The sequence below is a fragment of the Callionymus lyra genome, chromosome 19 (assembly GCF_982586985.1).
Source record: "Callionymus lyra chromosome 19, fCalLyr1.hap1.1, whole genome shotgun sequence".
Taxonomy (NCBI): Eukaryota; Metazoa; Chordata; class Actinopteri; order Syngnathiformes; family Callionymidae; genus Callionymus; species Callionymus lyra.
Genome location: NC_141836.1, coordinates 13,643 through 157,821, shown reverse-complemented (window position 1 = coordinate 157,821; position 144,179 = coordinate 13,643). Strand labels below are relative to the sequence as shown.

At 41.9% G+C, this 144,179-nt stretch overlaps 10 long non-coding RNA genes across 11 annotated transcripts; 1 reads left to right on the top strand and 9 right to left on the bottom strand.

The window, feature by feature from the left end:
* Positions 1-19,075: 19,075 nt before the first annotated feature.
* On the bottom strand, positions 19,076-20,628 carry LOC148058792 (uncharacterized). The gene is made up of 3 exons (XR_015709464.1): positions 20,392-20,628; positions 19,507-19,602; positions 19,076-19,439 (listed from the first exon to the last, which is right to left on the bottom strand). It is a non-coding gene; the product is annotated as an uncharacterized LOC148058792 (long non-coding RNA).
* Positions 20,629-20,785: 157 nt separating this feature from the next.
* Positions 20,786-29,978, top strand: LOC148058791 (uncharacterized). Of its 2 annotated transcripts, XR_015709399.1 has the most exons (4): positions 20,786-21,021; positions 21,496-21,578; positions 29,632-29,757; positions 29,834-29,978. It is a non-coding gene; the product is annotated as an uncharacterized LOC148058791 (long non-coding RNA). The 2 variants fall into 2 exon arrangements; XR_015709400.1 differs by lacking the exons at positions 29,632-29,757; positions 29,834-29,978 and adding an exon at positions 23,030-23,071.
* Positions 27,176-37,117, bottom strand: LOC148058790 (uncharacterized). Its single transcript, XR_015709398.1, has 5 exons — positions 37,042-37,117; positions 29,320-29,426; positions 28,322-29,197; positions 27,429-27,524; positions 27,176-27,361 (listed from the first exon to the last, which is right to left on the bottom strand). It is a non-coding gene; the product is annotated as an uncharacterized LOC148058790 (long non-coding RNA).
* A 12,842-nt stretch (positions 37,118-49,959) lies between these two features.
* On the bottom strand, positions 49,960-60,016 carry LOC148058789 (uncharacterized). The gene is made up of 3 exons (XR_015709355.1): positions 59,955-60,016; positions 50,350-50,456; positions 49,960-50,227 (listed from the first exon to the last, which is right to left on the bottom strand). It is a non-coding gene; the product is annotated as an uncharacterized LOC148058789 (long non-coding RNA).
* Positions 60,017-63,278: 3,262 nt separating this feature from the next.
* On the bottom strand, positions 63,279-72,874 carry LOC148058788 (uncharacterized). Its single transcript, XR_015709490.1, has 3 exons — positions 72,813-72,874; positions 63,760-63,866; positions 63,279-63,637 (listed from the first exon to the last, which is right to left on the bottom strand). It is a non-coding gene; the product is annotated as an uncharacterized LOC148058788 (long non-coding RNA).
* A 3,142-nt stretch (positions 72,875-76,016) lies between these two features.
* On the bottom strand, positions 76,017-87,500 carry LOC148058787 (uncharacterized). Its single transcript, XR_015709491.1, has 3 exons — positions 87,439-87,500; positions 76,498-76,604; positions 76,017-76,375 (listed from the first exon to the last, which is right to left on the bottom strand). It is a non-coding gene; the product is annotated as an uncharacterized LOC148058787 (long non-coding RNA).
* A 3,015-nt stretch (positions 87,501-90,515) lies between these two features.
* On the bottom strand, positions 90,516-102,120 carry LOC148058786 (uncharacterized). The gene is made up of 3 exons (XR_015709487.1): positions 102,059-102,120; positions 91,120-91,226; positions 90,516-90,997 (listed from the first exon to the last, which is right to left on the bottom strand). It is a non-coding gene; the product is annotated as an uncharacterized LOC148058786 (long non-coding RNA).
* A 3,027-nt stretch (positions 102,121-105,147) lies between these two features.
* On the bottom strand, positions 105,148-116,161 carry LOC148058785 (uncharacterized). Its single transcript, XR_015709486.1, has 3 exons — positions 116,100-116,161; positions 105,752-105,858; positions 105,148-105,629 (listed from the first exon to the last, which is right to left on the bottom strand). It is a non-coding gene; the product is annotated as an uncharacterized LOC148058785 (long non-coding RNA).
* Positions 116,162-119,727: 3,566 nt separating this feature from the next.
* On the bottom strand, positions 119,728-129,531 carry LOC148058784 (uncharacterized). Its single transcript, XR_015709440.1, has 3 exons — positions 129,441-129,531; positions 120,332-120,456; positions 119,728-120,209 (listed from the first exon to the last, which is right to left on the bottom strand). It is a non-coding gene; the product is annotated as an uncharacterized LOC148058784 (long non-coding RNA).
* Positions 129,532-132,519: 2,988 nt separating this feature from the next.
* On the bottom strand, positions 132,520-141,969 carry LOC148058783 (uncharacterized). Its single transcript, XR_015709441.1, has 3 exons — positions 141,908-141,969; positions 133,124-133,230; positions 132,520-133,001 (listed from the first exon to the last, which is right to left on the bottom strand). It is a non-coding gene; the product is annotated as an uncharacterized LOC148058783 (long non-coding RNA).
* Between the last annotated feature and the right edge of the window lie 2,210 nt (positions 141,970-144,179).

Here is a 144,179-nt window from a genome sequence, read left to right as displayed (position 1 = left end):
CTTTATCTATAAAGTCTTTTTAAAATGTGTTTAAAAGTCATTTGATATGACCTTATTGTCAATAAGCATCCCTGTATCGTTCCTATTTGAATTGAGGTAACAGCCAACTGTGTGAACTCTTCCCACCTTTTCTACTCACCCTCATGTCGACTAATGGTTGGGATTCTTTTTCAGAGTAATCCTTGTCTTTACTCTTCATTAAGAGCAAAACTCTTGTCAAACTCATGTCCTCCTGTGGTCTAATGGTGGAGTCTCAGCTCAACACTTGCAGAGTCATTGGTTCAAATCCCAGCTCTTGCATTTAAATACTCATCACTGTTTATGTTAGTTGGATAAATATTAGAATGGAAAACTCTCATATGTGGCTGAATAGCTCATTGGGATCAATACCTGTATTGCAGAGTTGAGATGAAGAACAGCTGTAGGTTCAGCTCCCACATTTTACTGAAATTGTCATTGACAATTGAGACGTTAAGAAAGATAAATGGGCTTTAAGACATTTGTAAGTGTGGTGAATTAGCTCACTGGGATATAATCTGGTAGTCCATCTGGTAGGTTGTGGGTTCAAGTCCCACTGACTACATCTCTGATTTTGTCACTTCTGTCCAAATGTTACACATAAATATATCCTAATCAAATGATCATTTGTGGACAGTGGTGGTTGAGTGGTTAAACCAGAAATCACTTCACATGTGTCAACTCCCTCAGGTTGTGGGATCAAATCCCATCAATGTGTTATTTGATTTTATCACTTCTGTCCAAATGCTAAACATAAATATATCCCAATCAATTAATTGTTTGTGGACAGTGGTGGTTGAGTGGTTAAACCAAAAGTCCCTGCACATGTGTGAACTCCCTCAGGTTGTGGGATCAAATCCCATCAATGTGTTATTTGATTTTATCACTTCTGTCCAAATGCTAAACATAAATATATCCCAATCAATTAATCGTTTGTGGACAGTGGTGGTTGAGTGGTTAAACCAAAAGTCCCTGCACATGTGTGAACTCCCTCAGGTTGTGGGATCAAATCCCGTCAATGTGTTATTTGATTTTATCACTTCTGTCCAAATGCTAAACATAAATATATCCTAATCAATTAATTGTTTGTGGACAGTGGTGGTTGAGTGGTTAAACCAAAAGTCCCTGCACATGTGTGAACTCCCTCAGGTTGTGGGATCAAATCCCGTCAATGTGTTATTTGATTTTATCACTTCTGTCCAAATGCTAAACATAAATATATCCTAATCAAATGATTATTTGTGGACAGTGGTGGTTGAGTGGTTAAACCAAAAGTCCCTGCACATGTGTGAACTCCCTGAGGTTGTGGGATCAAATCCCATCAATGTGTTATTTGATTTTATCACTTCTGTCCAAATGCTAAACATAAATATATCCTAATCAAATGATTATTTGTGGACAGTGGTGGTTGAGTGGTTAAACCAAAAGTCCCTGCACATGTGTCAACTCCCTCAGGTTGTGGGATCAAATCCCGTCAATGTGTTATTTGATTTTATCACTTCTGTCCAAATGCTAAACATAAATATATCCTAATCAAATGATTATTTGTGGACAGTGGTGGTTGAGTGGTTAAACCAAAAGTCCCTGCACATGTGTGAACTCCCTCAGGTTGTGGGATCAAATCCCGTCAATGTGTTATTTGATTTTATCACTTCTGTCCAAATGCTAAACATAAATATATCCTAATCAAATGATTATTTGTGGACAGTGGTGGTTGAGTGGTTAAACCAAAAGTCCCTGCACATGTGTGAACTCCCTGAGGTTGTGGGATCAAATCCCACCAATCTCTCATTTGGTTGTATCACTTCTGTTGAAATTATCCACATAAATATATCCTAATCAAATGATCAATTGTGGACAGTGGTGGTTGAGTGGATAGAGCAAAAGTCCCTGCTCATGTGTGAAGTCCCCAAGGTTGTGAGTTCAAATCCCACTGTTCCACAAATCAGAGCGGAAACCCAAACATATGATGTGTTCAGACATTTGCATGAAGTCCTAGAGTGGACAAAAGATGGAGTGACTTGGTACAAGGGTGAGTGGGGCTGAGTAAGGTGGATGATGGACAAAAACTGGACAAGAAAAATATCAATTTTTCATCAAATAAAAATCTTTTACTTTGCTTCTTGCACATGACTGTCAATCACTTCTCAATTTTGATCCTTGTCCACCATTTGTTATCCTTTTCCACCATCTTTCTTTTGTCCTTGTCCACCATCTTTCTTTTGACCACCATCTTTCATTTATGTCTCTGTTTGGGTTTCCGCTCGGATTTGTGGAACAGTGGGCTTTGAACTCACAACCTTAGACTTCACACTTGAGCAGGGACTTTTGCTCTGACCACCGAACCACGGCTGTCCACAAATAATCATTTGATTAGGATATATTTATATTGAATGTTTGGACAGAAGTGATAAAAATGAGAAGGAAGGTTGGTGGGATTTGAACTCACAACCTTCAACTTCACACTTGAGCAGGGACTTTTGCTCTGACCACCGAACCACGGCTGTCCACAAATAATCATTTGATTAGGATATATTTATATTGAATGTTTGGACAGAAGTGATAAAAATTAGAAGGAAGGTTGGTGGGATTTGAACTCACAACCATGTGGTCTTCACAATGAAGCAATGACAACTGCTCTTACCACTCAACCAGAGCAGATACTATGACGACTGCTGAATTAACACTTTTACACTTTAAATGTAGACTTGAGTAGTTAAAATTGTCGGTGGGGTTTGAACCAACAACCTGCAGAACTGAAAATTGCAGCAAACTAACTCACTGAGCTAGAAGTTCTTGATAGATCCGTTGGTAATAATAATAGAAGACAGAGAAGTCAACGAAATGTCATCAAAATGAAGACCAATCATTGAAATATTAAATAATTAAACTTGTTCAGGTTGTGTCGCCCCCTGCAGGATCACAAGAGAACAGCCTGTCAGGTCTTCGATAACAGGTCGACCATGAAGGTGAAGGAAATAAGTGGACTTGAACCCAGGTCATAAGAGGTCACGGATCTTAAAAAAGATCAATCACTGTAACCACTGGACCACGAAGGCTGAGCTGTTGCCACAGAAACTAAGTTATAAGACTCATATGACACTGAAGTTGAAGTGAAGTCAAATTTTCAGCATTGAATTGACGCATCGAAAAGAAGACGCTCTCATGTCCTCTAGTGTTCATTGAAACAAAGGTGAATATAAAAGTGGTCAGTTATTAAATCCTGAAATATTTACTAAACTGTTTGTACTTTGTGGTCTCAGTGAGTCACATTTATCTTCTTAATTCCACAAATAAACGCAAACATGAATAATGTATAACGTGCTGCAGAAGTTACTGCAGACGCTGAACCAGCTGATGCAGTCGTCGGTGATGAAGGAACAAGAAACTTTCTTTTTTTTTCCCCCAAGTACGTTTATTGAAAATAGTTCAGTCATGGATACATTTGCACTGTGATATTCCTCCTTTTATTTCAAACAAACCTGTTCAATTAAATACAACAAAAACATTGAGATAAAAAATCATGACATGAATGATTCTACATGTTCATTATATCTCACACTGCTAACACACCACAGCATAGAACAGGACACTGGCCACCACAGACTGGTAGAACATGCAGAGGAGCTTCTTCCTCTCACTCCAGTCCACAAAGTCACATATCAGACTCCTATAGTCGTCTTCGCTGTTGTCCCTGATGCATCCAACAATGGCAGTGTCGTCAGCATACTTCTGGACGAGACTCAGCTCTGAGTTGTAGCAGAAGTCTGAAGTGTAGATGGTGAAGAGGAGAGGGGCCAGTACTGTCCCCTGAGGTGCTCCTGTACTGCACACCACAGTGTCAGACGTGATGTCCTTCAGCCTGACATACTGTGGTCAATCATTAAGATAATCCGTAATCCAGGAGACCAGACCAGGGTCCACAATTTCCTGGTTAATTGTTAGTTCACCCAAAATTCGAATTTCCCCCTTTTCTTTTTTTTTTTCAAATAACTTTATTAAATTTAATTTCAGATAACATCGAGTCAAAACAACATAGCAAAGTCATTAAACTACATATTTACTTGTATCAAATCACACCAAAGAGCCAAATATATTTACAAATCAATGAATACGTTTCTAAAACAGACCAATAACACCCAATTCTAAAAGGTTAAAATTCTCCACTGTCTACAGTTGTTTTAATTCATATATATTGTCCTTTATCTATAAAGTCTTTTTAAAATGTGTTTAAAAGTCATTTGATATGACCTTATTGTCAATAAGCATCCCTGTATCGTTCCTATTTGAATTGAGGTAACAGCCAACTGTGTGAACTCTTCCCACCTTTTCTACTCACCCTCATGTAAACTAATGGTTGGGATTCTTTTTCAGAGTAATCCTTGTCTTTACTCTTCATTAAGAGCAAAACTCTTGTCAAACTCATGTCCTCCTGTGGTCTAATGGTGGAGTCTCAGCTCAACACTTGCAGAGTCATTGGTTCAAATCCCAGCTCTTGCATTTTAATACTCATCACTGTTTATGTTAGTTGGATAAATATTAGAATGGAAAACTCTCATATGTGGCTGAATAGCTCATTGGGATCAATACCTGTATTGCAGAGTTGAGATGAAGAACAGCTGTAGGTTCAACTCCCACATTTTACTGAAATTGTCATTGACAATTGAGACGTTAAGAAAGATAAATGGGCTTTAAGACATTTGTAAGTGTGGTGAATTAGCTCACTGGGATAGAATCTGGTAGTCCATCTGGTAGGTTGTGGGTTCAAGTCCCACTGACTACATCTCTGATTTTGTCACTTCTGTCCAAATGTTACACATAAATATATCCTAATCAAATGATCATTTGTGGACAGTGGTGGTTGAGTGGTTAAACCAGAAGTCACTTCACATGTGTCAACTCCCTCAGGTTGTGGGATCAAATCCCATCAATGTGTTATTTGATTTTATCACTTCTGTCCAAATGCTAAACATAAATATATCCCAATCAATTAATTGTTTGTGGACAGTGGTGGTTGAGTGGTTAAACCAAAAGTCCCTGCACATGTGTGAACTCCCTCAGGTTGTGGGATCAAATCCCGTCAATGTGTTATTTGATTTTATCACTTCTGTCCAAATGCTAAACATAAATATATCCTAATCAATTAATTGTTTGTGGACAGTGGTGGTTGAGTGGTTAAACCAAAAGTCCCTGCACATGTGTGAACTCCCTCAGGTTGTGGGATCAAATCCCGTCAATGTGTTATTTGATTTTATCACTTCTGTCCAAATGCTAAACATAAATATATCCTAATCAAATGATTATTTGTGGACAGTGGTGGTTGAGTGGTTAAACCAAAAGTCCCTGCACATGTGTGAACTCCCTGAGGTTGTGGGATCAAATCCCATCAATGTGTTATTTGATTTTATCACTTCTGTCCAAATGCTAAACATAAATATATCCTAATCAAATGATAATTTGTGGACAGTGGTGGTTGAGTGGTTAAACCAAAAGTCCCTGCACATGTGTCAACTCCCTCAGGTTGTGGGATCAAATCCCGTCAATGTGTTATTTGATTTTATCACTTCTGTCCAAATGCTAAACATAAATATATCCTAATCAAATGATTATTTGTGGACAGTGGTGGTTGAGTGGTTAAACCAAAAGTCCCTGCACATGTGTGAACTCCCTCAGGTTGTGGGATCAAATCCCGTCAATGTGTTATTTGATTTTATCACTTCTGTCCAAATGCTAAACATAAATATATCCTAATCAAATGATTATTTGTGGACAGTGGTGGTTGAGTGGTTAAACCAAAAGTCCCTGCACATGTGTGAACTCCCTGAGGTTGTGGGATCAAATCCCACCAATCTCTCATTTGGTTTTATCACTTCTGTTGAAATTATCCACATAAATATATCCTAATCAAATGATCAATTGTGGACAGTGGTGGTTGAGTGGATAGAGCAAAAGTCCCTGCTCATGTGTGAAGTCCCCAAGGTTGTGAGTTCAAATCCCACTGTTCCACAAATCAGAGCGGAAACCCAAACATATGATGTGTTCAGACATTTGCATGAAGTCCTAGAGTGGACAAAAGATGGAGTGACTTGGTACAAGGGTGAGTGGGGCTGAGTAAGGTGGATGATGGACAAAAACTGGACAAGAAAAATATCAATTTTTCATCAAATAAAAATCTTTTACTTTGCTTCTTGCACATGACTGTCAATCACTTCTCAATTTTGATCCTTGTCCACCATTTGTTATCCTTTTCCACCATCTTTCTTTTGTCCTTGTCCACCATCTTTCTTTTGACCACCATCTTTCATTTATGTCTCTGTTTGGGTTTCCGCTCGGATTTGTGGAACAGTGGGCTTTGAACTCACAACCTTAGACTTCACACTTGAGCAGGGACTTTTGCTCTGACCACCGAACCACGGCTGTCCACAAATAATCATTTGATTAGGATATATTTATATTGAATGTTTGGACAGAAGTGATAAAAATGAGAAGGAAGGTTGGTGGGATTTGAACTCACAACCTTCAACTTCACACTTGAGCAGGGACTTTTGCTCTGACCACCGAACCACGGCTGTCCACAAATAATCATTTGATTAGGATATATTTATATTGAATGTTTGGACAGAAGTGATAAAAATTAGAAGGAAGGTTGGTGGGATTTGAACTCACAACCATGTGGTCTTCACAATGAAGCAATGACAACTGCTCTTACCACTCAACCAGAGCAGATACTATGATGACTGCTGAATTAACACTTTTACACTTTAAATGTAGACTTGAGTAGTTAAAATTGTCGGTGGGGTTTGAACCAACAACCTGCAGAACTGAAAATTGCAGCAAACTAACTCACTGAGCTAGAAGTTCTTGATAGATCCGTTGGTAATAATAATAGAAGACAGAGAAGTCAACGAAATGTCATCAAAATGAAGACCAATCATTGAAATATTAAATAATTAAACTTGTTCAGGTTGTGTCGCCCCCTGCAGGATCACAAGAGAACAGCCTGTCAGGTCTTCGATAACAGGTCGACCATGAAGGTGAAGGAAATAAGTGGACTTGAACCCAGGTCATAAGAGGTCACGGATCTTAAAAAAGATCAATCACTGTAACCACTGGACCACGAAGGCTGAGCTGTTGCCACAGAAACTAAGTTATAAGACTCATATGACACTGAAGTTGAAGTGAAGTCAAATTTTCAGCATTGAATTGACGCATCGAAAAGAAGACGCTCTCATGTCCTCTAGTGTTCATTGAAACAAAGGTGAATATAAAAGTGGTCAGTTATTAAATCCTGAAATATTTACTAAACTGTTTGTACTTTGTGGTCTCAGTGAGTCACATTTATCTTCTTAATTCCACAAATAAACGCAAACATGAATAATGTATAACGTGCTGCAGAAGTTACTGCAGACGCTGAACCAGCTGATGCAGTCGTCGGTGATGAAGGAACAAGAAACTTTCTTTTTTTTTCCCCCAAGTACGTTTATTGAAAATAGTTCAGTCATGGATACATTTGCACTGTGATATTCCTCCTTTTATTTCAAACAAACCTGTTCAATTAAATACAACAAAAACATTGAGATAAAAAATCATGACATGAATGATTCTACATGTTCATTATATCTCACACTGCTAACACACCACAGCATAGAACAGGACACTGGCCACCACAGACTGGTAGAACATGCAGAGGAGCTTCTTCCTCTCACTCCAGTCCACAAAGTCACATATCAGACTCCTATAGTCGTCTTCGCTGTTGTCCCTGATGCATCCAACAATGGCAGTGTCGTCAGCATACTTCTGGACGAGACTCAGCTCTGAGTTGTAGCAGAAGTCTGAAGTGTAGATGGTGAAGAGGAGAGGGGCCAGTACTGTCCCCTGAGGTGCTCCTGTACTGCACACCACAGTGTCAGACGTGATGTCCTTCAGCCTGACATACTGTGGTCAATCATTAAGATAATCCGTAATCCAGGAGACCAGACCAGGGTCCACAATTTCCTGGTTAATTGTTAGTTCACCCAAAATTCGAATTTCCCCCTTTTCTTTTTTTTTTTCAAATAACTTTATTAAATTTAATTTCAGATAACATCGAGTCAAAACAACATAGCAAAGTCATTAAACTACATATTTACTTGTATCAAATCACACCAAAGAGCCAAATATATTTACAAATCAATGAATACGTTTCTAAAACAGACCAATAACACCCAATTCTAAAAGGTTAAAATTCTCCACTGTCTACAGTTGTTTTAATTCATATATATTGTCCTTTATCTATAAAGTCTTTTTAAAATGTGTTTAAAAGTCATTTGATATGACCTTATTGTCAATAAGCATCCCTGTATCGTTCCTATTTGAATTGAGGTAACAGCCAACTGTGTGAACTCTTCCCACCTTTTCTACTCACCCTCATGTAAACTAATGGTTGGGATTCTTTTTCAGAGTAATCCTTGTCTTTACTCTTCATTAAGAGCAAAACTCTTGTCAAACTCATGTCCTCCTGTGGTCTAATGGTGGAGTCTCAGCTCAACACTTGCAGAGTCATTGGTTCAAATCCCAGCTCTTGCATTTTAATACTCATCACTGTTTATGTTAGTTGGATAAATATTAGAATGGAAAACTCTCATATGTGGCTGAATAGCTCATTGGGATCAATACCTGTATTGCAGAGTTGAGATGAAGAACAGCTGTAGGTTCAACTCCCACATTTTACTGAAATTGTCATTGACAATTGAGACGTTAAGAAAGATAAATGGGCTTTAAGACATTTGTAAGTGTGGTGAATTAGCTCACTGGGATAGAATCTGGTAGTCCATCTGGTAGGTTGTGGGTTCAAGTCCCACTGACTACATCTCTGATTTTGTCACTTCTGTCCAAATGTTACACATAAATATATCCTAATCAAATGATCATTTGTGGACAGTGGTGGTTGAGTGGTTAAACCAGAAGTCACTTCACATGTGTCAACTCCCTCAGGTTGTGGGATCAAATCCCATCAATGTGTTATTTGATTTTATCACTTCTGTCCAAATGCTAAACATAAATATATCCCAATCAATTAATCGTTTGTGGACAGTGGTGGTTGAGTGGTTAAACCAAAAGTCCCTGCACATGTGTGAACTCCCTGAGGTTGTGGGATCAAATCCCATCAATGTGTTATTTGATTTTATCACTTCTGTCCAAATGCTAAACATAAATATATCCTAATCAAATGATTATTTGTGGACAGTGGTGGTTGAGTGGTTAAACCAAAAGTCCCTGCACATGTGTGAACTCCCTCAGGTTGTGGGATCAAATCCCGTCAATGTGTTATTTGATTTTATCACTTCTGTCCAAATGCTAAACATAAATATATCCTAATCAAATGATTATTTGTGGACAGTGGTGGTTGAGTGGTTAAACCAAAAGTCCCTGCACATGTGTGAACTCCCTCAGGTTGTGGGATCAAATCCCGTCAATGTGTTATTTGATTTTATCACTTCTGTCCAAATGCTAAACATAAATATATCCTAATCAAATGATTATTTGTGGACAGTGGTGGTTGAGTGGTTAAACCAAAAGTCCCTGCACATGTGTGAACTCCCTGAGGTTGTGGGATCAAATCCCACCAATCTCTCATTTGGTTGTATCACTTCTGTTGAAATTATCCACATAAATATATCCTAATCAAATGATCAATTGTGGACAGTGGTGGTTGAGTGGATAGAGCAAAAGTCCCTGCTCATGTGTGAAGTCCCCAAGGTTGTGAGTTCAAATCCCACTGTTCCACAAATCAGAGCGGAAACCCAAACATATGATGTGTTCAGACATTTGCATGAAGTCCTAGAGTGGACAAAAGATGGAGTGACTTGGTACAAGGGTGAGTGGGGCTGAGTAAGGTGGATGATGGACAAAAACTGGACAAGAAAAATATCAATTTTTCATCAAATAAAAATCTTTTACTTTGCTTCTTGCACATGACTGTCAATCACTTCTCAATTTTGATCCTTGTCCACCATTTGTTATCCTTTTCCACCATCTTTCTTTTGTCCTTGTCCACCATCTTTCTTTTGACCACCATCTTTCATTTATGTCTCTGTTTGGGTTTCCGCTCGGATTTGTGGAACAGTGGGCTTTGAACTCACAACCTTAGACTTCACACTTGAGCAGGGACTTTTGCTCTGACCACCGAACCACGGCTGTCCACAAATAATCATTTGATTAGGATATATTTATATTGAATGTTTGGACAGAAGTGATAAAAATGAGAAGGAAGGTTGGTGGGATTTGAACTCACAACCTTCAACTTCACACTTGAGCAGGGACTTTTGCTCTGACCACCGAACCACGGCTGTCCACAAATAATCATTTGATTAGGATATATTTATATTGAATGTTTGGACAGAAGTGATAAAAATTAGAAGGAAGGTTGGTGGGATTTGAACTCACAACCATGTGGTCTTCACAATGAAGCAATGACAACTGCTCTTACCACTCAACCAGAGCAGATACTATGACGACTGCTGAATTAACACTTTTACACTTTAAATGTAGACTTGAGTAGTTAAAATTGTCGGTGGGGTTTGAACCAACAACCTGCAGAACTGAAAATTGCAGCAAACTAACTCACTGAGCTAGAAGTTCTTGATAGATCCGTTGGTAATAATAATAGAAGACAGAGAAGTCAACGAAATGTCATCAAAATGAAGACCAATCATTGAAATATTAAATAATTAAACTTGTTCAGGTTGTGTCGCCCCCTGCAGGATCACAAGAGAACAGCCTGTCAGGTCTTCGATAACAGGTCGACCATGAAGGTGAAGGAAATAAGTGGACTTGAACCCAGGTCATAAGAGGTCACGGATCTTAAAAAAGATCAATCACTGTAACCACTGGACCACGAAGGCTGAGCTGTTGCCACAGAAACTAAGTTATAAGACTCATATGACACTGAAGTTGAAGTGAAGTCAAATTTTCAGCATTGAATTGACGCATCGAAAAGAAGACGCTCTCATGTCCTCTAGTGTTCATTGAAACAAAGGTGAATATAAAAGTGGTCAGTTATTAAATCCTGAAATATTTACTAAACTGTTTGTACTTTGTGGTCTCAGTGAGTCACATTTATCTTCTTAATTCCACAAATAAACGCAAACATGAATAATGTATAACGTGCTGCAGAAGTTACTGCAGACGCTGAACCAGCTGATGCAGTCGTCGGTGATGAAGGAACAAGAAACTTTCTTTTTTTTTCCCCCAAGTACGTTTATTGAAAATAGTTCAGTCATGGATACATTTGCACTGTGATATTCCTCCTTTTATTTCAAACAAACCTGTTCAATTAAATACAACAAAAACATTGAGATAAAAAATCATGACATGAATGATTCTACATGTTCATTATATCTCACACTGCTAACACACCACAGCATAGAACAGGACACTGGCCACCACAGACTGGTAGAACATGCAGAGGAGCTTCTTCCTCTCACTCCAGTCCACAAAGTCACATATCAGACTCCTATAGTCGTCTTCGCTGTTGTCCCTGATGCATCCAACAATGGCAGTGTCGTCAGCATACTTCTGGACGAGACTCAGCTCTGAGTTGTAGCAGAAGTCTGAAGTGTAGATGGTGAAGAGGAGAGGGGCCAGTACTGTCCCCTGAGGTGCTCCTGTACTGCACACCACAGTGTCAGACGTGATGTCCTTCAGCCTGACATACTGTGGTCAATCATTAAGATAATCCGTAATCCAGGAGACCAGACCAGGGTCCACAATTTCCTGGTTAATTGTTAGTTCACCCAAAATTCGAATTTCCCCCTTTTCTTTTTTTTTTTCAAATAACTTTATTAAATTTAATTTCAGATAACATCGAGTCAAAACAACATAGCAAAGTCATTAAACTACATATTTACTTGTATCAAATCACACCAAAGAGCCAAATATATTCACAAATCAGTGAATACGTTTCTAAAACAGACCAATAACACCCAATTCTAAAAGGTTAAAATTCTCCACTGTCTACGGTTGTTTTAATTCATATATATTGTCCTTTATCTATAAAGTCTTTTTAAAATGTGTTTAAAAGTCATTTGATATGACCTTATTGTCAATAAGCATCCCTGTATCGTTCCTATTTGAATTGAGGTAACAGCCAACTGTGTGAACTCTTCCCACCTTTTCTACTCACCCTCATGTAAACTAATGGTTGGGATTCTTTTTCAGAGTAATCCTTGTCTTTACTCTTCATTAAGAGCAAAACTCTTGTCAAACTCATGTCCTCCTGTGGTCTAATGGTGGAGTCTCAGCTCAACACTTGCAGAGTCATTGGTTCAAATCCCAGCTCTTGCATTTTAATACTCATCACTGTTTATGTTAGTTGGATAAATATTAGAATGGAAAACTCTCATATGTGGCTGAATAGCTCATTGGGATCAATACCTGTATTGCAGAGTTGAGATGAAGAACAGCTGTAGGTTCAACTCCCACATTTTACTGAAATTGTCATTGACAATTGAGACGTTAAGAAAGATAAATGGGCTTTAAGACATTTGTAAGTGTGGTGAATTAGCTCACTGGGATAGAATCTGGTAGTCCATCTGGTAGGTTGTGGGTTCAAGTCCCACTGACTACATCTCTGATTTTGTCACTTCTGTCCAAATGTTACACATAAATATATCCTAATCAAATGATCATTTGTGGACAGTGGTGGTTGAGTGGTTAAACCAGAAGTCACTTCACATGTGTCAACTCCCTGAGGTTGTGGGACCATACCCCTCAATGTGTTATTTGATTTTATCACTTCTGTCCAAATGCTAAACATAAATATATCCTAATCAAATGATTATTTGTGGACAGTGGTGGTTGAGTGGTTAAACCAAAAGTCCCTGCACATGTGTCAACTCCCTCAGGTTGTGGGATCAAATCCCGTCAATGTGTTATTTGATTTTATCACTTCTGTCCAAATGCTAAACATAAATATATCCTAATCAAATGATTATTTGTGGACAGTGGTGGTTGAGTGGTTAAACCAAAAGTCCCTGCACATGTGTCAACTCCCTCAGGTTGTGGGATCAAATCCCGTCAATGTGTTATTTGATTTTATCACTTCTGTCCAAATGCTAAACATAAATATATCCTAATCAAATGATTATTTGTGGACAGTGGTGGTTGAGTGGTTAAACCAAAAGTCCCTGCACATGTGTCAACTCCCTGAGGTTGTGGGATCAAATCCCACCAATCTCTCATTTGGTTTTATCACTTCTGTTGAAATTATCCACATAAATATATCCTAATCAAATGATCAATTGTGGACAGTGGTGGTTGAGTGGATAGAGCAAAAGTCCCTGCTCATGTGTGAAGTCCCCAAGGTTGTGAGTTCAAATCCCACTGTTCCACAAATCAGAGCGGAAACCCAAACATATGATGTGTTCAGACATTTGCATGAAGTCCTAGAGTGGACAAAAGATGGAGTGACTTGGTACAAGGGTGAGTGGGGCTGAGTAAGGTGGATGATGGACAAAAATTGGACAAGAAAAATATCAATTTTTCATCAAATAAAAATCTTTTACTTTGCTTCTTGCACATGACTGTCAATCACTTCTCAATTTTGATCCTTGTCCACCATTTGTTATCCTTTTCCACCATCTTTCTTTTGTCCTTGTCCACCATCTTTCTTTTGACCACCATCTTTCATTTATGTCTCTGTTTGGGTTTCCGCTCGGATTTGTGGAACAGTGGGCTTTGAACTCACAACCTTAGACTTCACACTTGAGCAGGGACTTTTGCTCTGACCACCGAACCACGGCTGTCCACAAATAATCATTTGATTAGGATATATTTATATTGAATGTTTGGACAGAAGTGATAAAAATGAGAAGGAAGGTTGGTGGGATTTGAACTCACAACCTTCAACTTCACACTTGAGCAGGGACTTTTGCTCTGACCACCGAACCACGGCTGTCCACAAATAATCATTTGATTAGGATATATTTATATTGAATGTTTGGACAGAAGTGATAAAAATTAGAAGGAAGGTTGGTGGGATTTGAACTCACAACCATGTGGTCTTCACAATGAAGCAATGACAACTGCTCTTACCACTCAACCAGAGCAGATACTATGATGACTGCTGAATTAACACTTTTACACTTTAAATGTAGACTTGAGTAGTTAAAATTGTCGGTGGGGTTTGAACCAACAACCTGCAGAACTGAAAATTGCAGCAAACTAACTCACTGAGCTAGAAGTTCTTGATAGATCCGTTGGTAATAATAATAGAAGACAGAGAAGTCAACGAAATGTCATCAAAATGAAGACCAATCATTGAAATATTAAATAATTAAACTTGTTCAGGTTGTGTCGCCCCCTGCAGGATCACAAGAGAACAGCCTGTCAGGTCTTCGATAACAGGTCGACCATGAAGGTGAAGGAAATAAGTGGACTTGAACCCAGGTCATAAGAGGTCACGGATCTTAAAAAAGATCAATCACTGTAACCACTGGACCACGAAGGCTGAGCTGTTGCCACAGAAACTAAGTTATAAGACTCATATGACACTGAAGTTGAAGTGAAGTCAAATTTTCAGCATTGAATTGACGCATCGAAAAGAAGACGCTCTCATGTCCTCTAGTGTTCATTGAAACAAAGGTGAATATAAAAGTGGTCAGTTATTAAATCCTGAAATATTTACTAAACTGTTTGTACTTTGTGGTCTCAGTGAGTCACATTTATCTTCTTAATTCCACAAATAAACGCAAACATGAATAATGTATAACGTGCTGCAGAAGTTACTGCAGACGCTGAACCAGCTGATGCAGTCGTCGGTGATGAAGGAACAAGAAACTTTCTTTTTTTTTCCCCCAAGTACGTTTATTGAAAATAGTTCAGTCATGGATACATTTGCACTGTGATATTCCTCCTTTTATTTCAAACAAACCTGTTCAATTAAATACAACAAAAACATTGAGATAAAAAATCATGACATGAATGATTCTACATGTTCATTATATCTCACACTGCTAACACACCACAGCATAGAACAGGACACTGGCCACCACAGACTGGTAGAACATGCAGAGGAGCTTCTTCCTCTCACTCCAGTCCACAAAGTCACATATCAGACTCCTATAGTCGTCTTCGCTGTTGTCCCTGATGCATCCAACAATGGCAGTGTCGTCAGCATACTTCTGGACGAGACTCAGCTCTGAGTTGTAGCAGAAGTCTGAAGTGTAGATGGTGAAGAGGAGAGGGGCCAGTACTGTCCCCTGAGGTGCTCCTGTACTGCACACCACAGTGTCAGACGTGATGTCCTTCAGCCTGACATACTGTGGTCAATCATTAAGATAATCCGTAATCCAGGAGACCAGACCAGGGTCCACAATTTCCTGGTTAATTGTTAGTTCACCCAAAATTCGAATTTCCCCCTTTTCTTTTTTTTTTTCAAATAACTTTATTAAATTTAATTTCAGATAACATCGAGTCAAAACAACATAGCAAAGTCATTAAACTACATATTTACTTGTATCAAATCACACCAAAGAGCCAAATATATTTACAAATCAATGAATACGTTTCTAAAACAGACCAATAACACCCAATTCTAAAAGGTTAAAATTCTCCACTGTCTACAGTTGTTTTAATTCATATATATTGTCCTTTATCTATAAAGTCTTTTTAAAATGTGTTTAAAAGTCATTTGATATGACCTTATTGTCAATAAGCATCCCTGTATCGTTCCTATTTGAATTGAGGTAACAGCCAACTGTGTGAACTCTTCCCACCTTTTCTACTCACCCTCATGTAAACTAATGGTTGGGATTCTTTTTCAGAGTAATCCTTGTCTTTACTCTTCATTAAGAGCAAAACTCTTGTCAAACTCATGTCCTCCTGTGGTCTAATGGTGGAGTCTCAGCTCAACACTTGCAGAGTCATTGGTTCAAATCCCAGCTCTTGCATTTTAATACTCATCACTGTTTATGTTAGTTGGATAAATATTAGAATGGAAAACTCTCATATGTGGCTGAATAGCTCATTGGGATCAATACCTGTATTGCAGAGTTGAGATGAAGAACAGCTGTAGGTTCAACTCCCACATTTTACTGAAATTGTCATTGACAATTGAGACGTTAAGAAAGATAAATGGGCTTTAAGACATTTGTAAGTGTGGTGAATTAGCTCACTGGGATAGAATCTGGTAGTCCATCTGGTAGGTTGTGGGTTCAAGTCCCACTGACTACATCTCTGATTTTGTCACTTCTGTCCAAATGTTACACATAAATATATCCTAATCAAATGATCATTTGTGGACAGTGGTGGTTGAGTGGTTAAACCAGAAGTCACTTCACATGTGTCAACTCCCTCAGGTTGTGGGATCAAATCCCATCAATGTGTTATTTGATTTTATCACTTCTGTCCAAATGCTAAACATAAATATATCCCAATCAATTAATCGTTTGTGGACAGTGGTGGTTGAGTGGTTAAACCAAAAGTCCCTGCAGATGTGTGAACTCCCTGAGGTTGTGGGATCAAATCCCATCAATGTGTTATTTGATTTTATCACTTCTGTCCAAATGCTAAACATAAATATATCCTAATCAAATGATTATTTGTGGACAGTGGTGGTTGAGTGGTTAAACCAAAAGTCCCTGCACATGTGTGAACTCCCTCAGGTTGTGGGATCAAATCCCGTCAATGTGTTATTTGATTTTATCACTTCTGTCCAAATGCTAAACATAAATATATCCTAATCAAATGATTATTTGTGGACAGTGGTGGTTGAGTGGTTAAACCAAAAGTCCCTGCACATGTGTGAACTCCCTCAGGTTGTGGGATCAAATCCCGTCAATGTGTTATTTGATTTTATCACTTCTGTCCAAATGCTAAACATAAATATATCCTAATCAAATGATTATTTGTGGACAGTGGTGGTTGAGTGGTTAAACCAAAAGTCCCTGCACATGTGTCAACTCCCTGAGGTTGTGGGATCAAATCCCACCAATCTCTCATTTGGTTTTATCACTTCTGTTGAAATTATCCACATAAATATATCCTAATCAAATGATCAATTGTGGACAGTGGTGGTTGAGTGGATAGAGCAAAAGTCCCTGCTCATGTGTGAAGTCCCCAAGGTTGTGAGTTCAAATCCCACTGTTCCACAAATCAGAGCGGAAACCCAAACATATGATGTGTTCAGACATTTGCATGAAGTCCTAGAGTGGACAAAAGATGGAGTGACTTGGTACAAGGGTGAGTGGGGCTGAGTAAGGTGGATGATGGACAAAAATTGGACAAGAAAAATATCAATTTTTCATCAAATAAAAATCTTTTACTTTGCTTCTTGCACATGACTGTCAATCACTTCTCAATTTTGATCCTTGTCCACCATTTGTTATCCTTTTCCACCATCTTTCTTTTGTCCTTGTCCACCATCTTTCTTTTGACCACCATCTTTCATTTATGTCTCTGTTTGGGTTTCCGCTCGGATTTGTGGAACAGTGGGCTTTGAACTCACAACCTTAGACTTCACACTTGAGCAGGGACTTTTGCTCTGACCACCGAACCACGGCTGTCCACAAATAATCATTTGATTAGGATATATTTATATTGAATGTTTGGACAGAAGTGATAAAAATGAGAAGGAAGGTTGGTGGGATTTGAACTCACAACCTTCAACTTCACACTTGAGCAGGGACTTTTGCTCTGACCACCGAACCACGGCTGTCCACAAATAATCATTTGATTAGGATATATTTATATTGAATGTTTGGACAGAAGTGATAAAAATTAGAAGGAAGGTTGGTGGGATTTGAACTCACAACCATGTGGTCTTCACAATGAAGCAATGACAACTGCTCTTACCACTCAACCAGAGCAGATACTATGACGACTGCTGAATTAACACTTTTACACTTTAAATGTAGACTTGAGTAGTTAAAATTGTCGGTGGGGTTTGAACCAACAACCTGCAGAACTGAAAATTGCAGCAAACTAACTCACTGAGCTAGAAGTTCTTGATAGATCCGTTGGTAATAATAATAGAAGACAGAGAAGTCAACGAAATGTCATCAAAATGAAGACCAATCATTGAAATATTAAATAATTAAACTTGTTCAGGTTGTGTCGCCCCCTGCAGGATCACAAGAGAACAGCCTGTCAGGTCTTCGATAACAGGTCGACCATGAAGGTGAAGGAAATAAGTGGACTTGAACCCAGGTCATAAGAGGTCACGGATCTTAAAAAAGATCAATCACTGTAACCACTGGACCACGAAGGCTGAGCTGTTGCCACAGAAACTAAGTTATAAGACTCATATGACACTGAAGTTGAAGTGAAGTCAAATTTTCAGCATTGAATTGACGCATCGAAAAGAAGACGCTCTCATGTCCTCTAGTGTTCATTGAAACAAAGGTGAATATAAAAGTGGTCAGTTATTAAATCCTGAAATATTTACTAAACTGTTTGTACTTTGTGGTCTCAGTGAGTCACATTTATCTTCTTAATTCCACAAATAAACGCAAACATGAATAATGTATAACGTGCTGCAGAAGTTACTGCAGACGCTGAACCAGCTGATGCAGTCGTCGGTGATGAAGGAACAAGAAACTTTCTTTTTTTTTCCCCCAAGTACGTTTATTGAAAATAGTTCAGTCATGGATACATTTGCACTGTGATATTCCTCCTTTTATTTCAAACAAACCTGTTCAATTAAATACAACAAAAACATTGAGATAAAAAATCATGACATGAATGATTCTACATGTTCATTATATCTCACACTGCTAACAGTACTTTGAGTACGAAATGTATATAATATATTTTATTATATATAGAAATATGTCAAATTTATGTTGAACTATACCCAAATATATAAAAAAAGTTTTAATAAAATTATTTTACGTTCTTTTTTATTGCAGTTAGAAATGTTGTCTTTATTATATATATTTAGACAACTCGTAGGCTCCGCCCACTGAACTACCAACATTCATCCAATCAAATTCAATTTTGAATTAGACAAATTCATTCATTTATTTTTCTCTCATTGTAACTGACAAAATCACTGCATTCTTTTATTATAACCACTTTTATTTGCACATTTTCATGACTAAAAGTAAGGGAAAAATATGAAGTGATGATTGAAAACACATTCTTGATCAAACCAGTGTCACATCGACATCATTTCCACACAATCACGGATGTTTCGAGGGTTTAAAACTGATTTGACCCTTTTTTTTTTTAAATACACACACTTTCACATCTAGACGTTCATAAGGCACGACGGCGGCGTCGAAGGTCGTTCTCTGGAGGTTCTTGAGTTGATCTCAGAAGACGGTGGCTTTCATGTCTTGGCTGAAAAAGGCTCCGAACTGCAGGTCTTTGGACATCAGCTCGTCCTCCACGTTCTCCAGCGCCCACTTGTGTTCCACGATCTCCAGAGCCTCCCACTCGCTCTGACGCAACACGGGAGAGCAGAGGTCACGTGACACCATCCAATCATCAAACTGCCCACGATCTCACCTTGAAAGCTTTGTTGGGGTCGGGGGGCATCGCCATGGCAGCGCCGGTCATCTGGTCCTGCATGATCCTGTATTGTCATGTTGGTCATTTGGTGACCTTTAAAAAACATATTTTTCAGCAACTGGGCTTCATCAAGTATCAAACAGATCACACCTACCATGATTTTGTTCAATGAGATGAAAACTTATTTGATGTTCAATCCAGTGTTCAGGTTGACTTCAGTGCTTATGTTTTAGTAGAAGTGAAGCTGTGGTGCTTTAGTTTAATACATGGACACAGCACTAAACTTTCTTGTTAGTTGTTTTTTTAGATTTTGGGATCAACCGTCACTTTTTAGTAATGGGAGAATTATTTCTCTGCACTGTGCGAGTCGTCCCAGAGCCATTGTTCAGCCTGAAGCCAATACGTTTTTAGGTTGAAAAGTTTGCCCCCCTGAAAAAATGTAATGCCCCCCCTTAAATGTTTTTCTGCAGCCGGGTCTGTCAGTGTTATACTAGATCCACTCAGTATAAACTGTTGTCAACATTGAAGTCAAATCATCTCCAGAAATGATACTTTGTGATGAAGTCTTAATGTTAAAAGAGACAAATGTAATAATATCTTTAATGAATCAATTCATGTACATTTATATCAAACCTGCTATTCCCTGCATGATGGGATCAGAAACACTAGAATTCTACTTTCTCGGTACGTTTTAGATTTACAACACATGGACATACAGTAGATCTGACTTAATTATTAAGGTCATGTATGTCATTAATCATTTTTCTACTTAATGACGACATCATTAAAAGTGTGAACTGCAGTCACACTGCAAGTTTATGTCCATAATCCTTAGATATTCTCTCCAAATGAGAACAATTTAACAGAAGAGTTTAACATTACCTTGGCTGTAGTCATGCTCTGTAGACAGAAGCTTCACCTGCACAGGTGATCTCATTAGCTCGTCCTGTCTCTCCACCTGCACGCAAAGCAACTTGTACTCTCTGCTGCCCTCTAGTGTTGCTAAAACGATTTATTATGTCCAATAAACAAACCTACAGAAAGACTTAACAGTGTGGGTCTTTCTTTTTATTTCAAGGGTCCCCATTTTATCTCAAACATCAATATAGCTAATATTTAACACTAATTGGTAAATATCAAACATGTATGCTTCATTACAGTTGAAACAATTGTTCTCTGGTAACAAATATTTATCATTAAACATGTGTGTTCATGTATGATCCATGGCACTCATCATGATGGAAAAATATGATGGAAAAACATTCTATTAGTGTCAGTACAGTACACGAGGTTGGAAATCAACCACGCATTTGCGCATGCGTTGTCCACCTACAAGGAGGTTTATAACGGTCAGACGCGGAAGAATCTACGAAACTATCACTGATAGATTCTCAAAAATCATCTGATATTAAATGATCTTTTCTCTCAAGGATAAGGATGTTGAAGGAGTGACGTCACAGTGTCCACTGTTGAAGGATAAGGATGTTGAGTGTCCAGCTGGAAGGAGCACAGGTACATGTTGTGGTTTATTAAAGTCTCTTTTCATTTTATTGACATCGGTAAATGTAACGCTAAGTTTAAGTGAAGGTATCAAGACCTGTGGCCCTTCCCAGCTATCTTCTAAATAAATAAGATATAAACTAGATTTATGCTTCATTTATCTCCGTTGGTTTTACTGTAGTAATGATAGATTTGAACTCTACAGCAAAAACGGGCGTGTCACTACCGTAATACTGTGTATAGAAGCGCTTCAAACGTTAAGCGGGGAGAAGAACCCCATGTTTGCAAGTTAAATCTTCTAGGCCAAATCACAAATACAACACCATTTTATACCATACCAAGATTATTAACAGAACGTGAATCAATGCAAATATAGTTTATCAGTGTGAAGAATTCTAAAAACATACAGACTCCTCACATTATTTTTCAACTAAAAGCGAATACAGTCGTAGCTCTGCAATCAAACTGTCTCCTTTGTTTCCTCAGATTGTAGATGGTGGATCTCTCCTCCTGGGACCTGACTGGAATGTTTTAAGATGATGTGGAGAACAGTGGTGATGCTGATGCTGGTGAGATAACAACTATCTACTTGTTAACAATACGTGTTGCTGCTGCAGTTGTTTCAAAGTTTGATTCTTTGCATGTTTAGTAGAAGACATTTTTTTCTCAGTGTCAACATTGTATCATATTGTCCCATCACAAGTGGTCACTGCCCTAACAATGTTTCAACATATTTACATGGATTGTGTTTTTTTAACTGTTTTGTTGCATATTTTAAATGGGTTCTCTTTTAAGTTTATTCAGTGAACCCCTCTTTGGTAAGTCCTGATCACTGTAGACCAGCTCTCGAAGGAAGTCTGACGGCCTTGTCACAGAAGGTGGAATTCAAACCTATGGTTGATCTACGGGCAAAACCTACGGACAATATCATCAAGCATTAATAAAGTATAAAAAAAACTTCACAGTAACACAGATAAAAAGACGAATCTGCCAGATATGACGTCTTGAAATGAAATTGTGCTCATCTACTCTCACTTTCTAAATATGGTGAGACTGATGAAGATGGTTCATAATTGTTTGGTTTATACAGTTGCTCTCCACTATAATGGAGGTAAACACACTCACCTGTCACTGGTATGAATATGTGTTGAGGACAGATGAAGGAGAAGAATGTTGTCCAGAGTGTTTTCCAGGTAAGATCCAGTCTTGGTCCTTGACTTTGTTTGAGGTTCAGACATACAACAATGACACTATGACAACTATAACACTTTTGACAATGTTTTTGCTACTTTAGGTAACAGGCAGAAGTCTTAGTCAAACTAGTGATTTATTATTTTGTCTAACAGGTCACAAAGTAAGAGTTGATTGTACAGAATATCAAGCTACATCAAAGTGGCAGAACTCTTATTGTCACGAACCGATCAGGGCAGGAGACCCAGATGCGGAAGTCAAAACATCCACGGAGGAAAAATTCAGAAAAAAAAGTCTTAAATAAATCCAGAGCGGTCCGTAATAGGAACAAAAAAACACAACAGGCACTCGGGGCGAAGGCAGGGCACTTCTGGAGATCGGGGTCCCAACAGCAACTAAAACAAAAAGACAAAAGGACTCACTTGAGTAAATAAAAGTGCTGACAACGTCAGGAGTATCCAAAGGATTATCCAGTTGTGATTCAAAGGCGAGGAGCGAGATCGAAAGGACAGCCAACCTGGTCTGGAAACGCAATACTCTGGCGAGTTCTTCCGGGTAGAGACGCTCCTTATCAATGGGAAGAACCCGCCACTCCATCATCCCCAGCCGCGCACCTGCCAGCGTCTGTCACTCAAAACACAGGACACATGAAAACGGAAAACCACCTTCAAAATAAAACAAAAGAACATAAGCATGACACTTGTATGTTGATTCTACCACATTTATTCTGCCTATTTTAAATGTTGACCTTTTTTCTTATAAGAGTAACTGTCAGGAGTCTTGATGTAAAACGTCACTCAAATGTGTCATTTATTTATTTCTCTCACAGGATTCAGAGTCAATGTTCATTGCACAGAATTTCCATCTCCGTCCTTTTAAAAGGTTAAAATTCTCCACTGTCTACAGTTGTTTTAATTCATATGTATTGTCCTTTATCTATAAAGTCTTTTTAAAATGTGTTTAAAAGTCATTTGATATGACCTTATTGTCAATAAGCATCCCTGTATCGTTCCTATTTGAATTGAGGTAACAGCCAACTGTGTGAACTCTTCCCACCTTTTCTACTCACCCTCATGTCGACTAATGGTTGGGATTCTTTTTCAGAGTAATCCTTGTCTTTACTCTTCATTAAGAGCAAAACTCTTGTCAAACTCATGTCCTCCTGTGGTCTAATGGTGGAGTCTCAGCTCAACACTTGCAGAGTCATTGGTTCAAATCCCAGCTCTTGCATTTTAATACTCATCACTGTTTATGTTAGTTGGATAAATATTAGAATGGAAAACTCTCATATGTGGCTGAATAGCTCATTGGGATCAATACCTGTATTGCAGAGTTGAGATGAAGAACAGCTGTAGGTTCAACTCCCACATTTTACTGAAATTGTCATTGACAATTGAGACGTTAAGAAAGATAAATGGGCTTTAAGACATTTGTAAGTGTGGTGAATTAGCTCACTGGGATAGAATCTGGTAGTCCATCTGGTAGGTTGTGGGTTCAAGTCCCACTGACTACATCTCTGATTTTATCACTTCTGTCCAAATGTTGGACATAAATATATCCTAATCAAATGATCATTTGTGGACAGTGGTGGTTGTGTGGTTAAACCAAAAGTCACTTCACATGTGTCAACTCCCTCAGGTTGTGGGATCAAATCCCATCAATGTGTTATTTGATTTTATCACTTCTGTCCAAATGCTAAACATAAATATATCCTAATCAATTCATTGTTTGTGGACAGTGGTGGTTGAGTGGTTAAACCAAAAGTCACTTCACATGTGTCAACTCCCTCAGGTTGTGGGATCAAATCCCATCAATGTGTTATTTGATTTTATCACTTCTGTCCAAATGCTAAACATAAATATATCCTAATCAATTCATTGTTTGTGGACAGTGGTGGTTGAGTGGTTAAACCAAAAGTCACTTCACATGTGTCAACTCCCTGAGGTTGTGGGATCAAATCCCACCAATCTGTCATTTGGTTTTATCACTTCTGTTGAAATTATCCACATAAATATATCCTAATCAAATGATTATTTGTGGACAGTGGTGGTTGAGTGGTTAAACCAAAAGTCCCTGCACATGTGTCAACTCCCTCAGGTTGTGGGATCAAATCCCACCAATCTCTCATTTGGTTTTATCACTTCTGTTGAAATTATCCACATAAATATATCCTAATCAAATGATCAATTGTGGACAGTGGTGGTTGAGTGGATAGAGCAAAAGTCCCTGCTCATGTGTGAAGTCCCCAAGGTTGTGAGTTCAAATCCCACTGTTCCACAAATCAGAGTGGAAACCCAAACATATGATGTGTTCAGACATTTGCATGAAGTCCTAGAGTGGACAAAAGATGGAGTGACTTGGTACAAGGGTGAGTGGGGCTGATTAAGGTGGATGGAAATTGGAGAAAAAAAGAAAAATATCAATTTTTCATAAAATAAAAATCTTTTATTTTGCTTCTTGCACATGACTGTCAATCACTTCTCAATTTTGATCCTTGTCAACCATCTTTCTTTTATCCTTGTCCACCATCTTTCTTTTATCCTTGTCCACCATCTTTCTTTTGTCCTTGTCCACCATTTTTCATCCTTGTCCACCATCTTTCTTTTGACCACCATCTTCCGTTTATGTCTCAAATGTCACGCCGCAGCTTAGCTCACTTTAAACACATCAGTGTTCATATGTTTGGGTTTCCGCTCTGATTTGTGGAACAGTGGGCTTTGAACCCGCAACCTTCGACTTCACACTTGAGCAGGGACTTTTGCTCTGACCACCGAACCACGGCTGTCCACAAATGATCATTTGATTAGGATATATTTATATTGAATGTTTGGACAGAAGTGATAAAAATGAGAAGGAAGGTTGGTGGGATTTGAACTCACAACCTTCAACTTCACACTTGAGCAGGGACTTTTGCTCTGACCACCGAACCACGGCTGTCCACAAATAATCATTTGATTAGGACATATTTATATTGAATGTTTGGACAGAAGTGATAAAAATGAGAAGGAAGGTTGGTGGGATTTGAACTCACAACCACATGGTCTTCACAATGAAGCAATGACAACTGCTCTTACCACTCAACCAGAGCAGATACTATGATGACTGCTGAATTAACACTTTTACACTTTAAATGTAGACTTGTGTAGTTAAAATTGTCAGTGGGGTTTGAACCAACAACCTGCAGAACTGAAAATTGCAGCAAACTAACTCACTGAGCTAGAAGTTCTTGATAGAACCATTGGTAATAATAATAGAAGACAGAGAAGTCAACGAAATGTCATCAAAATGAAGACCAATCATTGAAATATTAAATAATTAAACTTGTTCAGGTTGTGTCGCCCCCTGCAGGATCACAAGAGAACAGCCTGTCAGGTCTTCGATAACAGGTCGACCATGAAGGTGAAGGAAATAAGTGGATTTGAACCCAAGTCATAAGAGGTCGTGGATCTTAAAAAAAGGACAAGAAGTGTTACCACTCGACCACGAAGGCTGAGTTGTTGCCACAGAAGCTAACTTATAAGACCAGGTGACACTGAAGTTGAAGTGAAAAAGTGAAATAAATGGGAAGTTAAAGTGAAGTGAACAGGAAGTCAAAGATGCCAAATTGGTAGTTGAACTCATTACAAAGAGTAGACTAAAGTGATTCAAAGTGTTGAGGACATATCTGGGAATTGAACCAGCAACCTGCAAAATCCAAAAATGCAGGCAACTTAGTCACTGAGCTATAAATTGTGGAAGAAGATGATGGTGATAATAATAGAAGACAGAGAAGTCAACAAAAGTTTCATTAACATGAAGATGAATTCTTGAAATAATACAACTTGATCAGCTTGTGCCGCCCCCTGCAGGATCACAAGAGAACACTCACTCAGGTCCTAGATAACAAGTCAACTATGAAGGTGAAGGAAATAAGTGGACTTGAACCCAGGTCATAAGAGGTCACGGATCTTAAAAAAGATCAATCACTGTAACCACTGGACCACGAAGGCTGAGCTGTTGCCACAGAAACTAAGTTATAAGACTCATATGACACTGAAGTTGAAGTGAAGTCAAATTTTCAGCATTGAATTGACGCATCGAAAAGAAGACGCTCTCATGTCCTCTAGTGTTCATTGAAACAAAGGTGAATATAAAAGTGGTCAGTTATTAAATCCTGAAATATTTACTAAACTGTTTGTACTTTGTGGTCTCAGTGAGTCACATTTATCTTCTTAATTCCACAAATAAACGCAAACATGAATAATGTATAACGTGCTGCAGAAGTTACTGCAGACGCTGAACCAGCTGATGCAGTCGTCGGTGATGAAGGAACAAGAAACTTTCTTTTTTTTTCCCCCAAGTACGTTTATTGAAAATAGTTCAGTCATGGATACATTTGCACTGTGATATTCCTCCTTTTATTTCAAACAAACCTGTTCAATTAAATACAACAAAAACATTGAGATAAAAAATCATGACATGAATGATTCTACATGTTCATTATATCTCACACTGCTAACAGTACTTTGAGTACGAAATGTATATAATATATTTTATTATATATAGAAATGTCAAATTTATGTTGAACTATACCCAAATATATAAAAAAAGTTTTAATAAAATTATTTTACGTTCTTTTTTATTGCAGTTAGAAATGTTGTCTTTATTATATATATTTAGACAACTCGTAGGCTCCGCCCACTGAACTACCAACATTCATCCAATCAAATTCAATTTTGAATTAGACAAATTCATTCATTTATTTTTCTCTCATTGTAACTGACAAAATCACTGCATTCTTTTATTATAACCACTTTTATTTGCACATTTTCATGACTAAAAGTAAGGGAAAAATATGAAGTGATGATTGAAAACACATTCTTGATCAAACCAGTGTCACATCGACATCATTTCCACACAATCACGGATGTTTCGAGGGTTTAAAACTGATTTGACCCTTTTTTTTTTAAAATACACACATTTTCACATCTAGACGTTCATAAGGCACGACGGCGGCGTCGAAGGTCGTTCTCTGGAGGTTCTTGAGTTGATCTCAGAAGACGGTGGCTTTCATGTCTTGGCTGAAAAAGGCTCCGAACTGCAGGTCTTTGGACATCAGCTCGTCCTCCACGTTCTCCAGCGCCCACTTGTGTTCCACGATCTCCAGAGCCTCCCACTCGCTCTGACGCAACACGGGAGAGCAGAGGTCACGTGACACCATCCAATCATCAAACTGCCCACGATCTCACCTTGAAAGCTTTGTTGGGGTCGGGGGGCATCGCCATGGCAGCGCCGGTCATCTGGTCCTGCATGATCCTGTATTGTCATGTTGGTCATTTGGTGACCTTTAAAAAACATATTTTTCAGCAACTGGGCTTCATCAAGTATCAAACAGATCACACATCACACCTACCATGATTTTGTTCAATGAGATGAAAACTTATTTGATGTTCAATCCAGTGTTCAGGTTGACTTCAGTGCTTATGTTTTAGTAGAAGTGAAGCTGTGGTGCTTTAGTTTAATACATGGACACAGCACTAAACTTTCTTGTTAGTTGTTTTTGTTTAGATTTTGGGATCAAGCATCACTTTTTAGTAATGGGAGAATTATTTCTCTGTACTGTGCGAGTCGTCCCAGAGCCATTGTTCAGCCTGAAGCCAATACGTTTTTAGGTTGAAAAGTTTGCCCCCCTGAAAAAATGTAATGCCCCCCCTTAAATGTTTTTCTGCAGCCGGGTCTGTCAGTGTTATACTAGATCCACTCAGTATAAACTGTTGTCAACATTGAAGTCAAATCATCTCCAGAAATGATACTTTGTGATGAAGTCTTAATGTTAAAAGAGACAAATGTAATAATATCTTTAATGAATCAATTCATGTACATTTATATCAAACCTGCTATTCCCTGCATGATGGATCAGAAACACTAGAATTCTACTTTCTCGGTACGTTTTAGATTTACAACACATGGACATACAGTAGATCTGACTTAATTATTAAGGTCATGTATGTCATTAATCATTTTTCTACTTAATGACGACATCATTAAAAGTGTGAACTGCAGTCACACTGCAAGTTTATGTCCATAATCCTTAGATATTCTCTCCAAATGAGAACAATTTAACAGAAGAGTTTAACATTACCTTGGCTGTAGTCATGCTCTGTAGACAGAAGCTTCACCTGCACAGGTGATCTCATTAGCTCGTCCTGTCTCTCCACCTGCACGCAAAGCAACTTGTACTCTCTGCTGCCCTCTAGTGTTGCTAAAACGATTTATTATGTCCAATAAACAAACCTACAGAAAGACTTAACAGTGTGGGTCTTTCTTTTTATTTCAAGGGTCCCCATTTTATCTCAAACATCAATATAGCTAATATTTAACACTAATTGGTAAATATCAAACATGTATGCTTCATTACAGTTGAAACAATTGTTCTCTGGTAACAAATATTTATCATTAAACATGTGTGTTCATGTATGATCCATGGCACTCATCATGATGGACAAATATGATGGAAAAACATTCTATTAGTGTCAGTACAGTACACGAGGTTGGAAATCAACGACGCATTTGCGCATGCGTTGTCCACCTACAAGGAGGTTTATAACGGTCAGACGCGGAAGAATCTACGAAACTATCACTGATAGATTCTCAAAAATCATCTGATATTAAATGATCTTTTCTCTCAAGGATAAGGATGTTGAAGGAGTGACGTCACAGTGTCCACTGTTGAAGGATAAGGATGTTGAGTGTCCAGCTGGAAGGAGCACAGGTACATGTTGTGGTTTATTAAAGTCTCTTTTCATTTTATTGACATCGGTAAATGTAACGCTAAGTTTAAGTGAAGGTATCAAGACCTGTCGCCCTTCCCAGCTATCTTCTAAATAATCCACGGAGGAAAAATTCAGAAAAAAAAGTCTTATATAGATCCAGAGCGGTCCGTAATAGGAACAAAAAAACAAAACAGGCACTCGGGGCGAAGGCAGGGCACTTCTGGAGATCGGGGTCCCAACAGCAACTAAAACAAAAAGACAAAAGGACTCACTTGAGTAAATAAAAGTGCTGACAACGTCAGGAGTATCCAAAGGATTATCCAGTTGTGATTCAAAGGCGAGGAGCGAGATCGAAAGGACAGCCAACCTGGTCTGGAAACGCAATACTCTGGCGAGTTCTTCCGGGTAGAGACGCTCCTTATCAATGGGAAGAACCCGCCACTCCATCATCCCCAGCCGCGCACCTGCCAGCGTCTGTCACTCAAAACACAGGACACATGAAAACGGAAAACCACCTTCAAAATAAAACAAAAGAACATAAGCATGACACTTGTATGTTGATTCTATCAAATGTATTCTGCCTATTTTAAATGTTGACCTTTTTTCTTATAAGAGTAACTGTCAGGAGTCTTGATGTAAAACGTCACTCAAATGTGTCATTTATTTATTTCTCTCACAGGATTCAGAGTCAATGTTCATTGCACAGAATTTCCATCTCCGTCCTGCACTGTCTGTGATGATGGAACTTACATGGACAAATTGAACCGAGAGAAACATGGTTTCAAGTGTCTCGTCTGTACTGAAGGTAAAGTTTGTTCTTCACTAGAATGATGAGTTGGTCAGTATGTAGATGTGATGTAGAATTTGTTATTGACCAACAGGACTGAGAGAGATCAGATCCTGTACCTTCACAGCAAACACCAAGTGTGAACCTCTGGAGGGTTTTTTCTGTGTGGACGGCTCAGTGGACACATGTGTGGCAGCACAGCAACACTCCACATGTGAACCAGGACAGTTCATCATCAGAGCAGGCGAGTTTCACATCCAACATGTGAAATGCAAGAGTGCAGAAACTATAAGACACACACAATGTTCTTCACAGGAACGTCCTCCACAGACACTGAGTGTGGAACCTGCAGTGAAGGAACATTTTCAAATGGAACGTTCACGTCATGTCAGGATCACAAACAGTGAGTGAAGCTTCACAAATGTTTGCTCCAGATGTTTTCTTCTAAACTGTCTCCACTTGTCTTTGTAGATGTTCAACATATCTACGAGAAGGAACTATTTCTTCTGACTCTGTATGTCGAGAAGGTTTGACACCAGGAGAAGTGGCTGGAATTATTGTTGCTGTGATCGTTCTACTGATCACATGTTCTGTAGTTTATTGGTATAAAAAAAGAAAAAGAGGTAAAAAACAAATGCATTCATAAAAATCACATTATTATATTGATTTGTGTTTATCTGGAGTCATTTCCTTGAATTATTTTTCTCCTTAACCAGATGGAAAAGAGTTCAAGAGAAGAAGGAAGGTATGTAAGAATGTTTTTTAGTCATTTATCAAAGTGATTTAATGTTTAAATGTAATGTTGATTAATTTTGCAAATGTCATCACTTGTACAATTAAAATGAATGTCAATTTTGGTTTAATATCTTCAGCACTGCAGTATTTGTGCATCAGAGAAACGATCATTATTTCTTATTAGGAGGTGGCAGTGGGAATGAATGAATGTATGGATTCAACGGAGCATCCGTGAGAATTTCAATTAGTTTGAGCTTTTTTTTTAATCTAAACTGACTTATTTTTTTCTTGTCTTAGATCAATTTATTCATCTGAGAATAAGTCCGATGAAGTGGAACATGTTCCACTGATGGTAGAACCCAGGGAAGACCCAGAACACACTGAAGAAGCATGTTCCTCCACTGGGCTGGAAACACAGGGGGGTCCTCCAGAAAGAGCTGGACGATGTAACTGGGGAGAAGAAAGTATGGACCTCTCTGCTGAAGCTGCTGCCCCCGTGACAAGAATCCAGATAAACAGACCAGAGATAGCAGACGTTGAATATGAACTAATTGGACACGAGGATATTAAAGTAGATTGTTCAGTCATTCAATAGAATGTTTGAGTTTTATACAACATGAAAAATGTGTTCATAAATGATGTGTTCAGTGAACATAACATATTTCTGGCTGTTTTCATTTGCCTGTGTGTGTAGCTTAGTCTGTGATATAGAAAACAGTTTCTGTCAAAGCTTTCATTAATCTCATAAATGGCTGATCAGTTAAACATCAGCCAGGTTTGAGGATGTACTTCACTCCACAGCCGTCAGTGTTGCTTGTTCTTTCACTGCCCTTTTTGTGAGGTCACCAAATTCAGACCAGCACAGATGGACAAAACCCAACAGCACATACAAAGCCACTTGAGAAAGGCAATCATCATGGAGGTGTGTACAGTATATGTTTAGTTAGTTCCTCGTATATTGCATCATAAAAGTCTAACCGTTTACATTTTTATGTTTGACAGACTATCCGATACACAGATGTGGGCTGCAGACCAGAACCTCACGTCCATTGTCATGTGCGTGTCAATGTGTGTCAATGCGCGCGTGTGTCAATGTGCGTCAATGCTTGCGCGCGTGTCAATGTGCGTCAATGCTTGCGTGCGTGTCAATGCGTGTGCGTGTGTCAATATGCTTGCGCGCGTGTCAATGTGCGTCAATGCTTGCGCGCGTGTCAATGTGCGTCAATGCGCGCGTGCGTGTCAATGTGCGTCAATGCGCCCGTGCGTGTCAATGCGTGTGCGTGCGTCAATATGCGCGCGAGTGTCAATGTGCGTCAATGCTTGCGCGCGTGTCAATGTGCGTCAATGCTTGCGCGTGTGTCAATGTGCGTCAATGCTTGCGCGTGTCAACACACAACACACGCACGCACACATTAAACAAATGCGCACACCCACATTAAACAAACGCGCACGCACACATAAAACACACGCATGCATACACAGACATGCACTGACAAACGCACACACACACGGTGACATGCAAACATAAAACACACGCACGCACGCACACATAAAACAAACGCGGATTTTATAGGTTTGTTTGTGATGTGTAGTTATGCGTTTGTGTGCATGTCATTGGTGTGTGTGCGCATGTGTCAGTGTGTGTCTGCGTGTGCGTGCGTGTGTGTGTTTTATGTGTGCATGTCACCGTGTGTGTGCGTGTGTCAGTGCATGTCTGTGTGTGCATGCGTGTGTTTTGTGTGCGTCCGCGTTTGTTTTATGTGTGCGTGCGTGCGTGTGTTTTATGTGTGCATGTCACATGAAACAAATGCGCGCACGCACACATAAAACAAATGCGCGCATGCACACATAAAACAAATGCGCGCATGCACACATAAAGCAAATGCGCGCATGCACACATAAAACAAATGCGCGCACGTCACATAAAACAAATGCGCGCACGCACACATAAAACAAATGCGCGCACGCATATATTAAAGAAATGCGCACGCGCACACAAAACAAATGCGGAAGAGCACACAAAACAAATGCGCGCGCACAGATAAAACAAATGCACACGCACACAACACACGCACGCACACATTAAACAAATGCGCACACCCACATAAAACAAACGCGCACGCACACATAAAACACACGCATGCATACACAGACATGCACTGACAAACGCACACACACACGGTGACATGCAAACATAAAACACACGCACGCACGCACACATAAAACAAACGCGGGTTTTATAGGTTTGTTTGTGATGTGTAGTTATGCGTTTGTGTGCATGTCATTGGTGTGTGTGCGCATGTGTCAGTGTGTGTCTGCGTGTGCGTGCGTGTGTGTGTTTTATGTGTGCATGTCACCGTGTGTGTGCGTGTGTCAGTGCATGTCTGTGTGTGCATGCGTGTGTTTTGTGTGCGTCCGCGTTTGTTTTATGTGTGCGTGCGTGCGTGTGTTTTATGTGTGCATGTCACATGAAACAAATGCGCGCACGCACATATAAAACAAATGCGCGCATGCACACATAAAACAAATGCGCGCATGCACACATAAAACAAATGCGCGCATGCACACATAAAGCAAATGCGCGCATGCACACATAAAACAAATGCGCGCATGCACACATAAAACAAATGCGCGCACGTCACATAAAACAAATGCGCGCACGCACACATAAAACAAATGCGCACGCGCACACAAAACAAATGCGCAAGAGCACACAAAACAAATGCGCGCGCACAGATAAAACAAATGCACACGCACACAACACACGCACGCACACATTAAACAAATGCGCACACCCACATTAAACAAACGCGCACGCACACATAAAACACACGCATGCATACACAGACATGCACTGACAAACGCACACACACACGGTGACATGCAAACATAAAACACACGCACGCACGCACACATAAAACAAACGCGGATTTTATAGGTTTGTTTGTGATCTGTAGTTATGCGTTTGTGTGCATGTCATTGGTGTGTGTGCGCATGTGTCAGTGTGTGTCTGCGTGTGCGTGCGTGTGTGTGTTTTATGTGTGCATGTCACCGTGTGTGTGCGTGTGTCAGTGCATGTCTGTGTGTGCATGCGTGTGTGTGTTTTATGTGTGCATGTCACCGTGTGTGTGCGTGTGTCAGTGCATGTCTGTGTGTGCATGCGTGTGTGTGTTTTATGTGTGCATGTCACCGTGTGCATGCGTGTGTTTTGTGTGCGTCCGCGTTTGTTTTATGTGTGCGTGCGTGCGTGTGTTTTATGTGTGCATGTCACATGAAACAAATGCGCGCACGCACACATAAAACAAATGCGCGCATGCACACATAAAACAAATGCGCGCATGCACACATAAAACAAATGCGCGCGCGCGCACACAAAACACACGGATGCACACACAGACATGCACTGACACACGCACACACACACGGTGACATGCACACATAAAACAAACGCGGACGCACACAAAACAAACGCGCACGCACACATAAAACACACGCATGCATACATAGACATGCACTGACAAACGCACACACACACGGTGACATGCAAACATAAAACACACGCACGCACGAACACATAAAACAAACGCGGATTTTTTTTAGAATAGAATAGAATAGAAAAGCTTTATTCATCCCCAGAGGGGAAACACACTTTCACAACAGCGCAGATTAAAAAAAATATATATAGGTTTGTTTGTGATGTGTAGTTATGCGTTTGTGTGCATGTCACTGGTGTGTGTGCGCATGTGTCAGTGTGTGTCTGCGTGTGCGTGCGTGTGTGTGTTTTATGTGTGCATGTCACCGTGTGTGTGTGCGTGTGTCAGTGCATGTCTGTGTGTGCATGCGTGTGTTTAATGTGTGCGTGCGCGTCTGTTTTGTGTGCGTCCGCGTTTGTTTTATGTGTGCGTGTGTTTATGTGTGCATGTCACCGTGTGTGTGGGCGTGTGTCAGTGCATGTCTGTGTGTGCATGCGTGTGTTTTAGGTGTGCGTGCGCGTTTCTTTGATGTGTGCGTCCGCGTTTGTTTTATGTGTGCGTGCGTGCGTGTGTTTTATGTGTGCATGTCACCGTGTGTGTGTGCGTTTGTCAGTGCATGTCCGTGTACGCATGCGTGTGTTTTATGTGTGCGTGCGCGTTTGTTTTATGTGGGTGTGCGCATTTGTTTAATGTGTGCGTTCGTGCACAGTAAATTTCCAAGTGTCAAAAAGGAAGTGTTAATGTATTTTAACTATTTCATAGACTGGTTTAACTCTTCCAGATGTAACACAACAACAACAGGTGTAAAACGTGGCTCCTCCCCCTGCAGTGCTGTTGTCAATATCCAGAGTTAAAACCCAGGTGTTATTTATTCAGTGTAAAAAGTGAATGAACACTGTCAAGGGTCAATTTAACAATATTCAGTGTTAATATCTTAATATGCTCCGCCCATTTCAAATGATCCAGAAGTTTCTAGAGTAATTGGACCTCATGGACCACCGCCATGTTTCCATTGGTAAAGACTGTGGTAAGTCTCTCCATCTGCTGACTTATATTTAAATGAATTAAACGATTTATACAATTGTATTCACCGTGACTGTACTACCATTCGCTTTTTAGACTTCTAATGTAGATGAATTGCTATGTGGTTCACCAACATTAAGTTACATTCTATTACTTGTAATGCGGTACAGTTAACCTGCGCAGTGAACACCACGTGTAGACACTTGTAACCAATACCACTATGGATTATTGTGTATATTCGGTTTATGGTGCTCGCTCAAAACAACAGATGTATATGCTGTCTGTACATGCGCGCGCCAGTAAGTACGGTAGTTCATTCCCGCGCCACTCCCCCTCTGTCAGGCTTTAGTTTTTAGTAATGTAACCCAGCCGTTTATTTGTCGTTTTATGTTTCAATTATTTTCACTGGAAGTATATAATTAAACCCAGTTGTTATTTTCGTGTTTTATGTTTTATTACTTTTCAATGCATGTATCGCATCAAGACACTGTCGCTTTAAGACGGCCATTGTTTTTTACCTGCGTTCCACGGATGAGACGCGTGGTGTTCAGATGCTTCAGCGGCTCAGAGACTGAGACACGTGTAAGTAAGTAAGTAAGTAAGTAATATTTATTTATATAGCGCTTTTCGAGACCAGGGTCACAAAGCGCTTTAACAATCAAAAACAATACTCAAAACAGTACATACTTCAAAGATCAAGACAACACCGAGAACAACAAGTTCGAGAAATTCAAGGAAAAGCCTGAACAAATAGAAACGTCTTAAGATGTTTCTTAAAGGAGTCAGTAGACTCCATCAAGCGCAAAGAGAGAGGAAGATTGTTCCAAAGCTTAGGAGCAACAGCCTGAAAAGATTTCTCTCCTCTGGTCCTGAGCCGTGTGCGTGGAACCATCAGTAGATTCTGATCCACAGACCTCAGAGACCGAGCTGGGGTGTAAGGCTGGATCAGATCAGTGATGTAAGGAGGAGCCTGACCATGAATAGCTCTGAAAGTAAGAACCAGAATTTTAAAGTTGATCCTGAAAGAAACTGGAAGCCAGTGAAGAGTTTTAAGGATCGGAGAAATGTGAGTTCTCCTACTTGAGCGGGTCAGAATTCTCGCTGCAGAGTTCTGAATCAACTGCAGACGAGACAGCTCCTTCTTGTTAAGACATGAAAACAAACCGTTACAATAGTCCAGACGAGAAGAAACAAACGCATGGATTACAAGCTCCAGATCATGTTGTGACAACATTTTCCTAAGTTTAGAGATTTTTCTCAGTTGAAGGAAACAGTTTCTGGTCAGTTTTCTGCAGTGTTGAACAAGAGACATGTCTTTATCAAATACAACACCCAGGTTTCTCAGGCTCAGTTTGACAGACTGACCTAAGTCACCCAAGTACTGACTCAACCATGGAATCTTATCATCAGGAGCAATCACCAGAGTTTCAGTTTTGTCCACATTAAGCTGTAAAGTGTGCCAACGCTCCTGCAATTTTACTGAATACACTCGCTTATCACTCCTAGGTGAGCCTAAACAATACGTTTATATTATTGTTTATATTGCTGTGTGTAAATGAATGTTGTGTCGAAGCAGCTATTTAAGTTTTTGTGTGAAACTTGAAGCATTGTTTTATAACTTTATTCAAGTGTATATTTTCGATAGTATTTTATATTGTACTGTTTCACTTTGTTTTGAAAGTAAGTTGCACTTTATATTTTGTTATCGTTTGGTGTTCAGATGCTTCAGCGGCTCAGAGTTCACCGCATCTGTTATTTAACACGCCGATTAAACGTTCGTGCTGTTGTATGGTTAACAAGCGTTGAATGTGTTGAAGGTGCCGTAGCTAAGAATCTTGAATATTAATAAAATAAATCGCCTACCATGACCCACCAATATAGCAAACTTTTTATTGGAATATAAATATATTTTCGTCCTTCAAAATAACAAACAAAATACGTGTGTGAGTTACATTATAATTAAAAAAGCTAAGTTTTAGCGAACTAGCTCTCGTGTTAACGCACCACAGAAAGTTACATTACACGCAATGAAACATTATTTCTGAGTCTTAAAGCAATAATGATATCTTACCTCAATAGACGAGTGACGCGCACCTGATTCCGTCAAGTTATGCACAAACGTGAGGATAAAATGCGATCGATCTTTGTCAACAAGTGTGACGTCATCATCCGGAAGTTGCGTATGCGGCAATTTGAAAACTTTTTAGCTGACGCTAAATTTAAACTAAACTTAACTCGGTCTTTATACAAGCACGCATCTACTATTGTATTCATGGCGCTTTTAAACAAACAAGCACAATATCTCATTGTATTCCTGTGGTGTGACGTCACCGCTGCAGGATCAGTTGATTAGCATGTGTGACGTCACCCCTGCAGACTCGCGATTAATGTTGACAAACGTCACGTAGACGCTCATAATCGCAGCTAAATAAAAAGAAAACATATGTCCATAAACGCAATCTCAATGAAAGCTTCTATTTTCATAGAAAAGCGCACCGGATTATAAAGAGGATCAAGCGAAATAGCACAGACTTTATTTTACTCATTCATAAAACAATGTCAACATTATGGAGTTGAAACACCTAAAAATATACAATATAGTCACTTTTACAGGACCTTTTAAGCATGTTTTAATCCGCGAGAGCTTCTTGACTTCCGCGATGCGTAAACAATCCAAGCTCCAAAAAATTAAAATTAAGCATTTTTACCGATTTATATTCACTCTGTACCTCCTTAAAGTGGTTTGAGGTCGTTAAGCACAATCAGGATTAGAATCACACTGTTGACATTAAACATTTCAAATGAGCTTCATAGTTGTAGAATTACGGTAGCCAAATGAAACAGCGACACGTCACGTTACCAAGGCAACGAAGAGATGGGCGACGCGTCAAATGTAACCCGGGTCGTTTGAATCCGACGTCGGGGGGTGCTCTGTATAATACTGGGTGACCCGTGCGTGTCAATGCGTGCGCGCGTGTCAATGTGCGTCAATACGTGTGTGTCAATGTGCGTCAATGTGCGTCAATACGTGTGTGTGTCAATGTGCGTCAATGCGTGCGGGTGTGTCAATGCGTATAGACGTGTGTTTATATGTGTGTACATATATGTGTGTATGTGTATAGACGTGTGTGTGTATATATGTGTGTGTATGTGTATAGACGTGTGTGTGTATATATATGTGTGTATGTGTATAGACGTGTGTGTGTGTATATATGTGTGTGTATAGACGTGTGTGTATATATATGTGTGTATGTGTATAGACGTGTGTGTGTGTGTGTGTGTGTGTGTATATATATACGTGTGTGTGTTTATATATGTGTGTATGTGTATAGACGTGTGTGTGTATATATATGTGTGTATATGTGTGTATGTGTATAGACGTGTGTGTGTGAGAGAGATCAGATCCTGTACCTTCACAGCAAACACCAAGTGTGAACCTCTGGAGGGTTTTTTCTGTGTGGACGGCTCAGTGGACACATGTGTGGCAGCACAGCAACACTCCACATGTGAACCAGGACAGTTCATCATCAGAGCAGGCGAGTTTCACATCCAACATGTGAAATTCAAGAGTGCAGAAACTATAAGACACACACAATGTTCTTCACAGGAACGTCCTCCACAGACACTGAGTGTGGAACCTGCAGTGAAGGAACATTTTCAAATGGAACGTTCACGTCATGTCAGGATCACAAACAGTGAGTGAAGCTTCACAAATGTTTGCTCCAGATGTTTTCTTCTAAACTGTCTCCACTTGTCTTTGTAGATGTTCAACATATCTACGAGAAGGAACTATTTCTTCTGACTCTGTATGTCGAGAAGGTTTGACACCAGGAGAAGTGGCTGGAATTATTGTTGCTGTGATCGTTCTACTGATCACATGTTCTGTAGTTTATTGGTATAAAAAAAGAAAAAGAGGTAAAAAACAAATGCATTCATAAAAATCACATTATTATATTGATTTGTGTTTATCTGGAGTCATTTCCTTGAATTATTTTTCTCCTTAACCAGATGGAAAAGAGTTCAAGAGAAGAAGGAAGGTATGTAAGAATGTTTTTTAGTCATTTATCAAAGTGATTTAATGTTTAAATGTAATGTTGATTAATTTTGCAAATGTCATCACTTGTACAATTAAAATGAATGTCAATTTTGGTTTAATATCTTCAGCACTGCAGTATTTGTGCATCAGAGAAACGATCATTATTTCTTATTAGGAGGTGGCAGTGGGAATGAATGAATGTATGGATTCAACGGAGCATCCGTGAGAATTTCAATTAGTTTGAGCTTTTTTTTTAATCTAAACTGACTTATTTTTTTCTTGTCTTAGATCAATTTATTCATCTGAGAATAAGTCCGATGAAGTGGAACATGTTCCACTGATGGTAGAACCCGGGGAAGACCCAGAACACACTGAAGAAGCATGTTCCTCCACTGGGCTGGAAACACAGGGGGGTCCTCCAGAAAGAGCTGGACGATGTAACTGGGGAGAAGAAAGTATGGACCTCTCTGCTGAAGCTGCTGCCCCCGTGACAAGAATCCAGATAAACAGACCAGAGATAGCAGACGTTGAATATGAACTAATTGGACACGAGGATATTAAAGTAGATTGTTCAGTCATTCAATAGAATGTTTGAGTTTTATACAACATGAAAAATGTGTTCATAAATGATGTGTTCAGTGAACATAACATATTTCTGGCTGTTTTCATTTGCCTGTGTGTGTAGCTTAGTCTGTGATATAGAAAACAGTTTCTGTCAAAGCTTTCATTAATCTCATAAATGGCTGATCAGTTAAACATCAGCCAGGTTTGAGGATGTACTTCACTCCACAGCCGTCAGTGTTGCTTGTTCTTTCACTGCCCTTTTTGTGAGGTCACCAAATTCAGACCAGCACAGATGGACAAAACCCAACAGCACATACAAAGCCACTTGAGAAAGGCAATCATCATGGAGGTGTGTACAGTATATGTTTAGTTAGTTCCTCGTATATTGCATCATAAAAGTCTAACCGTTTACATTTTTATGTTTGACAGACTATCCGATACACAGATGTGGGCTGCAGACCAGAACCTCACGTCCATTGTCATGTGCGTGTCAATGTGTGTCAATGCGCGCGTGTGTCAATGTGCGTCAATGCTTGCGCGCGTGTCAATGTGCGTCAATGCTTGCGTGCGTGTCAATGCGTGTGCGTGTGTCAATATGCTTGCGCGCGTGTCAATGTGCGTCAATGCTTGCGCGCGTGTCAATGTGCGTCAATGCGCGCGTGCGTGTCAATGTGCGTCAATGCGCCCGTGCGTGTCAATGCGTGTGCGTGCGTCAATATGCGCGCGAGTGTCAATGTGCGTCAATGCTTGCGCGCGTGTCAATGTGCGTCAATGCTTGCGCGTGTGTCAATGTGCGTCAATGCTTGCGCGTGTCAACACACAACACACGCACGCACACATTAAACAAATGCGCACACCCACATTAAACAAACGCGCACGCACACATAAAACACACGCATGCATACACAGACATGCACTGACAAACGCACACACACACGGTGACATGCAAACATAAAACACACGCACGCACGCACACATAAAACAAACGCGGATTTTATAGGTTTGTTTGTGATGTGTAGTTATGCGTTTGTGTGCATGTCATTGGTGTGTGTGCGCATGTGTCAGTGTGTGTCTGCGTGTGCGTGCGTGTGTGTGTTTTATGTGTGCATGTCACCGTGTGTGCGTGTGTCAGTGCATGTCTGTGTGTGCATGCGTGTGTTTTGTGTGCGTGCGTGCGTGTGTTTTATGTGTGCATGTCACATGAAACAAATGCGCGCACGCACACATAAAACAAATGCGCGCATGCACACATAAAACAAATGCGCGCATGCACACATAAAGCAAATGCGCGCATGCACACATAAAACAAATGCGCGCACGTCACATAAAACAAATGCGCGCACGCACACATAAAACAAATGCGCGCACGCACATATTAAAGAAATGCGCACGCGCACACAAAACAAATGCGCAAGAGCACACAAAACAAATGCGCGCGCACAGATAAAACAAATGCACACGCACACAACACACGCACGCACACATTAAACAAATGCGCACACCCACATAAAACAAACGCGCACGCACACATAAAACACACGCATGCATACACAGACATGCACTGACAAACGCACACACACACGGTGACATGCAAACATAAAACACACGCACGCACGCACACATAAAACAAACGCGGGTTTTATAGGTTTGTTTGTGATGTGTAGTTATGCGTTTGTGTGCATGTCATTGGTGTGTGTGCGCATGTGTCAGTGTGTGTCTGCGTGTGCGTGCGTGTGTGTGTTTTATGTGTGCATGTCACCGTGTGTGTGCGTGTGTCAGTGCATGTCTGTGTGTGCATGCGTGTGTTTTGTGTGCGTCCGCGTTTGTTTTATGTGTGCGTGCGTGCGTGTGTTTTATGTGTGCATGTCACATGAAACAAATGCGCGCACGCACACATAAAACAAATGCGCGCATGCACACATAAAACAAATGCGCGCATGCACACATAAAACAAATGCGCGCATGCACACATAAAGCAAATGCGCGCATGCACACATAAAACAAATGCGCGCACGTCACATAAAACAAATGCGCGCACGCACACATAAAACAAATGCGCGCACGCACATATTAAAGAAATGCGCACGCGCACACAAAACAAATGCGCAAGAGCACACAAAACAAATGCGCGCGCACAGATAAAACAAATGCACACGCACACAACACACGCACGCACACATTAAACAAATGCGCACACCCACATTAAACAAACGCGCACGCACACATAAAACACACGCATGCATACACACACATGCACTGACAAACGCACACACACACGGTGACATGCAAACATAAAACACACGCACGCACGCACACATAAAACAAACGCGGATTTTATAGGTTTGTTTGTGATCTGTAGTTATGCGTTTGTGTGCATGTCATTGGTGTGTGTGCGCATGTGTCAGTGTGTGTCTGCGTGTGCGTGCGTGTGTGTGTTTTATGTGTGCATGTCACCGTGTGTGTGCGTGTGTCAGTGCATGTCTGTGTGTGCATGCGTGTGTGTTTTATGTGTGCATGTCACCGTGTGTGTGCGTGTGTCAGTGCATGTCTGTGTGTGCATGCGTGTGTTTTGTGTGCGTCCGCGTTTGTTTTATGTGTGCGTGCGTGCGTGTGTTTTATGTGTGCATGTCACATGAAACAAATGCGCGCACGCACACATAAAACAAATGCGCGCATGCACACATAAAACAAATGCGCGCATGCACACATAAAACAAATGCGCGCGCGCGCACACAAAACACACGGATGCACACACAGACATGCACTGACACACGCACACACACACGGTGACATGCACACATAAAACAAACGCGGACGCACACAAAACAATGTGCGTCAATGCTTGCGCGTGTCAACACACAACACACGCACGCACACATTAAACAAATGCGCACACCCACATTAAACAAACGCGCACGCACACATAAAACACACGCATGCATACACAGACATGCACTGACAAACGCACACACACACGGTGACATGCAAACATAAAACACACGCACGCACGCACACATAATGCGTGTGTTTTGTGTGCGTCCGCGTTTGTTTTATGTGTGCGTGCGTGCGTGTGTTTTATGTGTGCATGTCACATGAAACAAATGCGCGCACGCACACATAAAACAAATGCGCGCATGCACACATAAAACAAATGCGCGCATGCACACATAAAGCAAATGCGCGCATGCACACATAACACAAATGCGCGCACGTCACATAAAACAAATGCGCGCACGCACACATAAAACAAATGCGAGCACGCACATATTAAAGAAATGCGCACGCGCACACAAAACAAATGCGCAAGAGCACACAAAACAAATGCGCGCGCACAGATAAAACAAATGCACACGCACACAACACACGCACGCACACATTAAACAAATGCGCACACCCACATAAAACAAACGCGCACGCACACATAAAACACACGCATGCATACACAGACATGCACTGACAAACGCACACACACGGTGACATGCAAACATAAAACACACGCACGCACGCACACATAAAACAAACGCGGGTTTTATAGGTTTGTTTGTGATGTGTAGTTATGCGTTTGTGTGCATGTCATTGGTGTGTGTGCGCATGTGTCAGTGTGTGTCTGCGTGTGCGTGCGTGTGTGTGTTTTATGTGTGCATGTCACCGTGTGTGTGCGTGTGTCAGTGCATGTCTGTGTGTGCATGCGTGTGTTTTGTGTGCGTCCGCGTTTGTTTTATGTGTGCGTGCGTGCGTGTGTTTTATGTGTGCATGTCACATGAAACAAATGCGCGCACGCACACATAAAACAAATGCGCGCATGCACACATAAAACAAATGCGCGCATGCACACATAAAACAAATGCGCGCATGCACACATAAAACAAATGCGCGCATGCACACATAAAGCAAATGCGCGCATGCACACATAAAACAAATGCGCGCACGTCACATAAAACAAATGCGCGCACGCACACATAAAACAAATGCGCGCACGCACATATTAAAGAAATGCGCACGCGCACACAAAACAAATGCGCAAGAGCACACAAAACAAATGCGCGCGCACAGATAAAACAAATGCACACGCACACAACACACGCACGCACACATTAAACAAATGCGCACACCCACATAAAACAAACGCGCACGCACACATAAAACACACGCATGCATACACAGACATGCACTGACAAACGCACACACACACGGTGACATGCAAACATAAAACACACGCACGCACGCACACATAAAACAAACGCGGATTTTATAGGTTTGTTTGTGATCTGTAGTTATGCGTTTGTGTGCATGTCATTGGTGTGTGTGCGCATGTGTCAGTGTGTGTCTGCGTGTGCGTGCGTGTGTGTGTTTTATGTGTGCATGTCACCGTGTGTGTGCGTGTGTCAGTGCATGTCTGTGTGTGCATGCGTGTGTGTGTTTTATGTGTGCATGTCACCGTGTGTGTGCGTGTGTCAGTGCATGTCTGTGTGTGCATGCGTGTGTTTTGTGTGCGTCCGCGTTTGTTTTATGTGTGCGTGCGTGCGTGTGTTTTATGTGTGCATGTCACATGAAACAAATGCGCGCACGCACACATAAAACAAATGCGCGCATGCACACATAAAACAAATGCGCGCATGCACACATAAAACAAATGCGCGCGCGCACACAAAACACACGGATGCACACACAGACATGCACTGACACACGCACACACACACGGTGACATGCACACATAAAACAAACGCGGACGCACACAAAACAAACGCGCACGCACACATAAAACACACGCATGCATACATAGACATGCACTGACAAACGCACACACACACGGTGACATGCAAACATAAAACACACGCACGCACGAACACATAAAACAAACGCGGATTTTTTTTAGAATAGAATAGAATAGAAAAGCTTTATTCATCCCCAGAGGGGAAACACACTTTCACAACAGCGCAGATTAAAAAAAATATATATAGGTTTGTTTGTGATGTGTAGTTATGCGTTTGTGTGCATGTCACTGGTGTGTGTGCGCATGTGTCAGTGTGTGTCTGCGTGTGCGTGCGTGTGTGTGTTTTATGTGTGCATGTCACCGTGTGTGTGTGCGTGTGTCAGTGCATGTCTGTGTGTGCATGCGTGTGTTTAATGTGTGCGTGCGCGTTTGTTTTGTGTGCGTCCGCGTTTGTTTTTTATGTGTGCGTGCGTGCATGTGTTTATGTGTGCATGTCACCGTGTGTGTGGGCGTGTGTCAGTGCATGTCTGTGTGTGCATGCGTGTGTTTTAGGTGTGCGTGCGCGTTTCTTTGATGTGTGCGTCCGCGTTTGTTTTATTTGTGCGTGCGTGCGTGTGTTTTATGTGTGCATGTCACCGTGTGTGTGTGCGTTTGTCAGTGCATGTCCGTGTACGCATGCGTGTGTTTTATGTGTGCGTGCGCGTTTGTTTTATGTGGGTGTGCGCATTTGTTTAATGTGTGCGTTCGTGCACAGTAAATTTCCAAGTGTCAAAAAGGAAGTGTTAATGTATTTTAACTATTTCATAGACTGGTTTAACTCTTCCAGATGTAACACAACAACAACAGGTGTAAAACGTGGCTCCTCCCCCTGCAGTGCTGTTGTCAATATCCAGAGTTAAAACCCAGGTGTTATTTATTCAGTGTAAAAAGTGAATGAACACTGTCAAGGGTCAATTTAACAATATTCAGTGTTAATATCTTAATATGCTCCGCCCATTTCAAATGATCCAGAAGTTTCTAGAGTAATTGGACCTCATGGACCACCGCCATGTTTCCATTGGTAAAGACTGTGGTAAGTCTCTCCATCTGCTGACTTATATTTAAATGAATTAAACGATTTATACAATTGTATTCACCGTGACTGTACTACCATTCGCTTTTTAGACTTCTAATGTAGATGAATTGCTATGTGGTTCACCAACATTAAGTTACATTCTATTACTTGTAATGCGGTACAGTTAACCTGCGCAGTGAACACCACGTGTAGACACTTGTAACCAATACCACTATGGATTATTGTGTATATTCGGTTTATGGTGCTCGCTCAAAACAACAGATGTATATGCTGTCTGTACATGCGCGCGCCAGTAAGTACGGTAGTTCATTCCCGCGCCACTCCCCCTCTGTCAGGCTTTAGTTTTTAGTAATGTAACCCAGCCGTTTGTCGTTTTATGTTTCAATTATTTTCACTGGAAGTATATAATTAAACCCAGTTGTTATTTTCGTGTTTTATGTTTTATTACTTTTCAATGCATGTATCGCATCAAGACACTGTCGCTTTAAGACGGCCATTGTTTTTTACCTGCGTTCCACGGATGAGACGCGTGGTGTTCAGATGCTTCAGCGGCTCAGAGACTGAGACACGTGTAAGTAAGTAAGTAAGTAAGTAATATTTATTTATATAGCGCTTTTCGAGACCAGGGTCACAAAGCGCTTTAACAATCAAAAACAATACTCAAAACAGTACATACTTCAAAGATCAAGACAACACCGAGAACAACAAGTTCGAGAAATTCAAGGAAAAGCCTGAACAAATAGAAACGTCTTAAGATGTTTCTTAAAGGAGTCAGTAGACTCCATCAAGCGCAAAGAGAGAGGAAGATTGTTCCAAAGCTTAGGAGCAACAGCCTGAAAAGATTTCTCTCCTCTGGTCCTGAGCCGTGTGCGTGGAACCATCAGTAGATTCTGATCCACAGACCTCAGAGACCGAGCTGGGGTGTAAGGCTGGATCAGATCAGTGATGTAAGGAGGAGCCTGACCATGAATAGCTCTGAAAGTAAGAACCAGAATTTTAAAGTTGATCCTGAAAGAAACTGGAAGCCAGTGAAGAGTTTTAAGGATCGGAGAAATGTGAGTTCTCCTACTTGAGCGGGTCAGAATTCTCGCTGCAGAGTTCTGAATCAACTGCAGACGAGACAGCTCCTTCTTGTTAAGACATGAAAACAAACCGTTACAATAGTCCAGACGAGAAGAAACAAACGCATGGATTACAAGCTCCAGATCATGTTGTGACAACATTTTCCTAAGTTTAGAGATTTTTCTCAGTTGAAGGAAACAGTTTCTGGTCAGTTTTCTGCAGTGTTGAACAAGAGACATGTCTTTATCAAATACAACACCCAGGTTTCTCAGGCTCAGTTTGACAGACTGACCTAAGTCACCCAAGTACTGACTCAACCATGGAATCTTATCATCAGGAGCAATCACCAGAGTTTCAGTTTTGTCCACATTAAGCTGTAAAGTGTGCCAACGCTCCTGCAATTTTACTGAATACACTCGCTTATCACTCCTAGGTGAGCCTAAACAATACGTTTATATTATTGTTTATATTGCTGTGTGTAAATGAATGTTGTGTCGAAGCAGCTATTTAAGTTTTTGTGTGAAACTTGAAGCATTGTTTTATAACTTTATTCAAGTGTATATTTTCGATAGTATTTTATATTGTACTGTTTCACTTTGTTTTGAAAGTAAGTTGCACTTTATATTTTGTTATCGCGTGGTGTTCAGATGCTTCAGCGGCTCAGAGTTCACCGCATCTGTTATTTAACACGCCGATTAAACGTTCGTGCTGTTGTATGGTTAACAAGCGTTGAATGTGTTGAAGGTGCCGTAGCTAAGAATCTTGAATATTAATAAAATAAATCGCCTACCATGACCCACCAATATAGCAAACTTTTTATTGGAATATAAATATATTTTCGTCCTTCAAAATAACAAACAAAATACGTGTGTGAGTTACATTATAATTAAAAAAGCTAAGTTTTAGCGAACTAGCTCTCGTGTTAACGCACCACAGAAAGTTACATTACACGCAATGAAACATTATTTCTGAGTCTTAAAGCAATAATGATATCTTACCTCAATAGACGAGTGACGCGCACCTGATTCCGTCAAGTTATGCACAAACGTGAGGATAAAATGCGATCGATCTTTGTCAACAAGTGTGACGTCATCATCCGGAAGTCGTTTGAATCCGACGTCGGGGGGTGCTCTGTATAATACTGGGTGACCCGTGCGTGTCAATGCGTGCGCGCGTGTCAATGTGCGTCAATGTGCGTCAATACGTGTGTGTGTGTCAATGTGCGTCAATGCGTGCGGGTGTGTCAATGCGTATAGACGTGTGTTTATATGTGTGTACATATATGTGTGTATGTGTATAGACGTGTGTGTGTATATATGTGTGTGTATGTGTATAGACGTGTGTGTGTATATATATGTGTGTATGTGTATAGACGTGTGTGTGTGTATATATGTGTGTGTATAGACGTGTGTGTATATATATGTGTGTATGTGTATAGACGTGTGTGTATATGTGTGTATGTGTATAGACGTGTGTGTGTGTGTGTGTGTGTGTATATATATATACGTGTGTGTGTTTATATATGTGTGTATGTGTATAGACGTGTGTGTGTATATATATGTGTGTATATGTGTGTATGTGTATAGACGTGTGTGTGTGTATATGTGTGTATGTGTATAGACGTGTGTGTATATATATGTGTGTATATGTGTGTATGTGTATAGACGTGTGTGTATATATATGTGTGTATGTGTATAGACGTGTGTGTGTATATGTATATGTGTGTATGTGTATAGACGTGTGTGTGTATATACTGTATATATATTGTAACGATCCTGTTTGTTCTGTTCATTAATGTTGCGGGCACTTTAAGAAGGTGAGTCTGTGCGCATGCGCAGTTGTTGTTAGAGAGATTTCGCGTTCAGCTAGTGGTGTGAAGAACGAGCGGCGTTGGTTGTGGCCGAAACAATAACCTCTCTGTGAGTACAGCGAACAAAGAAACAATATCTGTGCAAGACAACCGTCTGGTCATGTGTGGAGGACCAAACGTTACATTGGTGTCAGAAGCGACTTTTTCGGACCTGCTCCTGAGGCGAAGCTAACGGTTATTAGCAACGAACTTTGCTAACGAACGTCCCCGGTATGTACGGGAAAGTGAAGAGCGAAAGTGAGGAGATGGACGTTGGTGCGAGACGACGGGACCATGCTCAACAGTTAAGAGACGCTGTGTTACAACTCTCAGAAGAAGAATGTGCGTCAATGCGTGCGCCAATGTGCAGCAACTGGGCTTCATCAAGTATCAAACAGATCACACATCACACCTACCATGATTTTGTTCAATGAGATGAAAACTTATTTGATGTTCAATCCAGTGTTCAGGTTGACTTCAGTGCTTATGTTTTAGTAGAAGTGAAGCTGTGGTGCTTTAGTTTAATACATGGACACAGCACTAAACTTTGTTGTTGGTTGTTAGTTGTTTTTTTAGATTTTGGGATCAACCGTCACTTTTTAGTAATGGGAGAATTATTTCTCTGCACTGTGCGAGTCGTCCCAGAGCCATTGTTCAGCCTGAAGCCAATACGTTTTTAGGTTGAAAAGTTTGCCCCCCTGAAAAAATGTAATGCCCCCCCTTAAATGTTTTTCTGCAGCCGGGTCTGTCAGTGTTATACTAGATCCACTCAGTATAAACTGTTGTCAACATTGAAGTCAAATCATCTCCAGAAATGATACTTTGTGATGAAGTCTTAATGTTAAAAGAGACAAATGTAATAATATCTTTAATGAATCAATTCATGTACATTTATATCAAACCTGCTATTCCCTGCATGATGGGATCAGAAACACTAGAATTCTACTTTCTCGGGACGTTTTAGATTTACAACGACGACATCATTAAAAGTGTGAACTGCAGTCACACTGCAAGTTTATGTCCATAATCCTTAGATATTCTCTCCAAATGAGAACAATTTAACAGAAGAGTTTAACATTACCTTGGCTGTAGTCATGCTCTGTAGACAGAAGCTTCACCTGCACAGGTGATCTCATTAGCTCGTCCTGTCTCTCCACCTGCACGCAAAGCAACTTGTACTCTCTGCTGCCCTCTAGTGTTGCTAAAACGATTTATTATGTCCAATAAACAAACCTACAGAAAGACTTAACAGTGTGGGTCTTTCTTTTTATTTCAAGGGTCCCCATTTTATCTCAAACATCAATATAGCTAATATTTAACACTAATTGGTAAATATCAAACATGTATGCTTCATTACAGTTGAAACAATTGTTCTCTGGTAACAAATATTTATCATTAAACATGTGTGTTCATGTATGATCCATGGCACTCATCATGATGGACAAATATGATGGAAAAACATTCTATTAGTGTCAGTACAGTACACGAGGTTGGAAATCAACCACGCATTTGCGCATGCGTTGTCCACCTACAAGGAGGTTTATAACGGTCAGACGCGGAAGAATCTACGAAACTATCACTGATAGATTCTCAAAAATCATCTGATATTAAATGATCTTTTCTCTCAAGGATAAGGATGTTGAAGGAGTGACATCACAGTGTCCACTGTTGAAGGATAAGGATGTTGAGTGTCCAGCTGGAAGGAGCACAGGTACATGTTGTGGTTTATTAAAGTCTCTTTTCATTTTATTGACATCGGTAAATGTAACGCTAAGTTTAAGTGAAGGTATCAAGACCTGTCGCCCTTCCCAGCTATCTTCTAAATAATCCACGGAGGAAAAATTCAGAAAAAAAAGTCTTATATAGATCCAGAGCGGTCCGTAATAGGAACAAAAAAACAAAACAGGCACTCGGGGCGAAGGCAGGGCACTTCTGGAGATCGGGGTCCCAACAGCAACTAAAACAAAAAGACAAAAGGACTCACTTGAGTAAATAAAAGTGCTGACAACGTCAGGAGTATCCAAAGGATTATCCAGTTGTGATTCAAAGGCGAGGAGCGAGATCGAAAGGACAGCCAACCTGGTCTGGAAACGCAATACTCTGGCGAGTTCTTCCGGGTAGAGACGCTCCTTATCAATGGGAAGAACCCGCCACTCCATCATCCCCAGCCGCGCACCTGCCAGCGTCTGTCACTCAAAACACAGGACACATGAAAACGGAAAACCACCTTCAAAATAAAACAAAAGAACATAAGCATGACACTTGTATGTTGATTCTATCAAATGTATTCTGCCTATTTTAAATGTTGACCTTTTTTCTTATAAGAGTAACTGTCAGGAGTCTTGATGTAAAACGTCACTCAAATGTGTCATTTATTTATTTCTCTCACAGGATTCAGAGTCAATGTTCATTGCACAGAATTTCCATCTCCGTCCTGCACTGTCTGTGATGATGGAACTTACATGGACAAATTGAACCGAGAGAAACATGGTTTCAAGTGTCTCGTCTGTACTGAAGGTAAAGTTTGTTCTTCACTAGAATGATGAGTTGGTCAGTATGTAGATGTGATGTAGAATTTGTTATTGACCAACAGGACTGAGAGAGATCAGATCCTGTACCTTCACAGCAAACACCAAGTGTGAACCTCTGGAGGGTTTTTTCTGTGTGGACGGCTCAGTAGACACATGTGTGGCAGCACAGCAACACTCCACATGTGAACCAGGACAGTTCATCATCAGAGCAGGCGAGTTTCACATCCAACATGTGAAATGCAAGAGTGCAGAAACTATAAGACACACACAATGTTCTTCACAGGAACGTCCTCCACAGACACTGAGTGTGGAACCTGCAGTGAAGGAACATTTTCAAATGGAACGTTCACGTCATGTCAGGATCACAAACAGTGAGTGAAGCTTCACAAATGTTTGCTCCAGATGTTTTCTTCTAAACTGTCTCCACTTGTCTTTGTAGATGTTCAACATATCTACGAGAAGGAACTATTTCTTCTGACTCTGTATGTCAAGAAGGTTTGACACCAGGAGAAGTGGCTGGAATTATTGTTGCTGTGATCGTTCTACTGATCACATGTTCTGTAGTTTATTGGTATAAAAAAAGAAAAAGAGGTAAAAAACAAATGCATTCATAAAAATCACATTATTATATTGATTTGTGTTTATCTGGAGTCATTTCCTTGAATTATTTTTCTCCTTAACCAGATGGAAAAGAGTTCAAGAGAAGAAGGAAGGTATGTAAGAATGTTTTTTAGTCATTTATCAAAGTGATTTAATGTTTAAATGTAATGTTGATTAATTTTGCAAATGTCATCACTTGTACAATTAAAATGAATGTCAATTTTGGTTTAATATCTTCAGCACTGCAGTATTTGTGCATCAGAGAAACGATCATTATTTCTTATTAGGAGGTGGCAGTGGGAATGAATGAATGTATGGATTCAACGGAGCATCCGTGAGAATTTCAATTAGTTTGAGCTTTTTTTTTAATCTAAACTGACTTATTTTTTTCTTGTCTTAGATCAATTTATTCATCTGAGAATAAGTCCGATGAAGTGGAACATGTTCCACTGATGGTAGAACCCGGGGAAGACCCAGAACACACTGAAGAAGCATGTTCCTCCACTGGGCTGGAAACACAGGGGGGTCCTCCAGAAAGAGCTGGACGATGTAACTGGGGAGAAGAAAGTATGGACCTCTCTGCTGAAGCTGCTGCCCCCGTGACAAGAATCCAGATAAACAGACCAGAGATAGCAGACGTTGAATATGAACTAATTGGACACGAGGATATTAAAGTAGATTGTTCAGTCATTCAATAGAATGTTTGAGTTTTATACAACATGAAAAATGTGTTCATAAATGATGTGTTCAGTGAACATAACATATTTCTGGCTGTTTTCATTTGCCTGTGTGTGTAGCTTAGTCTGTGATATAGAAAACAGTTTCTGTCAAAGCTTTCATTAATCTCATAAATGGCTGATCAGTTAAACATCAGCCAGGTTTGAGGATGTACTTCACTCCACAGCCGTCAGTGTTGCTTGTTCTTTCACTGCCCTTTTTGTGAGGTCACCAAATTCAGACCAGCACAGATGGACAAAACCCAACAGCACATACAAAGCCACTTGAGAAAGGCAATCATCATGGAGGTGTGTACAGTATATGTTTAGTTAGTTCCTCGTATATTGCATCATAAAAGTCTAACCGTTTACATTTTTATGTTTGACAGACTATCCGATACACAGATGTGGGCTGCAGACCAGAACCTCACGTCCATTGTCATGTGCGTGTCAATGTGTGTCAATGCGCGCGTGTGTCAATGTGCGTCAATGCTTGCGCGCGTGTCAATGTGCGTCAATGCTTGCGTGCGTGTCAATGCGTGTGCGTGTGTCAATATGCTTGCGCGCGTGTCAATGTGCGTCAATGCTTGCGCGCGTGTCAATGTGCGTCAATGCGCGCGTGCGTGTCAATGTGCGTCAATGCGCCCGTGCGTGTCAATGCGTGTGCGTGCGTCAATATGCGCGCGAGTGTCAATGTGCGTCAATGCTTGCGCGCGTGTCAATGTGCGTCAATGCTTGCGCGTGTGTCAATGTGCGTCAATGCTTGCGCGTGTCAACACACAACACACGCACGCACACATTAAACAAATGCGCACACCCACATTAAACAAACGCGCACGCACACATAAAACACACGCATGCATACACAGACATGCACTGACAAACGCACACACACACGGTGACATGCAAACATAAAACACACGCACGCACGCACACATAAAACAAACGCGGATTTTATAGGTTTGTTTGTGATGTGTAGTTATGCGTTTGTGTGCATGTCATTGGTGTGTGTGCGCATGTGTCAGTGTGTGTCTGCGTGTGCGTGCGTGTGTGTGTTTTATGTGTGCATGTCACCGTGTGTGCGTGTGTCAGTGCATGTCTGTGTGTGCATGCGTGTGTTTTGTGTGCGTCCGCGTTTGTTTTATGTGTGCGTGCGTGCGTGTGTTTTATGTGTGCATGTCACATGAAACAAATGCGCGCACGCACACATAAAACAAATGCGCGCATGCACACATAAAACAAATGCGCGCATGCACACATAAAGCAAATGCGCGCATGCACACATAAAACAAATGCGCGCACGTCACATAAAACAAATGCGCGCACGCACACATAAAACAAATGCGCGCACGCACATATTAAAGAAATGCGCACGCGCACACAAAACAAATGCGCAAGAGCACACAAAACAAATGCGCGCGCACAGATAAAACAAATGCACACGCACACAACACACGCACGCACACATTAAACAAATGCGCACACCCACATAAAACAAACGCGCACGCACACATAAAACACACGCATGCATACACAGACATGCACTGACAAACGCACACACACACGGTGACATGCAAACATAAAACACACGCACGCACGCACACATAAAACAAACGCGGGTTTTATAGGTTTGTTTGTGATGTGTAGTTATGCGTTTGTGTGCATGTCATTGGTGTGTGTGCGCATGTGTCAGTGTGTGTCTGCGTGTGCGTGCGTGTGTGTGTTTTATGTGTGCATGTCACCGTGTGTGTGCGTGTGTCAGTGCATGTCTGTGTGTGCATGCGTGTGTTTTGTGTGCGTCCGCGTTTGTTTTATGTGTGCGTGCGTGCGTGTGTTTTATGTGTGCATGTCACATGAAACAAATGCGCGCACGCACACATAAAACAAATGCGCGCATGCACACATAAAACAAATGCGCGCATGCACACATAAAACAAATGCGCGCATGCACACATAAAGCAAATGCGCGCATGCACACATAAAACAAATGCGCGCACGTCACATAAAACAAATGCGCGCACGCACACATAAAACAAATGCGCGCACCACATATTAAAGAAATGCGCACGCGCACACAAAACAAATGCGCAAGAGCACACAAAACAAATGCGCGCGCACAGATAAAACAAATGCACACGCACACAACACACGCACGCACACATTAAACAAATGCGCACACCCACATAAAACAAACGCGCACGCACACATAAAACACACGCATGCATACACACACATGCACTGACAAACGCACACACACACGGTGACATGCAAACATAAAACACACGCACGCACGCACACATAAAACAAACGCGGATTTTATAGGTTTGTTTGTGATCTGTAGTTATGCGTTTGTGTGCATGTCATTGGTGTGTGTGCGCATGTGTCAGTGTGTGTCTGCGTGTGCGTGCGTGTGTGTGTTTTATGTGTGCATGTCACCGTGTGTGTGCGTGTGTCAGTGCATGTCTGTGTGTGCATGCGTGTGTGTTTTATGTGTGCATGTCACCGTGTGTGTGCGTGTGTCAGTGCATGTCTGTGTGTGCATGCGTGTGTTTTGTGTGCGTCCGCGTTTGTTTTATGTGTGCGTGCGTGCGTGTGTTTTATGTGTGCATGTCACATGAAACAAATGCGCGCACGCACACATAAAACAAATGCGCGCATGCACACATAAAACAAATGCGCGCATGCACACATAAAACAAATGCGCGCGCGCGCACACAAAACACACGGATGCACACACAGACATGCACTGACACACGCACACACACACGGTGACATGCACACATAAAACAAACGCGGACGCACACAAAACAATGTGCGTCAATGCTTGCGCGTGTCAACACACAACACACGCACGCACACATTAAACAAATGCGCACACCCACATTAAACAAACGCGCACGCACACATAAAACACACGCATGCATACACAGACATGCACTGACAAACGCACACACACACGGTGACATGCAAACATAAAACACACGCACGCACGCACACATAATGCGTGTGTTTTGTGTGCGTCCGCGTTTGTTTTATGTGTGCGTGCGTGCGTGTGTTTTATGTGTGCATGTCACATGAAACAAATGCGCGCACGCACACATAAAACAAATGCGCGCATGCACACATAAAACAAATGCGCGCATGCACACATAAAGCAAATGCGCGCATGCACACATAACACAAATGCGCGCACGTCACATAAAACAAATGCGCGCACGCACACATAAAACAAATGCGAGCACGCACATATTAAAGAAATGCGCACGCGCACACAAAACAAATGCGCAAGAGCACACAAAACAAATGCGCGCGCACAGATAAAACAAATGCACACGCACACAACACACGCACGCACACATTAAACAAATGCGCACACCCACATAAAACAAACGCGCACGCACACATAAAACACACGCATGCATACACAGACATGCACTGACAAACGCACACACACGGTGACATGCAAACATAAAACACACGCACGCACGCACACATAAAACAAACGCGGGTTTTATAGGTTTGTTTGTGATGTGTAGTTATGCGTTTGTGTGCATGTCATTGGTGTGTGTGCGCATGTGTCAGTGTGTGTCTGCGTGTGCGTGCGTGTGTGTGTTTTATGTGTGCATGTCACCGTGTGTGTGCGTGTGTCAGTGCATGTCTGTGTGTGCATGCGTGTGTTTTGTGTGCGTCCGCGTTTGTTTTATGTGTGCGTGCGTGCGTGTGTTTTATGTGTGCATGTCACATGAAACAAATGCGCGCACGCACACATAAAACAAATGCGCGCATGCACACATAAAACAAATGCGCGCATGCACACATAAAACAAATGCGCGCATGCACACATAAAACAAATGCGCGCATGCACACATAAAGCAAATGCGCGCATGCACACATAAAACAAATGCGCGCACGTCACATAAAACAAATGCGCGCACGCACACATAAAACAAATGCGCGCACGCACATATTAAAGAAATGCGCACGCGCACACAAAACAAATGCGCAAGAGCACACAAAACAAATGCGCGCGCACAGATAAAACAAATGCACACGCACACAACACACGCACGCACACATTAAACAAATGCGCACACCCACATAAAACAAACGCGCACGCACACATAAAACACACGCATGCATACACAGACATGCACTGACAAACGCACACACACACGGTGACATGCAAACATAAAACACACGCACGCACGCACACATAAAACAAACGCGGATTTTATAGGTTTGTTTGTGATCTGTAGTTATGCGTTTGTGTGCATGTCATTGGTGTGTGTGCGCATGTGTCAGTGTGTGTCTGCGTGTGCGTGCGTGTGTGTGTTTTATGTGTGCATGTCACCGTGTGTGTGCGTGTGTCAGTGCATGTCTGTGTGTGCATGCGTGTGTGTGTTTTATGTGTGCATGTCACCGTGTGTGTGCGTGTGTCAGTGCATGTCTGTGTGTGCATGCGTGTGTTTTGTGTGCGTCCGCGTTTGTTTTATGTGTGCGTGCGTGCGTGTGTTTTATGTGTGCATGTCACATGAAACAAATGCGCGCACGCACACATAAAACAAATGCGCGCATGCACACATAAAACAAATGCGCGCATGCACACATAAAACAAATGCGCGCGCGCGCACACAAAACACACGGATGCACACACAGACATGCACTGACACACGCACACACACACGGTGACATGCACACATAAAACAAACGCGGACGCACACAAAACAAACGCGCACGCACACATAAAACACACGCATGCATACATAGACATGCACTGACAAACGCACACACACACGGTGACATGCAAACATAAAACACACGCACGCACGAACACATAAAACAAACGCGGATTTTTTTTAGAATAGAATAGAATAGAAAAGCTTTATTCATCCCCAGAGGGGAAACACACTTTCACAACAGCGCAGATTAAAAAATATATATATAGGTTTGTTTGTGATGTGTAGTTATGCGTTTGTGTGCATGTCACTGGTGTGTGTGCGCATGTGTCAGTGTGTGTCTGCGTGTGCGTGCGTGTGTGTGTTTTATGTGTGCATGTCACCGTGTGTGTGTGCGTGTGTCAGTGCATGTCTGTGTGTGCATGCGTGTGTTTAATGTGTGCGTGCGCGTTTGTTTTGTGTGCGTCCGCGTTTGTTTTTTATGTGTGCGTGCGTGCGTGTGTTTATGTGTGCATGTCACCGTGTGTGTGGGCGTGTGTCAGTGCATGTCTGTGTGTGCATGCGTGTGTTTTAGGTGTGCGTGCGCGTTTCTTTGATGTGTGCGTCCGCGTTTGTTTTATGTGTGCGTGCGTGCGTGTGTTTTATGTGTGCATGTCACCGTGTGTGTGTGCGTTTGTCAGTGCATGTCCGTGTACGCATGCGTGTGTTTTATGTGTGCGTGCGCGTTTGTTTTATGTGGGTGTGCGCATTTGTTTAATGTGTGCGTTCGTGCACAGTAAATTTCCAAGTGTCAAAAAGGAAGTGTTAATGTATTTTAACTATTTCATAGACTGGTTTAACTCTTCCAGATGTAACACAACAACAACAGGTGTAAAACGTGGCTCCTCCCCCTGCAGTGCTGTTGTCAATATCCAGAGTTAAAACCCAGGTGTTATTTATTCAGTGTAAAAAGTGAATGAACACTGTCAAGGGTCAATTTAACAATATTCAGTGTTAATATCTTAATATGCTCCGCCCATTTCAAATGATCCAGAAGTTTCTAGAGTAATTGGACCTCATGGACCACTGCCATGTTTCCATTGGTAAAGACTGTGGTAAGTCTCTCCATCTGCTGACTTATATTTAAATGAATTAAACGATTTATACAATTGTATTCACCGTGACTGTACTACCATTCGCTTTTTAGACTTCTAATGTAGATGAATTGCTATGTGGTTCACCAACATTAAGTTACATTCTATTACTTGTAATGCGGTACAGTTAACCTGCGCAGTGAACACCACGTGTAGACACTTGTAACCAATACCACTATGGATTATTGTGTATATTCGGTTTATGGTGCTCGCTCAAAACAACAGATGTATATGCTGTCTGTACATGCGCGCGCCAGTAAGTACGGTAGTTCATTCCCGCGCCACTCCCCCTCTGTCAGGCTTTAGTTTTTAGTAATGTAACCCAGCCGTTTATTTGTCGTTTTATGTTTCAATTATTTTCACTGGAAGTATATAATTAAACCCAGTTGTTATTTTCGTGTTTTATGTTTTATTACTTTTCAATGCATGTATCGCATCAAGACACTGTCGCTTTAAGACGGCCATTGTTTTTTACCTGCGTTCCACGGATGAGACGCGTGGTGTTCAGATGCTTCAGCGGCTCAGAGACTGAGACACGTGTAAGTAAGTAAGTAAGTAAGTAATATTTATTTATATAGCGCTTTTCGAGACCAGGGTCACAAAGCGCTTTAACAATCAAAAACAATACTCAAAACAGTACATACTTCAAAGATCAAGACAACACCGAGAACAACAAGTTCGAGAAATTCAAGGAAAAGCCTGAACAAATAGAAACGTCTTAAGATGTTTCTTAAAGGAGTCAGTAGACTCCATCAAGCGCAAAGAGAGAGGAAGATTGTTCCAAAGCTTAGGAGCAACAGCCTGAAAAGATTTCTCTCCTCTGGTCCTGAGCCGTGTGCGTGGAACCATCAGTAGATTCTGATCCACAGACCTCAGAGACCGAGCTGGGGTGTAAGGCTGGATCAGATCAGTGATGTAAGGAGGAGCCTGACCATGAATAGCTCTGAAAGTAAGAACCAGAATTTTAAAGTTGATCCTGAAAGAAACTGGAAGCCAGTGAAGAGTTTTAAGGATCGGAGAAATGTGAGTTCTCCTACTTGAGCGGGTCAGAATTCTCGCTGCAGAGTTCTGAATCAACTGCAGACGAGACAGCTCCTTCTTGTTAAGACATGAAAACAAACCGTTACAATAGTCCAGACGAGAAGAAACAAACGCATGGATTACAAGCTCCAGATCATGTTGTGACAACATTTTCCTAAGTTTAGAGATTTTTCTCAGTTGAAGGAAACAGTTTCTGGTCAGTTTTCTGCAGTGTTGAACAAGAGACATGTCTTTATCAAATACAACACCCAGGTTTCTCAGGCTCAGTTTGACAGACTGACCTAAGTCACCCAAGTACTGACTCAACCATGGAATCTTATCATCAGGAGCAATCACCAGAGTTTCAGTTTTGTCCACATTAAGCTGTAAAGTGTGCCAACGCTCCTGCAATTTTACTGAATACACTCGCTTATCACTCCTAGGTGAGCCTAAACAATACGTTTATATTATTGTTTATATTGCTGTGTGTAAATGAATGTTGTGTCGAAGCAGCTATTTAAGTTTTTGTGTGAAACTTGAAGCATTGTTTTATAACTTTATTCAAGTGTATATTTTCGATAGTATTTTATATTGTACTGTTTCACTTTGTTTTGAAAGTAAGTTGCACTTTATATTTTGTTATCGCGTGGTGTTCAGATGCTTCAGCGGCTCAGAGTTCACCGCATCTGTTATTTAACACGCCGATTAAACGTTCGTGCTGTTGTATGGTTAACAAGCGTTGAATGTGTTGAAGGTGCCGTAGCTAAGAATCTTGAATATTAATAAAATAAATCGCCTACCATGACCCACCAATATAGCAAACTTTTTATTGGAATATAAATATATTTTCGTCCTTCAAAATAACAAACAAAATACGTGTGTGAGTTACATTATAATTAAAAAAGCTAAGTTTTAGCGAACTAGCTCTCGTGTTAACGCACCACAGAAAGTTACATTACACGCAATGAAACATTATTTCTGAGTCTTAAAGCAATAATGATATCTTACCTCAATAGACGAGTGACGCGCACCTGATTCCGTCAAGTTATGCACAAACGTGAGGATAAAATGCGATCGATCTTTGTCAACAAGTGTGACGTCATCATCCGGAAGTTGCGTATGCGGCAATTTGAAAACTTTTTAGCTGACGCTAAATTTAAACTAAACTTAACTCGGTCTTTATACAAGCACGCATCTACTATTGTATTCATGGCGCTTTTAAACAAACAAGCACAATATCTCATTGTATTCCTGTGGTGTGACGTCACCGCTGCGGGATCAGTTGATTAGCATGTGTGACGTCACCCCTGCAGACTCGCGATTAATGTTGACAAACGTCACGTAGACGCTCATAATCGCAGCTAAATAAAAAGAAAACATATGTCCATAAACGCAATCTCAATGAAAGCTTCTATTTTCATAGAAAAGCGCACCGGATTATAAAGAGGATCAAGCGAAATAGCACAGACTTTATTTTACTCATTCATAAAACAATGTCAACATTATGGAGTTGAAACACCTAAAAATATACAATATAGTCACTTTTACAGGACCTTTTAAGCATGTTTTAATCCGCGAGAGCTTCTTGACTTCCGCGATGCGTAAACAATCCAAGCTCCAAAAAATTAAAATTAAGCATTTTTACCGATTTATATTCACTCTGTACCTCCTTAAAGTGGTTTGAGGTCGTTAAGCACAATCAGGATTAGAATCACACTGTTGACATTAAACATTTCAAATGAGCTTCATAGTTGTAGAATTACGGTAGCCAAATGAAACAGCGACACGTCACGTTACCAAGGCAACGAAGAGATGGGCGACGCGTCAAATGTAACCCGGGTCGTTTGAATCCGACGTCGGGGGGTGCTCTGTATAATACTGGGTGACCCGTGCGTGTCAATGCGTGCGCGCGTGTCAATGTGCGTCAATACGTGTGTGTCAATGTGCGTCAATGTGCGTCAATACGTGTGTGTGTGTCAATGTGCGTCAATGCGTGCGGGTGTGTCAATGCGTATAGACGTGTGTTTATATGTGTGTACATATATGTGTGTATGTGTATAGACGTGTGTGTGTATATATGTGTGTGTATGTGTATAGACGTGTGTGTGTATATATATGTGTGTATGTGTATAGACGTGTGTGTGTGTATATATGTGTGTGTATAGACGTGTGTGTATATATATGTGTGTATGTGTATAGACGTGTGTGTATATGTGTGTATGTGTATAGACGTGTGTGTGTGTGTGTGTGTGTATATATATATACGTGTGTGTGTTTATATATGTGTGTATGTGTATAGACGTGTGTGTGTATATATATGTGTGTATATGTGTGTATGTGTATAGACGTGTGTGTGTGTATATGTGTGTATGTGTATAGACGTGTGTGTATATATATGTGTGTATATGTGTGTATGTGTATAGACGTGTGTGTATATATATGTGTGTATGTGTATAGACGTGTGTGTGTATATGTGTGTATGTGTATAGACGTGTGTGTATATATATATGTGTGTATATGTGTGTATGTGTATAGACGTGTGTGTATATGTACGTGTGTATGTGTATAGACGTGTGTGTGTATATGTATATGTGTGTATGTGTATAGACGTGTGTGTGTGTGTGTGTGTGTGTATATACTGTATATATATTGTAACGATCCTGTTTGTTCTGTTCATTAATGTTGCGGGCACTTTAAGAAGGTGAGTCTGTGCGCATGCGCAGTTGTTGTTAGAGAGATTTCGCGTTCAACTAGTGGTGTGAAGAACGAGCGGCGTTGGTTGTGGCCGAAACAATAACCTCTCTGTGAGTACAGCGAACAAAGAAACAATATCTGTGCAAGACAACCGTCTGGTCATGTGTGGAGGACCAAACGTTACATTGGTGTCAGAAGCGACTTTTTCGGACCTGCTCCTGAGGCGAAGCTAACGGTTATTAGCAACGAACTTTGCTAACGAACGTCCCCGGTATGTACGGGAAAGTGAAGAGCGAAAGTGAGGAGATGGACGTTGGTGCGAGACGACGGGACCATGCTCAACAGTTAAGAGACGCTGTGTTACAACTCTCAGAAGAAGAATGTGCGTCAATGCGTGCGCCAATGTGCAGCAACTGGGCTTCATCAAGTATCAAACAGATCACACATCACACCTACCATGATTTTGTTCAATGAGATGAAAACTTATTTGATGTTCAATCCAGTGTTCAGGTTGACTTCAGTGCTTATGTTTTAGTAGAAGTGAAGCTGTGGTGCTTTAGTTTAATACATGGACACAGCACTAAACTTTGTTGTTGGTTGTTAGTTGTTTTTTTAGATTTTGGGATCAACCGTCACTTTTTAGTAATGGGAGAATTATTTCTCTGCACTGTGCGAGTCGTCCCAGAGCCATTGTTCAGCCTGAAGCCAATACGTTTTTAGGTTGAAAAGTTTGCCCCCCTGAAAAAATGTAATGCCCCCCCTTAAATGTTTTTCTGCAGCCGGGTCTGTCAGTGTTATACTAGATCCACTCAGTATAAACTGTTGTCAACATTGAAGTCAAATCATCTCCAGAAATGATACTTTGTGATGAAGTCTTAATGTTAAAAGAGACAAATGTAATAATATCTTTAATGAATCAATTCATGTACATTTATATCAAACCTGCTATTCCCTGCATGATGGGATCAGAAACACTAGAATTCTACTTTCTCGGGACGTTTTAGATTTACAACGACGACATCATTAAAAGTGTGAACTGCAGTCACACTGCAAGTTTATGTCCATAATCCTTAGATATTCTCTCCAAATGAGAACAATTTAACAGAAGAGTTTAACATTACCTTGGCTGTAGTCATGCTCTGTAGACAGAAGCTTCACCTGCACAGGTGATCTCATTAGCTCGTCCTGTCTCTCCACCTGCACGCAAAGCAACTTGTACTCTCTGCTGCCCTCTAGTGTTGCTAAAACGATTTATTATGTCCAATAAACAAACCTACAGAAAGACTTAACAGTGTGGGTCTTTCTTTTTATTTCAAGGGTCCCCATTTTATCTCAAACATCAATATAGCTAATATTTAACACTAATTGGTAAATATCAAACATGTATGCTTCATTACAGTTGAAACAATTGTTCTCTGGTAACAAATATTTATCATTAAACATGTGTGTTCATGTATGATCCATGGCACTCATCATGATGGACAAATATGATGGAAAAACATTGTATTAGTGTCAGTACAGTACACGAGGTTGGAAATCAACCACGCATTTGCGCATGCGTTGTCCACCTACAAGGAGGTTTATAACGGTCAGACGCGGAAGAATCTACGAAACTATCACTGATAGATTCTCAAAAATCATCTGATATTAAATGATCTTTTCTCTCAAGGATAAGGATGTTGAAGGAGTGACGTCACAGTGTCCACTGTTGAAGGATAAGGATGTTGAGTGTCCAGCTGGAAGGAGCACAGGTACATGTTGTGGTTTATTAAAGTCTCTTTTCATTTTATTGACATCGGTAAATGTAACGCTAAGTTTAAGTGAAGGTATCAAGACCTGTCGCCCTTCCCAGCTATCTTCTAAATAATCCACGGAGGAAAAATTCAGAAAAAAAAGTCTTATATAGATCCAGAGCGGTCCGTAATAGGAACAAAAAAACAAAACAGGCACTCGGGGCGAAGGCAGGGCACTTCTGGAGATCGGGGTCCCAACAGCAACTAAAACAAAAAGACAAAAGGACTCACTTGAGTAAATAAAAGTGCTGACAACGTCAGGAGTATCCAAAGGATTATCCAGTTGTGATTCAAAGGCGAGGAGCGAGATCGAAAGGACAGCCAACCTGGTCTGGAAACGCAATACTCTGGCGAGTTCTTCCGGGTAGAGACGCTCCTTATCAATGGGAAGAACCCGCCACTCCATCATCCCCAGCCGCGCACCTGCCAGCGTCTGTCACTCAAAACACAGGACACATGAAAACGGAAAACCACCTTCAAAATAAAACAAAAGAACATAAGCATGACACTTGTATGTTGATTCTATCAAATGTATTCTGCCTATTTTAAATGTTGACCTTTTTTCTTATAAGAGTAACTGTCAGGAGTCTTGATGTAAAACGTCACTCAAATGTGTCATTTATTTATTTCTCTCACAGGATTCAGAGTCAATGTTCATTGCACAGAATTTCCATCTCCGTCCTGCACTGTCTGTGATGATGGAACTTACATGGACAAATTGAACCGAGAGAAACATGGTTTCAAGTGTCTCGTCTGTACTGAAGGTAAAGTTTGTTCTTCACTAGAATGATGAGTTGGTCAGTATGTAGATGTGATGTAGAATTTGTTATTGACCAACAGGACTGAGAGAGATCAGATCCTGTACCTTCACAGCAAACACCAAGTGTGAACCTCTGGAGGGTTTTTTCTGTGTGGACGGCTCAGTGGACACATGTGTGGCAGCACAGCAACACTCCACATGTGAACCAGGACAGTTCATCATCAGAGCAGGCGAGTTTCACATCCAACATGTGAAATGCAAGAGTGCAGAAACTATAAGACACACACAATGTTCTTCACAGGAACGTCCTCCACAGACACTGAGTGTGGAACCTGCAGTGAAGGAACATTTTCAAATGGAACGTTCACGTCATGTCAGGATCACAAACAGTGAGTGAAGCTTCACAAATGTTTGCTCCAGATGTTTTCTTCTAAACTGTCTCCACTTGTCTTTGTAGATGTTCAACATATCTACGAGAAGGAACTATTTCTTCTGACTCTGTATGTCGAGAAGGTTTGACACCAGGAGAAGTGGCTGGAATTATTGTTGCTGTGATCGTTCTACTGATCACATGTTCTGTAGTTTATTGGTATAAAAAAAGAAAAAGAGGTAAAAAACAAATGCATTCATAAAAATCACATTATTATATTGATTTGTGTTTATCTGGAGTCATTTCCTTGAATTATTTTTCTCCTTAACCAGATGGAAAAGAGTTCAAGAGAAGAAGGAAGGTATGTAAGAATGTTTTTTAGTCATTTATCAAAGTGATTTAATGTTTAAATGTAATGTTGATTAATTTTGCAAATGTCATCACTTGTACAATTAAAATGAATGTCAATTTTGGTTTAATATCTTCAGCACTGCAGTATTTGTGCATCAGAGAAACGATCATTATTTCTTATTAGGAGGTGGCAGTGGGAATGAATGAATGTATGGATTCAACGGAGCATCCGTGAGAATTTCAATTAGTTTGAGCTTTTTTTTTAATCTAAACTGACTTATTTTTTTCTTGTCTTAGATCAATTTATTCATCTGAGAATAAGTCCGATGAAGTGGAACATGTTCCACTGATGGTAGAACCCGGGGAAGACCCAGAACACACTGAAGAAGCATGTTCCTCCACTGGGCTGGAAACACAGGGGGGTCCTCCAGAAAGAGCTGGACGATGTAACTGGGGAGAAGAAAGTATGGACCTCTCTGCTGAAGCTGCTGCCCCCGTGACAAGAATCCAGATAAACAGACCAGAGATAGCAGACGTTGAATATGAACTAATTGGACACGAGGATATTAAAGTAGATTGTTCAGTCATTCAATAGAATGTTTGAGTTTTATACAACATGAAAAATGTGTTCATAAATGATGTGTTCAGTGAACATAACATATTTCTGGCTGTTTTCATTTGCCTGTGTGTGTAGCTTAGTCTGTGATATAGAAAACAGTTTCTGTCAAAGCTTTCATTAATCTCATAAATGGCTGATCAGTTAAACATCAGCCAGGTTTGAGGATGTACTTCACTCCACAGCCGTCAGTGTTGCTTGTTCTTTCACTGCCCTTTTTGTGAGGTCACCAAATTCAGACCAGCACAGATGGACAAAACCCAACAGCACATACAAAGCCACTTGAGAAAGGCAATCATCATGGAGGTGTGTACAGTATATGTTTAGTTAGTTCCTCGTATATTGCATCATAAAAGTCTAACCGTTTACATTTTTATGTTTGACAGACTATCCGATACACAGATGTGGGCTGCAGACCAGAACCTCACGTCCATTGTCATGTGCGTGTCAATGTGTGTCAATGCGCGCGTGTGTCAATGTGCGTCAATGCTTGCGCGCGTGTCAATGTGCGTCAATGCTTGCGTGCGTGTCAATGCGTGTGCGTGTGTCAATATGCTTGCGCGCGTGTCAATGTGCGTCAATGCTTGCGCGCGTGTCAATGTGCGTCAATGCGCGCGTGCGTGTCAATGTGCGTCAATGCGCCCGTGCGTGTCAATGCGTGTGCGTGCGTCAATATGCGCGCGAGTGTCAATGTGCGTCAATGCTTGCGCGCGTGTCAATGTGCGTCAATGCTTGCGCGTGTCAACACACAACACACGCACGCACACATTAAACAAATGCGCACACCCACATTAAACAAACGCGCACGCACACATAAAACACACGCATGCATACACAGACATGCACTGACAAACGCACACACACACGGTGACATGCAAACATAAAACACACGCACGCACGCACACATAAAACAAACGCGGATTTTATAGGTTTGTTTGTGATGTGTAGTTATGCGTTTGTGTGCATGTCATTGGTGTGTGTGCGCATGTGTCAGTGTGTGTCTGCGTGTGCGTGCGTGTGTGTGTTTTATGTGTGCATGTCACCGTGTGTGTGCGTGTGTCAGTGCATGTCTGTGTGTGCATGCGTGTGTTTTGTGTGCGTCCGCGTTTGTTTTATGTGTGCGTGCGTGCGTGTGTTTTATGTGTGCATGTCACATGAAACAAATGCGCGCACGCACACATAAAACAAATGCGCGCATGCACACATAAAACAAATGCGCGCATGCACACATAAAGCAAATGCGCGCATGCACACATAAAACAAATGCGCGCACGTCACATAAAACAAATGCGCGCACGCACACATAAAACAAATGTGCGCACGCACATATTAAAGAAATGCGCACGCGCACACAAAACAAATGCGCAAGAGCACACAAAACAAATGCGCGCGCACAGATAAAACAAATGCACACGCACACAACACACGCACGCACACATTAAACAAATGCGCACACCCACATAAAACAAACGCGCACGCACACATAAAACACACGCATGCATACACAGACATGCACTGACAAACGCACACACACACGGTGACATGCAAACATAAAACACACGCACGCACGCACACATAAAACAAACGCGGGTTTTATAGGTTTGTTTGTGATGTGTAGTTATGCGTTTGTGTGCATGTCATTGGTGTGTGTGCGCATGTGTCAGTGTGTGTCTGCGTGTGCGTGCGTGTGTGTGTTTTATGTGTGCATGTCACCGTGTGTGTGCGTGTGTCAGTGCATGTCTGTGTGTGCATGCGTGTGTTTTGTGTGCGTCCGCGTTTGTTTTATGTGTGCGTGCGTGCGTGTGTTTTATGTGTGCATGTCACATGAAACAAATGCGCGCACGCACACATAAAACAAATGCGCGCATGCACACATAAAACAAATGCGCGCATGCACACATAAAACAAATGCGCGCATGCACACATAAAGCAAATGCGCGCATGCACACATAAAACAAATGCGCGCACGTCACATAAAACAAATGCGCGCACGCACACATAAAACAAATGCGCGCACGCACATATTAAAGAAATGCGCACGCGCACACAAAACAAATGCGCAAGAGCACACAAAACAAATGCGCGCGCACAGATAAAACAAATGCACACGCACACAACACACGCACGCACACATTAAACAAATGCGCACACCCACATAAAACAAACGCGCACGCACACATAAAACACACGCATGCATACACAGACATGCACTGACAAACGCACACACACACGGTGACATGCAAACATAAAACACACGCACGCACGCACACATAAAACAAACGCGGATTTTATAGGTTTGTTTGTGATGTGTAGTTATGCGTTTGTGTGCATGTCATTGGTGTGTGTGCGCATGTGTCAGTGTGTGTCTGCGTGTGCGTGCGTGTGTGTGTTTTATGTGTGCATGTCACCGTGTGTGTGCGTGTGTCAGTGCATGTCTGTGTGTGCATGCGTGTGTGTTTTATGTGTGCATGTCACCGTGTGTGTGCGTGTGTCAGTGCATGTCTGTGTGTGCATGCGTGTGTTTTGTGTGCGTCCGCGTTTGTTTTATGTGTGCGTGCGTGCGTGTGTTTTATGTGTGCATGTCACATGAAACAAATGCGCGCACGCACACATAAAACAAATGCGCGCATGCACACATAAAACAAATGCGCGCATGCACACATAAAACAAATGCGCGCGCGCGCACATAACACAAATGCGCGCACGTCACATAAAACAAATGCGCGCACGCACACATAAAACAAATGCGCGCACGCACATATTAAAGAAATGCGCACGCGCACACAAAACAAATGCGCAAGAGCACACAAAACAAATGCGCGCGCACAGATAAAACAAATGCACACGCACACAACACACGCACGCACACATTAAACAAATGCGCACACCCACATAAAACAAACGCGCACGCACACATAAAACACACGCATGCATACACAGACATGCACTGACAAACGCACACACACACGGTGACATGCAAACATAAAACACACGCACGCACGCACACATAAAACAAACGCGGGTTTTATAGGTTTGTTTGTGATGTGTAGTTATGCGTTTGTGTGCATGTCATTGGTGTGTGTGCGCATGTGTCAGTGTGTGTCTGCGTGTGCGTGCGTGTGTGTGTTTTATGTGTGCATGTCACCGTGTGTGTGCGTGTGTCAGTGCATGTCTGTGTGTGCATGCGTGTGTTTTGTGTGCGTCCGCGTTTGTTTTATGTGTGCGTGCGTGCGTGTGTTTTATGTGTGCATGTCACATGAAACAAATGCGCGCACGCACACATAAAACAAATGCGCGCATGCACACATAAAACAAATGCGCGCATGCACACATAAAACAAATGCGCGCATGCACACATAAAGCAAATGCGCGCATGCACACATAAAACAAATGCGCGCACGTCACATAAAACAAATGCGCGCACGCACATATTAAAGAAATGCGCACGCGCACACAAAACAAATGCGCAAGAGCACACAAAACAAATGCGCGCGCACAGATAAAACAAATGCACACGCACACAACACACGCACGCACACATTAAACAAATGCGCACACCCACATTAAACAAACGCGCACGCACACATAAAACACACGCATGCATACACAGACATGCACTGACAAACGCACACACACACGGTGACATGCAAACATAAAACACACGCACGCACGCACACATAAAACAAACGCGGATTTTATAGGTTTGTTTGTGATCTGTAGTTATGCGTTTGTGTGCATGTCATTGGTGTGTGTGCGCATGTGTCAGTGTGTGTCTGCGTGTGCGTGCGTGTGTGTGTTTTATGTGTGCATGTCACCGTGTGTGTGCGTGTGTCAGTGCATGTCTGTGTGTGCATGCGTGTGTGTGTTTTATGTGTGCATGTCACCGTGTGTGTGCGTGTGTCAGTGCATGTCTGTGTGTGCATGCGTGTGTTTTGTGTGCGTCCGCGTTTGTTTTATGTGTGCGTGCGTGCGTGTGTTTTATGTGTGCATGTCACATGAAACAAATGCGCGCACGCACACATAAAACAAATGCGCGCATGCACACATAAAACAAATGCGCGCATGCACACATAAAACAAATGCGCGCGCGCGCACACAAAACACACGGATGCACACACAGACATGCACTGACACACGCACACACACACGGTGACATGCACACATAAAACAAACGCGGACGCACACAAAACAAACGCGCACGCACACATAAAACACACGCATGCATACATAGACATGCACTGACAAACGCACACACACACGGTGACATGCAAACATAAAACACACGCACGCACGAACACATAAAACAAACGCGGATTTTTTTTAGAATAGAATAGAAAAGCTTTATTCATCCCCAGAGGGGAAACACACTTTCACAACAGCGCAGATTAAAAAAAATATATATAGGTTTGTTTGTGATGTGTAGTTATGCGTTTGTGTGCATGTCACTGGTGTGTGTGCGCATGTGTCAGTGTGTGTCTGCGTGTGCGTGCGTGTGTGTGTTTTATGTGTGCATGTCACCGTGTGTGTGTGCGTGTGTCAGTGCATGTCTGTGTGTGCATGCGTGTGTTTAATGTGTGCGTGCGCGTCTGTTTTGTGTGCGTCCGCGTTTGTTTTATGTGTGCGTGTGTTTATGTGTGCATGTCACCGTGTGTGTGGGCGTGTGTCAGTGCATGTCTGTGTGTGCATGCGTGTGTTTTAGGTGTGCGTGCGCGTTTCTTTGATGTGTGCGTCCGCGTTTGTTTTATGTGTGCGTGCGTGCGTGTGTTTTATGTGTGCATGTCACCGTGTGTGTGTGCGTTTGTCAGTGCATGTCCGTGTACGCATGCGTGTGTTTTATGTGTGCGTGCGCGTTTGTTTTATGTGGGTGTGCGCATTTGTTTAATGTGTGCGTTCGTGCACAGTAAATTTCCAAGTGTCAAAAAGGAAGTGTTAATGTATTTTAACTATTTCATAGACTGGTTTAACTCTTCCAGATGTAACACAACAACAACAGGTGTAAAACGTGGCTCCTCCCCCTGCAGTGCTGTTGTCAATATCCAGAGTTAAAACCCAGGTGTTATTTATTCAGTGTAAAAAGTGAATGAACACTGTCAAGGGTCAATTTAACAATATTCAGTGTTAATATCTTAATATGCTCCGCCCATTTCAAATGATCCAGAAGTTTCTAGAGTAATTGGACCTCATGGACCACCGCCATGTTTCCATTGGTAAAGACTGTGGTAAGTCTCTCCATCTGCTGACTTATATTTAAATGAATTAAACGATTTATACAATTGTATTCACCGTGACTGTACTACCATTCGCTTTTTAGACTTCTAATGTAGATGAATTGCTATGTGGTTCACCAACATTAAGTTACATTCTATTACTTGTAATGCGGTACAGTTAACCTGCGCAGTGAACACCACGTGTAGACACTTGTAACCAATACCACTATGGATTATTGTGTATATTCGGTTTATGGTGCTCGCTCAAAACAACAGATGTATATGCTGTCTGTACATGCGCGCGCCAGTAAGTACGGTAGTTCATTCCCGCGCCACTCCCCCTCTGTCAGGCTTTAGTTTTTAGTAATGTAACCCAGCCGTTTATTTGTCGTTTTATGTTTCAATTATTTTCACTGGAAGTATATAATTAAACCCAGTTGTTATTTTCGTGTTTTATGTTTTATTACTTTTCAATGCATGTATCGCATCAAGACACTGTCGCTTTAAGACGGCCATTGTTTTTTACCTGCGTTCCACGGATGAGACGCGTGGTGTTCAGATGCTTCAGCGGCTCAGAGACTGAGACACGTGTAAGTAAGTAAGTAAGTAATATTTATTTATATAGCGCTTTTCGAGACCAGGGTCACAAAGCGCTTTAACAATCAAAAACAATACTCAAAACAGTACATACTTCAAAGATCAAGACAACACCGAGAACAACAAGTTCGAGAAATTCAAGGAAAAGCCTGAACAAATAGAAACGTCTTAAGATGTTTCTTAAAGGAGTCAGTAGACTCCATCAAGCGCAAAGAGAGAGGAAGATTGTTCCAAAGCTTAGGAGCAACAGCCTGAAAAGATTTCTCTCCTCTGGTCCTGAGCCGTGTGCGTGGAACCATCAGTAGATTCTGATCCACAGACCTCAGAGACCGAGCTGGGGTGTAAGGCTGGATCAGATCAGTGATGTAAGGAGGAGCCTGACCATGAATAGCTCTGAAAGTAAGAACCAGAATTTTAAAGTTGATCCTGAAAGAAACTGGAAGCCAGTGAAGAGTTTTAAGGATCGGAGAAATGTGAGTTCTCCTACTTGAGCGGGTCAGAATTCTCGCTGCAGAGTTCTGAATCAACTGCAGACGAGACAGCTCCTTCTTGTTAAGACATGAAAACAAACCGTTACAATAGTCCAGACGAGAAGAAACAAACGCATGGATTACAAGCTCCAGATCATGTTGTGACAACATTTTCCTAAGTTTAGAGATTTTTCTCAGTTGAAGGAAACAGTTTCTGGTCAGTTTTCTGCAGTGTTGAACAAGAGACATGTCTTTATCAAATACAACACCCAGGTTTCTCAGGCTCAGTTTGACAGACTGACCTAAGTCACCCAAGTACTGACTCAACCATGGAATCTTATCATCAGGAGCAATCACCAGAGTTTCAGTTTTGTCCACATTAAGCTGTAAAGTGTGCCAACGCTCCTGCAATTTTACTGAATACACTCGCTTATCACTCCTAGGTGAGCCTAAACAATACGTTTATATTATTGTTTATATTGCTGTGTGTAAATGAATGTTGTGTCGAAGCAGCTATTTAAGTTTTTGTGTGAAACTTGAAGCATTGTTTTATAACTTTATTCAAGTGTATATTTTCGATAGTATTTTATATTGTACTGTTTCACTTTGTTTTGAAAGTAAGTTGCACTTTATATTTTGTTATCGCGTGGTGTTCAGATGCTTCAGCGGCTCAGAGTTCACCGCATCTGTTATTTAACACGCCGATTAAACGTTCGTGCTGTTGTATGGTTAACAAGCGTTGAATGTGTTGAAGGTGCCGTAGCTAAGAATCTTGAATATTAATAAAATAAATCGCCTACCATGACCCACCAATATAGCAAACTTTTTATTGGAATATAAATATATTTTCGTCCTTCAAAATAACAAACAAAATACGTGTGTGAGTTACATTATAATTAAAAAAGCTAAGTTTTAGCGAACTAGCTCTCGTGTTAACGCACCACAGAAAGTTACATTACACGCAATGAAACATTATTTCTGAGTCTTAAAGCAATAATGATATCTTACCTCAATAGACGAGTGACGCGCACCTGATTCCGTCAAGTTATGCACAAACGTGAGGATAAAATGCGATCGATCTTTGTCAACAAGTGTGACGTCATCATCCGGAAGTTGCGTATGCGGCAATTTGAAAACTTTTTAGCTGACGCTAAATTTAAACTAAACTTAACTCGGTCTTTATACAAGCACGCATCTACTATTGTATTCATGGCGCTTTTAAACAAACAAGCACAATATCTCATTGTATTCCTGTGGTGTGACGTCACCGCTGCAGGATCAGTTGATTAGCATGTGTGACGTCACCCCTGCAGACTCGTGATTAATGTTGACAAACGTCACGTAGACGCTCATAATCGCAGCTAAATAAAAAGAAAACATATGTCCATAAACGCAATCTCAATGAAAGCTTCTATTTTCATAGAAAAGCGCACCGGATTATAAAGAGGATCAAGCGAAATAGCACAGACTTTATTTTACTCATTCATAAAACAATGTCAACATTATGGAGTTGAAACACCTAAAAATATACAATATAGTCACTTTTACAGGACCTTTTAAGCATGTTTTAATCCGCGAGAGCTTCTTGACTTCCGCGATGCGTAAACAATCCAAGCTCCAAAAAATTAAAATTAAGCATTTTTACCGATTTATATTCACTCTGTACCTCCTTAAAGTGGTTTGAGGTCGTTAAGCACAATCAGGATTAGAATCACACTGTTGACATTAAACATTTCAAATGAGCTTCATAGTTGTAGAATTACGGTAGCCAAATGAAACAGCGACACGTCACGTTACCAAGGCAACGAAGAGATGGGCGACGCGTCAAATGTAACCCGGGTCGTTTGAATCCGACGTCGGGGGGTGCTCTGTATAATACTGGGTGACCCGTGCGTGTCAATGCGTGCGCGCGTGTCAATGTGCGTCAATACGTGTGTGTCAATGTGCGTCAATGTGCGTCAATACGTGTGTGTGTGTCAATGTGCGTCAATGCGTGCGGGTGTGTCAATGCGTATAGACGTGTGTTTATATGTGTGTACATATATGTGTGTATGTGTATAGACGTGTGTGTGTGTATATATGTGTGTGTATAGACGTGTGTGTATATATATGTGTGTATGTGTATAGACGTGTGTGTATATGTGTGTATGTGTATAGACATGTGTGTGTGTGTGTGTGTGTGTATATATATATACGTGTGTGTGTTTATATATGTGTGTATGTGTATAGACGTGTGTGTGTATATATATGTGTGTATATGTGTGTATGTGTATAGACGTGTGTGTGTGTATGTGTATAGACGTGTGTGTATATATATGTGTGTATATGTGTGTATGTGTATAGACGTGTGTGTGTGTATGTGTATAGACGTGTGTGTATATATATGTGTGTATATGTGTGTATGTGTATAGACGTGTGTGTATATATATGTGTGTATGTGTATAGACGTGTGTGTGTATATGTATATGTGTGTATGTGTATAGACGTGTGTGTGTGTGTGTGTTTGTGTGTGTATATACTGTATATATATTGTAACGATCCTGTTTGTTCTGTTCATTAATGTTGCGGGCACTTTAAGAAGGTGAGTCTGTGCGCATGCGCAGTTGTTGTTAGAGAGATTTCGCGTTCAACTAGTGGTGTGAAGAACGAGCGGCGTTGGTTGTGGCCGAAACAATAACCTCTCTGTGAGTACAGCGAACAAAGAAACAATATCTGTGCAAGACAACCGTCTGGTCATGTGTGGAGGACCAAACGTTACATTGGTGTCAGAAGCGACTTTTTCGGACCTGCTCCTGAGGCGAAGCTAACGGTTATTAGCAACGAACTTTGCTAACGAACGTCCCCGGTATGTACGGGAAAGTGAAGAGCGAAAGTGAGGAGATGGACGTTGGTGCGAGACGACGGGACCATGCTCAACAGTTAAGAGACGCTGTGTTACAACTCTCAGAAGAAGAATGTGCGTCAATGCGTGCGCCAATGTGCAGCAACTGGGCTTCATCAAGTATCAAACAGATCACACATCACACCTACCATGATTTTGTTCAATGAGATGAAAACTTATTTGATGTTCAATCCAGTGTTCAGGTTGACTTCAGTGCTTATGTTTTAGTAGAAGTGAAGCTGTGGTGCTTTAGTTTAATACATGGACACAGCACTAAACTTTGTTGTTGGTTGTTAGTTGTTTTTTTAGATTTTGGGATCAACCGTCACTTTTTAGTAATGGGAGAATTATTTCTCTGCACTGTGCGAGTCGTCCCAGAGCCATTGTTCAGCCTGAAGCCAATACGTTTTTAGGTTGAAAAGTTTGCCCCCCTGAAAAAATGTAATGCCCCCCCTTAAATGTTTTTCTGCAGCCGGGTCTGTCAGTGTTATACTAGATCCACTCAGTATAAACTGTTGTCAACATTGAAGTCAAATCATCTCCAGAAATGATACTTTGTGATGAAGTCTTAATGTTAAAAGAGACAAATGTAATAATATCTTTAATGAATCAATTCATGTACATTTATATCAAACCTGCTATTCCCTGCATGATGGGATCAGAAACACTAGAATTCTACTTTCTCGGGACGTTTTAGATTTACAACGACGACATCATTAAAAGTGTGAACTGCAGTCACACTGCAAGTTTATGTCCATAATCCTTAGATATTCTCTCCAAATGAGAACAATTTAACAGAAGAGTTTAACATTACCTTGGCTGTAGTCATGCTCTGTAGACAGAAGCTTCACCTGCACAGGTGATCTCATTAGCTCGTCCTGTCTCTCCACCTGCACGCAAAGCAACTTGTACTCTCTGCTGCCCTCTAGTGTTGCTAAAACGATTTATTATGTCCAATAAACAAACCTACAGAAAGACTTAACAGTGTGGGTCTTTCTTTTTATTTCAAGGGTCCCCATTTTATCTCAAACATCAATATAGCTAATATTTAACACTAATTGGTAAATATCAAACATGTATGCTTCATTACAGTTGAAACAATTGTTCTCTGGTAACAAATATTTATCATTAAACATGTGTGTTCATGTATGATCCATGGCACTCATCATGATGGACAAATATGATGGAAAAACATTGTATTAGTGTCAGTACAGTACACGAGGTTGGAAATCAACCACGCATTTGCGCATGCGTTGTCCACCTACAAGGAGGTTTATAACGGTCAGACGCGGAAGAATCTACGAAACTATCACTGATAGATTCTCAAAAATCATCTGATATTAAATGATCTTTTCTCTCAAGGATAAGGATGTTGAAGGAGTGACGTCACAGTGTCCACTGTTGAAGGATAAGGATGTTGAGTGTCCAGCTGGAAGGAGCACAGGTACATGTTGTGGTTTATTAAAGTCTCTTTTCATTTTATTGACATCGGTAAATGTAACGCTAAGTTTAAGTGAAGGTATCAAGACCTGTCGCCCTTCCCAGCTATCTTCTAAATAATCCACGGAGGAAAAATTCAGAAAAAAAAGTCTTATATAGATCCAGAGCGGTCCGTAATAGGAACAAAAAAACAAAACAGGCACTCGGGGCGAAGGCAGGGCACTTCTGGAGATCGGGGTCCCAACAGCAACTAAAACAAAAAGACAAAAGGACTCACTTGAGTAAATAAAAGTGCTGACAACGTCAGGAGTATCCAAAGGATTATCCAGTTGTGATTCAAAGGCGAGGAGCGAGATCGAAAGGACAGCCAACCTGGTCTGGAAACGCAATACTCTGGCGAGTTCTTCCGGGTAGAGACGCTCCTTATCAATGGGAAGAACCCGCCACTCCATCATCCCCAGCCGCGCACCTGCCAGCGTCTGTCACTCAAAACACAGGACACATGAAAACGGAAAACCACCTTCAAAATAAAACAAAAGAACATAAGCATGACACTTGTATGTTGATTCTATCAAATGTATTCTGCCTATTTTAAATGTTGACCTTTTTTCTTATAAGAGTAACTGTCAGGAGTCTTGATGTAAAACGTCACTCAAATGTGTCATTTATTTATTTCTCTCACAGGATTCAGAGTCAATGTTCATTGCACAGAATTTCCATCTCCGTCCTGCACTGTCTGTGATGATGGAACTTACATGGACAAATTGAACCGAGAGAAACATGGTTTCAAGTGTCTCGTCTGTACTGAAGGTAAAGTTTGTTCTTCACTAGAATGATGAGTTGGTCAGTATGTAGATGTGATGTAGAATTTGTTATTGACTAACAGGACTGAGAGAGATCAGATCCTGTACCTTCACAGCAAACACCAAGTGTGAACCTCTGGAGGGTTTTTTCTGTGTGGACGGCTCAGTGGACACATGTGTGGCAGCACAGCAACACTCCACATGTGAACCAGGACAGTTCATCATCAGAGCAGGCGAGTTTCACATCCAACATGTGAAATGCAAGAGTGCAGAAACTATAAGACACACACAATGTTCTTCACAGGAACGTCCTCCACAGACACTGAGTGTGGAACCTGCAGTGAAGGAACATTTTCAAATGGAACGTTCACGTCATGTCAGGATCACAAACAGTGAGTGAAGCTTCACAAATGTTTGCTCCAGATGTTTTCTTCTAAACTGTCTCCACTTGTCTTTGTAGATGTTCAACATATCTACGAGAAGGAACTATTTCTTCTGACTCTGTATGTCGAGAAGGTTTGACACCAGGAGAAGTGGCTGGAATTATTGTTGCTGTGATCGTTCTACTGATCACATGTTCTGTAGTTTATTGGTATAAAAAAAGAAAAAGAGGTAAAAAACAAATGCATTCATAAAAATCACATTATTATATTGATTTGTGTTTATCTGGAGTCATTTCCTTGAATTATTTTTCTCCTTAACCAGATGGAAAAGAGTTCAAGAGAAGAAGGAAGGTATGTAAGAATGTTTTTTAGTCATTTATCAAAGTGATTTAATGTTTAAATGTAATGTTGATTAATTTTGCAAATGTCATCACTTGTACAATTAAAATGAATGTCAATTTTGGTTTAATATCTTCAGCACTGCAGTATTTGTGCATCAGAGAAACGATCATTATTTCTTATTAGGAGGTGGCAGTGGGAATGAATGAATGTATGGATTCAACGGAGCATCCGTGAGAATTTCAATTAGTTTGAGCTTTTTTTTTAATCTAAACTGACTTATTTTTTTCTTGTCTTAGATCAATTTATTCATCTGAGAATAAGTCCGATGAAGTGGAACATGTTCCACTGATGGTAGAACCCGGGGAAGACCCAGAACACACTGAAGAAGCATGTTCCTCCACTGGGCTGGAAACACAGGGGGGTCCTCCAGAAAGAGCTGGACGATGTAACTGGGGAGAAGAAAGTATGGACCTCTCTGCTGAAGCTGCTGCCCCCGTGACAAGAATCCAGATAAACAGACCAGAGATAGCAGACGTTGAATATGAACTAATTGGACACGAGGATATTAAAGTAGATTGTTCAGTCATTCAATAGAATGTTTGAGTTTTATACAACATGAAAAATGTGTTCATAAATGATGTGTTCAGTGAACATAACATATTTCTGGCTGTTTTCATTTGCCTGTGTGTGTAGCTTAGTCTGTGATATAGAAAACAGTTTCTGTCAAAGCTTTCATTAATCTCATAAATGGCTGATCAGTTAAACATCAGCCAGGTTTGAGGATGTACTTCACTCCACAGCCGTCAGTGTTGCTTGTTCTTTCACTGCCCTTTTTGTGAGGTCACCAAATTCAGACCAGCACAGATGGACAAAACCCAACAGCACATACAAAGCCACTTGAGAAAGGCAATCATCATGGAGGTGTGTACAGTATATGTTTAGTTAGTTCCTCGTATATTGCATCATAAAAGTCTAACCGTTTACATTTTTATGTTTGACAGACTATCCGATACACAGATGTGGGCTGCAGACCAGAACCTCACGTCCATTGTCATGTGCGTGTCAATGTGTGTCAATGCGCGCGTGTGTCAATGTGCGTCAATGCTTGCGCGCGTGTCAATGTGCGTCAATGCTTGCGTGCGTGTCAATGCGTGTGCGTGTGTCAATATGCTTGCGCGCGTGTCAATGTGCGTCAATGCTTGCGCGCGTGCGTGTCAATGTGCGTCAATGCGCGCGTGCGTGTCAATGTGCGTCAATGCGCCCGTGCGTGTCAATGCGTGTGCGTGCGTCAATATGCGCGAGTGTCAATGTGCGTCAATGCTTGCGCGCGTGTCAATGTGCGTCAATGCTTGCGCGTGTCAATGTGCGTCAATGCTTGCGCGTGTCAACACACAACACACGCACGCACACATTAAACAAATGCGCACACCCACATTAAACAAACGCGCACGCACACATAAAACACACGCATGCATACACAGACATGCACTGACAAACGCACACACACACGGTGACATGCAAACATAAAACACACGCACGCACGCACACATAAAACAAACGCGGATTTTATAGGTTTGTTTGTGATGTGTAGTTATGCGTTTGTGTGCATGTCATTGGTGTGTGTGCGCGTGCGCGTTTCTTTAATATGTGCGTGCGCGCATTTGTTTTATGTGTGCGTGCGCGCATTTGTTTTATGTGACGTGCGCGCATTTGTTTTATGTGTGCATGCGCGCATTTGCTTTATGTGTGCATGCGCGCATTTGTTTTATGTGTGCATGCGCGCATTTGTTTTATGTGTGCGTGCGCGCATTTGTTTCATGTGACATGCACACATAAAACACACGCACGCACGCACACATAAAACAAACGCGGACGCACACAAAACACACGCATGCACACACAGACATGCACTGACACACGCACACACACGGTGACATGCACACATAAAACACACACACGCACGCACACGCAGACACACACTGACACATGCGCAAAACAAATGCGCAAGAGCACACAAAACAAATGCGCGCGCACAGATAAAACAAATGCACACGCACACAACACACGCACGCACACATTAAACAAATGCGCACACCCACATAAAACAAACGCGCACGCACACATAAAACACACGCATGCATACACAGACATGCACTGACAAACGCACACACACACGGTGACATGCAAACATAAAACACACGCACGCACGCACACATAAAACAAACGCGGGTTTTATAGGTTTGTTTGTGATGTGTAGTTATGCGTTTGTGTGCATGTCATTGGTGTGTGTGCGCATGTGTCAGTGTGTGTCTGCGTGTGCGTGCGTGTGTGTGTTTTATGTGTGCATGTCACCGTGTGTGTGCGTGTGTCAGTGCATGTCTGTGTGTGCATGCGTGTGTTTTGTGTGCGTCCGCGTTTGTTTTATGTGTGCGTGCGTGCGTGTGTTTTATGTGTGCATGTCACATGAAACAAATGCGCGCACGCACACATAAAACAAATGCGCGCACGCACACATAAAACAAATGCGCGCATGCACACATAAAACAAATGCGCGCATGCACACATAAAGCAAATGCGCGCATGCACACATAAAACAAATGCGCGCACGTCACATAAAACAAATGCGCGCACGCACACATAAAACAAATGCGCGCACGCACATATTAAAGAAATGCGCACGCGCACACAAAACAAATGCGCAAGAGCACACAAAACAAATGCGCGCGCACAGATAAAACAAATGCACACGCACACAACACACGCACGCACACATTAAACAAATGCGCACACCCACATAAAACAAACGCGCACGCACACATAAAACACACGCATGCATACACAGACATGCACTGACAAACGCACACACACACGGTGACATGCAAACATAAAACACACGCACGCACGCACACATAAAACAAACGCGGGTTTTATAGGTTTGTTTGTGATGTGTAGTTATGCGTTTGTGTGCATATCATTGGTGTGTGTGCGCATGTGTCAGTGTGTGTATGCGTGTGCGTGCGTGTGTGTGTTTTATGTGTGCATGTCACCGTGTGTGTGCGTGTGTCAGTGCATGTCTGTGTGTGCATGCGTGTGTTTTGTGTGCGTCCGCGTTTGTTTTATGTGTGCGTGCGTGCGTGTGTTTTATGTGTGCATGTCACATGAAACAAATGCGCGCACGCACACATAAAACAAATGCGCGCATGCACACATAAAGCAAATGCGCGCATGCACACATAAAACAAATGCGCGCACGTCACATAAAACAAATGCGCGCACGCACACATAAAACAAATGCGCGCACGCACATATTAAAGAAATGCGCACGCGCACACAAAACAAATGCGCAAGAGCACACAAAACAAATGCGCGCGCACAGATAAAACAAATGCACACGCACACAACACACGCACGCACACATTAAACAAATGCGCACACCCACATAAAACAAACGCGCACGCACACATAAAACACACGCATGCATACACAGACATGCACTGACAAACGCACACACACACGGTGACATGCAAACATAAAACACACGCACGCACGCACACATAAAACAAACGCGGATTTTATAGGTTTGTTTGTGATCTGTAGTTATGCGTTTGTGTGCATGTCATTGGTGTGTGTGCGCATGTGTCAGTGTGTGTCTGCGTGTGCGTGCGTGTGTGTGTTTTATGTGTGCATGTCACCGTGTGTGTGCGTGTGTCAGTGCATGTCTGTGTGTGCATGCGTGTGTGTGTTTTATGTGTGCATGTCACCGTGTGTGTGCGTGTGTCAGTGCATGTCTGTGTGTGCATGCGTGTGTTTTGTGTGCGTCCGCGTTTGTTTTATGTGTGCGTGCGTGCGTGTGTTTTATGTGTGCATGTCACATGAAACAAATGCGCGCACGCACACATAAAACAAATGCGCGCATGCACACATAAAACAAATGCGCGCATGCACACATAAAACAAATGCGCGCGCGCGCACACAAAACACACGGATGCACACACAGACATGCACTGACACACGCACACACACACGGTGACATGCACACATAAAACAAACGCGGACGCACACAAAACAATGTGCGTCAATGCTTGCGCGTGTCAACACACAACACACGCACGCACACATTAAACAAATGCGCACACCCACATTAAACAAACGCGCACGCACACATAAAACACACGCATGCATACACAGACATGCACTGACAAACGCACACACACGGTGACATGCAAACATAAAACACACGCACGCACGCACACATAATGCGTGTGTTTTGTGTGCGTCCGCGTTTGTTTTATGTGTGCGTGCGTGCGTGTGTTTTATGTGTGCATGTCACATGAAACAAATGCGCGCACGCACACATAAAACAAATGCGCGCATGCACACATAAAACAAATGCGCGCATGCACACATAAAGCAAATGCGCGCATGCACACATAAAACAAATGCGCGCACGTCACATGAAACAAATGCGCGCACGCACACATAAAACAAATGCGCGCACGCACATATTAAAGAAATGCGCACGCGCACACAAAACAAATGCGCAAGAGCACACAAAACAAATGCGCGCGCACAGATAAAACAAATGCACACGCACACAACACACGCACGCACACATTAAACAAATGCGCACACCCACATAAAACAAACGCGCACGCACACATAAAACACACGCATGCATACACAGACATGCACTGACAAACGCACACACACACGGTGACATGCAAACATAAAACACACGCACGCACGCACACATAAAACAAACGCGGGTTTTATAGGTTTGTTTGTGATGTGTAGTTATGCGTTTGTGTGCATGTCATTGGTGTGTGTGCGCATGTGTCAGTGTGTGTCTGCGTGTGCGTGCGTGTGTGTGTTTTATGTGTGCATGTCACCGTGTGTGTGCGTGTGTCAGTGCATGTCTGTGTGTGCATGCGTGTGTTTTGTGTGCGTCCGCGTTTGTTTTATGTGTGCGTGCGTGCGTGTGTTTTATGTGTGCATGTCACATGAAACAAATGCGCGCACGCACACATAAAACAAATGCGCGCATGCACACATAAAACAAATGCGCGCATGCACACATAAAACAAATGCGCGCATGCACACATAAAGCAAATGCGCGCATGCACACATAAAACAAATGTGCGCACGTCACATAAAACAAATGCGCGCACGCACACATAAAACAAATGCGCGCACGCACATATTAAAGAAATGCGCACGCGCACACAAAACAAATGCGCAAGAGCACACAAAACAAATGCGCGCGCACAGATAAAACAAATGCACACGCACACAACACACGCACGCACATATTAAACAAATGCGCACACCCACATAAAACAAACGCGCACGCACACATAAAACACACGCATGCATACACAGACATGCACTGACAAACGCACACACACACGGTGACATGCAAACATAAAACACACGCACGCACGCACACATAAAACAAACGCGGGTTTTATAGGTTTGTTTGTGATGTGTAGTTATGCGTTTGTGTGCATGTCATTGGTGTGTGTGCGCATGTGTCAGTGTGTGTCTGCGTGTGCGTGCGTGTGTGTGTTTTATGTGTGCATGTCACCGTGTGTGTGCGTGTGTCAGTGCATGTCTGTGTGTGCATGCGTGTGTTTTGTGTGCGTCCGCGTTTGTTTTATGTGTGCGTGCGTGCGTGTGTTTTATGTGTGCATGTCACATGAAACAAATGCGCGCACGCACACATAAAACAAATGCGCGCATGCACACATAAAACAAATGCGCGCATGCACACATAAAACAAATGCGCGCATGCACACATAAAGCAAATGCGCGCATGCACACATAAAACAAATGTGCGCACGTCACATAAAACAAATGCGCGCACGCACACATAAAACAAATGCGCGCACGCACATATTAAAGAAATGCGCACGCGCACACAAAACAAATGCGCAAGAGCACACAAAACAAATGCGCGCGCACAGATAAAACAAATGCACACGCACACAACACACGCACGCACACATTAAACAAATGCGCACACCCACATAAAACAAACGCGCACGCACACATAAAACACACGCATGCATACACAGACATGCACTGACAAACGCACACACACACGGTGACATGCAAACATAAAACACACGCACGCACGCACACATAAAACAAACGCGGGTTTTATAGGTTTGTTTGTGATGTGTAGTTATGCGTTTGTGTGCATGTCATTGGTGTGTGTGCGCATGTGTCAGTGTGTGTCTGCGTGTGCGTGCGTGTGTGTGTTTTATGTGTGCATGTCACCGTGTGTGTGCGTGTGTCAGTGCATGTCTGTGTGTGCATGCGTGTGTGTGTTTTATGTGTGCATGTCACCGTGTGTGTGCGTGTGTCAGTGCATGTCTGTGTGTGCATGCGTGTGTTTAATGTGTGCGTGTGCGTTTGTTTTGTGTGCGTCCGCGTTTGTTTTATGTGTGCGTGCGTGCGTGTGTTTTATGTGTGCATGTCACATGAAACAAATGCGCGCACGCACACATAAAACAAATGCGCGCATGCACACATAAAACAAATGCGCGCATGCACACATAAAACAAATGCGCGCGCGCGCACACAAAACACACGGATGCACACACAGACATGCACTGACACACGCACACACACACGGTGACATGCACACATAAAACAAACGCGGACGCACACAAAACAAACGCGCACGCACACATAAAACACACGCATGCATACATAGACATGCACTGACAAACGCACACACACACGGTGACATGCAAACATAAAACACACGCACGCACGAACACATAAAACAAACGCGGATTTTTTTAGAATAGAATAGAATAGAAAAGCTTTATTCATCCCCAGAGGGGAAACACACTTTCACAACAGCGCAGATTAAAAAAAAAATATATAGGTTTGTTTGTGATGTGTAGTTATGCGTTTGTGTGCATGTCACTGGTGTGTGTGCGCATGTGTCAGTGTGTGTCTGCGTGTGCGTGCGTGTGTGTGTTTTATGTGTGCATGTCACCGTGTGTGTATGCGTGTGTCAGTGCATGTCTGTGTGTGCATGCGTGTGTTTAATGTGTGCGTGCGCGTTTGTTTTGTGTGCGTCCGCGTTTGTTTTATGTGTGCGTGCGTGCGTGTGTTTATGTGTGCATGTCACCGTGTGTGTGGGCGTGTGTCAGTGCATGTCTGTGTGTGCATGCGTGTGTTTTAGGTGTGCGTGCGCGTTTCTTTGATGTGTGCGTCCGCGTTTGTTTTATGTGTGCGTGCGTGCGTGTGTTTTATGTGTGCATGTCACCGTGTGTGTGTGCGTTTGTCAGTGCATGTCCGTGTACGCATGCGTGTGTTTTATGTGTGCGTGCGCGTTTGTTTTATGTGGGTGTGCGCATTTGTTTAATGTGTGCGTTCGTGCACAGTAAATTTCCAAGTGTCAAAAAGGAAGTGTTAATGTATTTTAACTATTTCATAGACTGGTTTAACTCTTCCAGATGTAACACAACAACAACAGGTGTAAAACGTGGCTCCTCCCCCTGCAGTGCTGTTGTCAATATCCAGAGTTAAAACCCAGGTGTTATTTATTCAGTGTAAAAAGTGAATGAACACTGTCAAGGGTCAATTTAACAATATTCAGTGTTAATATCTTAATATGCTCCGCCCATTTCAAATGATCCAGAAGTTTCTAGAGTAATTGGACCTCATGGACCACCGCCATGTTTCCATTGGTAAAGACTGTGGTAAGTCTCTCCATCTGCTGACTTATATTTAAATGAATTAAACGATTTATACAATTGTATTCACCGTGACTGTACTACCATTCGCTTTTTAGACTTCTAATGTAGATGAATTGCTATGTGGTTCACCAACATTAAGTTACATTCTATTACTTGTAATGCGGTACAGTTAACCTGCGCAGTGAACACCACGTGTAGACACTTGTAACCAATACCACTATGGATTATTGTGTATATTCGGTTTATGGTGCTCGCTCAAAACAACAGATGTATATGCTGTCTGTACATGCGCGCGCCAGTAAGTACGGTAGTTCATTCCCGCGCCACTCCCCCTCTGTCAGGCTTTAGTTTTTAGTAATGTAACCCAGCCGTTTATTTGTCGTTTTATGTTTCAATTATTTTCACTGGAAGTATATAATTAAACCCAGTTGTTATTTTCGTGTTTTATGTTTTATTACTTTTCAATGCATGTATCGCATCAAGACACTGTCGCTTTAAGACGGCCATTGTTTTTTACCTGCGTTCCACGGATGAGACGCGTGGTGTTCAGATGCTTCAGCGGCTCAGAGACTGAGACACGTGTAAGTAAGTAAGTAAGTAAGTAATATTTATTTATATAGCGCTTTTCGAGACCAGGGTCACAAAGCGCTTTAACAATCAAAAACAATACTCAAAACAGTACATACTTCAAAGATCAAGACAACACCGAGAACAACAAGTTCGAGAAATTCAAGGAAAAGCCTGAACAAATAGAAACGTCTTAAGATGTTTCTTAAAGGAGTCAGTAGACTCCATCAAGCGCAAAGAGAGAGGAAGATTGTTCCAAAGCTTAAGAGCAACAGCCTGAAAAGATTTCTCTCCTCTGGTCCTGAGCCGTGTGCGTGGAACCATCAGTAGATTCTGATCCACAGACCTCAGAGACCGAGCTGGGGTGTAAGGCTGGATCAGATCAGTGATGTAAGGAGGAGCCTGACCATGAATAGCTCTGAAAGTAAGAACCAGAATTTTAAAGTTGATCCTGAAAGAAACTGGAAGCCAGTGAAGAGTTTTAAGGATCGGAGAAATGTGAGTTCTCCTACTTGAGCGGGTCAGAATTCTCGCTGCAGAGTTCTGAATCAACTGCAGACGAGACAGCTCCTTCTTGTTAAGACATGAAAACAAACCGTTACAATAGTCCAGACGAGAAGAAACAAACGCATGGATTACAAGCTCCAGATCATGTTGTGACAACATTTTCCTAAGTTTAGAGATTTTTCTCAGTTGAAGAAAACAGTTTCTGGTCAGTTTTCTGCAGTGTTGAACAAGAGACATGTCTTTATCAAATACAACACCCAGGTTTCTCAGGCTCAGTTTGACAGACTGACCTAAGTCACCCAAGTAATGACTCAACCATGGAATCTTATCATCAGGAGCAATCACCAGAGTTTCAGTTTTGTCCACATTAAGCTGTAAAGTGTGCCAACGCTCCTGCAATTTTACTGAATACACTCGCTTATCACTCCTAGGTGAGCCTAAACAATACGTTTATATTATTGTTTATATTGCTGTGTGTAAATGAATGTTGTGTCGAAGCAGCTATTTAAGTTTTTGTGTGAAACTTGAAGCATTGTTTTATAACTTTATTCAAGTGTATATTTTCGATAGTATTTTATATTGTACTGTTTCACTTTGTTTTGAAAGTAAGTTGCACTTTATATTTTGTTATCGCGTGGTGTTCAGATGCTTCAGCGGCTCAGAGTTCACCGCATCTGTTATTTAACACGCCGATTAAACGTTCGTGCTGTTGTATGGTTAACAAGCGTTGAATGTGTTGAAGGTGCCGTAGCTAAGAATCTTGAATATTAATAAAATAAATCGCCTACCATGACCCACCAATATAGCAAACTTTTTATTGGAATATAAATATATTTTCGTCCTTCAAAATAACAAACAAAATACGTGTGTGAGTTACATTATAATTAAAAAAGCTAAGTTTTAGCGAACTAGCTCTCGTGTTAACGCACCACAGAAAGTTACATTACACGCAATGAAACATTATTTCTGAGTCTTAAAGCAATAATGATATCTTACCTCAATAGACGAGTGACGCGCACCTGATTCCGTCAAGTTATGCACAAACGTGAGGATAAAATGCGATCGATCTTTGTCAACAAGTGTGACGTCATCATCCGGAAGTTGCGTATGCGGCAATTTGAAAACTTTTTAGCTGACGCTAAATTTAAACTAAACTTAACTCGGTCTTTATACAAGCACGCATCTACTATTGTATTCATGGCGCTTTTAAACAAACAAGCACAATATCTCATTGTATTCCTGTGGTGTGACGTCACCGCTGCAGGATCAGTTGATTAGCATGTGTGACGTCACCCCTGCAGACTCGTGATTAATGTTGACAAACGTCACGTAGACGCTCATAATCGCAGCTAAATAAAAAGAAAACATATGTCCATAAACGCAATCTCAATGAAAGCTTCTATTTTCATAGAAAAGCGCACCGGATTATAAAGAGGATCAAGCGAAATAGCACAGACTTTATTTTACTCATTCATAAAACAATGTCAACATTATGGAGTTGAAACACCTAAAAATATACAATATAGTCACTTTTACAGGACCTTTTAAGCATGTTTTAATCCGCGAGAGCTTCTTGACTTCCGCGATGCGTAAACAATCCAAGCTCCAAAAAATTAAAATTAAGCATTTTTACCGATTTATATTCACTCTGTACCTCCTTAAAGTGGTTTGAGGTCGTTAAGCACAATCAGGATTAGAATCACACTGTTGACATTAAACATTTCAAATGAGCTTCATAGTTGTAGAATTACGGTAGCCAAATGAAACAGCGACACGTCACGTTACCAAGGCAACGAAGAGATGGGCGACGCGTCAAATGTAACCCGGGTCGTTTGAATCCGACGTCGGGGGGTGCTCTGTATAATACTGGGTGACCCGTGCGTGTCAATGCGTGCGCGCGTGTCAATGTGCGTCAATACGTGTGTGTCAATGTGCGTCAATGTGCGTCAATACGTGTGTGTGTGTCAATGTGCGTCAATGCGTGCGGGTGTGTCAATGCGTATAGACGTGTGTTTATATGTGTGTAGATATATGTGTGTATGTGTATAGACGTGTGTGTGTATATATGTGTGTGTATGTGTATAGACGTGTGTGTATATATATGTGTGTATGTGTATAGACGTGTGTGTGTGTATATATGTGTGTGTATAGACGTGTGTGTATGTGTATAGACGTGTGTGTATATGTGTGTATGTGTATAGACGTGTGTGTGTGTGTGTGTGTGTGTGTATATATATATACGTGTGTGTGTTTATATATGTGTGTATGTGTATAGACGTGTGTGTGTATATATATGTGTGTATATGTGTGTATGTGTATAGACGTGTGTGTGTGTATATGTGTGTATGTGTATAGACGTGTGTGTATATATATGTGTGTATATGTGTGTATGTGTATAGACGTGTGTGTATATATATGTGTGTATGTGTATAGACGTGTGTGTGTATATGTATATGTGTGTATGTGTATAGACGTGTGTGTGTGTGTGTGTGTGTGTATATACTGTATATATATTGTAACGATCCTGTTTGTTCTGTTCATTAATGTTGCGGGCACTTTAAGAAGGTGAGTCTGTGCGCATGCGCAGTTGTTGTTAGAGAGATTTCGCGTTCAACTAGTGGTGTGAAGAACGAGCGGCGTTGGTTGTGGCCGAAACAATAACCTCTCTGTGAGTACAGCGAACAAAGAAACAATATCTGTGCAAGACAACCGTCTGGTCATGTGTGGAGGACCAAACGTTACATTGGTGTCAGAAGCGACTTTTTCGGACCTGCTCCTGAGGCGAAGCTAACGGTTATTAGCAACGAACTTTGCTAACGAACGTCCCCGGTATGTACGGGAAAGTGAAGAGCGAAAGTGAGGAGATGGACGTTGGTGCGAGACGACGGGACCATGCTCAACAGTTAAGAGACGCTGTGTTACAACTCTCAGAAGAAGAATGTGCGTCAATGCGTGCGCCAATGTGCAGCAACTGGGCTTCATCAAGTATCAAACAGATCACACATCACACCTACCATGATTTTGTTCAATGAGATGAAAACTTATTTGATGTTCAATCCAGTGTTCAGGTTGACTTCAGTGCTTATGTTTTAGTAGAAGTGAAGCTGTGGTGCTTTAGTTTAATACATGGACACAGCACTAAACTTTGTTGTTGGTTGTTAGTTGTTTTTTTAGATTTTGGGATCAACCGTCACTTTTTAGTAATGGGAGAATTATTTCTCTGCACTGTGCGAGTCGTCCCAGAGCCATTGTTCAGCCTGAAGCCAATACGTTTTTAGGTTGAAAAGTTTGCCCCCCTGAAAAAATGTAATGCCCCCCCTTAAATGTTTTTCTGCAGCCGGGTCTGTCAGTGTTATACTAGATCCACTCAGTATAAACTGTTGTCAACATTGAAGTCAAATCATCTCCAGAAATGATACTTTGTGATGAAGTCTTAATGTTAAAAGAGACAAATGTAATAATATCTTTAATGAATCAATTCATGTACATTTATATCAAACCTGCTATTCCCTGCATGATGGGATCAGAAACACTAGAATTCTACTTTCTCGGGACGTTTTAGATTTACAACGACGACATCATTAAAAGTGTGAACTGCAGTCACACTGCAAGTTTATGTCCATAATCCTTAGATATTCTCTCCAAATGAGAACAATTTAACAGAAGAGTTTAACATTACCTTGGCTGTAGTCATGCTCTGTAGACAGAAGCTTCACCTGCACAGGTGATCTCATTAGCTCGTCCTGTCTCTCCACCTGCACGCAAAGCAACTTGTACTCTCTGCTGCCCTCTAGTGTTGCTAAAACGATTTATTATGTCCAATAAACAAACCTACAGAAAGACTTAACAGTGTGGGTCTTTCTTTTTATTTCAAGGGTCCCCATTTTATCTCAAACATCAATATAGCTAATATTTAACACTAATTGGTAAATATCAAACATGTATGCTTCATTACAGTTGAAACAATTGTTCTCTGGTAACAAATATTTATCATTAAACATGTGTGTTCATGTATGATCCATGGCACTCATCATGATGGACAAATATGATGGAAAAACATTCTATTAGTGTCAGTACAGTACACGAGGTTGGAAATCAACCACGCATTTGCGCATGCGTTGTCCACCTACAAGGAGGTTTATAACGGTCAGACGCGGAAGAATCTACGAAACTATCACTGATAGATTCTCAAAAATCATCTGATATTAAATGATCTTTTCTCTCAAGGATAAGGATGTTGAAGGAGTGACGTCACAGTGTCCACTGTTGAAGGATAAGGATGTTGAGTGTCCAGCTGGAAGGAGCACAGGTACATGTTGTGGTTTATTAAAGTCTCTTTTCATTTTATTGACATCGGTAAATGTAACGCTAAGTTTAAGTGAAGGTATCAAGACCTGTCGCCCTTCCCAGCTATCTTCTAAATAATCCACGGAGGAAAAATTCAGAAAAAAAAGTCTTATATAGATCCAGAGCGGTCCGTAATAGGAACAAAAAAACAAAACAGGCACTCGGGGCGAAGGCAGGGCACTTCTGGAGATCGGGGTCCCAACAGCAACTAAAACAAAAAGACAAAAGGACTCACTTGAGTAAATAAAAGTGCTGACAACGTCAGGAGTATCCAAAGGATTATCCAGTTGTGATTCAAAGGCGAGGAGCGAGATCGAAAGGACAGCCAACCTGGTCTGGAAACGCAATACTCTGGCGAGTTCTTCCGGGTAGAGACGCTCCTTATCAATGGGAAGAACCCGCCACTCCATCATCCCCAGCCGCGCACCTGCCAGCGTCTGTCACTCAAAACACAGGACACATGAAAACGGAAAACCACCTTCAAAATAAAACAAAAGAACATAAGCATGACACTTGTATGTTGATTCTATCAAATGTATTCTGCCTATTTTAAATGTTGACCTTTTTTCTTATAAGAGTAACTGTCAGGAGTCTTGATGTAAAACGTCACTCAAATGTGTCATTTATTTATTTCTCTCACAGGATTCAGAGTCAATGTTCATTGCACAGAATTTCCATCTCCGTCCTGCACTGTCTGTGATGATGGAACTTACATGGACAAATTGAACCGAGAGAAACATGGTTTCAAGTGTCTCGTCTGTACTGAAGGTAAAGTTTGTTCTTCACTAGAATGATGAGTTGGTCAGTATGTAGATGTGATGTAGAATTTGTTATTGACTAACAGGACTGAGAGAGATCAGATCCTGTACCTTCACAGCAAACACCAAGTGTGAACCTCTGGAGGGTTTTTTCTGTGTGGACGGCTCAGTGGACACATGTGTGGCAGCACAGCAACACTCCACATGTGAACCAGGACAGTTCATCATCAGAGCAGGCGAGTTTCACATCCAACATGTGAAATGCAAGAGTGCAGAAACTATAAGACACACACAATGTTCTTCACAGGAACGTCCTCCACAGACACTGAGTGTGGAACCTGCAGTGAAGGAACATTTTCAAATGGAACGTTCACGTCATGTCAGGATCACAAACAGTGAGTGAAGCTTCACAAATGTTTGCTCCAGATGTTTTCTTCTAAACTGTCTCCACTTGTCTTTGTAGATGTTCAACATATCTACGAGAAGGAACTATTTCTTCTGACTCTGTATGTCGAGAAGGTTTGACACCAGGAGAAGTGGCTGGAATTATTGTTGCTGTGATCGTTCTACTGATCACATGTTCTGTAGTTTATTGGTATAAAAAAAGAAAAAGAGGTAAAAAACAAATGCATTCATAAAAATCACATTATTATATTGATTTGTGTTTATCTGGAGTCATTTCCTTGAATTATTTTTCTCCTTAACCAGATGGAAAAGAGTTCAAGAGAAGAAGGAAGGTATGTAAGAATGTTTTTTAGTCATTTATCAAAGTGATTTAATGTTTAAATGTAATGTTGATTAATTTTGCAAATGTCATCACTTGTACAATTAAAATGAATGTCAATTTTGGTTTAATATCTTCAGCACTGCAGTATTTGTGCATCAGAGAAACGATCATTATTTCTTATTAGGAGGTGGCAGTGGGAATGAATGAATGTATGGATTCAACGGAGCATCCGTGAGAATTTCAATTAGTTTGAGCTTTTTTTTTAATCTAAACTGACTTATTTTTTTCTTGTCTTAGATCAATTTATTCATCTGAGAATAAGTCCGATGAAGTGGAACATGTTCCACTGATGGTAGAACCCGGGGAAGACCCAGAACACACTGAAGAAGCATGTTCCTCCACTGGGCTGGAAACACAGGGGGGTCCTCCAGAAAGAGCTGGACGATGTAACTGGGGAGAAGAAAGTATGGACCTCTCTGCTGAAGCTGCTGCCCCCGTGACAAGAATCCAGATAAACAGACCAGAGATAGCAGACGTTGAATATGAACTAATTGGACACGAGGATATTAAAGTAGATTGTTCAGTCATTCAATAGAATGTTTGAGTTTTATACAACATGAAAAATGTGTTCATAAATGATGTGTTCAGTGAACATAACATATTTCTGGCTGTTTTCATTTGCCTGTGTGTGTAGCTTAGTCTGTGATATAGAAAACAGTTTCTGTCAAAGCTTTCATTAATCTCATAAATGGCTGATCAGTTAAACATCAGCCAGGTTTGAGGATGTACTTCACTCCACAGCCGTCAGTGTTGCTTGTTCTTTCACTGCCCTTTTTGTGAGGTCACCAAATTCAGACCAGCACAGATGGACAAAACCCAACAGCACATACAAAGCCACTTGAGAAAGGCAATCATCATGGAGGTGTGTACAGTATATGTTTAGTTAGTTCCTCGTATATTGCATCATAAAAGTCTAACCGTTTACATTTTTATGTTTGACAGACTATCCGATACACAGATGTGGGCTGCAGACCAGAACCTCACGTCCATTGTCATGTGCGTGTCAATGTGTGTCAATGCGCGCGTGTGTCAATGTGCGTCAATGCGCGCGCGTGTCAATGTGCGTCAATGCTTGCGTGCGTGTCAATGCGTGTGCGTGTGTCAATATGCTTGCGCGCGTGTCAATGTGCGTCAATGCTTGCGCGCGTGCGTGTCAATGTGCGTCAATGCGCGCGTGCGTGTCAATGTGCGTCAATGCGCCCGTGCGTGTCAATGCGTGTGCGTGCGTCAATATGCGCGAGTGTCAATGTGCGTCAATGCTTGCGCGCGTGTCAATGTGCGTCAATGCTTGCGCGTGTCAATGTGCGTCAATGCTTGCGCGTGTCAACACACAACACACGCACGCACACATTAAACAAATGCGCACACCCACATTAAACAAACGCGCACGCACACATAAAACACACGCATGCATACACAGACATGCACTGACAAACGCACACACACACGGTGACATGCAAACATAAAACACACGCACGCACGCACACATAAAACAAACGCGGATTTTATAGGTTTGTTTGTGATGTGTAGTTATGCGTTTGTGTGCATGTCATTGGTGTGTGTGCGCGTGCGCGTTTCTTTAATATGTGCGTGCGCGCATTTGTTTTATGTGTGCGTGCGCGCATTTGTTTTATGTGACGTGCGCGCATTTGTTTTATGTGTGCATGCGCGCATTTGCTTTATGTGTGCATGCGCGCATTTGTTTTATGTGTGCATGCGCGCATTTGTTTTATGTGTGCGTGCGCGCATTTGTTTCATGTGACATGCACACATAAAACACACGCACGCACGCACACATAAAACAAACGCGGACGCACACAAAACACACGCATGCACACACAGACATGCACTGACACACGCACACACACGGTGACATGCACACATAAAACACACACACGCACGCACACGCAGACACACACTGACACATGCGCAAAACAAATGCGCAAGAGCACACAAAACAAATGCGCGCGCACAGATAAAACAAATGCACACGCACACAACACACGCACGCACACATTAAACAAATGCGCACACCCACATAAAACAAACGCGCACGCACACATAAAACACACGCATGCATACACAGACATGCACTGACAAACGCACACACACACGGTGACATGCAAACATAAAACACACGCACGCACGCACACATAAAACAAACGCGGGTTTTATAGGTTTGTTTGTGATGTGTAGTTATGCGTTTGTGTGCATGTCATTGGTGTGTGTGCGCATGTGTCAGTGTGTGTCTGCGTGTGCGTGCGTGTGTGTGTTTTATGTGTGCATGTCACCGTGTGTGTGCGTGTGTCAGTGCATGTCTGTGTGTGCATGCGTGTGTTTTGTGTGCGTCCGCGTTTGTTTTATGTGTGCGTGCGTGCGTGTGTTTTATGTGTGCATGTCACATGAAACAAATGCGCGCACGCACACATAAAACAAATGCGCGCACGCACACATAAAACAAATGCGCGCATGCACACATAAAACAAATGCGCGCATGCACACATAAAGCAAATGCGCGCATGCACACATAAAACAAATGCGCGCACGTCACATAAAACAAATGCGCGCACGCACACATAAAACAAATGCGCGCACGCACATATTAAAGAAATGCGCACGCGCACACAAAACAAATGCGCAAGAGCACACAAAACAAATGCGCGCGCACAGATAAAACAAATGCACACGCACACAACACACGCACGCACACATTAAACAAATGCGCACACCCACATAAAACAAACGCGCACGCACACATAAAACACACGCATGCATACACAGACATGCACTGACAAACGCACACACACACGGTGACATGCAAACATAAAACACACGCACGCACGCACACATAAAACAAACGCGGGTTTTATAGGTTTGTTTGTGATGTGTAGTTATGCGTTTGTGTGCATATCATTGGTGTGTGTGCGCATGTGTCAGTGTGTGTATGCGTGTGCGTGCGTGTGTGTGTTTTATGTGTGCATGTCACCGTGTGTGTGCGTGTGTCAGTGCATGTCTGTGTGTGCATGCGTGTGTTTTGTGTGCGTCCGCGTTTGTTTTATGTGTGCGTGCGTGCGTGTGTTTTATGTGTGCATGTCACATGAAACAAATGCGCGCACGCACACATAAAACAAATGCGCGCATGCACACATAAAGCAAATGCGCGCATGCACACATAAAACAAATGCGCGCACGTCACATAAAACAAATGCGCGCACGCACACATAAAACAAATGCGCGCACGCACATATTAAAGAAATGCGCACGCGCACACAAAACAAATGCGCAAGAGCACACAAAACAAATGCGCGCGCACAGATAAAACAAATGCACACGCACACAACACACGCACGCACACATTAAACAAATGCGCACACCCACATAAAACAAACGCGCACGCACACATAAAACACACGCATGCATACACAGACATGCACTGACAAACGCACACACACACGGTGACATGCAAACATAAAACACACGCACGCACGCACACATAAAACAAACGCGGATTTTATAGGTTTGTTTGTGATCTGTAGTTATGCGTTTGTGTGCATGTCATTGGTGTGTGTGCGCATGTGTCAGTGTGTGTCTGCGTGTGCGTGCGTGTGTGTGTTTTATGTGTGCATGTCACCGTGTGTGTGCGTGTGTCAGTGCATGTCTGTGTGTGCATGCGTGTGTGTGTTTTATGTGTGCATGTCACCGTGTGTGTGCGTGTGTCAGTGCATGTCTGTGTGTGCATGCGTGTGTTTTGTGTGCGTCCGCGTTTGTTTTATGTGTGCGTGCGTGCGTGTGTTTTATGTGTGCATGTCACATGAAACAAATGCGCGCACGCACACATAAAACAAATGCGCGCATGCACACATAAAACAAATGCGCGCATGCACACATAAAACAAATGCGCGCGCGCGCACACAAAACACACGGATGCACACACAGACATGCACTGACACACGCACACACACACGGTGACATGCACACATAAAACAAACGCGGACGCACACAAAACAATGTGCGTCAATGCTTGCGCGTGTCAACACACAACACACGCACGCACACATTAAACAAATGCGCACACCCACATTAAACAAACGCGCACGCACACATAAAACACACGCATGCATACACAGACATGCACTGACAAACGCACACACACGGTGACATGCAAACATAAAACACACGCACGCACGCACACATAATGCGTGTGTTTTGTGTGCGTCCGCGTTTGTTTTATGTGTGCGTGCGTGCGTGTGTTTTATGTGTGCATGTCACATGAAACAAATGCGCGCACGCACACATAAAACAAATGCGCGCATGCACACATAAAACAAATGCGCGCATGCACACATAAAGCAAATGCGCGCATGCACACATAAAACAAATGCGCGCACGTCACATGAAACAAATGCGCGCACGCACACATAAAACAAATGCGCGCACGCACATATTAAAGAAATGCGCACGCGCACACAAAACAAATGCGCAAGAGCACACAAAACAAATGCGCGCGCACAGATAAAACAAATGCACACGCACACAACACACGCACGCACACATTAAACAAATGCGCACACCCACATAAAACAAACGCGCACGCACACATAAAACACACGCATGCATACACAGACATGCACTGACAAACGCACACACACACGGTGACATGCAAACATAAAACACACGCACGCACGCACACATAAAACAAACGCGGGTTTTATAGGTTTGTTTGTGATGTGTAGTTATGCGTTTGTGTGCATGTCATTGGTGTGTGTGCGCATGTGTCAGTGTGTGTCTGCGTGTGCGTGCGTGTGTGTGTTTTATGTGTGCATGTCACCGTGTGTGTGCGTGTGTCAGTGCATGTCTGTGTGTGCATGCGTGTGTTTTGTGTGCGTCCGCGTTTGTTTTATGTGTGCGTGCGTGCGTGTGTTTTATGTGTGCATGTCACATGAAACAAATGCGCGCACGCACACATAAAACAAATGCGCGCATGCACACATAAAACAAATGCGCGCATGCACACATAAAACAAATGCGCGCATGCACACATAAAGCAAATGCGCGCATGCACACATAAAACAAATGTGCGCACGTCACATAAAACAAATGCGCGCACGCACACATAAAACAAATGCGCGCACGCACATATTAAAGAAATGCGCACGCGCACACAAAACAAATGCGCAAGAGCACACAAAACAAATGCGCGCGCACAGATAAAACAAATGCACACGCACACAACACACGCACGCACATATTAAACAAATGCGCACACCCACATAAAACAAACGCGCACGCACACATAAAACACACGCATGCATACACAGACATGCACTGACAAACGCACACACACACGGTGACATGCAAACATAAAACACACGCACGCACGCACACATAAAACAAACGCGGGTTTTATAGGTTTGTTTGTGATGTGTAGTTATGCGTTTGTGTGCATGTCATTGGTGTGTGTGCGCATGTGTCAGTGTGTGTCTGCGTGTGCGTGCGTGTGTGTGTTTTATGTGTGCATGTCACCGTGTGTGTGCGTGTGTCAGTGCATGTCTGTGTGTGCATGCGTGTGTTTTGTGTGCGTCCGCGTTTGTTTTATGTGTGCGTGCGTGCGTGTGTTTTATGTGTGCATGTCACATGAAACAAATGCGCGCACGCACACATAAAACAAATGCGCGCATGCACACATAAAACAAATGCGCGCATGCACACATAAAACAAATGCGCGCATGCACACATAAAGCAAATGCGCGCATGCACACATAAAACAAATGTGCGCACGTCACATAAAACAAATGCGCGCACGCACACATAAAACAAATGCGCGCACGCACATATTAAAGAAATGCGCACGCGCACACAAAACAAATGCGCAAGAGCACACAAAACAAATGCGCGCGCACAGATAAAACAAATGCACACGCACACAACACACGCACGCACACATTAAACAAATGCGCACACCCACATAAAACAAACGCGCACGCACACATAAAACACACGCATGCATACACAGACATGCACTGACAAACGCACACACACACGGTGACATGCAAACATAAAACACACGCACGCACGCACACATAAAACAAACGCGGGTTTTATAGGTTTGTTTGTGATGTGTAGTTATGCGTTTGTGTGCATGTCATTGGTGTGTGTGCGCATGTGTCAGTGTGTGTCTGCGTGTGCGTGCGTGTGTGTGTTTTATGTGTGCATGTCACCGTGTGTGTGCGTGTGTCAGTGCATGTCTGTGTGTGCATGCGTGTGTGTGTTTTATGTGTGCATGTCACCGTGTGTGTGCGTGTGTCAGTGCATGTCTGTGTGTGCATGCGTGTGTTTAATGTGTGCGTGTGCGTTTGTTTTGTGTGCGTCCGCGTTTGTTTTATGTGTGCGTGCGTGCGTGTGTTTTATGTGTGCATGTCACATGAAACAAATGCGCGCACGCACACATAAAACAAATGCGCGCATGCACACATAAAACAAATGCGCGCATGCACACATAAAACAAATGCGCGCGCGCGCACACAAAACACACGGATGCACACACAGACATGCACTGACACACGCACACACACACGGTGACATGCACACATAAAACAAACGCGGACGCACACAAAACAAACGCGCACGCACACATAAAACACACGCATGCATACATAGACATGCACTGACAAACGCACACACACACGGTGACATGCAAACATAAAACACACGCACGCACGAACACATAAAACAAACGCGGATTTTTTTAGAATAGAATAGAATAGAAAAGCTTTATTCATCCCCAGAGGGGAAACACACTTTCACAACAGCGCAGATTAAAAAAAAAATATATAGGTTTGTTTGTGATGTGTAGTTATGCGTTTGTGTGCATGTCACTGGTGTGTGTGCGCATGTGTCAGTGTGTGTCTGCGTGTGCGTGCGTGTGTGTGTTTTATGTGTGCATGTCACCGTGTGTGTATGCGTGTGTCAGTGCATGTCTGTGTGTGCATGCGTGTGTTTAATGTGTGCGTGCGCGTTTGTTTTGTGTGCGTCCGCGTTTGTTTTATGTGTGCGTGCGTGCGTGTGTTTATGTGTGCATGTCACCGTGTGTGTGGGCGTGTGTCAGTGCATGTCTGTGTGTGCATGCGTGTGTTTTAGGTGTGCGTGCGCGTTTCTTTGATGTGTGCGTCCGCGTTTGTTTTATGTGTGCGTGCGTGCGTGTGTTTTATGTGTGCATGTCACCGTGTGTGTGTGCGTTTGTCAGTGCATGTCCGTGTACGCATGCGTGTGTTTTATGTGTGCGTGCGCGTTTGTTTTATGTGGGTGTGCGCATTTGTTTAATGTGTGCGTTCGTGCACAGTAAATTTCCAAGTGTCAAAAAGGAAGTGTTAATGTATTTTAACTATTTCATAGACTGGTTTAACTCTTCCAGATGTAACACAACAACAACAGGTGTAAAACGTGGCTCCTCCCCCTGCAGTGCTGTTGTCAATATCCAGAGTTAAAACCCAGGTGTTATTTATTCAGTGTAAAAAGTGAATGAACACTGTCAAGGGTCAATTTAACAATATTCAGTGTTAATATCTTAATATGCTCCGCCCATTTCAAATGATCCAGAAGTTTCTAGAGTAATTGGACCTCATGGACCACCGCCATGTTTCCATTGGTAAAGACTGTGGTAAGTCTCTCCATCTGCTGACTTATATTTAAATGAATTAAACGATTTATACAATTGTATTCACCGTGACTGTACTACCATTCGCTTTTTAGACTTCTAATGTAGATGAATTGCTATGTGGTTCACCAACATTAAGTTACATTCTATTACTTGTAATGCGGTACAGTTAACCTGCGCAGTGAACACCACGTGTAGACACTTGTAACCAATACCACTATGGATTATTGTGTATATTCGGTTTATGGTGCTCGCTCAAAACAACAGATGTATATGCTGTCTGTACATGCGCGCGCCAGTAAGTACGGTAGTTCATTCCCGCGCCACTCCCCCTCTGTCAGGCTTTAGTTTTTAGTAATGTAACCCAGCCGTTTATTTGTCGTTTTATGTTTCAATTATTTTCACTGGAAGTATATAATTAAACCCAGTTGTTATTTTCGTGTTTTATGTTTTATTACTTTTCAATGCATGTATCGCATCAAGACACTGTCGCTTTAAGACGGCCATTGTTTTTTACCTGCGTTCCACGGATGAGACGCGTGGTGTTCAGATGCTTCAGCGGCTCAGAGACTGAGACACGTGTAAGTAAGTAAGTAAGTAAGTAATATTTATTTATATAGCGCTTTTCGAGACCAGGGTCACAAAGCGCTTTAACAATCAAAAACAATACTCAAAACAGTACATACTTCAAAGATCAAGACAACACCGAGAACAACAAGTTCGAGAAATTCAAGGAAAAGCCTGAACAAATAGAAACGTCTTAAGATGTTTCTTAAAGGAGTCAGTAGACTCCATCAAGCGCAAAGAGAGAGGAAGATTGTTCCAAAGCTTAGGAGCAACAGCCTGAAAAGATTTCTCTCCTCTGGTCCTGAGCCGTGTGCGTGGAACCATCAGTAGATTCTGATCCACAGACCTCAGAGACCGAGCTGGGGTGTAAGGCTGGATCAGATCAGTGATGTAAGGAGGAGCCTGACCATGAATAGCTCTGAAAGTAAGAACCAGAATTTTAAAGTTGATCCTGAAAGAAACTGGAAGCCAGTGAAGAGTTTTAAGGATCGGAGAAATGTGAGTTCTCCTACTTGAGCGGGTCAGAATTCTCGCTGCAGAGTTCTGAATCAACTGCAGACGAGACAGCTCCTTCTTGTTAAGACATGAAAACAAACCGTTACAATAGTCCAGACGAGAAGAAACAAACGCATGGATTACAAGCTCCAGATCATGTTGTGACAACATTTTCCTAAGTTTAGAGATTTTTCTCAGTTGAAGGAAACAGTTTCTGGTCAGTTTTCTGCAGTGTTGAACAAGAGACATGTCTTTATCAAATACAACACCCAGGTTTCTCAGGCTCAGTTTGACAGACTGACCTAAGTCACCCAAGTACTGACTCAACCATGGAATCTTATCATCAGGAGCAATCACCAGAGTTTCAGTTTTGTCCACATTAAGCTGTAAAGTGTGCCAACGCTCCTGCAATTTTACTGAATACACTCGCTTATCACTCCTAGGTGAGCCTAAACAAAACGTTTATATTATTGTTTATATTGCTGTGTGTAAATGAATGTTGTGTCGAAGCAGCTATTTAAGTTTTTGTGTGAAACTTGAAGCATTGTTTTATAACTTTATTCAAGTGTATATTTTCGATAGTATTTTATATTGTACTGTTTCACTTTGTTTTGAAAGTAAGTTGCACTTTATATTTTGTTATCGCGTGGTGTTCAGATGCTTCAGCGGCTCAGAGTTCACCGCATCTGTTATTTAACACGCCGATTAAACGTTCGTGCTGTTGTATGGTTAACAAGCGTTGAATGTGTTGAAGGTGCCGTAGCTAAGAATCTTGAATATTAATAAAATAAATCGCCTACCATGACCCACCAATATAGCAAACTTTTTATTGGAATATAAATATATTTTCGTCCTTCAAAATAACAAACAAAATACGTGTGTGAGTTACATTATAATTAAAAAAGCTAAGTTTTAGCGAACTAGCTCTCGTGTTAACGCACCACAGAAAGTTACATTACACGCAATGAAACATTATTTCTGAGTCTTAAAGCAATAATGATATCTTACCTCAATAGACGAGTGACGCGCACCTGATTCCGTCAAGTTATGCACAAACGTGAGGATAAAATGCGATCGATCTTTGTCAACAAGTGTGACGTCATCATCCGGAAGTTGCGTATGCGGCAATTTGAAAACTTTTTAGCTGACGCTAAATTTAAACTAAACTTAACTCGGTCTTTATACAAGCACGCATCTACTATTGTATTCATGGCGCTTTTAAACAAACAAGCACAATATCTCATTGTATTCCTGTGGTGTGACGTCACCGCTGCAGGATCAGTTGATTAGCATGTGTGACGTCACCCCTGCAGACTCGCGATTAATGTTGACAAACGTCACGTAGACGCTCATAATCGCAGCTAAATAAAAAGAAAACATATGTCCATAAACGCAATCTCAATGAAAGCTTCTATTTTCATAGAAAAGCGCACCGGATTATAAAGAGGATCAAGCGAAATAGCACAGACTTTATTTTACTCATTCATAAAACAATGTCAACATTATGGAGTTGAAACACCTAAAAATATACAATATAGTCACTTTTACAGGACCTTTTAAGCATGTTTTAATCCGCGAGAGCTTCTTGACTTCCGCGATGCGTAAACAATCCAAGCTCCAAAAAATTAAAATTAAGCATTTTTACCGATTTATATTCACTCTGTACCTCCTTAAAGTGGTTTGAGGTCGTTAAGCACAATCAGGATTAGAATCACACTGTTGACATTAAACATTTCAAATGAGCTTCATAGTTGTAGAATTACGGTAGCCAAATGAAACAGCGACACGTCACGTTACCAAGGCAACGAAGAGATGGGCGACGCGTCAAATGTAACCCGGGTCGTTTGAATCCGACGTCGGGGGGTGCTCTGTATAATACTGGGTGACCCGTGCGTGTCAATGCGTGCGCGCGTGTCAATGTGCGTCAATACGTGTGTGTCAATGTGCGTCAATGTGCGTCAATACGTGTGTGTGTGTCAATGTGCGTCAATGCGTGCGGGTGTGTCAATGCGTATAGACGTGTGTTTATATGTGTGTACATATATGTGTGTATGTGTATAGACGTGTGTGTGTATATATGTGTGTGTATGTGTATAGACGTGTGTGTGTATATATATGTGTGTATGTGTATAGACGTGTGTGTGTGTATATATGTGTGTGTATAGACGTGTGTGTATATATATGTGTGTATGTGTATAGACGTGTGTGTATATGTGTGTATGTGTATAGACGTGTGTGTGTGTGTGTGTGTGTATATATATATACGTGTGTGTGTTTATATATGTGTGTATGTGTATAGACGTGTGTGTGTATATATATGTGTGTATATGTGTGTATGTGTATAGACGTGTGTGTGTGTATATGTGTGTATGTGTATAGACGTGTGTGTATATATATGTGTGTATATGTGTGTATGTGTATAGACGTGTGTGTATATATATGTGTGTATGTGTATAGACGTATGTGTGTATATGTATATGTGTGTATGTGTATAGACGTGTGTGTGTGTGTGTGTGTGTGTATATACTGTATATATATTGTAACGATCCTGTTTGTTCTGTTCATTAATGTTGCGGGCACTTTAAGAAGGTGAGTCTGTGCGCATGCGCAGTTGTTGTTAGAGAGATTTCGCGTTCAACTAGTGGTGTGAAGAACGAGCGGCGTTGGTTGTGGCCGAAACAATAACCTCTCTGTGAGTACAGCGAACAAAGAAACAATATCTGTGCAAGACAACCGTCTGGTCATGTGTGGAGGACCAAACGTTACATTGGTGTCAGAAGCGACTTTTTCGGACCTGCTCCTGAGGCGAAGCTAACGGTTATTAGCAACGAACTTTGCTAACGAACGTCCCCGGTATGTACGGGAAAGTGAAGAGCGAAAGTGAGGAGATGGACGTTGGTGCGAGACGACGGGACCATGCTCAACAGTTAAGAGACGCTGTGTTACAACTCTCAGAAGAAGAATGTGCGTCAATGCGTGCGCCAATGTGCAGCAACTGGGCTTCATCAAGTATCAAACAGATCACACATCACACCTACCATGATTTTGTTCAATGAGATGAAAACTTATTTGATGTTCAATCCAGTGTTCAGGTTGACTTCAGTGCTTATGTTTTAGTAGAAGTGAAGCTGTGGTGCTTTAGTTTAATACATGGACACAGCACTAAACTTTGTTGTTGGTTGTTAGTTGTTTTTTTAGATTTTGGGATCAACCGTCACTTTTTAGTAATGGGAGAATTATTTCTCTGCACTGTGCGAGTCGTCCCAGAGCCATTGTTCAGCCTGAAGCCAATACGTTTTTAGGTTGAAAAGTTTGCCCCCCTGAAAAAATGTAATGCCCCCCCTTAAATGTTTTTCTGCAGCCGGGTCTGTCAGTGTTATACTAGATCCACTCAGTATAAACTGTTGTCAACATTGAAGTCAAATCATCTCCAGAAATGATACTTTGTGATGAAGTCTTAATGTTAAAAGAGACAAATGTAATAATATCTTTAATGAATCAATTCATGTACATTTATATCAAACCTGCTATTCCCTGCATGATGGGATCAGAAACACTAGAATTCTACTTTCTCGGGACGTTTTAGATTTACAACGACGACATCATTAAAAGTGTGAACTGCAGTCACACTGCAAGTTTATGTCCATAATCCTTAGATATTCTCTCCAAATGAGAACAATTTAACAGAAGAGTTTAACATTACCTTGGCTGTAGTCATGCTCTGTAGACAGAAGCTTCACCTGCACAGGTGATCTCATTAGCTCGTCCTGTCTCTCCACCTGCACGCAAAGCAACTTGTACTCTCTGCTGCCCTCTAGTGTTGCTAAAACGATTTATTATGTCCAATAAACAAACCTACAGAAAGACTTAACAGTGTGGGTCTTTCTTTTTATTTCAAGGGTCCCCATTTTATCTCAAACATCAATATAGCTAATATTTAACACTAATTGGTAAATATCAAACATGTATGCTTCATTACAGTTGAAACAATTGTTCTCTGGTAACAAATATTTATCATTAAACATGTGTGTTCATGTATGATCCATGGCACTCATCATGATGGACAAATATGATGGAAAAACATTCTATTAGTGTCAGTACAGTACACGAGGTTGGAAATCAACCACGCATTTGCGCATGCGTTGTCCACCTACAAGGAGGTTTATAACGGTCAGACGCGGAAGAATCTACGAAACTATCACTGATAGATTCTCAAAAATCATCTGATATTAAATGATCTTTTCTCTCAAGGATAAGGATGTTGAAGGAGTGACGTCACAGTGTCCACTGTTGAAGGATAAGGATGTTGAGTGTCCAGCTGGAAGGAGCACAGGTACATGTTGTGGTTTATTAAAGTCTCTTTTCATTTTATTGACATCGGTAAATGTAACGCTAAGTTTAAGTGAAGGTATCAAGACCTGTCGCCCTTCCCAGCTATCTTCTAAATAATCCACGGAGGAAAAATTCAGAAAAAAAAGTCTTATATAGATCCAGAGCGGTCCGTAATAGGAACAAAAAAACAAAACAGGCACTCGGGGCGAAGGCAGGGCACTTCTGGAGATCGGGGTCCCAACAGCAACTAAAACAAAAAGACAAAAGGACTCACTTGAGTAAATAAAAGTGCTGACAACGTCAGGAGTATCCAAAGGATTATCCAGTTGTGATTCAAAGGCGAGGAGCGAGATCGAAAGGACAGCCAACCTGGTCTGGAAACGCAATACTCTGGCGAGTTCTTCCGGGTAGAGACGCTCCTTATCAATGGGAAGAACCCGCCACTCCATCATCCCCAGCCGCGCACCTGCCAGCGTCTGTCACTCAAAACACAGGACACATGAAAACGGAAAACCACCTTCAAAATAAAACAAAAGAACATAAGCATGACACTTGTATGTTGATTCTATCAAATGTATTCTGCCTATTTTAAATGTTGACCTTTTTTCTTATAAGAGTAACTGTCAGGAGTCTTGATGTAAAACGTCACTCAAATGTGTCATTTATTTATTTCTCTCACAGGATTCAGAGTCAATGTTCATTGCACAGAATTTCCATCTCCGTCCTGCACTGTCTGTGATGATGGAACTTACATGGACAAATTGAACCGAGAGAAACATGGTTTCAAGTGTCTCGTCTGTACTGAAGGTAAAGTTTGTTCTTCACTAGAATGATGAGTTGGTCAGTATGTAGATGTGATGTAGAATTTGTTATTGACTAACAGGACTGAGAGAGATCAGATCCTGTACCTTCACAGCAAACACCAAGTGTGAACCTCTGGAGGGTTTTTTCTGTGTGGACGGCTCAGTGGACACATGTGTGGCAGCACAGCAACACTCCACATGTGAACCAGGACAGTTCATCATCAGAGCAGGCGAGTTTCACATCCAACATGTGAAATGCAAGAGTGCAGAAACTATAAGACACACACAATGTTCTTCACAGGAACGTCCTCCACAGACACTGAGTGTGGAACCTGCAGTGAAGGAACATTTTCAAATGGAACGTTCACGTCATGTCAGGATCACAAACAGTGAGTGAAGCTTCACAAATGTTTGCTCCAGATGTTTTCTTCTAAACTGTCTCCACTTGTCTTTGTAGATGTTCAACATATCTACGAGAAGGAACTATTTCTTCTGACTCTGTATGTCGAGAAGGTTTGACACCAGGAGAAGTGGCTGGAATTATTGTTGCTGTGATCGTTCTACTGATCACATGTTCTGTAGTTTATTGGTATAAAAAAAGAAAAAGAGGTAAAAAACAAATGCATTCATAAAAATCACATTATTATATTGATTTGTGTTTATCTGGAGTCATTTCCTTGAATTATTTTTCTCCTTAACCAGATGGAAAAGAGTTCAAGAGAAGAAGGAAGGTATGTAAGAATGTTTTTTAGTCATTTATCAAAGTGATTTAATGTTTAAATGTAATGTTGATTAATTTTGCAAATGTCATCACTTGTACAATTAAAATGAATGTCAATTTTGGTTTAATATCTTCAGCACTGCAGTATTTGTGCATCAGAGAAACGATCATTATTTCTTATTAGGAGGTGGCAGTGGGAATGAATGAATGTATGGATTCAACGGAGCATCCGTGAGAATTTCAATTAGTTTGAGCTTTTTTTTTAATCTAAACTGACTTATTTTTTTCTTGTCTTAGATCAATTTATTCATCTGAGAATAAGTCCGATGAAGTGGAACATGTTCCACTGATGGTAGAACCCGGGGAAGACCCAGAACACACTGAAGAAGCATGTTCCTCCACTGGGCTGGAAACACAGGGGGGTCCTCCAGAAAGAGCTGGACGATGTAACTGGGGAGAAGAAAGTATGGACCTCTCTGCTGAAGCTGCTGCCCCCGTGACAAGAATCCAGATAAACAGACCAGAGATAGCAGACGTTGAATATGAACTAATTGGACACGAGGATATTAAAGTAGATTGTTCAGTCATTCAATAGAATGTTTGAGTTTTATACAACATGAAAAATGTGTTCATAAATGATGTGTTCAGTGAACATAACATATTTCTGGCTGTTTTCATTTGCCTGTGTGTGTAGCTTAGTCTGTGATATAGAAAACAGTTTCTGTCAAAGCTTTCATTAATCTCATAAATGGCTGATCAGTTAAACATCAGCCAGGTTTGAGGATGTACTTCACTCCACAGCCGTCAGTGTTGCTTGTTCTTTCACTGCCCTTTTTGTGAGGTCACCAAATTCAGACCAGCACAGATGGACAAAACCCAACAGCACATACAAAGCCACTTGAGAAAGGCAATCATCATGGAGGTGTGTACAGTATATGTTTAGTTAGTTCCTCGTATATTGCATCATAAAAGTCTAACCGTTTACATTTTTATGTTTGACAGACTATCCGATACACAGATGTGGGCTGCAGACCAGAACCTCACGTCCATTGTCATGTGCGTGTCAATGTGTGTCAATGCGCGCGTGTGTCAATGTGCGTCAATGCTTGCGCGCGTGTCAATGTGCGTCAATGCTTGCGTGCGTGTCAATGCGTGTGCGTGTGTCAATATGCTTGCGCGCGTGTCAATGTGCGTCAATGCTTGCGCGCGTGTCAATGTGCGTCAATGCGCGCGTGCGTGTCAATGTGCGTCAATGCGCCCGTGCGTGTCAATGCGTGTGCGTGCGTCAATATGCGCGCGAGTGTCAATGTGCGTCAATGCTTGCGCGCGTGTCAATGTGCGTCAATGCTTGCGCGTGTGTCAATGTGCGTCAATGCTTGCGCGTGTCAACACACAACACACGCACGCACACATTAAACAAATGCGCACACCCACATTAAACAAACGCGCACGCACACATAAAACACACGCATGCATACACAGACATGCACTGACAAACGCACACACACACGGTGACATGCAAACATAAAACACACGCACGCACGCACACATAAAACAAACGCGGATTTTATAGGTTTGTTTGTGACGTGTAGTTATGCGTTTGTGTGCATGTCATTGGTGTGTGTGCGCATGTGTCAGTGTGTGTCTGCGTGTGCGTGCGTGTGTGTGTTTTATGTGTGCATGTCACCGTGTGTGTGCGTGTGTCAGTGCATGTCTGTGTGTGCATGCGTGTGTTTTGTGTGCGTCCGCGTTTGTTTTATGTGTGCGTGCGTGCGTGTGTTTTATGTGTGCATGTCACATGAAACCAATGCGCGCACGCACACATAAAACAAATGCGCGCATGCACACATAAAACAAATGCGCGCATGCACACATAAAGCAAATGCGCGCATGCACACATAAAGCAAATGCGCGCATGCACACATAAAACAAATGCGCGCACGTCACATAAAACAAATGCGCGCACGCACACATAAAACAAATGCGCGCACGCACATATTAAAGAAATGCGCACGCGCACACAAAACAAATGCGCAAGAGCACACAAAACAAATGCGCGCGCACAGATAAAACAAATGCACACGCACACAACACACGCACGCACACATTAAACAAATGCGCACACCCACATAAAACAAACGCGCACGCACACATAAAACACACGCATGCATACACAGACATGCACTGACAAACGCACACACACACGGTGACATGCAAACATAAAACACACGCACGCACGCACACATAAAACAAACGCGGGTTTTATAGGTTTGTTTGTGATGTGTAGTTATGCGTTTGTGTGCATGTCATTGGTGTGTGTGCGCATGTGTCAGTGTGTGTCTGCGTGTGCGTGCGTGTGTGTGTTTTATGTGTGCATGTCACCGTGTGTGTGCGTGTGTCAGTGCATGTCTGTGTGTGCATGCGTGTGTTTTGTGTGCGTCCGCGTTTGTTTTATGTGTGCGTGCGTGCGTGTGTTTTATGTGTGCATGTCACATGAAACAAATGCGCGCACGCACACATAAAACAAATGCGCGCATGCACACATAAAACAAATGCGCGCATGCACACATAAAACAAATGCGCGCATGCACACATAAAACAAATGCGCGCATGCACACATAAAGCAAATGCGCGCATGCACACATAAAACAAATGCGCGCACGTCACATAAAACAAATGCGCGCACGCACACATAAAACAAATGCGCGCACGCACATATTAAAGAAATGCGCACGCGCACACAAAACAAATGCCCAAGAGCACACAAAACAAATGCGCGCGCACAGATAAAACAAATGCACACGCACACAACACACGCACGCACACATTAAACAAATGCGCACACCCACATAAAACAAACGCGCACGCACACATAAAACACACGCATGCATACACACACATGCACTGACAAACGCACACACACACGGTGACATGCAAACATAAAACACACGCACGCACGCACACATAAAACAAACGCGGATTTTATAGGTTTGTTTGTGATCTGTAGTTATGCGTTTGTGTGCATGTCATTGGTGTGTGTGCGCATGTGTCAGTGTGTGTCTGCGTGTGCGTGCGTGTGTGTGTTTTATGTGTGCATGTCACCGTGTGTGTGCGTGTGTCAGTGCATGTCTGTGTGTGCATGCGTGTGTGTTTTATGTGTGCATGTCACCGTGTGTGTGCGTGTGTCAGTGCATGTCTGTGTGTGCATGCGTGTGTTTTGTGTGCGTCCGCGTTTGTTTTATGTGTGCGTGCGTGCGTGTGTTTTATGTGTGCATGTCACATGAAACAAATGCGCGCACGCACACATAAAACAAATGCGCGCATGCACACATAAAACAAATGCGCGCATGCACACATAAAACAAATGCGCGCGCGCGCACACAAAACACACGGATGCACACACAGACATGCACTGACACACGCACACACACACGGTGACATGCACACATAAAACAAACGCGGACGCACACAAAACAATGTGCGTCAATGCTTGCGCGTGTCAACACACAACACACGCACGCACACATTAAACAAATGCGCACACCCACATTAAACAAACGCGCACGCACACATAAAACACACGCATGCATACACAGACATGCACTGACAAACGCACACACACGGTGACATGCAAACATAAAACACACGCACGCACGCACACATAATGCGTGTGTTTTGTGTGCGTCCGCGTTTGTTTTATGTGTGCGTGCGTGCGTGTGTTTTATGTGTGCATGTCACATGAAACAAATGCGCGCACGCACACATAAAACAAATGCGCGCATGCACACATAAAACAAATGCGCGCATGCACACATAAAGCAAATGCGCGCATGCACACATAAAACAAATGCGCGCACGTCACATGAAACAAATGCGCGCACGCACACATAAAACAAATGCGCGCACGCACATATTAAAGAAATGCGCACGCGCACACAAAACAAATGCGCAAGAGCACACAAAACAAATGCGCGCGCACAGATAAAACAAATGCACACGCACACAACACACGCACGCACACATTAAACAAATGCGCACACCCACATAAAACAAACGCGCACGCACACATAAAACACACGCATGCATACACAGACATGCACTGACAAACGCACACACACACGGTGACATGCAAACATAAAACACACGCACGCACGCACACATAAAACAAACGCGGGTTTTATAGGTTTGTTTGTGATGTGTAGTTATGCGTTTGTGTGCATGTCATTGGTGTGTGTGCGCATGTGTCAGTGTGTGTCTGCGTGTGCGTGCGTGTGTGTGTTTTATGTGTGCATGTCACCGTGTGTGTGCGTGTGTCAGTGCATGTCTGTGTGTGCATGCGTGTGTTTTGTGTGCGTCCGCGTTTGTTTTATGTGTGCGTGCGTGCGTGTGTTTTATGTGTGCATGTCACATGAAACAAATGCGCGCACGCACACATAAAACAAATGCGCGCATGCACACATAAAACAAATGCGCGCATGCACACATAAAACAAATGCGCGCATGCACACATAAAGCAAATGCGCGCATGCACACATAAAACAAATGTGCGCACGTCACATAAAACAAATGCGCGCACGCACACATAAAACAAATGCGCGCACGCACATATTAAAGAAATGCGCACGCGCACACAAAACAAATGCGCAAGAGCACACAAAACAAATGCGCGCGCACAGATAAAACAAATGCACACGCACACAACACACGCACGCACATATTAAACAAATGCGCACACCCACATAAAACAAACGCGCACGCACACATAAAACACACGCATGCATACACAGACATGCACTGACAAACGCACACACACACGGTGACATGCAAACATAAAACACACGCACGCACGCACACATAAAACAAACGCGGGTTTTATAGGTTTGTTTGTGATGTGTAGTTATGCGTTTGTGTGCATGTCATTGGTGTGTGTGCGCATGTGTCAGTGTGTGTCTGCGTGTGCGTGCGTGTGTGTGTTTTATGTGTGCATGTCACCGTGTGTGTGCGTGTGTCAGTGCATGTCTGTGTGTGCATGCGTGTGTTTTGTGTGCGTCCGCGTTTGTTTTATGTGTGCGTGCGTGCGTGTGTTTTATGTGTGCATGTCACATGAAACAAATGCGCGCACGCACACATAAAACAAATGCGCGCATGCACACATAAAACAAATGCGCGCATGCACACATAAAACAAATGCGCGCATGCACACATAAAGCAAATGCGCGCATGCACACATAAAACAAATGTGCGCACGTCACATAAAACAAATGCGCGCACGCACACATAAAACAAATGCGCGCACGCACATATTAAAGAAATGCGCACGCGCACACAAAACAAATGCGCAAGAGCACACAAAACAAATGCGCGCGCACAGATAAAACAAATGCACACGCACACAACACACGCACGCACACATTAAACAAATGCGCACACCCACATAAAACAAACGCGCACGCACACATAAAACACACGCATGCATACACAGACATGCACTGACAAACGCACACACACACGGTGACATGCAAACATAAAACACACGCACGCACGCACACATAAAACAAACGCGGGTTTTATAGGTTTGTTTGTGATGTGTAGTTATGCGTTTGTGTGCATGTCATTGGTGTGTGTGCGCATGTGTCAGTGTGTGTCTGCGTGTGCGTGCGTGTGTGTGTTTTATGTGTGCATGTCACCGTGTGTGTGCGTGTGTCAGTGCATGTCTGTGTGTGCATGCGTGTGTGTGTTTTATGTGTGCATGTCACCGTGTGTGTGCGTGTGTCAGTGCATGTCTGTGTGTGCATGCGTGTGTTTAATGTGTGCGTGTGCGTTTGTTTTGTGTGCGTCCGCGTTTGTTTTATGTGTGCGTGCGTGCGTGTGTTTTATGTGTGCATGTCACATGAAACAAATGCGCGCACGCACACATAAAACAAATGCGCGCATGCACACATAAAACAAATGCGCGCATGCACACATAAAACAAATGCGCGCGCGCGCACACAAAACACACGGATGCACACACAGACATGCACTGACACACGCACACACACACGGTGACATGCACACATAAAACAAACGCGGACGCACACAAAACAAACGCGCACGCACACATAAAACACACGCATGCATACATAGACATGCACTGACAAACGCACACACACACGGTGACATGCAAACATAAAACACACGCACGCACGAACACATAAAACAAACGCGGATTTTTTTAGAATAGAATAGAATAGAAAAGCTTTATTCATCCCCAGAGGGGAAACACACTTTCACAACAGCGCAGATTAAAAAAAAAATATATAGGTTTGTTTGTGATGTGTAGTTATGCGTTTGTGTGCATGTCACTGGTGTGTGTGCGCATGTGTCAGTGTGTGTCTGCGTGTGCGTGCGTGTGTGTGTTTTATGTGTGCATGTCACCGTGTGTGTATGCGTGTGTCAGTGCATGTCTGTGTGTGCATGCGTGTGTTTAATGTGTGCGTGCGCGTTTGTTTTGTGTGCGTCCGCGTTTGTTTTATGTGTGCGTGCGTGCGTGTGTTTATGTGTGCATGTCACCGTGTGTGTGGGCGTGTGTCAGTGCATGTCTGTGTGTGCATGCGTGTGTTTTAGGTGTGCGTGCGCGTTTCTTTGATGTGTGCGTCCGCGTTTGTTTTATGTGTGCGTGCGTGCGTGTGTTTTATGTGTGCATGTCACCGTGTGTGTGTGCGTTTGTCAGTGCATGTCCGTGTACGCATGCGTGTGTTTTATGTGTGCGTGCGCGTTTGTTTTATGTGGGTGTGCGCATTTGTTTAATGTGTGCGTTCGTGCACAGTAAATTTCCAAGTGTCAAAAAGGAAGTGTTAATGTATTTTAACTATTTCATAGACTGGTTTAACTCTTCCAGATGTAACACAACAACAACAGGTGTAAAACGTGGCTCCTCCCCCTGCAGTGCTGTTGTCAATATCCAGAGTTAAAACCCAGGTGTTATTTATTCAGTGTAAAAAGTGAATGAACACTGTCAAGGGTCAATTTAACAATATTCAGTGTTAATATCTTAATATGCTCCGCCCATTTCAAATGATCCAGAAGTTTCTAGAGTAATTGGACCTCATGGACCACCGCCATGTTTCCATTGGTAAAGACTGTGGTAAGTCTCTCCATCTGCTGACTTATATTTAAATGAATTAAACGATTTATACAATTGTATTCACCGTGACTGTACTACCATTCGCTTTTTAGACTTCTAATGTAGATGAATTGCTATGTGGTTCACCAACATTAAGTTACATTCTATTACTTGTAATGCGGTACAGTTAACCTGCGCAGTGAACACCACGTGTAGACACTTGTAACCAATACCACTATGGATTATTGTGTATATTCGGTTTATGGTGCTCGCTCAAAACAACAGATGTATATGCTGTCTGTACATGCGCGCGCCAGTAAGTACGGTAGTTCATTCCCGCGCCACTCCCCCTCTGTCAGGCTTTAGTTTTTAGTAATGTAACCCAGCCGTTTATTTGTCGTTTTATGTTTCAATTATTTTCACTGGAAGTATATAATTAAACCCAGTTGTTATTTTCGTGTTTTATGTTTTATTACTTTTCAATGCATGTATCGCATCAAGACACTGTCGCTTTAAGACGGCCATTGTTTTTTACCTGCGTTCCACGGATGAGACGCGTGGTGTTCAGATGCTTCAGCGGCTCAGAGACTGAGACACGTGTAAGTAAGTAAGTAAGTAAGTAATATTTATTTATATAGCGCTTTTCGAGACCAGGGTCACAAAGCGCTTTAACAATCAAAAACAATACTCAAAACAGTACATACTTCAAAGATCAAGACAACACCGAGAACAACAAGTTCGAGAAATTCAAGGAAAAGCCTGAACAAATAGAAACGTCTTAAGATGTTTCTTAAAGGAGTCAGTAGACTCCATCAAGCGCAAAGAGAGAGGAAGATTGTTCCAAAGCTTAGGAGCAACAGCCTGAAAAGATTTCTCTCCTCTGGTCCTGAGCCGTGTGCGTGGAACCATCAGTAGATTCTGATCCACAGACCTCAGAGACCGAGCTGGGGTGTAAGGCTGGATCAGATCAGTGATGTAAGGAGGAGCCTGACCATGAATAGCTCTGAAAGTAAGAACCAGAATTTTAAAGTTGATCCTGAAAGAAACTGGAAGCCAGTGAAGAGTTTTAAGGATCGGAGAAATGTGAGTTCTCCTACTTGAGCGGGTCAGAATTCTCGCTGCAGAGTTCTGAATCAACTGCAGACGAGACAGCTCCTTCTTGTTAAGACATGAAAACAAACCGTTACAATAGTCCAGACGAGAAGAAACAAACGCATGGATTACAAGCTCCAGATCATGTTGTGACAACATTTTCCTAAGTTTAGAGATTTTTCTCAGTTGAAGGAAACAGTTTCTGGTCAGTTTTCTGCAGTGTTGAACAAGAGACATGTCTTTATCAAATACAACACCCAGGTTTCTCAGGCTCAGTTTGACAGACTGACCTAAGTCACCCAAGTACTGACTCAACCATGGAATCTTATCATCAGGAGCAATCACCAGAGTTTCAGTTTTGTCCACATTAAGCTGTAAAGTGTGCCAACGCTCCTGCAATTTTACTGAATACACTCGCTTATCACTCCTAGGTGAGCCTAAACAATACGTTTATATTATTGTTTATATTGCTGTGTGTAAATGAATGTTGTGTCGAAGCAGCTATTTAAGTTTTTGTGTGAAACTTGAAGCATTGTTTTATAACTTTATTCAAGTGTATATTTTCGATAGTATTTTATATTGTACTGTTTCACTTTGTTTTGAAAGTAAGTTGCACTTTATATTTTGTTATCGCGTGGTGTTCAGATGCTTCAGCGGCTCAGAGTTCACCGCATCTGTTATTTAACACGCCGATTAAACGTTCGTGCTGTTGTATGGTTAACAAGCGTTGAATGTGTTGAAGGTGCCGTAGCTAAGAATCTTGAATATTAATAAAATAAATCGCCTACCATGACCCACCAATATAGCAAACTTTTTATTGGAATATAAATATATTTTCGTCCTTCAAAATAACAAACAAAATACGTGTGTGAGTTACATTATAATTAAAAAAGCTAAGTTTTAGCGAACTAGCTCTCGTGTTAACGCACCACAGAAAGTTACATTACACGCAATGAAACATTATTTCTGAGTCTTAAAGCAATAATGATATCTTACCTCAATAGACGAGTGACGCGCACCTGATTCCGTCAAGTTATGCACAAACGTGAGGATAAAATGCGATCGATCTTTGTCAACAAGTGTGACGTCATCATCCGGAAGTTGCGTATGCGGCAATTTGAAAACTTTTTAGCTGACGCTAAATTTAAACTAAACTTAACTCGGTCTTTATACAAGCACGCATCTACTATTGTATTCATGGCGCTTTTAAACAAACAAGCACAATATCTCATTGTATTCCTGTGGTGTGACGTCACCGCTGCAGGATCAGTTGATTAGCATGTGTGACGTCACCCCTGCAGACTCGTGATTAATGTTGACAAACGTCACGTAGACGCTCATAATCGCAGCTAAATAAAAAGAAAACATATGTCCATAAACGCAATCTCAATGAAAGCTTCTATTTTCATAGAAAAGCGCACCGGATTATAAAGAGGATCAAGCGAAATAGCACAGACTTTATTTTACTCATTCATAAAACAATGTCAACATTATGGAGTTGAAACACCTAAAAATATACAATATAGTCACTTTTACAGGACCTTTTAAGCATGTTTTAATCCGCGAGAGCTTCTTGACTTCCGCGATGCGTAAACAATCCAAGCTCCAAAAAATTAAAATTAAGCATTTTTACCGATTTATATTCACTCTGTACCTCCTTAAAGTGGTTTGAGGTCGTTAAGCACAATCAGGATTAGAATCACACTGTTGACATTAAACATTTCAAATGAGCTTCATAGTTGTAGAATTACGGTAGCCAAATGAAACAGCGACACGTCACGTTACCAAGGCAACGAAGAGATGGGCGACGCGTCAAATGTAACCCGGGTCGTTTGAATCCGACGTCGGGGGGTGCTCTGTATAATACTGGGTGACCCGTGCGTGTCAATGCGTGCGCGCGTGTCAATGTGCGTCAATACGTGTGTGTCAATGTGCGTCAATGTGCGTCAATACGTGTGTGTGTCAATGTGCGTCAATGCGTGCGGGTGTGTCAATGCGTATAGACGTGTGTTTATATGTGTGTACATATATGTGTGTATGTGTATAGACGTGTGTGTGTATATATGTGTGTGTATGTGTATAGACGTGTGTGTGTATATATATGTGTGTATGTGTATAGACGTGTGTGTGTATATATGTGTGTGTATAGACGTGTGTGTATATATATGTGTGTATGTGTATAGACGTGTGTGTATATGTGTGTATGTGTATAGACATGTGTGTGTGTGTGTGTATATATATATACGTGTGTGTGTTTATATATGTGTGTATGTGTATAGACGTGTGTGTGTATATATATGTGTGTATATGTGTGTATGTGTATAGACGTGTGTGTGTGTATGTGTATAGACGTGTGTGTATATATATGTGTGTATATGTGTGTATGTGTATAGACGTGTGTGTATATATATGTGTGTATGTGTATAGACGTGTGTGTGTATATGTATATGTGTGTATGTGTATAGACGTGTGTGTGTGTGTGTGTGTGTGTGTGTGTGTGTGTGTATATACTGTATATATATTGTAACGATCCTGTTTGTTCTGTTCATTAATGTTGCGGGCACTTTAAGAAGGTGAGTCTGTGCGCATGCGCAGTTGTTGTTAGAGAGATTTCGCGTTCAACTAGTGGTGTGAAGAACGAGCGGCGTTGGTTGTGGCCGAAACAATAACCTCTCTGTGAGTACAGCGAACAAAGAAACAATATCTGTGCAAGACAACCGTCTGGTCATGTGTGGAGGACCAAACGTTACATTGGTGTCAGAAGCGACTTTTTCGGACCTGCTCCTGAGGCGAAGCTAACGGTTATTAGCAACGAACTTTGCTAACGAACGTCCCCGGTATGTACGGGAAAGTGAAGAGCGAAAGTGAGGAGATGGACGTTGGTGCGAGACGACGGGACCATGCTCAACAGTTAAGAGACGCTGTGTTACAACTCTCAGAAGAAGAATGTGCGTCAATGCGTGCGCCAATGTGCAGCAACTGGGCTTCATCAAGTATCAAACAGATCACACATCACACCTACCATGATTTTGTTCAATGAGATGAAAACTTATTTGATGTTCAATCCAGTGTTCAGGTTGACTTCAGTGCTTATGTTTTAGTAGAAGTGAAGCTGTGGTGCTTTAGTTTAATACATGGACACAGCACTAAACTTTGTTGTTGGTTGTTAGTTGTTTTTTTAGATTTTGGGATCAACCGTCACTTTTTAGTAATGGGAGAATTATTTCTCTGCACTGTGCGAGTCGTCCCAGAGCCATTGTTCAGCCTGAAGCCAATACGTTTTTAGGTTGAAAAGTTTGCCCCCCTGAAAAAATGTAATGCCCCCCTTCATATTGGAGTGTCAACAGGTTGGACAGGTTGATCAGGAGGGCTGGTTCTGTGGTTGGAATGAAGCTGGACTCACTGGTGACAGTTGCTGAGAGGAGATCATTGAACAAACTACTGTCCATCATGGACGATGACAGTCATCCTCTCAGCACTGTCATCAGTGAGCAGAGAAGCAGAATGAGTGCACGAATGCTCCTACCCAGGTGCAAAACAAATAGACTCAGGGACTCATTCATCCCTCGGGCTATTAAATTGTACAATTCTGAGTTCGGGGGCAGGAGTGGAGTGAGAGTATCTGGATGTTCTGTTCCATGTTAGTCTTTGTATCTTTGTCTTTGTTGTTTTTCTTTCCTTGACCTATGTTCTTTGTCTTTGTCTTTAGACTTAGATTGTGTCATCTTGTTCTTCCTCTTTATGTTCTTCTTTTTCTTCTTTTTTATGTATTATTTTTTATTGTTTATGAAAAATTGCTGGCTATTGTAAAAAAACAATTTCCCAAAGGAGACCTCCTGAGGGATCAATAAAGTTTTACCTTACCTTACCTTAAATGTTTTTCTGCAGCCGGGTCTGTCAGTGTTATACTAGATCCACTCAGTATAAACTGTTGTCAACATTGAAGTCAAATCATCTCCAGAAATGATACTTTGTGATGAAGTCTTAATGTTAAAAGAGACAAATGTAATAATATCTTTAATGAATCAATTCATGTACATTTATATCAAACCTGCTATTCCCTGCATGATGGGATCAGAAACACTAGAATTCTACTTTCTCGGGACGTTTTAGATTTACAACGACGACATCATTAAAAGTGTGAACTGCAGTCACACTGCAAGTTTATGTCCATAATCCTTAGATATTCTCTCCAAATGAGAACAATTTAACAGAAGAGTTTAACATTACCTTGGCTGTAGTCATGCTCTGTAGACAGAAGCTTCACCTGCACAGGTGATCTCATTAGCTCGTCCTGTCTCTCCACCTGCACGCAAAGCAACTTGTACTCTCTGCTGCCCTCTAGTGTTGCTAAAACGATTTATTATGTCCAATAAACAAACCTACAGAAAGACTTAACAGTGTGGGTCTTTCTTTTTATTTCAAGGGTCCCCATTTTATCTCAAACATCAATATAGCTAATATTTAACACTAATTGGTAAATATCAAACATGTATGCTTCATTACAGTTGAAACAATTGTTCTCTGGTAACAAATATTTATCATTAAACATGTGTGTTCATGTATGATCCATGGCACTCATCATGATGGACAAATATGATGGAAAAACATTCTATTAGTGTCAGTACAGTACACGAGGTTGGAAATCAACCACGCATTTGCGCATGCGTTGTCCACCTACAAGGAGGTTTATAACGGTCAGACGCGGAAGAATCTACGAAACTATCACTGATAGATTCTCAAAAATCATCTGATATTAAATGATCTTTTCTCTCAAGGATAAGGATGTTGAAGGAGTGACGTCACAGTGTCCACTGTTGAAGGATAAGGATGTTGAGTGTCCAGCTGGAAGGAGCACAGGTACATGTTGTGGTTTATTAAAGTCTCTTTTCATTTTATTGACATCGGTAAATGTAACGCTAAGTTTAAGTGAAGGTATCAAGACCTGTCGCCCTTCCCAGCTATCTTCTAAATAATCCACGGAGGAAAAATTCAGAAAAAAAAGTCTTATATAGATCCAGAGCGGTCCGTAATAGGAACAAAAAAACAAAACAGGCACTCGGGGCGAAGGCAGGGCACTTCTGGAGATCGGGGTCCCAACAGCAACTAAAACAAAAAGACAAAAGGACTCACTTGAGTAAATAAAAGTGCTGACAACGTCAGGAGTATCCAAAGGATTATCCAGTTGTGATTCAAAGGCGAGGAGCGAGATCGAAAGGACAGCCAACCTGGTCTGGAAACGCAATACTCTGGCGAGTTCTTCCGGGTAGAGACGCTCCTTATCAATGGGAAGAACCCGCCACTCCATCATCCCCAGCCGCGCACCTGCCAGCGTCTGTCACTCAAAACACACCTTCAAAATAAAACAAAAGAACATAAGCATGACACTTGTATGTTGATTCTATCAAATGTATTCTGCCTATTTTAAATGTTGACCTTTTTTCTTATAAGAGTAACTGTCAGGAGTCTTGATGTAAAACGTCACTCAAATGTGTCATTTATTTATTTCTCTCACAGGATTCAGAGTCAATGTTCATTGCACAGAATTTCCATCTCCGTCCTGCACTGTCTGTGATGATGGAACTTACATGGACAAATTGAACCGAGAGAAACATGGTTTCAAGTGTCTCGTCTGTACTGAAGGTAAAGTTTGTTCTTCACTAGAATGATGAGTTGGTCAGTATGTAGATGTGATGTAGAATTTGTTATTGACTAACAGGACTGAGAGAGATCAGATCCTGTACCTTCACAGCAAACACCAAGTGTGAACCTCTGGAGGGTTTTTTCTGTGTGGACGGCTCAGTGGACACATGTGTGGCAGCACAGCAACACTCCACATGTGAACCAGGACAGTTCATCATCAGAGCAGGCGAGTTTCACATCCAACATGTGAAATGCAAGAGTGCAGAAACTATAAGACACACACAATGTTCTTCACAGGAACGTCCTCCACAGACACTGAGTGTGGAACCTGCAGTGAAGGAACATTTTCAAATGGAACGTTCACGTCATGTCAGGATCACAAACAGTGAGTGAAGCTTCACAAATGTTTGCTCCAGATGTTTTCTTCTAAACTGTCTCCACTTGTCTTTGTAGATGTTCAACATATCTACGAGAAGGAACTATTTCTTCTGACTCTGTATGTCGAGAAGGTTTGACACCAGGAGAAGTGGCTGGAATTATTGTTGCTGTGATCGTTCTACTGATCACATGTTCTGTAGTTTATTGGTATAAAAAAAGAAAAAGAGGTAAAAAACAAATGCATTCATAAAAATCACATTATTATATTGATTTGTGTTTATCTGGAGTCATTTCCTTGAATTATTTTTCTCCTTAACCAGATGGAAAAGAGTTCAAGAGAAGAAGGAAGGTATGTAAGAATGTTTTTTAGTCATTTATCAAAGTGATTTAATGTTTAAATGTAATGTTGATTAATTTTGCAAATGTCATCACTTGTACAATTAAAATGAATGTCAATTTTGGTTTAATATCTTCAGCACTGCAGTATTTGTGCATCAGAGAAACGATCATTATTTCTTATTAGGAGGTGGCAGTGGGAATGAATGAATGTATGGATTCAACGGAGCATCCGTGAGAATTTCAATTAGTTTGAGCTTTTTTTTTAATCTAAACTGACTTATTTTTTTCTTGTCTTAGATCAATTTATTCATCTGAGAATAAGTCCGATGAAGTGGAACATGTTCCACTGATGGTAGAACCCGGGGAAGACCCAGAACACACTGAAGAAGCATGTTCCTCCACTGGGCTGGAAACACAGGGGGGTCCTCCAGAAAGAGCTGGACGATGTAACTGGGGAGAAGAAAGTATGGACCTCTCTGCTGAAGCTGCTGCCCCCGTGACAAGAATCCAGATAAACAGACCAGAGATAGCAGACGTTGAATATGAACTAATTGGACACGAGGATATTAAAGTAGATTGTTCAGTCATTCAATAGAATGTTTGAGTTTTATACAACATGAAAAATGTGTTCATAAATGATGTGTTCAGTGAACATAACATATTTCTGGCTGTTTTCATTTGCCTGTGTGTGTAGCTTAGTCTGTGATATAGAAAACAGTTTCTGTCAAAGCTTTCATTAATCTCATAAATGGCTGATCAGTTAAACATCAGCCAGGTTTGAGGATGTACTTCACTCCACAGCCGTCAGTGTTGCTTGTTCTTTCACTGCCCTTTTTGTGAGGTCACCAAATTCAGACCAGCACAGATGGACAAAACCCAACAGCACATACAAAGCCACTTGAGAAAGGCAATCATCATGGAGGTGTGTACAGTATATGTTTAGTTAGTTCCTCGTATATTGCATCATAAAAGTCTAACCGTTTACATTTTTATGTTTGACAGACTATCCGATACACAGATGTGGGCTGCAGACCAGAACCTCACGTCCATTGTCATGTGCGTGTCAATGTGTGTCAATGCGCGCGTGTGTCAATGTGCGTCAATGCTTGCGCGCGTGTCAATGTGCGTCAATGCTTGCGTGCGTGTCAATGCGTGTGCGTGTGTCAATATGCTTGCGCGCGTGTCAATGTGCGTCAATGCTTGCGCGCGTGTCAATGTGCGTCAATGCGCGCGTGCGTGTCAATGTGCGTCAATGCGCCCGTGCGTGTCAATGCGTGTTCGTGCGTCAATATGCGCGCGAGTGTCAATGTGCGTCAATGCTTGCGCGCGTGTCAATGTGCGTCAATGCTTGCGCGTGTCAACACACAACACACGCACGCACACATTAAACAAATGCGCACACCCACATTAAACAAACGCGCACGCACACATAAAACACACGCATGCATACACAGACATGCACTGACAAACGCACACACACACGGTGACATGCAAACATAAAACACACGCACGCACGCACACATAAAACAAACGCGGATTTTATAGGTTTGTTTGTGATGTGTAGTTATGCGTTTGTGTGCATGTCATTGGTGTGTGTGCGCATGTGTCAGTGTGTGTCTGCGTGTGCGTGCGTGTGTGTGTTTTATGTGTGCATGTCACCGTGTGTGTGCGTGTGTCAGTGCATGTCTGTGTGTGCATGCGTGTTTTTTGTGTGCGTCCGCGTTTGTTTTATGTGTGCGTGCGTGCGTGTGTTTTATGTGTGCATGTCACATGAAACAAATGCGCGCACGCACACATAAAACAAATGCGCGCATGCACACATAAAACAAATGCGCGCATGCACACATAAAGCAAATGCGCGCATGCACACATAAAACAAATGCGCGCACGTCACATAAAACAAATGCGCGCACGCACACATAAAACAAATGCGCGCACGCACATATTAAAGAAATGCGCACGCGCACACAAAACAAATGCGCAAGAGCACACAAAACAAATGCGCGCGCACAGATAAAACAAATGCACACGCACACAACACACGCACGCACACATTAAACAAATGCGCACACCCACATAAAACAAACGCGCACGCACACATAAAACACACGCATGCATACACAGACATGCACTGACAAACGCACACACACACGGTGACATGCAAACATAAAACACACGCACGCACGCACACATAAAACAAACGCGGGTTTTATAGTAAGTAAGTAAGTAAGTAATATGACAACACCGAGAACAACACAGGAGTTCGAGAAATTCAAGGAAATGCCTGAACAAATAGAAACGTCTTAAGATGTTTCTTAAAGGAGTCAGTAGACTCCATCAAGCGCAAAGAGAGAGGAAGATTGTTCCAAAGCTTAGGAGCAACAGCCTGAAAAGATTTCTCTCCTCTGGTCCTGAGCCGTGTGCGTGGAACCATAAGTAGATTCTGATCCACAGACCTCAGAGCCATAGGTTTGTTTGTGATGTGTAGTTATGCGTTTGTGTGCATGTCATTGGTGTGTGTGCGCATGTGTCAGTGTGTGTCTGCGTGTGCGTGCGTGTGTGTGTTTTATGTGTGCATGTCACCGTGTGTGTGCGTGTGTCAGTGCATGTCTGTGTGTGCATGCGTGTGTTTTGTGTGCGTCCGCGTTTGTTTTATGTGTGCGTGCGTGCGTGTGTTTTATGTGTGCATGTCACATGAAACAAATGCGCGCACGCACACATAAAACAAATGCGCGCATGCACACATAAAACAAATGCGCGCATGCACACATAAAACAAATGCGCGCATGCACACATAAAGCAAATGCGCGCATGCACACATAAAACAAATGCGCGCACGTCACATAAAACAAATGCGCGCACGCACACATAAAACAAATGCGCGCACGCACATATTAAAGAAATGCGCACGCGCACACAAAACAAATGCGCAAGAGCACACAAAACAAATGCGCGCGCACAGATAAAACAAATGCACACGCACACAACACACGCACGCACACATTAAACAAATGCGCACACCCACATAAAACAAACGCGCACGCACACATAAAACACACGCATGCATACACAGACATGCACTGACAAACGCACACACACACGGTGACATGCAAACATAAAACACACGCACGCACGCACACATAAAACAAACGCGGATTTTATAGGTTTGTTTGTGATCTGTAGTTATGCGTTTGTGTGCATGTCATTGGTGTGTGTGCGCATGTGTCAGTGTGTGTCTGCGTGTGCGTGCGTGTGTGTGTTTTATGTGTGCATGTCACCGTGTGTGTGCGTGTGTCAGTGCATGTCTGTGTGTGCATGCGTGTGTGTGTTTTATGTGTGCATGTCACCGTGTGTGTGCGTGTGTCAGTGCATGTCTGTGTGTGCATGCGTGTGTTTTGTGTGCGTCCGCGTTTGTTTTATGTGTGCGTGCGTGCGTGTGTTTTATGTGTGCATGTCACATGAAACAAATGCGCGCACGCACACATAAAACAAATGCGCGCATGCACACATAAAACAAATGCGCGCATGCACACATAAAACAAATGCGCGCGCGCGCACACAAAACACACGGATGCACACACAGACATGCACTGACACACGCACACACACACGGTGACATGCACACATAAAACAAACGCGGACGCACACAAAACAATGTGCGTCAATGCTTGCGCGTGTCAACACACAACACACGCACGCACACATTAAACAAATGCGCACACCCACATTAAACAAACGCGCACGCACACATAAAACACACGCATGCATACACAGACATGCACTGACAAACGCACACACACACGGTGACATGCAAACATAAAACACACGCACGCACGCACGCACACATAATGCGTGTGTTTTGTGTGCGTCCGCGTTTGTTTTATATGTGCGTGCGTGCGTGTGTTTTATGTGTGCATGTCACATGAAACAAATGCGCGCACGCACACATAAAACAAATGCGCGCATGCACACATAAAACAAATGCGCGCATGCACACATAAAGCAAATGCGCGCATGCACACATAAAACAAATGCGCGCACGTCACATAAAACAAATGCGCGCACGCACACATAAAACAAATGCGCGCACGCACATATTAAAGAAATGCGCACGCGCACACAAAACAAATGCGCAAGAGCACACAAAACAAATGCGCGCGCACAGATAAAACAAATGCACACGCACACAACACACGCACGCACACATTAAACAAATGCGCACACCCACATAAAACAAACGCGCACGCACACATAAAACACACGCATGCATACACAGACATGCACTGACAAACGCACACACACACGGTGACATGCAAACATAAAACACACGCACGCACGCACACATAAAACAAACGCGGGTTTTATAGGTTTGTTTGTGATGTGTAGTTATGCGTTTGTGTGCATGTCATTGGTGTGTGTGCGCATGTGTCAGTGTGTGTCTGCGTGTGCGTGCGTGTGTGTGTTTTATGTGTGCATGTCACCGTGTGTGTGCGTGTGTCAGTGCATGTCTGTGTGTGCATGCGTGTGTTTTGTGTGCGTCCGCGTTTGTTTTATGTGTGCGTGCGTGCGTGTGTTTTATGTGTGCATGTCACATGAAACAAATGCGCGCACGCACACATAAAACAAATGCGCGCATGCACACATAAAACAAATGCGCGCATGCACACATAAAACAAATGCGCGCATGCACACATAAAACAAATGCGCGCATGCACACATAAAGCAAATGCGCGCATGCACACATAAAACAAATGCGCGCACGTCACATAAAACAAATGCGCGCACGCACACATAAAACAAATGCGCGCACGCACATATTAAAGAAATGCGCACGCGCAAACAAAACAAATGCGCAAGAGCACACAAAACAAATGCGCGCGCACAGATAAAACAAATGCACACGCACACAACACACGCACGCACAAATTAAACAAATGCGCACACCCACATTAAACAAACGCGCACGCACACATAAAACACACGCATGCATACACAGACATGCACTGACAAACGCACACACACACGGTGACATGCAAACATAAAACACACGCACGCACGCACACATAAAACAAACGCGGATTTTATAGGTTTGTTTGTGATCTGTAGTTATGCGTTTGTGTGCATGTCATTGGTGTGTGTGCGCATGTGTCAGTGTGTGTCTGCGTGTGCGTGCGTGTGTGTGTTTTATGTGTGCATGTCACCGTGTGTGTGTGCGTGTGTCAGTGCATGTCTGTGTGTGCATGCGTGTGTTTAATGTGTGCGTGCGCGTTTGTTTTGTGTGCGTCCGCGTTTGTTTTATGTGTGCGTGCGTGCGTGTGTTTATGTGTGCATGTCACCGTGTGTGTGGGCGTGTGTCAGTGCATGTCTGTGTGTGCATGCGTGTGTTTTAGGTGTGCGTGCGCGTTTCTTTGATGTGTGCGTCCGCGTTTGTTTTATGTGTGCGTGCGTGCGTGTGTTTTATGTGTGCATGTCACCGTGTGTGTGTGCGTTTGTCAGTGCATGTCCGTGTACGCATGCGTGTGTTTTATGTGTGCGTGCGCGTTTGTTTTATGTGGGTGTGCGCATTTGTTTAATGTGTGCGTTCGTGCACAGTAAATTTCCAAGTGTCAAAAAGGAAGTGTTAATGTATTTTAACTATTTCATAGACTGGTTTAACTCTTCCAGATGTAACACAACAACAACAGGTGTAAAACGTGGCTCCTCCCCCTGCAGTGCTGTTGTCAATATCCAGAGTTAAAACCCAGGTGTTATTTATTCAGTGTAAAAAGTGAATGAACACTGTCAAGGGTCAATTTAACAATATTCAGTGTTAATATCTTAATATGCTCCGCCCATTTCAAATGATCCAGAAGTTTCTAGAGTAATTGGACCTCATGGACCACCGCCATGTTTCCATTGGTAAAGACTGTGGTAAGTCTCTCCATCTGCTGACTTATATTTAAATGAATTAAACGATTTATACAATTGTATTCACCGTGACTGTACTACCATTCGCTTTTTAGACTTCTAATGTAGATGAATTGCTATGTGGTTCACCAACATTAAGTTACATTCTATTACTTGTAATGCGGTACAGTTAACCTGCGCAGTGAACACCACGTGTAGACACTTGTAACCAATACCACTATGGATTATTGTGTATATTCGGTTTATGGTGCTCGCTCAAAACAACAGATGTATATGCTGTCTGTACATGCGCGCGCCAGTAAGTACGGTAGTTCATTCCCGCGCCACTCCCCCTCTGTCAGGCTTTAGTTTTTAGTAATGTAACCCAGCCGTTTATTTGTCGTTTTATGTTTCAATTATTTTCACTGGAAGTATATAATTAAACCCAGTTGTTATTTTCGTGTTTTATGTTTTATTACTTTTCAATGCATGTATCGCATCAAGACACTGTCGCTTTAAGACGGCCATTGTTTTTTACCTGCGTTCCACGGATGAGACGCGTGGTGTTCAGATGCTTCAGCGGCTCAGAGACTGAGACACGTGTAAGTAAGTAAGTAAGTAAGTAATATTTATTTATATAGCGCTTTTCGAGACCAGGGTCACAAAGCGCTTTAACAATCAAAAACAATACTCAAAACAGTACATACTTCAAAGATCAAGACAACACCGAGAACAACAAGTTCGAGAAATTCAAGGAAAAGCCTGAACAAATAGAAACGTCTTAAGATGTTTCTTAAAGGAGTCAGTAGACTCCATCAAGCGCAAAGAGAGAGGAAGATTGTTCCAAAGCTTAGGAGCAACAGCCTGAAAAGATTTCTCTCCTCTGGTCCTGAGCCGTGTGCGTGGAACCATCAGTAGATTCTGATCCACAGACCTCAGAGACCGAGCTGGGGTGTAAGGCTGGATCAGATCAGTGATGTAAGGAGGAGCCTGACCATGAATAGCTCTGAAAGTAAGAACCAGAATTTTAAAGTTGATCCTGAAAGAAACTGGAAGCCAGTGAAGAGTTTTAAGGATCGGAGAAATGTGAGTTCTCCTACTTGAGCGGGTCAGAATTCTCGCTGCAGAGTTCTGAATCAACTGCAGACGAGACAGCTCCTTCTTGTTAAGACATGAAAACAAACCGTTACAATAGTCCAGACGAGAAGAAACAAACGCATGGATTACAAGCTCCAGATCATGTTGTGACAACATTTTCCTAAGTTTAGAGATTTTTCTCAGTTGAAGGAAACAGTTTCTGGTCAGTTTTCTGCAGTGTTGAACAAGAGACATGTCTTTATCAAATACAACACCCAGGTTTCTCAGGCTCAGTTTGACAGACTGACCTAAGTCACCCAAGTACTGACTCAACCATGGAATCTTATCATCAGGAGCAATCACCAGAGTTTCAGTTTTGTCCACATTAAGCTGTAAAGTGTGCCAACGCTCCTGCAATTTTACTGAATACACTCGCTTATCACTCCTAGGTGAGCCTAAACAATACGTTTATATTATTGTTTATATTGCTGTGTGTAAATGAATGTTGTGTCGAAGCAGCTATTTAAGTTTTTGTGTGAAACTTGAAGCATTGTTTTATAACTTTATTCAAGTGTATATTTTCGATAGTATTTTATATTGTACTGTTTCACTTTGTTTTGAAAGTAAGTTGCACTTTATATTTTGTTATCGCGTGGTGTTCAGATGCTTCAGCGGCTCAGAGTTCACCGCATCTGTTATTTAACACGCCGATTAAACGTTCGTGCTGTTGTATGGTTAACAAGCGTTGAATGTGTTGAAGGTGCCGTAGCTAAGAATCTTGAATATTAATAAAATAAATCGCCTACCATGACCCACCAATATAGCAAACTTTTTATTGGAATATAAATATATTTTCGTCCTTCAAAATAACAAACAAAATACGTGTGTGAGTTACATTATAATTAAAAAAGCTAAGTTTTAGCGAACTAGCTCTCGTGTTAACGCACCACAGAAAGTTACATTACACGCAATGAAACATTATTTCTGAGTCTTAAAGCAATAATGATATCTTACCTCAATAGACGAGTGACGCGCACCTGATTCCGTCAAGTTATGCACAAACGTGAGGATAAAATGCGATCGATCTTTGTCAACAAGTGTGACGTCATCATCCGGAAGTTGCGTATGCGGCAATTTGAAAACTTTTTAGCTGACGCTAAATTTAAACTAAACTTAACTCGGTCTTTATACAAGCACACATCTACTATTGTATTCATGGCGCTTTTAAACAAACAAGCACAATATCTCATTGTATTCCTGTGGTGTGACGTCACCGCTGCAGGATCAGTTGATTAGCATGTGTGACGTCACCCCTGCAGACTCGCGATTAATGTTGACAAACGTCACGTAGACGCTCATAATCGCAGCTAAATAAAAAGAAAACATATGTCCATAAACGCAATCTCAATGAAAGCTTCTATTTTCATAGAAAAGCGCACCGGATTATAAAGAGGATCAAGCGAAATAGCACAGACTTTATTTTACTCATTCATAAAACAATGTCAACATTATGGAGTTGAAACACCTAAAAATATACAATATAGTCACTTTTACGGGACCTTTTAAGCATGTTTTAATCCGCGAGAGCTTCTTGACTTCCGCGATGCGTAAACAATCCAAGCTCCAAAAAATTAAAATTAAGCATTTTTACCGATTTATATTCACTCTGTACCTCCTTAAAGTGGTTTGAGGTCGTTAAGCACAATCAGGATTAGAATCACACTGTTGACATTAAACATTTCAAATGAGCTTCATAGTTGTAGAATTACGGTAGCCAAATGAAACAGCGACACGTCACGTTACCAAGGCAACGAAGAGATGGGCGACGCGTCAAATGTAACCCGGGTCGTTTGAATCCGACGTCGGGGGGTGCTCTGTATAATACTGGGTGACCCGTGCGTGTCAATGCGTGCGCGCGTGTCAATGTGCGTCAATACGTGTGTGTCAATGTGCGTCAATGTGCGTCAATACGTGTGTGTGTGTCAATGTGCGTCAATGCGTGCGGGTGTGTCAATGCGTATAGACGTGTGTTTATATGTGTGTAGATATATGTGTGTATGTGTATAGACGTGTGTGTGTATATATGTGTGTGTATGTGTATAGACGTGTGTGTGTATATATATGTGTGTATGTGTATAGACGTGTGTGTGTGTATATATGTGTGTGTATAGACGTGTGTGTATGTGTATAGACGTGTGTGTATATGTGTGTATGTGTATAGACGTGTGTGTGTGTGTGTGTGTGTGTGTATATATATATACGTGTGTGTGTTTATATATGTGTGTATGTGTATAGACGTGTGTGTGTATATATATGTGTGTATATGTGTGTATGTGTATAGACGTGTGTGTGTGTATATGTGTGTATGTGTATAGACGTGTGTGTATATATATGTGTGTATATGTGTGTATGTGTATAGACGTGTGTGTATATATATGTGTGTATGTGTATAGACGTGTGTGTGTATATGTATATGTGTGTATGTGTATAGACGTGTGTGTGTGTGTGTGTGTGTGTATATACTGTATATATATTGTAACGATCCTGTTTGTTCTGTTCATTAATGTTGCGGGCACTTTAAGAAGGTGAGTCTGTGCGCATGCGCAGTTGTTGTTAGAGAGATTTCGCGTTCAACTAGTGGTGTGAAGAACGAGCGGCGTTGGTTGTGGCCGAAACAATAACCTCTCTGTGAGTACAGCGAACAAAGAAACAATATCTGTGCAAGACAACCGTCTGGTCATGTGTGGAGGACCAAACGTTACATTGGTGTCAGAAGCGACTTTTTCGGACCTGCTCCTGAGGCGAAGCTAACGGTTATTAGCAACGAACTTTGCTAACGAACGTCCCCGGTATGTACGGGAAAGTGAAGAGCGAAAGTGAGGAGATGGACGTTGGTGCGAGACGACGGGACCATGCTCAACAGTTAAGAGACGCTGTGTTACAACTCTCAGAAGAAGAATGTGCGTCAATGCGTGCGCCAATGTGCAGCAACTGGGCTTCATCAAGTATCAAACAGATCACACATCACACCTACCATGATTTTGTTCAATGAGATGAAAACTTATTTGATGTTCAATCCAGTGTTCAGGTTGACTTCAGTGCTTATGTTTTAGTAGAAGTGAAGCTGTGGTGCTTTAGTTTAATACATGGACACAGCACTAAACTTTGTTGTTGGTTGTTAGTTGTTTTTTTAGATTTTGGGATCAACCGTCACTTTTTAGTAATGGGAGAATTATTTCTCTGCACTGTGCGAGTCGTCCCAGAGCCATTGTTCAGCCTGAAGCCAATACGTTTTTAGGTTGAAAAGTTTGCCCCCCTGAAAAAATGTAATGCCCCCCCTTAAATGTTTTTCTGCAGCCGGGTCTGTCAGTGTTATACTAGATCCACTCAGTATAAACTGTTGTCAACATTGAAGTCAAATCATCTCCAGAAATGATACTTTGTGATGAAGTCTTAATGTTAAAAGAGACAAATGTAATAATATCTTTAATGAATCAATTCATGTACATTTATATCAAACCTGCTATTCCCTGCATGATGGGATCAGAAACACTAGAATTCTACTTTCTCGGGACGTTTTAGATTTACAACGACGACATCATTAAAAGTGTGAACTGCAGTCACACTGCAAGTTTATGTCCATAATCCTTAGATATTCTCTCCAAATGAGAACAATTTAACAGAAGAGTTTAACATTACCTTGGCTGTAGTCATGCTCTGTAGACAGAAGCTTCACCTGCACAGGTGATCTCATTAGCTCGTCCTGTCTCTCCACCTGCACGCAAAGCAACTTGTACTCTCTGCTGCCCTCTAGTGTTGCTAAAACGATTTATTATGTCCAATAAACAAACCTACAGAAAGACTTAACAGTGTGGGTCTTTCTTTTTATTTCAAGGGTCCCCATTTTATCTCAAACATCAATATAGCTAATATTTAACACTAATTGGTAAATATCAAACATGTATGCTTCATTACAGTTGAAACAATTGTTCTCTGGTAACAAATATTTATCATTAAACATGTGTGTTCATGTATGATCCATGGCACTCATCATGATGGACAAATATGATGGAAAAACATTCTATTAGTGTCAGTACAGTACACGAGGTTGGAAATCAACCACGCATTTGCGCATGCGTTGTCCACCTACAAGGAGGTTTATAACGGTCAGACGCGGAAGAATCTACGAAACTATCACTGATAGATTCTCAAAAATCATCTGATATTAAATGATCTTTTCTCTCAAGGATAAGGATGTTGAAGGAGTGACGTCACAGTGTCCACTGTTGAAGGATAAGGATGTTGAGTGTCCAGCTGGAAGGAGCACAGGTACATGTTGTGGTTTATTAAAGTCTCTTTTCATTTTATTGACATCGGTAAATGTAACGCTAAGTTTAAGTGAAGGTATCAAGACCTGTCGCCCTTCCCAGCTATCTTCTAAATAATCCACGGAGGAAAAATTCAGAAAAAAAAGTCTTATATAGATCCAGAGCGGTCCGTAATAGGAACAAAAAAACAAAACAGGCACTCGGGGCGAAGGCAGGGCACTTCTGGAGATCGGGGTCCCAACAGCAACTAAAACAAAAAGACAAAAGGACTCACTTGAGTAAATAAAAGTGCTGACAACGTCAGGAGTATCCAAAGGATTATCCAGTTGTGATTCAAAGGCGAGGAGCGAGATCGAAAGGACAGCCAACCTGGTCTGGAAACGCAATACTCTGGCGAGTTCTTCCGGGTAGAGACGCTCCTTATCAATGGGAAGAACCCGCCACTCCATCATCCCCAGCCGCGCACCTGCCAGCGTCTGTCACTCAAAACACAGGACACATGAAAACGGAAAACCACCTTCAAAATAAAACAAAAGAACATAAGCATGACACTTGTATGTTGATTCTATCAAATGTATTCTGCCTATTTTAAATGTTGACCTTTTTTCTTATAAGAGTAACTGTCAGGAGTCTTGATGTAAAACGTCACTCAAATGTGTCATTTATTTATTTCTCTCACAGGATTCAGAGTCAATGTTCATTGCACAGAATTTCCATCTCCGTCCTGCACTGTCTGTGATGATGGAACTTACATGGACAAATTGAACCGAGAGAAACATGGTTTCAAGTGTCTCGTCTGTACTGAAGGTAAAGTTTGTTCTTCACTAGAATGATGAGTTGGTCAGTATGTAGATGTGATGTAGAATTTGTTATTGACTAACAGGACTGAGAGAGATCAGATCCTGTACCTTCACAGCAAACACCAAGTGTGAACCTCTGGAGGGTTTTTTCTGTGTGGACGGCTCAGTGGACACATGTGTGGCAGCACAGCAACACTCCACATGTGAACCAGGACAGTTCATCATCAGAGCAGGCGAGTTTCACATCCAACATGTGAAATGCAAGAGTGCAGAAACTATAAGACACACACAATGTTCTTCACAGGAACGTCCTCCACAGACACTGAGTGTGGAACCTGCAGTGAAGGAACATTTTCAAATGGAACGTTCACGTCATGTCAGGATCACAAACAGTGAGTGAAGCTTCACAAATGTTTGCTCCAGATGTTTTCTTCTAAACTGTCTCCACTTGTCTTTGTAGATGTTCAACATATCTACGAGAAGGAACTATTTCTTCTGACTCTGTATGTCGAGAAGGTTTGACACCAGGAGAAGTGGCTGGAATTATTGTTGCTGTGATCGTTCTACTGATCACATGTTCTGTAGTTTATTGGTATAAAAAAAGAAAAAGAGGTAAAAAACAAATGCATTCATAAAAATCACATTATTATATTGATTTGTGTTTATCTGGAGTCATTTCCTTGAATTATTTTTCTCCTTAACCAGATGGAAAAGAGTTCAAGAGAAGAAGGAAGGTATGTAAGAATGTTTTTTAGTCATTTATCAAAGTGATTTAATGTTTAAATGTAATGTTGATTAATTTTGCAAATGTCATCACTTGTACAATTAAAATGAATGTCAATTTTGGTTTAATATCTTCAGCACTGCAGTATTTGTGCATCAGAGAAACGATCATTATTTCTTATTAGGAGGTGGCAGTGGGAATGAATGAATGTATGGATTCAACGGAGCATCCGTGAGAATTTCAATTAGTTTGAGCTTTTTTTTTAATCTAAACTGACTTATTTTTTTCTTGTCTTAGATCAATTTATTCATCTGAGAATAAGTCCGATGAAGTGGAACATGTTCCACTGATGGTAGAACCCGGGGAAGACCCAGAACACACTGAAGAAGCATGTTCCTCCACTGGGCTGGAAACACAGGGGGGTCCTCCAGAAAGAGCTGGACGATGTAACTGGGGAGAAGAAAGTATGGACCTCTCTGCTGAAGCTGCTGCCCCCGTGACAAGAATCCAGATAAACAGACCAGAGATAGCAGACGTTGAATATGAACTAATTGGACACGAGGATATTAAAGTAGATTGTTCAGTCATTCAATAGAATGTTTGAGTTTTATACAACATGAAAAATGTGTTCATAAATGATGTGTTCAGTGAACATAACATATTTCTGGCTGTTTTCATTTGCCTGTGTGTGTAGCTTAGTCTGTGATATAGAAAACAGTTTCTGTCAAAGCTTTCATTAATCTCATAAATGGCTGATCAGTTAAACATCAGCCAGGTTTGAGGATGTACTTCACTCCACAGCCGTCAGTGTTGCTTGTTCTTTCACTGCCCTTTTTGTGAGGTCACCAAATTCAGACCAGCACAGATGGACAAAACCCAACAGCACATACAAAGCCACTTGAGAAAGGCAATCATCATGGAGGTGTGTACAGTATATGTTTAGTTAGTTCCTCGTATATTGCATCATAAAAGTCTAACCGTTTACATTTTTATGTTTGACAGACTATCCGATACACAGATGTGGGCTGCAGACCAGAACCTCACGTCCATTGTCATGTGCGTGTCAATGTGTGTCAATGCGCGCGTGTGTCAATGTGCGTCAATGCTTGCGCGCGTGTCAATGTGCGTCAATGCTTGCGTGCGTGTCAATGCGTGTGCGTGTGTCAATATGCTTGCGCGCGTGTCAATGTGCGTCAATGCTTGCGCGCGTGTCAATGTGCGTCAATGCGCGCGTGCGTGTCAATGTGCGTCAATGCGCCCGTGCGTGTCAATGCGTGTTCGTGCGTCAATATGCGCGCGAGTGTCAATGTGCGTCAATGCTTGCGCGCGTGTCAATGTGCGTCAATGCTTGCGCGCGTGTCAATGTGCGTCAATGCTTGCGCGTGTCAACACACAACACACGCACGCACACATTAAACAAATGCGCACACCCACATTAAACAAACGCGCACGCACACATAAAACACACGCATGCATACACAGACATGCACTGACAAACGCACACACACACGGTGACATGCAAACATAAAACACACGCACGCACGCACACATAAAACAAACGCGGATTTTATAGGTTTGTTTGTGATGTGTAGTTATGCGTTTGTGTGCATGTCATTGGTGTGTGTGCGCATGTGTCAGTGTGTGTCTGCGTGTGCGTGCGTGTGTGTGTTTTATGTGTGCATGTCACCGTGTGTGTGCGTGTGTCAGTGCATGTCTGTGTGTGCATGCGTGTGTTTTGTGTGCGTCCGCGTTTGTTTTATGTGTGCGTGCGTGCGTGTGTTTTATGTGTGCATGTCACATGAAACAAATGCGCGCACGCACACATAAAACAAATGCGCGCATGCACACATAAAACAAATGCGCGCATGCACACATAAAGCAAATGCGCGCATGCACACATAAAACAAATGCGCGCACGTCACATAAAACAAATGCGCGCACGCACACATAAAACAAATGCGCGCACGCACATATTAAAGAAATGCGCACGCGCACACAAAACAAATGCGCAAGAGCACACAAAACAAATGCGCGCGCACAGATAAAACAAATGCACACGCACACAACACACGCACGCACACATTAAACAAATGCGCACACCCACATAAAACAAACGCGCACGCACACATAAAACACACGCATGCATACACAGACATGCACTGACAAACGCACACACACACGGTGACATGCAAACATAAAACACACGCACGCACGCACACATAAAACAAACGCGGGTTTTATAGGTTTGTTTGTGATGTGTAGTTATGCGTTTGTGTGCATGTCATTGGTGTGTGTGCGCATGTGTCAGTGTGTGTCTGCGTGTGCGTGCGTGTGTGTGTTTTATGTGTGCATGTCACCGTGTGTGTGCGTGTGTCAGTGCATGTCTGTGTGTGCATGCGTGTGTTTTGTGTGCGTCCGCGTTTGTTTTATGTGTGCGTGCGTGCGTGTGTTTTATGTGTGCATGTCACATGAAACAAATGCGCGCACGCACACATAAAACAAATGCGCGCATGCACACATAAAACAAATGCGCGCATGCACACATAAAACAAATGCGCGCATGCACACATAAAGCAAATGCGCGCATGCACACATAAAACAAATGCGCGCACGTCACATAAAACAAATGCGCGCACGCACACATAAAACAAATGCGCGCACGCACATATTAAAGAAATGCGTACGCGCACACAAAACAAATGCGCAAGAGCACACAAAACAAATGCGCGCGCACAGATAAAACAAATGCACACGCACACAACACACGCACGCACACATTAAACAAATGCGCACACCCACATAAAACAAACGCGCACGCACACATAAAACACACGCATGTATACACAGACATGCACTGACAAACGCACACACACACGGTGACATGCAAACATAAAACACACGCACGCACGCACACATAAAACAAACGCGGATTTTATAGGTTTGTTTGTGATCTGTAGTTATGCGTTTGTGTGCATGTCATTGGTGTGTGTGCGCATGTGTCAGTGTGTGTCTGCGTGTGCGTGCGTGTGTGTGTTTTATGTGTGCATGTCACCGTGTGTGTGCGTGTGTCAGTGCATGTCTGTGTGTGCATGCGTGTGTGTGTTTTATGTGTGCATGTCACCGTGTGTGTGCGTGTGTCAGTGCATGTCTGTGTGTGCATGCGTGTGTTTTGTGTGCGTCCGCGTTTGTTTTATGTGTGCGTGCGTGCGTGTGTTTTATGTGTGCATGTCACATGAAACAAATGCGCGCACGCACACATAAAACAAATGCGCGCATGCACACATAAAACAAATGCGCGCATGCACACATAAAACAAATGCGCGCGCGCGCACACAAAACACACGGATGCACACACAGACATGCACTGACACACGCACACACACACGGTGACATGCACACATAAAACAAACGCGGACGCACACAAAACAATGTGCGTCAATGCTTGCGCGTGTCAACACACAACACACGCACGCACACATTAAACAAATGCGCACACCCACATTAAACAAACGCGCACGCACACATAAAACACACGCATGCATACACAGACATGCACTGACAAACGCACACACACACGGTGACATGCAAACATAAAACACACGCACGCACGCACGCACACATAATGCGTGTGTTTTGTGTGCGTCCGCGTTTGTTTTATGTGTGCGTGCGTGCGTGTGTTTTATGTGTGCATGTCACATGAAACAAATGCGCGCACGCACACATAAAACAAATGCGCGCATGCACACATAAAACAAATGCGCGCATGCACATATTAAAGAAATGCGCACGCGCACACAAAACAAATGCGCAAGAGCACACAAAACAAATGCGCGCGCACAGATAAAACAAATGCACACGCACACAACACACGCACGCACACATTAAACAAATGCGCACACCCACATAAAACAAACGCGCACGCACACATAAAACACACGCATGCATACACAGACATGCACTGACAAACGCACACACACACGGTGACATGCAAACATAAAACACACGCACGCACGCACACATAAAACAAACGCGGGTTTTATAGGTTTGTTTGTGATGTGTAGTTATGCGTTTGTGTGCATGTCATTGGTGTGTGTGCGCATGTGTCAGTGTGTGTCTGCGTGTGCGTGCGTGTGTGTGTTTTATGTGTGCATGTCACCGTGTGTGTGCGTGTGTCAGTGCATGTCTGTGTGTGCATGCGTGTGTTTTGTGTGCGTCCGCGTTTGTTTTATGTGTGCGTGCGTGCGTGTGTTTTATGTGTGCATGTCACATGAAACAAATGCGCGCACGCACACATAAAACAAATGCGCGCATGCACACATAAAACAAATGCGCGCATGCACACATAAAACAAATGCGCGCATGCACACATAAAGCAAATGCGCGCATGCACACATAAAACAAATGCGCGCACGTCACATAAAACAAATGCGCGCACGCACACATAAAACAAATGCGCGCACGCACATATTAAAGAAATGCGCACGCGCACACAAAACAAATGCGCAAGAGCACACAAAACAAATGCGCGCGCACAGATAAAACAAATGCACACGCACACAACACACGCACGCACACATTAAACAAATGCGCACACCCACATTAAACAAACGCGCACGCACACATAAAACACACGCATGCATACACAGACATGCACTGACAAACGCACACACACACGGTGACATGCAAACATAAAACACACGCACGCACGCACACATAAAACAAACGCGGATTTTATAGGTTTGTTTGTGATCTGTAGTTATGCGTTTGTGTGCATGTCATTGGTGTGTGTGCGCATGTGTCAGTGTGTGTCTGCGTGTGCGTGCGTGTGTGTGTTTTATGTGTGCATGTCACCGTGTGTGTGTGCGTGTGTCAGTGCATGTCTGTGTGTGCATGCGTGTGTTTAATGTGTGCGTGCGCGTTTGTTTTGTGTGCGTCCGCGTTTGTTTTATGTGTGCGTGCGTGCGTGTGTTTATGTGTGCATGTCACCGTGTGTGTGGGCGTGTGTCAGTGCATGTCTGTGTGTGCATGCGTGTGTTTTAGGTGTGCGTGCGCGTTTCTTTGATGTGTGCGTCCGCGTTTGTTTTATGTGTGCGTGCGTGCGTGTGTTTTTTATGTGTGCATGTCACCGTGTGTGTGTGCGTTTGTCAGTGCATGTCCGTGTACGCATGCGTGTGTTTTATGTGTGCGTGCGCGTTTGTTTTATGTGGGTGTGCGCATTTGTTTAATGTGTGCGTTCGTGCACAGTAAATTTCCAAGTGTCAAAAAGGAAGTGTTAATGTATTTTAACTATTTCATAGACTGGTTTAACTCTTCCAGATGTAACACAACAACAACAGGTGTAAAACGTGGCTCCTCCCCCTGCAGTGCTGTTGTCAATATCCAGAGTTAAAACCCAGGTGTTATTTATTCAGTGTAAAAAGTGAATGAACACTGTCAAGGGTCAATTTAACAATATTCAGTGTTAATATCTTAATATGCTCCGCCCATTTCAAATGATACAGAAGTTTCTAGAGTAATTGGACCTCATGGACCACCGCCATGTTTCCATTGGTAAAGACTGTGGTAAGTCTCTCCATCTGCTGACTTATATTTAAATGAATTAAACGATTTATACAATTGTATTCACCGTGACTGTACTACCATTCGCTTTTTAGACTTCTAATGTAGATGAATTGCTATGTGGTTCACCAACATTAAGTTACATTCTATTACTTGTAATGCGGTACAGTTAACCTGCGCAGTGAACACCACGTGTAGACACTTGTAACCAATACCACTATGGATTATTGTGTATATTCGGTTTATGGTGCTCGCTCAAAACAACAGATGTATATGCTGTCTGTACATGCGCGCGCCAGTAAGTACGGTAGTTCATTCCCGCGCCACTCCCCCTCTGTCAGGCTTTAGTTTTTAGTAATGTAACCCAGCCGTTTATTTGTCGTTTTATGTTTCAATTATTTTCACTGGAAGTATATAATTAAACCCAGTTGTTATTTTCGTGTTTTATGTTTTATTACTTTTCAATGCATGTATCGCATCAAGACACTGTCGCTTTAAGACGGCCATTGTTTTTTACCTGCGTTCCACGGATGAGACGCGTGGTGTTCAGATGCTTCAGCGGCTCAGAGACTGAGACACGTGTAAGTAAGTAAGTAAGTAAGTAATATTTATTTATATAGCGCTTTTCGAGACCAGGGTCACAAAGCGCTTTAACAATCAAAAACAATACTCAAAACAGTACATACTTCAAAGATCAAGACAACACCGAGAACAACAAGTTCGAGAAATTCAAGGAAAAGCCTGAACAAATAGAAACGTCTTAAGATGTTTCTTAAAGGAGTCAGTAGACTCCATCAAGCGCAAAGAGAGAGGAAGATTGTTCCAAAGCTTAGGAGCAACAGCCTGAAAAGATTTCTCTCCTCTGGTCCTGAGCCGTGTGCGTGGAACCATCAGTAGATTCTGATCCACAGACCTCAGAGACCGAGCTGGGGTGTAAGGCTGGATCAGATCAGTGATGTAAGGAGGAGCCTGACCATGAATAGCTCTGAAAGTAAGAACCAGAATTTTAAAGTTGATCCTGAAAGAAACTGGAAGCCAGTGAAGAGTTTTAAGGATCGGAGAAATGTGAGTTCTCCTACTTGAGCGGGTCAGAATTCTCGCTGCAGAGTTCTGAATCAACTGCAGACGAGACAGCTCCTTCTTGTTAAGACATGAAAACAAACCGTTACAATAGTCCAGACGAGAAGAAACAAACGCATGGATTACAAGCTCCAGATCATGTTGTGACAACATTTTCCTAAGTTTAGAGATTTTTCTCAGTTGAAGGAAACAGTTTCTGGTCAGTTTTCTGCAGTGTTGAACAAGAGACATGTCTTTATCAAATACAACACCCAGGTTTCTCAGGCTCAGTTTGACAGACTGACCTAAGTCACCCAAGTACTGACTCAACCATGGAATCTTATCATCAGGAGCAATCACCAGAGTTTCAGTTTTGTCCACATTAAGCTGTAAAGTGTGCCAACGCTCCTGCAATTTTACTGAATACACTCGCTTATCACTCCTAGGTGAGCCTAAACAATACGTTTATATTATTGTTTATATTGCTGTGTGTAAATGAATGTTGTGTCGAAGCAGCTATTTAAGTTTTTGTGTGAAACTTGAAGCATTGTTTTATAACTTTATTCAAGTGTATATTTTCGATAGTATTTTATATTGTACTGTTTCACTTTGTTTTGAAAGTAAGTTGCACTTTATATTTTGTTATCGCGTGGTGTTCAGATGCTTCAGCGGCTCAGAGTTCACCGCATCTGTTATTTAACACGCCGATTAAACGTTCGTGCTGTTGTATGGTTAACAAGCGTTGAATGTGTTGAAGGTGCCGTAGCTAAGAATCTTGAATATTAATAAAATAAATCGCCTACCATGACCCACCAATATAGCAAACTTTTTATTGGAATATAAATATATTTTCGTCCTTCAAAATAACAAACAAAATACGTGTGTGAGTTACATTATAATTAAAAAAGCTAAGTTTTAGCGAACTAGCTCTCGTGTTAACGCACCACAGAAAGTTACATTACACGCAATGAAACATTATTTCTGAGTCTTAAAGCAATAATGATATCTTACCTCAATAGACGAGTGACGCGCACCTGATTCCGTCAAGTTATGCACAAACGTGAGGATAAAATGCGATCGATCTTTGTCAACAAGTGTGACGTCATCATCCGGAAGTTGCGTATGCGGCAATTTGAAAACTTTTTAGCTGACGCTAAATTTAAACTAAACTTAACTCGGTCTTTATACAAGCACGCATCTACTATTGTATTCATGGCGCTTTTAAACAAACAAGCACAATATCTCATTGTATTCCTGTGGTGTGACGTCACCGCTGCAGGATCAGTTGATTAGCATGTGTGACGTCACCCCTGCAGACTCGCGATTAATGTTGACAAACGTCACGTAGACGCTCATAATCGCAGCTAAATAAAAAGAAAACATATGTCCATAAACGCAATCTCAATGAAAGCTTCTATTTTCATAGAAAAGCGCACCGGATTATAAAGAGGATCAAGCGAAATAGCACAGACTTTATTTTACTCATTCATAAAACAATGTCAACATTATGGAGTTGAAACACCTAAAAATATACAATATAGTCACTTTTACAGGACCTTTTAAGCATGTTTTAATCCGCGAGAGCTTCTTGACTTCCGCGATGCGTAAACAATCCAAGCTCCAAAAAATTAAAATTAAGCATTTTTACCGATTTATATTCACTCTGTACCTCCTTAAAGTGGTTTGAGGTCGTTAAGCACAATCAGGATTAGAATCACACTGTTGACATTAAACATTTCAAATGAGCTTCATAGTTGTAGAATTACGGTAGCCAAATGAAACAGCGACAGGTCACGTTACCAAGGCAACGAAGAGATGGGCGACGCGTCAAATGTAACCCGGGTCGTTTGAATCCGACGTCGGGGGGTGCTCTGTATAATACTGGGTGACCCGTGCGTGTCAATGCGTGCGCGCGTGTCAATGTGCGTCAATACGTGTGTGTCAATGTGCGTCAATGTGCGTCAATACGTGTGTGTGTGTCAATGTGCGTCAATGCGTGCGGGTGTGTCAATGCGTATAGTCGTGTGTTTATATGTGTGTACATATATGTGTGTATGTGTATAGACGTGTGTGTGTATATATGTGTGTGTATGTGTATAGACGTGTGTGTGTATATATATGTGTGTATGTGTATAGACGTGTGTGTGTGTATATATGTGTGTGTATAGACGTGTGTGTATATATATGTGTGTATGTGTATAGACGTGTGTGTATATGTGTGTATGTGTATAGACGTGTGTGTGTGTGTGTGTGTGTGTATATATATATACGTGTGTGTGTTTATATATGTGTGTATGTGTATAGACGTGTGTGTGTATATATATGTGTGTATATGTGTGTATGTGTATAGACGTGTGTGTGTGTATATGTGTGTATGTGTATAGACGTGTGTGTATATATATGTGTGTATATGTGTGTATGTGTATAGACGTGTGTGTATATATATGTGTGTATGTGTATAGACGTGTGTGTGTATATGTATATGTGTGTATGTGTATAGACGTGTGTGTGTGTGTGTGTGTGTGTATATACTGTATATATATTGTAACGATCCTGTTTGTTCTGTTCATTAATGTTGCGGGCACTTTAAGAAGGTGAGTCTGTGCGCATGCGCAGTTGTTGTTAGAGAGATTTCGCGTTCAACTAGTGGTGTGAAGAACGAGCGGCGTTGGTTGTGGCCGAAACAATAACCTCTCTGTGAGTACAGCGAACAAAGAAACAATATCTGTGCAAGACAACCGTCTGGTCATGTGTGGAGGACCAAACGTTACATTGGTGTCAGAAGCGACTTTTTCGGACCTGCTCCTGAGGCGAAGCTAACGGTTATTAGCAACGAACTTTGCTAACGAACGTCCCCGGTATGTACGGGAAAGTGAAGAGCGAAAGTGAGGAGATGGACGTTGGTGCGAGACGACGGGACCATGCTCAACAGTTAAGAGACGCTGTGTTACAACTCTCAGAAGAAGAATGTGCGTCAATGCGTGCGCCAATGTGCAGCAACTGGGCTTCATCAAGTATCAAACAGATCACACATCACACCTACCATGATTTTGTTCAATGAGATGAAAACTTATTTGATGTTCAATCCAGTGTTCAGGTTGACTTCAGTGCTTATGTTTTAGTAGAAGTGAAGCTGTGGTGCTTTAGTTTAATACATGGACACAGCACTAAACTTTGTTGTTGGTTGTTAGTTGTTTTTTTAGATTTTGGGATCAACCGTCACTTTTTAGTAATGGGAGAATTATTTCTCTGCACTGTGCGAGTCGTCCCAGAGCCATTGTTC